This window comes from Loxodonta africana, chromosome 3 (genome assembly GCF_030014295.1).
Source record: "Loxodonta africana isolate mLoxAfr1 chromosome 3, mLoxAfr1.hap2, whole genome shotgun sequence".
NCBI lineage: Eukaryota > Metazoa > Chordata > Mammalia > Proboscidea > Elephantidae > Loxodonta > Loxodonta africana.
In genome coordinates this window covers 155,235,218-155,379,396 of record NC_087344.1, presented here as the reverse complement: position 1 = coordinate 155,379,396, position 144,179 = coordinate 155,235,218, and the positions used below count along the sequence as shown (strand labels likewise).

The following is a 144,179-nucleotide window of genomic DNA, read 5'->3' as shown; positions in this document are numbered from 1 at the left end:
AAGCGGATAGACTGTGAGCCAGCTCCAACTCCAGGCAAAGGGTGGTAGGGAAAGGTTGCCACTGGGGTCAGGAGGACGGGGAAGGGGAAGCTGCTGGCAGGCTGGATCCTGCATAGATATCTCCCTACAAATTACTTATTAATTATATAAGAAAACCAAAACCAAACTTGTTGCCTTTGAGTTGATTCTGACTTATGGCTACCCAACGTGTGTCAGAGTAGAATTGTGCTCCACAGGATTTTTTTTTCTTTCCTTTTTTTTTTTTAAATAATTTTTATTGTGCTTTAAGTGAAAGTTTACAAATGAAGTCAGTCTCTCACATATAAACTTATATACACCTTACTGCATACTCCCACTTACTCTCCCCCTAATGAGTCAGCCCGCTCCCTCCTTCCAGTCTCTCCTTTCGTGGCCATTTTGCCCTTTTCTAACCCCCTCTACCCTCTCATCTCCTCTCCAGACAGGAGATGCCAACATAGTCTCAAGTGTCCATCTGATGCAAGTAGCCCACTCCTCATCAGCATCTCTCTCCAACCCATTGCCCAGTCCAATCCATGTCTGCTGAGTTGGCTTCGGAAATGGTTCCTGTCCTGGGCCAAAAGAAGGTTTGGGGATCATGACCACTGGGATTCTTCTAGTCTTAGTCAAACCATTAAGTCTGCTCTTTTTATGAGAATTTGGGGTCTGTATCCCACTGTTTTTCTGCTCCCTCAGGGGTTCTCTGTTGTGTTCCCTGTCAGGACAGTCATCGGTCATGGCCGGGCACCATCTAGTTCTTCTGATCTCAGGATGATGTAGTCTCTAGTTCATGTGTCCCTTTCTGTCTCTTGGGCCCATAATTACCTTGTGACCTTGGTATTCTTCATTCTCCTTTGATCCAGGTGGGTTGAGACCAATTGATGCATCTTAGATGGCCGCTTGCTAGCATTTAAGACCCCAGACGCCACACTTCAAAGTGGGATGCAGAATGTTTTCTTAATAGAATTTATTTTGCCGATTGACTTAGATGTCCCCTGAAGCCATAGTCCCCAAACCCCCGCCCTTGCCCCACTGACCTTCGAAGTATTCAGTTTATTCAGGAAACTTCTTTGCTTTTAGTCCAGTCCAGTTGTGCTGACCTCCCCTGTATTGAGTATTGTCCTTCCCTTCACCTAAAGTAGTTCTTATCTACTATCTAATCAGTAAATAGCCCTCTCCCACCCTCCCTCCCTCCCCTTCTTATAACCACTAAAGAATGTGTTCTTCTCAGTTTAAACTATTTCTCAAGATCTTATAATAGTGCTCTTACACAATATTTGTCCTTTTGCATCTGACTAATTTCACTCAGCATAATGCCTTCCAGGTTCCTCCATGTTATGAAATGTTTCACAGATTCATCATTGTTCTTTATCGATGCATAGTATTCCATTGTATGAATATACTATAATTTATTTATCCATTCGTCCCTTGATGGACACCTTGGTTGCTTCCAGTTTTTGCTATTGTAAACAGTGCTCCAATAAACATGGGTGTGCATATATCTGTTCCTGTAAAGGCTCTTATTTCTCTAGGATATATTCCGAGGAGTGGGATTTCTGGGTCATAGTTCTATTTCTAGTTTTTTAAGGAAATGCCAGATCGATTTCCAAAGTGGTTGTACCATTTTATATTCCCACCAGCAGTGTATAAGTGTTCCAATCTCTCCACAGCCTCTCCAACATTTATTATTTTGTGTTTTTTGGATAAATGCCAGCCTTGTTGGAGTGAGATGGAATCTCATCGGAGTTTTAATTTGCATTTCTCTAGTGGCTAATGATCGAGAGCATTTCCTCATGTGCCTGTTAGCCGCCTGAATATCTTCTTTAGTGAAGTGCGTGTTCATATCCTTTGCCCAATTTTTAATTGGGTTGTTTGTTTTTTTGTGGTTGAATTTTAACAGAATAATACAAATTTTAGAGATCAGGCGCTGGTCAGAGATGTCATAGCTGAAAATTTTTTCCCAGTTTGTAGCTGGTCTTTTTACTCTTTTGGTGAAGTCTTTAGATGAGCATAGGTGTTTGATTTTTAGGAGCTCCCGGTTATCTGGTTTCTCTTTGTCATTTTCAGTAATGTTTTGTATTCTGTTTATGCCTTGTATTAGGGCTCCTAACGTTGTCCCTCCAGAGGATTTTTAATGGCTGGTTTTTCAGAAGTAGATCAACAAGTCTTTTTTCCAAGGTGCCTCTGGGTGGACTCAACTCACCAACCTTCAGCATAGCAGGTAAGAGCTTAACCATTTGCTATACCCAGGGACAGCCAGAATGCTCCTTAGAAGCGAGGATGGCAAGACTTAGTCTCACTTACTTTGGACACATCATCAGGAGGGACCAATCACTGGAGAAAGACAACATACTTGGTAAAATAGAGGGTCAGAAAAAAAGAGGAAGACCCTCAATGAGATGGGTTGACACAATGGCTGCAACAATGAGCTGAAACATAGCAACCATTGTGAGGATGGTGCAGGACAGGCCTACATTTCATTCTGTTGTACATAAGGTCACTATGAGTCAGAGCCAACACAATGGCACCTAATAACAACAACAAGAATAAGTTTACAAAGGAGAAACTTGATGTACCTTACCTTTATGAAATGATCGAAGTTAAGATCAATTTTGATACTAACCAGTATTACGTGCTTTGATCATTAAAGTTGTTTGTCAACTTGGCTAGGCCATGATTCTCAGTGGTTTGGCAGTTATGATGTAGTTTGGCGGTCGTAAATATAATGATGTGATCACTTCCATGATGAGATTTGATATAATGTGATCATATCCATGACGGGATCTGCTGTGAGTAGCCAATCAGTTAAAGGAGAGTTTTCTTGGGGATGTGGCCTGCATCCAATATAGGAAGAATTTCTGGCAAGGCTTTTGGGCATTTGCTCACTCTGGATTCTACAGCTGGCTCCTTTTCATCTGACCGCTGGTTCTTGGAATTTGAGCTAGCAGTTTGCTTGCTCTCTTGCCTGCCAATTTTGAGATTTGTTGGTCTTCACAGCCTGTGAACCAGAGGCCTGCTGTCTGCTGATCTTGGGTTCACCAGTCCCTGCAGCTATGTGAATCAGAAGGAGCCTCCAGCCTGACCCACAGACTTGGGACGTTCCAGCCTCTACAACCACATGAACCATATCCTTGATATAAATGTCTCTATATACTTATATGTATATTTATACCCTTTACTGGTTTTCCTTCTCTAGAGAACCCAGCCTAAGACACGTACCAAAACCCAAAAAAAACCTATCACTGTTAAGTCAATTCTGACTCATAGCAACCCTATGGGACAGACTAGAACTGCCCCATAGGGTTTTCCAAGAAGCAGCTGGTGGATTCAAACTGCCGATCTTTGGTTAGCATAGCTCTTAACCACTGCACCACCAGGGCTCCAGTATTACATACCTCCAGATATAATGAACTAATAAGGACATGACATCACCACTCTGGTATTCTTGCCAAAAGTGTATATCTGAATGTAATCATGAGGAAAAAATCGATATTGAAGGACATACTACTAAATAACTGGACTATATACTTCAAAAAACAGCAAGGTCAAGAAAGACAACGAAAGATTAAGGAGCTGTTCCAGACTGAAGAGACTAAAGAGTGACAAATAAATACAATTTATGATCTTGAATTGGATACTACATGGGGGGAGGGGATGGGGGACGGGGAGGAATAGCTACAAAGGACATTAGGAGTCCCTGGGTGATGCAAATGGTTAAGCACTTGACTATTAGTCAAAAGGCTGGTGATTCGAATCCAATCAGGGATGCCTTGGAAGAAAGGCCTAGTGATCTTTTTTCTGAATAACATAGCCTTGGCAAAACCTATGGAGTGCAGTTCTAATCTAACACACATGGGGTTGCCATGAGTCAGAATCAGCTCGACGGCAACTGGTTTGGGTTTTGGTTTTTCTATAGGAAATTAGTGGGACAGTCAGTGAACTTTAAGCATGCAACATGGATTAGATAAAAACATGGTGTCAATGTAAAAATTTCCTAATTTTAATCATTGCACCAAGGTTATGTAAGAAAATATTGTTGTTAGAAAACACACACTGAAGTGTTTAGGGTAAAGGAACAGGATACCTCCAATGTACATGTTGTGCATCATAGCTCTAAAAGTAATACTATGAAACCTCACAGAGACCCTATAGGACAGAAGAGAATTGCCCCATAGGGTTTCCAAAGAATGGCTGGTGGATTCAAACTGCTGACCTTTTGGTTAGCAGCTGAGCTCTTAACCACTGAACTACCATGGCTCCATGAAACCTTTAGAAGAGTAAAAAGAGAAGTTCTTTATGACCTAGGATTAGGCGAAGAGTACTTAGACCTGACACCAAAGGTATAATCCATAAACACACAAACAAAATCCTGATTTACAAACAAACAAAAAATACTGACATCCTCAAAACTAAGATCTTCTGTTCTGTGAGAGATACCATGTCTTAGACTGGGTTTTCTAGAGAGCAAAACCAGTAAAGTATGTAAATATATAGAGAGAGACAGATTTATATCAAGAAAATAGCTCATGCAGTTTTAGAGGCTGAACATCCTAAGTCCGTGGGTCAGGCTGGAGGCTTCTCCTGATTCATGTAGACACAGGAGCTGGCAAAGCTAAGATCAGCAGGTCAGACAGCAAGGCTCTGGCTCATAGGCTGTGGAGGCCAGTGAATCCCAAGATCAGCAGGCAACACAGCAGGTAAGCTGCTTGCTCAAGTCCCAAGAACTGGAGGTCAGATGAACAGGAGCCAGCTGCAGGATCCAGAGTGAGCAAAAGCCCACTAACCTTGCAGAAAGTCTATCTATATTGGATGCAGGCCATATCCCCAAGGAAACCCTATTTCAACTGAATGCCTACTCACAGCAGATCCCATCATAGACATGATCACATTATATTAAATCTCAACATTGAGATGATCACATCATTATACAACTGCCAAACTACATCATAACTGCCAAACCACTGAGAATCATGACCCAGCCAAGTTGATACACAACCTTAACCATTACAGTCTATCCTTTGTCAACTTGGCACCTGTATACATCTTATTGAACCATAATCTCAGAATAAAGATAATTATAAAGTCATGCTTTACCTAACATGATATAACTAACAGGCATACAACTGAAAGCGCACTAGCCTTGTTTACAGCTTATATAAGAAAATAAAAATATTTGATTCATGCATATAAGGAAGAAATATTTGTAACAATTGCAGTCCTTGTTTCTGTAAATGGTCATGTGGTAGTAACTGGTACTTGAACAACCTTCTTCTACCATCCATTCCATATTCTCTTTGCCCTCAACAAGCATCTCAGCTAGTTGCGGTTCTTTGCCTAGTGAGGTGACCCAAACCTTCATTCCTGAAGGGTCTGGGCCATTAGTAGTCATGGTGAAATTGGCTTGCCGTGGTTTTCCACTGACTTTAATCACAGGCCATGGTAATACTAAGGGATCTCCTGCATCCCAGACATACTCTTCTTTGCCTCCATTATGTAATATCAGTCTGATCTCCTCTTGGTAATCAGGATCAATAACACCAGCCAATATGGTAACTCCCTTCTTTGCCTGTTGATCCAGAGGCAAGTAGCCCAAAGCGGCCAGGTAGCTTTCTTAACTTCCAGTTCAATGGAATCAATAATATGCCTCCAGGTGGGAGCATTTCTCCCTTTTGAACTAAGATCTCTAGACCTACAGAACACAGGGTTGGGAGTCAGTGTCATGGATTGAATTGTGTCCCCCCAAAATATCTGTCAGCATGGCTAGGTCATGATTCCCAGTATTGTATGACTGTCTACCATTTTGTCATCTGAGGTGATTTCCCTGTGTGTTGTAAATCCTATCACTATGATGTAATGAGATGGATTAGTGGCAGTTATATTGATGAGATCTACGAGATTAGATAGTGTCTTAAGCCAGTCCTTTTTGAGATATAAAAGAGAGAAGCCAGCAGAGAGACATGGGGACCTCATACCACCAGAAAGGAGCAACGGGAACAAAGCATGTCCTTTGAACCCAGGGTCCCTGTGCAGAGAAGCTCCTAGTCCAGGGAAGGATTGACCTTCCTCCAGAGCCAACAGAAAGCCTTCCCTCGGAGCTGATGCCCTGAATTTGGACTTCTAGACCATGAGACTGTGAGAGAGTAAATTTCTCTCTGTTAAAGCCATCCACTTGTGGTATTTCTGTTAAAGCAGCACTAGATAACCAAGGCAGTCAGGAAGCAAAAATTTTGTGGATGGGTTACTAGGAGTAATAGTGAATGGTGCCACTCCTATTTCCACCCTTTGATTCCTGATTCCATGAATCCTGGTTATGGGAGAAGCAGCACCATATGTTGGATGCTGGTTTTAGAGTATATACAGCCTCCTGGAGAACAATGACCCAACCCTGCAAGGCAGTGCCACCTAACTGGCACCATAATGATGTCTTTAGTAGGCCATTCCACTGTTCTATCAAGCCAGCTGCTTCAGAATGATGGGGGACATGGTAAGACCAGCAAATTTCGTGTGCAAGGGCCCATTTTTGCACTTCATTTGGTGAGAAATGAGTCCCTTGATACAAGGCGATGTTTTGTGGGATACCATGACAGTGAATGAGGCATTCTGTATGTTCACGGATGGTAGTTTTGACAGAAGCATTGAATGCAGGGAAAGCAAATCCATATCCAGAGTAAGTGACTATTTCAGTAAGAACAAAATGCTGCCCTTTCTGTGATGGAAGCAGTCCAATGTAATCAACCTGCCACCAGGTTACTGGCTGATCACCTTGAGGAATGGTGCCATATCGGGGACTCAGGGTTGGTCTCTGCTACTGGCAGATTGTGCACTCAGCAGCGGCTGTAGCCGAGTTGTCCCTTGATGAGTGGAAGTTGATGTTGCTGAGCCCATGCATAACCTTCATTCCTGCCTCCATGGCCACTTTGTTTATGAGCCCATTGGGCAATGATGGGAGTAGCTAGGAAAAGAGAATGACTGGTTTCACAGAACACATCATCCTATTCACTTGACTGTTAAAATCCTCCTTTGCTGAGGTCACTCCTTGGTGAGCATTCACATCAGAACAAATAACTTCACTTTTTTGGACCACTCAGAGAGATCTATTCACATACCTCTTCCCCATATTTTCTTGTCTCCAATTTTCCGATCATGTTCCTTTGAAGTCTCTGACCATCCAGCCAAACCATTGGCCATAGCCCATGAATCAATAAACAGTTGCACATCTGGCCATTTCTCCTTCCAAGCAAAGTGAACAATCAGATGCACTGCTTGAAGTTCTGCCCTTGAGAGGATTTCCCTTCAACACTCTCCTTCAGGGAGGTCCCAGAAAGGTTCTGTAGCATCGCTGCTGTCCACTTGAATGGTGCCTGCATATCGTACAGAACCAGGCACAAGTTTTCTGTTCCTCAATCAACTGATCATAAGGAACTCCCCATGAGGCCACAGGTGCAGACCGGGAGATGGAAGGTAATGTGACGGGAGTGAAGACCATGGGCATTTGGGCCACTTTCTTATGCAACTTACTTGTCTCTTCAGGCCTTTCCAGTCTCATATACACCACTTCTATTTAATGATGGAGTGCTGCTATGCATGTCCAAATTTATGGCTCTGTCGGTCAGACAAAACTCAGTTCGTGATGGACAGCTCAGGCTACAGGGTGACTTGATGGCCCATGGTTAAGCGTTCAGTCTCTACTAAGGCCCAGTAACAAACCAAAAGCTGTTCCTCAAAAGGACAGTAGTTATCTGCAGAGGATGGCAGGAATTTACTCCAAAATCCTAAGGATCTGTGCTGCGATTCATCAGTAGGAGCCTGCCAAAGAAACCAAACAGCATCTCTATCTGCCACTGACACTTCAAGCACCACTGGATCAGCCAGATCATATGGCCTAATTGGCAGAGCCACTTGTACAGAAGCCTGAACCTGTTGCAGAGCCTTCTCTTGTTCTGGGCCCCACTCAAAACACGGAGCTTTTCGAGTCACTCAACAAACAGGCCACAGTAGCATACCCAAATGAGGAATATGTTGCCTCCAAAACTCAAAGAGGCCCACTAGGCCCACCTTTTTAGTTGTGGGAGAGGTCCGATGCAATAAATTACTACACTTTGGAAGGAATATCTGGAGAAATCACTACCGGATGGGTTTGGGGACCCAACGGACCTACTGTGAGACAGACATGAGCTAAGATTCCATTAATAACCTGACCTCCATATGTCCCCACAATGACGTTTTGGGTCTCCTGGAATTAGTGTCAGTTCCAGAGCCAGTATCCAGTAATCCCCCAAAAGTCTGATTATTTCCTTTTCCCCAATGAACAGTCGTCACTCTTGTAAAAGGCTGTAGATCCCTTTGGGGAAGGTTGGGAGAAAGGTTAAGAGTAGAAGCTTTTGGCAGTGTCTTGGAGCCCTTCCTCAAGGGGACCTGGCCTCCCCTTCATTCAAGGGGTTGTGGGTCTGTAAACTCACTCTAGTCTGGGAATTGATTGAGGGGCTGTGACTCTCTATTCCGGAAATTTGAGATAGACTGCTGTTCACTGGACCTAGAGTTCTTCTGCTTGTACAGATCAAGTAAATACTTAGTAGATTTCATTCCTAGGGACACCATGACTAAGTAGCCAATGCCATAAGTTCATAGGAGTCAGGCTATTCTGATTACTATTTTCACTCTGCTGTCCATTATGGTAACCATGCCCACCTGGTCTTTGTTGATTGAGTGCTGCCACTTGGCCCCTACCATGACAGGGTCTAATCAGCCCCATAGTACTTAGGTGTCTTAATTCAGTTAGGGCAGTTCCCACTGTCAAATCTGACTCACCTAAAATAGCAATCACAGCAGTCTTCAAAGATGCTAGGCTCCCTTCACAAACTTATTCCTCAAGATTGTGGGCACTCCATGTGTGGGTCTGTGAGTCTAACCTGATAAATCCACTCTAGCATGCCAATTTCCCTAAGCCTTTGGACACCTTCTTCTACAGTATACCAAGGCAGGTCTGGTACTTCAACTTGATGTAGTATAGGCCACCATGTAATCCTTGCTTCAACAACCCAACCAAGTAAACTATTAGATCCTTTCCTAACCTGGAGCTGAAACATTGAATGAAGTATCTGTGCTTAGTGGGCCCATATCAATAAACTCAGACTGCTCCATCTTTGTCTTTGCACCACTACCCCACATGCTTAATAGCCATTCCCACACATATTCCCCAGGCTTCTGTTTGTACAGATTAGAAAAGTCAAGCAGTTCTTTTGGAGTGTTTCATACCTCCTCCTGAGTCACACTTTGTACTTAACCTTTTGGGGCTTGATGGGTCTTAAGTTTAGTTATAGGTCTAGAAGCAAAAATGGGTGATGGGGATGTGTTTTGAGAACCTTTAGCATTGTCTTGTAAGGCATCTGCTTCATCTGTTGCCCCAGACAATGACGCAGACAAAAGCTCTTTGGACACAGCTGCGTCAATATTATTAGATAAGGGTGGGAGGGACTAATGGCTTTACTGGGGAGGGTGACTTAGCAGAAAAAGATGGAGCAATCTATTCAGATGGGAGTGAGAGGGCTGGTTCTGTTGGCAGGAGTGATTCAATGGAATTTAGGGGCTCAAAGGCTCCATCTTCCTGATTATCTGACCATATGTCCCCATGCCAAGTTTCAGGACCCCATTTCTTCCCAATTAATGCCCTCACTTTATCTGCAGACACCACCTGTGTTTGGAAATCCAGTTTGTGTCATAATTCAGCCACTCTTATGATAAGGCTCTGGGTTTGGTTTTCAACACTTTTAGCTCTGTTACTACAAAAAATAAGGCTTTCTTTCAAGGCACAGATGAAAACTTTGAGGTCGTTTATGTGGCACCTGAGCTTTGACTCTGAAGACCTGAGCTCATCTCTTTCTGTCACCACTTTGTCTGGTCAAAGTAGGTCCAACCAACCAGCTTCCTTATACTTCTCATTATGACTAAACTGTAGAAAGGTATCAGACTGGCAATCACTCAGAGCCTCACCTTTCACCAATACCTGATTTATTGGTGATGGTATTTTGGGTACTTCTATTGACACCTCAAGCTGTGAATTAGCAGTGACCTCTTTACTACTGGGACTAGAGTCATTAACATCTTTAAGACTAACCAGACTTGAGAACCAATTTAGAAAACTCATTCTTACACTTTTGTTTCTCTAGAACCACTCTCAGTACCAAATGTCTTAGTTTGGGTTTTCTAGAAAAGCAAAACCAGTAAATCACATAAATATATATAAAGAGAGAGATTTATGTCAAGAAAATGTCTCACACAGTTGTAGAGACTGGAACACCCCAAGTCCATGGGTCAGGTTGGAGGCTTCTGATTCACATAGCTGCAGGGGCTGGCAAAGCCAAGATTGGCAGGTCAGACAGTAGCTCTCTGGCTCACAGCCTGTGGAGGCCAGTGAATCCCAAGATCAACAGGCAAGACAGCAGGTAAGCTGCTCACTCAAGTCCCAAGAACTGGAGGTCAGATGAACAGGAGCCAGCTGCAGGATCCCAAGTGAGCAAAAGCCCACTAGCCTTGCCAGAAAGTATGCTTATATTGTATGCCGGCCACACCCCCAAGGAAACTCCCTTTCAACTGATTGCCTACTCACAGCAGATCCCATCAAGGATGTGATCACATTACACCAAATTTCATCATGGAGGTGATCACATCATTATAAGTACAGCTTCCAAGCTATATCATAACTGCCAAACCACTGAGAATCATGGCCCAGCCAAGCTGACGGACAACCTTAACGATTACGCCCTGTTAAGAGGAGAAAAAGATAAGCTACTAAGTGGGAGAAAATATTTGCAAATCATGTATCTGACAAAGATCCACATCCAGAATATACAAAGGACTCTCTGAGCCGAGCAGTAAGAAAACAAACAATCCAATTTGAAAATGGGCAAAAGTCTTGAAAAGACAGTCTATCTATACATGATGGCAAACACCTGAAAAGATGCTCAACACTGCTAAGCAAATAGGGAAATGCTAATTAAAACTACAAGGTGATATGATTACACCTATCTGAATGGCTAACATGAAAAGTACCAACAATACAAAACATTAGTGAGAGTGCAGAGATTCTGGAGCTCTCACACAATCCTGTGGCAATGTAAAATGCTAAAGTCTCTCTGGAAACAGTCTGGCAGTTTCTTAAGAAAATCAAATGTACATTTGCCATACAATCCAGCCATCGCAAGTGTAGTTGCTTCTCTTAGAGAAATTAATATTTATGTTCACATAAAAACTTATATACAAATGTTCACAGCAGCTTTATTTATAATAGACCCAAACTGAAAATAACCCAGAATTACTCAAGACATTACGGGTATTTCAGGTTTCAAAATTATTTTATATCCTTTAGTCACAGGAAAAGTTTCAACATCTGACAACAAGGTAGTGGTATCTGATAGTAAGCTAGCAATTTCCCTGGAATGGAAGCTCTCTGGTCCCAAATTCCAGCAGCCGGCCCTGGGCGGCTCTCACATGTTTTTGCCATAAGCCCCAGTTATGACTATTGTACACGGCTATCGTACAGCACATTAACGACCTGTATTGGCTCAGGTAATCTTATTGGTTCTCATTTAGCATGTCCAATCAATATTGGCGGGGAGGTGGATTTACACACTTTTGGTTTTATAATACCAGGTAAGGGAAGTGTCCCCCAGTCAGATGTTTCCATTCCCTAATTGTAGTCTCCATTAGGACTTCATCAACAGGTCTTGAAAGCAAGTGCACACAGACCCTGAAACATCTCTTTCCCACCACCTGACCATTTTATCCACTCATGTACATATGGCCTTGGGTCTCCAGCTAGGGATTGAGCCAAGGGACCCAGGTCATTTCATTATTCCTTATGTTGATTCCATTGTAAAACCATCACTTTGGGCAATTTGAGGTCAAGTTTCTTATTGTCATCTTTGCCTTCCAGCTTTTTAAAATTCCTTTGAACTAGGGTGAATAAAGCAGCCCTGGTGGTACAGTGGTTAAAGCACTTGGCTGATAACTGAAAGGTCTGTGGTTCCAAATTACCAGCTGCTCCACAGAACAAAGGTGTGGCAGTCGGCTTCTGTGAAGATTACAGCCTTGGAAACCACATGGAGCAGTTCTACTCTGTTCTGTAGGGTCACTATGAGTTGGAATCAACGACGATAGCGGATTTTTTGTTTGTTTTTGGTAATGCAACGGTTAAAGTACTCAGCTGCTAACCGAAACATTGGCTGTTCGAGCCCACTAGCCACTCCATGGCAGGAGAAAAAACCTGACGATGTGTTCCTGTAAAGATTACAGCTTAGGAAACCCTCTGGGTCAGTTTTACCCTGTCATACATGTTTTTTTTTTTTGGTTATAGGGTGGCTATGAGTCAGAATCAACTCGACAGCAATGAGTTTTATAAGTAGGAATAGACTTAAGGCACACAACAACAGGTTGACTAAAGCAGATTTGCTTAGGGCCTATCAATGTTGAGGGACCAGCAGGGGTTTCCAGTGGTCCATTCAACTTCCAACAGTGCAGCATAAAGACCTTTGTTTTGACCCATTAACATCCACTTTATTCCTCCCATTTTTCAATAACCATTTAAAGATTTCCATCCTGCCAGGACAAGTCCCTTGACCCTCCCCTTCCTTCTTCCCTTTGTTTAGCCCCATTCTCTTGCAAATCAGCCTACCTTTCTTCTCTATCTGTTGTTTCTGTGTAACTTTTCCCTTTGTAAGCATCCCTGAAGTTGGCAACTATAGCTCAGATCCTGCTTGATCCAGCCTCAAGATCCACTCCAACACTAAATTTTACTTCACTTTAGCTATTACAGATAATAACCAAAGGGTCATATATTTCGATTTCTTAGTTGTTGTTACTTTGCATTTCCTTATACAGGAGTTGAATCCCTCATTTCTAAATTCCATTGGTAACATTCACTCTAGCACAGCTGCAACTCCATACCACTGGTGACCCCGTGGCCACCCAAGAATAAAAGGTTCACCATACCCGACTCTCTCCCTTTTCTTCTCAAACCACATGTTTCAATGGGTCAAGGTCATTCTAGCAAATCTCACTTCTTCTGACACCAACTGCAGAGTTTGCATCAACTACAAAATTAGAAGGCACAGTCTCCATACAAGACCACCCTAAACAAAGACATTTTATCAGGCACAACATTTCCAAGGCCCAGAGATTACCTCCCAGAAGCTGAAGGCAAAGGCCAGAATTTCTCTATGAACAAAGCCAGCTTCCTACAAGCAGTGCAAGAGAGTTCTAATCTTTTTGTAACCAGACTGTTCCAGGTCTGCTCTGCAAAACCATAGAGACACAAAACAGGTGAAAACGAAAGAAGCAGCTTTACTTGGTTAGCCAAGCAAATAAGCACCGTGCTACCTCCATCACCAAGATCGTTCCCTGAACAACAGCCAAAACAGTACTTACTAAGGGAAGGGTCCTGGGGAAAGAAGCAAGGTCGTTGATTGGTCTTGCCTGAAAAACGTGTTCGGGGCGGTTCCATTGTCAGCACTTGCTCAGTCCAAAAGGAGGGGAGGGTCTCTCAAACCGGATCTTAGGCTCGGACCGCGCCCTTCTGAAAGTCTTCCCCCAATCTTGGGCAGCTAAGTTTGGTTGGGTCTGGAAGGAGAAAAGTTCCCGGGTCACCCAGAGGACAGGTTGATGGTTCTGTGCATGTCAGCCGGGTCAGATTTGGTCTTAACTGGCTCTGTAGTATGCAGACCCCAGCCTCTTGTTCTTATTTTGGGCGGGAAGTTGGCCGATTCCCTAAAAGACTTCCGGAGAAACCATTTAGAAGGGTAGGTGGCTCATGCTACTGTACTTAACACGTTGGGGTTAGTAATGGTGCCTTGAGGCTGGGGTCTCGTTTCCACCTTTTTTTCTTTTATTTATTTATTTTTAGTCCTAATTAAGGAAAATATGCCAAACCCAAGGTCACTAGGAATTTTTCTCTATGTCTTATTTTAGAAGTTTAATAATTTTAATTCTTATATTTAGCTCTTTGATCCATTTTGAATTAATTTATATGTATGTAGTAAAGTAAGGGACAAGGTTTTTTGTTTTGTTTTGTTTTTTTGGCATATGGTTGAATTCAAAATCGTATTGCCCTCGCACCTTTGTTGAAAAATGATTGACCATATATGTGTGGATCTGTTTCTGGAGTCTCTATTCTGCTCCACCTGGATGTCTACCTTTATGTCAATACCACATTATCTTGATAACAGTAGTTGAGAAGTGGACAAGCATGCTCCCAGAGCCATGTCTGCCTGAGTCCAAGGAACTGACTCAGTCCAAGGAACTGACTCAGTCCAAGGAACTGACTCAGTCCAAGCATAATACTCCATTGTATGTATATACCAGATTGTTTATCCTTTCATCTGTTTGCTATTGTGAACAATGCTGCAATGAACATGGGTGTGCATATGTCTAGTTGTGTGAAGACTCTTATTTTTCCAGGATATATTCCTAGGAGTAGGATTGCTGGATCATATGGTATTTCTATTTCTGGCTTTCTAAGGAAATGCCATATCATTTTCCAAAATGGTCATATCATTTTGCATTCCTACCAGTAGTGCATAAGATTTCCAACCTCCCCACAGCCTCTCCAACATTTGTTATTTCCTGCTTTTTTTTTTTTATTTGTGCCAGTGATGACAGAGTGAGATGGTATCTCATTGAGGATTTGATTTGCATTTCTCTAATGGCTAGTGATCGCAAGCAATTCTTCATTTGTCTGCTGGCCGCTTGAATGTCTTCTTTGGTGAAGTGTCTGTTCAGTTCCTGTGTCCATTTTTTACTTGGATTAGTTGTCTTTCTGTTGTAGAGGTGTTGGATTTTCTCGTAGATTTTAGAGATTAGATCTTGTCTGATATGTAGTAGCCAAAATTTTTTTCCCAGTCTGTAGGTTCTCTTTTTACTCTTTTGGTGAAGTCTTTTGATGAGCATAAGTGTTTAATTTTTAGAAGATCCCAGTTATCTAGCTTATCCTCTGGAGTTTGTGTGTTGTTGGCTGTGATTTGTATCCTGCTCATGCCATGTATTAGGGCTTCTAGCATTGATCCTTTTTTTTTTTTTTTTTCCTGTGAACTTCATAGTTTTTGGCTTTATATTAGCCAAATATATATTTGATCCATTTTGAATTAGTTTTTGTATAGTATGAGGTATAGATCCTGTTTCATTTTTTTCCGGATGGACATCCAGTTTTTCCAGAACCATTTGTTAAAAAGACTGCCTCTTCCACATTTGATGGACTTTGGGCCCTTGTCGAAGATCAGGTGACCATAAGTGGATGGATTTACATCTAGGTTCTCAATTCTGTTCCATTGGTCAATGTATCTGTTGTACATTGTACCAGTACCAGGCTGTTTTGACTACAGTAACTGCATAGTAGGTTCTGAGGTCAGGTAGTGAGAGTCTTCTACTTTATTCTTCTTCTTCAAAAGTGCTTTACTTATCCAGGGCTTCTTCCCTTTCCATATAAAGTTAATGATAAGTTTCTCCATCTCTTTAAAGAATGTTGCTGGTATTTGGATCAGGATTGCATTGTATTTGGAAATTACTTTGGGTAGAATTGTCATTCCACAATGTTGAGTCTACCTATCCATGAGCATGGTATGTTTTTCCATTTATGTAGATCTCTTTTGGTTTCTTGCAGTAGTGTTTTGTAGTTTTCATTGTATGGGTCTTTTACATTCCTGGTTAGATTCACTAAGTATTTTATTTTTTTAAGGGCTATTGTGTATTGTTCTCCTGATTTCCTTCTCATGGTTCTCTTTATTGGTGTATCAAAATCCAATTGATTTTTGTATGTTTATCTTGTATCCTGGTGCTCTGCTGAATCTTTCTATTAGTTCCAGTAGTTTTCTCATGGAGTCTTTGGGTTTTCTATGTATAGTGTCATATCGTCTGCAAATAGGGACAGTTTAACTTCTTCATTACCAATTTGGATGCCCTTTATTTCTTTTTCTTGCCTCATTGCTCTAGGTAGGACTTCCAGTACAACGTTAAATAGGAGTGGTGATAAAGGGCATCCTTGTCTCATTCCTGTTCTCAAGGGGAATGATTTCAGCCTTTCTCTGTTAAGAATGATGTTGGCCATTGGTTTTGCATAGATACCCTTTATTGTAATGAGAAATTTCCCTTCTATACCTTCTTTATTGAGAGTTTTTATCAGGAATGGGTGTTGGACATTGTCGAATGCCATTTCTGCATCGATTGAGATGATCATGTGATTCTTTTCTTTCCTTTTATTTATCTGGTGGATTACGTTCATTGATTTTCTAATGTTGAACCATCCTTGCATAACTGATATGAATCCTACTTGGTTGTGGTGTATTATTTTTTTGTAATGATGCCGAATTCTATTGGTTAAAATTTTGTTGAAAATTTTTGCATCTGTATTCATGAGAGATATTTGTCTGTAATTTTTTTTTTGTGGCATCTTTTACCTGGTTTTGGTATAAGGGTTATGCTGGCTTCATAGAATGAATTCCGAAGTATCACTTCCTTTTCTATGTTCCAAAATAGTTTGAGTAGTACTAGCGTAAGCTCTTCTCTGAATGTTTGGTAGAATTTTCCAGTGAAGTCATCTGGGCCAGGGCTATTTTTTGTTGGAAGTTTTTTTTTTTAATTACCTTTTCAAACACTTCTCTTGTTATGGGTCTGTTCAGATTTTCAACATCATTTTGTATTAATTTGGGTAGGTGCTGTGTTTCTAGAAATTTGTCCATTTCCTCTTGGTTTTCAAATTTTTTGGAGTACAGTTTTTCATAATACCCTGTTATGATACTTTTTATTTTGGTTGGGTCTGTTGTAATGTCCCCCATTTCATTACTTACTTGGGTTATTCACGTCCTCTCCTGTTTTTCTTTTGTCAATTTGGCCAGTTGTTTGTCAATTTTGTTGATCTTTTCAAAGAACAAACTTTTCATTTTGTTGATTCTTTCTACTGTTTTTCTCTTCTCTTTTTCATTTATTTCTGCTCTGATCTTTAGTATTTTCTTTCTTAGGCTGTGGGCTTCTTTTGCTGTTCTCTTTCTATTTGTTCTAGTTGTGTAGCCAATATTTTTATTTTGTCCCTTCCTTCTTTTTGATTTGTCCATCTATTGCTATAAACTGACCTCTGAGGACTGCCGTTGCTGTGTCCCAAAGGTTTTGGTATGATGTGTTTTCATTCTCATTTGACTCTAGCAATTTTTTAATTCCATCTCTGATTTCTTCTATTACCCAGTGGTTTTTAAGCAGGGTGTTATTCAGTGTCCATGTAATTGATTTTTTTTCCCTTGTTCTTCCTGTTGTTAATTTCTACTTTGATGATGTTGTGGTCAGAGAAGATACTTTGTATTATTTCAGTGCTTTGGGTTTTGTTGAAGGTTGCTCTGTGGCCTAAGATGTGGTCTATTCTGCGGAATGTTCCCTGTGCGTGGGAAAAGAATGAGTACTTGTAGCTGTTGGGTGTAGTGTTCTGTATGTATATTAGGTCAAGTTGGATGATTCTGTCCTTTAGCTCTTCTGTGTCTTTCTTAGTTCCTTTCTAGATGTTCTGTCCTTTACTGAGTGGCGTGCTGAAGTATCCTACTATTATTGTGGAACTGTCCATTTCTCTTTTCAGTGCTGTTAGGGTTTGTTTTATATATTTTAGAGCCCTGTCATTGGGTACATAGATGTTTATTACCGTTAAGTCTTTGTGATGGATCGTTCTTTTAATCATTTTATAGTGCCCTTCATTGTCTTTTATGGTGGATTTTGTTTTAAAGTCTATTTTATCTGAGATTAATATTGCCACTGCTCTTTTTGGTAGTTATTTGCTGGATATAATTTTTTCCATCCTTTGATTTCTAATAAATTTATGTCTTTGTTTCTAATGTGTGTCTCTTGTACACAGCATATTTATGGATCCTATTTTTTCTTTTTAATCCATTCTGTCACTCTCTTCTCTTTATGGGTGCATTTAGGCCATTTACATTCAGTGTAATTATTGATAGATACACGTTTATTGCTGTCATTTTGTAGTGCTTTTTTTTTTTTGTGGTGCTGACATTTTCTTTGTTCCTCTTACTCTTCTGTGTTGAGTTCCTTTCATTTTGTGGATTTCTTTTTCATTTCTTTTGTTTTTGTGTTGTTGTTGTTAGGTGCCGTCAAGTCAGTTCCAACTCGTAGTGAACCTATGCACAAAGGACCAAAACATTGCTCAGTCCTGCAACATCCTTACAAATGTTGTTATACTTGAACTTACTGCTGCAGCCACTGTGTCAGTCCACCTCGTTGAGGGTCTCCCTCTTTCCTGCTGACCCTGTGCTTTGCCAAGCATGATGTTCTTCTCCAGGAACTCATGCCTCCTGAAAACATGTCCAGAGTATGTAAGACGCAGTCTCACCATCCTTGCTTCTAAGGAGCATTCTGGTTGTACTTCTTCCAAGACAGATTTGTTTGTTCTTTTGGCAGTCCATGGTATATTCAATATTCTCCGCCAACACCACAATTCAAAGGCATCAATTTTTCTTCAGTCTCACTTATTCGTTGTCCCACTTTCACATGCATATGATGCGACTGAAAATACCATGGCTTGGGTCAGGCACATCTTAGTCTTCAGGGTCACATCTTTGCTTTTCAACAATTTAAAGAGGTCCTTTTCAGCAGATTTGCCCAATGCAATGTGTCATTTGATGTCTTGACTGCTGCTTCCATGGCTGTTGATTGTAGATCCAAGTAAAATGAAATCCTTGAGAACGTCAGTCTTTTGTCCATTTATCATGATGTTGCTCATTGATTCAGTTGTGAGGATTTTTGTTTTCTTTACGTTAAGGTATAATCCATACTGAAGGCTGTGGTCTTTGATCTTCATCAGTAAGTGCTTCAAGCCTTTTTCACTTTCAGCAAGCAAGGTTGTGTCATCTGCATAATGCAGGTTGTTAATGAGTCTTCCTCCAATGATGGAGGAAGACATTTGTTTTTGTAGATTTTGTTTTTATTGAGACTTTCTGTTTTTCTTTTTTATTTCGATGAGTAGGTTTGTTAACATTCTTTACGGTTACCTTGGAATTTACCCTTATCTTCCTAGGTTTGAACCAGTCTATCGTTACTTGCCTTCCCCTCCATTAGAAAATTCTATACTTACACCATTTATTCCCTCTTTTATTGGTCTGACATTGTTTTCCTCTCTGGCTCCCTGTTGTAATTCTTTTCTATTGGATAGTCCTTGAGAGTTCATTTCCTAGGTTGATATCTGGCTGGTACAATCTTGCATCCTAGATTCAGGCTGTGATCTGATGTTGTTTGTTCTCAGACTGAAGGACTCCCTTTAATAATTCTTATAGGTTTTTACATATTCCCTTAATTTCTGTTTACCTGGAAATGTCCTAATTTCACCATCGTATCTAAATGAGAGTTTTGCAGGATGTATTATTCTTGGTTGACAATTTTTTTCTTTCTCTGTTTCATAATATGTCATCCCATTGCTTTCTTGCCTGCATGGTTTCTACCAAATAATCAGAGGTCACTGAAAAGACAGGAAAGGAAGAAAAGACCAAGGTGGATGTCAGAGGAGACTCTGAAACTTGCTCTAGAGCATCGAGCAGCTAAAGCAAAAGGAAGAATCGATGAAGTAAAAGAACTGAACAGAAGATTTCAAAGGGCCCCTTGAGAAGACAAAGTAAAGTATTATAATGACAGTGCGAAGAGCTGGAGATGGAAAACCAAAAGGGAAGAACACGCTCGGTGTTTCTCAAGCTGAAAGAACTGAAGAAAAAATTCAAGCCTCGAGTTGGCAATAGTGAAGGATTCCATGGGGAAAATCTTAAATGATGCAGGAAGCATCAAAAGAAGGTGGAAGGAATACACAGAGTCATGATACCAAAAAGAATTAGTCAATATTCAACCATTTCAAGAGGTGGCATGTGATCAGGAACCAATGGTGCTGAAGGAAGAAGTCCAAGCTGCTCTGAAGGCATTGGCAAAAAACAAGGCTTCAGGAATTGATGGAATATCAATTGAGATGTTTCAACAAACAGATGCAGCGCTGGAGGTACTCACTCGTCTGTGCCAAGAAATATGGAAGACGGCTTCCTGGCCAACTGATTGGAAGAGATCCATATTTATGCCTATTCCCAAGAAAGGTGATCCAACGGAAAGTGGAAATTATAGAACTATAGGTCGCTATGAGTTGGAATTGACTCGACGACACTGGGTGGGTTTTTTTATCATTGATATCACACGCAAGCAAAATTCTGCTGAAGATCATTCAAAAACAGCTGCAGCAGTATGTCAACAGGGAACTGCCAGAAATTCAGACTGGTTTCAGAAGAGGACGTGGAACCAGGGATATCATTGCTGATGTCAGATGGATCCTGACTGAAAGCAGAGAACACCAGAAGGATGTTTACCTGTGTTTTATTGGTTATGCAAAGGCATTTGACTGTGTGGATCATAACAAACTATGGATAACACTGCAAAGAATGGGAATTCCAGAACAGTTAGCTGTGCTCGTGAGGAACCTTTACATAGATCAAGAGGCAGTTGTTCGGACAAAACAAGGGGTACTGATTGGTTAAAAGTCAGGAAAGGTGTGCGTCAGGGTTGTATTCTTTCACCATACCTGTTTAATCTGTATGCTGAACAAATAATATGAGAAGCTGGACTATATGAAGAACGGGGCATCAGGACTGGCGGAAGACTCATTAACAACCTGCATTATGCAGATGACACAACCTTGCTTGCTGAAAGTGAAGAGGACGTGAAGCACTTACTAATGAAGATCAAAGACCACAGCCTTCAGTATGGATTACGCCTCAACATAAAGAAAACAAAAATCCTCACAACTGGACCAATGAGCAACATCATGATAAACAGAGAAAAGATTAAAGTTGTCAAGGATTTCATTTTACTTGGATCCATAATCAACAGCCACAGAAGCAGCAGTCAAGAAATCAAAAGACACATTGCATTGGGCAAATCTGCTGCAAAGGACCTCTTCAAAGTGTTGAAGAGCAAAGATGTGACCCTGAAGACTAAGGTGCGCCTGACCCAAGCCATGGTATTTTCAATCGCATCATAGGCATGTGAAAGCTGGAAAATGAATAAGGAAGACCGAAGAAGAGTTGACGCCTTTCAATTGTGTGTTGGTGAAGAATATTGAATATACCTTGGACTGCCAAAAGAACGAACAAGCCTGTCTTGGAAGAAGTGTGGCCAGAATGCTCCTTAGAGGCAAGGCTGGTGAGACTGCGTCTTACATACTTTGGACATGTTGTCAGGAGGGATCGGTCCCTGGGGAAGGACATCACGCTTGGCAAAGTACAGGGTCAGTGGAAAAGAGGAAGACCCTCAACGAGGTGGATTGACACAGTGGCTGCAACAATGAGCTCAAGCATAACAACGATTGTAAGGATGGCACAGGACCGGGCAGTGTTTTGTTCTGTTGTGCATAGGGTCGCTATGAGTCGGAACTGACTCGACGGCACCTAACAACAATAACATTATTCTTGGTTCGCAATTTTTTCTTTCACTCTTTCATATATGTCATCCCATTGCTTTCTTGCCTACATGGTTTCTTCCAAATAATCAAAGGTTAATCTTGTTGTTTCTTCTCTGTATATGACTTTATATTTTTCTTGAGGTGGTCTCAGGATTTTTTCTTTGTCTTTGGTTTTAGTGAGTGTGACTATGATATGCCTTGCTGATTTTCTTTTGGAGTGTATCCTATATGGGGTTCGTTGAGCTTCTTGGATGGTTAGCTTTTCGTCTTTCATGCATGATATTAGGGCAGTTTTCTATCTGCAATTCTTCAATGATCCTCTCTGTGTTTTCCGTTTTCTCCCCCTGTTCTGAAACTCCAACCACTCTAAAATTTTTGCTTTTGATTGCATCCCCCATAATTCTCAGGGTTTCTGCATTTTTCTTTGTTCTTTTTTTCTGATTTTTCCTCAAACAGAGTTGTAGCCAAGTGTTTCTCTTCAATTTTGCTGATCCTGTCTTCCATCATTTCAAAACTGCTCCTTAGCCCTTCTATGACACTGTCCAGTTCTGAAATCTTGTTGTTTATCTTTCGGATTTCTAATTGTTGTTTTTGTATGATTTCTAGTTGTGATTTTATTTTGGCATTTTGTTCCTGTGTTATTTTCCTGAATTCTTCCATTTTTCTGTCTGGATTTTCCATGAATTTGTCTGCCTTTTCCATAAATTTGTCTGTTTCTTCCTCATTTTTCTCTGCCTTTTGCCTCACTTCTTGGATAGCTCTGAATATTAGAGATCTGAATTCCCTGTCAGGTAGTTCTAGTGCTTTTTCTCCCACTGGAAAGTCATCTGATGTTTTATTTTGGATGTCTACTGGAACCATCCTGTTCTGATATTGTCTGCTGTCTTCAGGACATTCAGTAGTTATTTTCTTTGTTTATTGATTGTAGATCTGTTTGTTTTGTCCTTTTTTTTTTGTTGTTGTTGCTTTATTTGGTTATGCCTAAGAGGCAGGCTATGTACTCTTTATTGTTTGCTCATCTGTGGTCATGATACTTTTCACCTCCTTGATGAATGGGCAGGGCCAGTTACTCAGCTATGGTGTATCAGGGCAGGTCCAGCTGAAGAGCATAGGCTGGGATGGGTTGTTTGTGGCATATACTAGGGCCAACAGGGTGGGTGAGAATCACTGTTGGGCAGGTTCTGGTAGGCTGCGCCTGTGCTGCTCGGGGGTGTGATGTTCAGTGCACAGTGCAGGTAGGCAGGAAGGAGGAGGAAGGTTGTGACGCATGGAGTGGGTGCTCTGTTTCCTGCTGGGAACTTCATGAAGCTCTTTTCCTATTCTCTGTAAGCCTATCTCAGATGTGGGCAGCGCAAATCCAAGCAGGACGGACACTGCACTTCCCGGCCGGTTGAGCCACCGCAGAAAGCGTGGAGGTAGAGCAGCAGGGAGAGGATGGGGGGTGGGAAAGCATGTATTGCTGGTTACTGGGTGCTATATCTCCTGCTGGGAGCTCCGTCAAGCTGCTTTCCCATGCTCACAGTCCTCCAATCTCTGATGTAGGCAGGGCGAATCCACGTTGCATGGACACTGCACTTCCCAGCCGACCAAGCCACCACAGCCAGCCAGGATTGCGGAGGTAGAGCAGTGGAGAGAGGATGGGGAATGAGAAAGCATGTATCATAGGTTACTGGGTGCTCTGTCTCTTGCAGGGAGCTCCATTAAGCTACTTTCCTGTACCTGCTGTCCGCCAGTCTCTGACAGGAGTCCACAATGGCAAATCCATACTGCATGAGCTGATAGAGGACCTCTGCACATATCTTTCCTCACTCTCTATTCTTTGTCAGTTTCTTACACCATTTTGTGTTTGGCTGAGTTCTTTTTCTCTTCATTGGCACCTTGGGTTCCAGGAATGTCTGTTTTACTTAGTTTTGGGGGTCTTTGCTGTGGAGGGACAGCATGGTCCTTCTGTCTCTGGTGCCATGTTGGCCAGAAGTCTTGCCACTGAGTACCCTTCCAACCTAGGGTACTCATCTTCCCACACTATATTGGACCATAGTCTGTCGTGATCCATAGGATTTTCATTGGCTTATTTTCAGAAGTAGATTGCCAGGCCTTTCATCCTCATCTCCCTTAACCTGGAGCCCCACTGAAACCTGTCCACCAATGGTTGATCCTGCTAGTATTTGAAATACCAGTGGCATAGCTTCCAGCTTAATAGCAAGACACAAGCCATCACAGTAAAACAAACTGACAGATTGGTGGTGAGAGTATGATGGTAGTTGTAAATTTTTTGTTGAACTCTTTAATCAGGTTGAGGGAGAGTCTTAGTCATCTAGTGCTGCCATAATAGAAATACCACAAGTGGATGGCTTTAACAAAGAGAAATTTATTTTCTGAGTCTACTAGGTTACGAGTCCAAATTCAGGGCGTTGCCTCCAAGGGAAGGTTTTCTCTCTCTGTTGGCTCTGAAGGAAGGCTTCCCCTGGTCGAGAAGCTTCTCAGGTGCAGGGACCTTGTGTTCAAATGACGCACTCTGCTCCTGGTGCTGTTTTCTTGGTGGCACAAGGTCCCCAACTCTCTGCTTGCTTCCCATTCCTTTTATCTCTCTCTTGAGAGATAAAAGGTAGTGCAGGCCACACTCCAGGGAAATTTCCTTTACCTTGAATCAGGGAGGTGACCTGAGTGAGGATGGTGTTAAAATCCCACCTAATCCTTTTAACATAAAATTACAATCACAAAATGGAGGACAACCACTCAATACAGGGAAGCATGGCCTAACCAAGCTGATACACATTTTTGGGGGGACATAATTCAATCCATGATGGGGAGTTTCCTTCTTACTTTTCTAAGAATTTTATGATAAATATTCAATTTCGTCAAATGCTTTTTCTTCATCTATTGAGATTTAGTTTGGTTATATGGTAAATACAGTGAAAGCTGTGAGAGCCAGAGCTCAACTAGATTTTCCAGTTCTCAAAAGTTTTCCACCCTTGACAGGGTGTAGACTTACCACTTTTCTATTGCTCATTTTATTGGAAAATATTTGAATTTTCCTTCTCCGATAGGTTTCCACCTTACCCAGGTTCCGGCTTACACGAATTTTACTGTATATTGTTTGATTTTTGAATGCTAAAACAACCCTGCATTCCTAGATAAATCCCACTTGGTCATGATGTTTTATCCTTTTTATGTATTGTTGTATTTGATCTACTAAAATTTCCTTAAGAATATTTGCATCTATGGTCTTAAATGATACTGGACTGTAGTTTCCTTTTCTTGTAATATCTTGGTCTCATTTTGGTATTATAGTAATTCTAGCTTCATAGAATGAGTTGGAAACAATTATCTTCATTTTCTGTAAGAATCTGTGTAGAACTGCTATTATTTCTTTCTTAAATGTTTAGTAGATTTGCAATCAGCCATCCAAGGCACAATAATTGCTCTCCATTCACCTGGAGCAACAGAGGAAGAAGGAGAGTTAGAAATAGGAGGAAAAAATGCAATGTGTAACTAATTGACTTTGTGAACTACTGCCTCCTTTGCCATGAGACCAGAACTGGATGGTGCCCAGTTACCATCACTGAACATTTTGATCAAAGATTCTGTAGAAGGACTCTGATCAAATGATAGAAAATGCAGAATAGAATTTTAAATTCTTATGGAATCCAGACTTTATGGATCCATGGAGGCTGGATGAGCCTTCAAAACTATTGCCCTGAGATAATCTTTAAAACTTAAACCAAAAATACCCCCTGAAATCTTCTTAAAACCAAGCAACAGGAGGCGGGGCCAAGATGGCGGACTAGGTGGACGCTACCACGGATCCCTCTTGCAACAAAGACTCGGAAAAACAAGTGAATCGATCACATACATAACAATCTACGAACCCTGAACAACAAACACAGGTTTAGAGATGGAGAACGAACAAATACGGGGAGGCAGCGATTGTTTTCAGAGCCTGGAGCCAGCGTACCAGTCAGGTGACCTTCGGCGCCCGATTTGGGGCAGAGCCCAGGGGGGCAGAGGGCACAAACAAGGGGCCCAGCCCTAGCCCCCGAACTCATTCCGGGAGAGGGCCCAGCCAGTTCGCGCAGGTGGCGTGGTGGCGCAGCCGGTGGGAAAAGTCCCCGCGAGGCAGTGACTGGTCTTGGAGTGGGGAGAGCAGCGTCCCAGCCGGGGAGCCGTCCCGCCGGGATTTTGGCGGGGTGCGAGCGCGGGGAGCTGCTCCACCCCCCCTGAACTAACACCGGGAGGGGGCCCAGCCGGTTCGCGCGGGCAGCGTGGCAACGCAGCCTGTGGGAGAAGTCCCCGGGAGACAGTGACGGGTCTTGGAGCGGGGAGAGCAGCGTCCCAGCCGGGGAGCCATCCCGCCGGGATTTTGGCGGGGCGCGAGCCCGAGGAGCTGCTCCACCCCCCTGAACTAACACCGGGAGGGGGCCCAGCCGGTTCACACGAGCGGTGTTGCAACGCAGCCGGTGGGAGAAGTCCCCGGGAGACAGTGACAGGTCTTGGAGCTGGGAGACTGGCGTCCCAGCTGGGACACGCGGTCGCGGCGCAGGTGCGGGGAGCAGCTCCGCTCGCCTGAGCTGACCCCGGTGGGGAGCCCAGCTGGTTCGCGGGGGCAGCGCGGCGACTCGGCAGGCGGGACGGGGAGTTCCCGGGAGGCAGCGACTGATTTTGGAGTCGGGAGTGCACTCTCCCAGGCTGGCAGCTGAGGATCTGACGGTGACTCCAGTGGCCAGACACCCCGGGGGCAATCTCCACACAGCCAGCACACATAGGCGACGTGCCCCGTGGAAATCTCAGATATAATAGTCATTCCAAGCAAGACAAGCAACTCTGGCTATATTCTGAGGTGCTACTCTCCGCAGCCGGTGGGAAAAGTCCCCGCGAGGAAGTGACTGGTCCTGGAACGGGAAAGCAGCGTCCCAGCAGGGAAGTCGTCCCGCTGGGATTTGGGCGCGTGCACGGGCGGGGCATGACCGCAGGGCCCAATTATATTCGCCTGAATAGACCCTGGGGGTGGGCCCAACCGTTTGTGCGGGAAACGCCCACCCAGTGCGCGCGAGCGGTGCCGCGCACAGGAGGCAGAAGTCCCCGGGAGGAAGTGACTGGTCTCCGAGCAAGGAAAGCAGCGTCATAGCCGGGGACCTGTCCCGCCCGGATTTTGGTGGACAGGGGCGGAGCGTGAACGCGGTGTTCGGCTCTATATTCTGTGGTGCTACACTCCTAGCTCTCTGATCCCTCCCCCACCCTCCCCAGGCAGCCCCATTAACATCCGAATACCTGGAGCCAGAGGGAGAATTCAGATAGGGATCTGACTGCATTTTTTTTTTAGCTGACTACCTGGAAAATCTAGTTTCCCAGTGATGGCTCGGAGACAGCAGTCCATATCAAACCACATAAAGAAATAGACCATGACAGCTTCTCCAACCCCCCAAACAAAAGAATCAAAATCTTTCCCAAATGAAGATACAATCCTGGAATTATCAGATACAGAATATAAAAAACTAATTTACAGAATGCTTCAAGACATCACAAACGAAATAAGTCAAACTGCAGAAAAAGCCAAGGAACACACCGATAAAACTGTTGAAGAACTCAAAAAGATTATTCAAGAACATAGTGGGAAAATTAATAAGTTGCAAGAATCCATAGAGAGACAGCATGTAGAAATGCAAAAGATTAACAATAAAATTACAGAATTAGACAACGCAATAGGAAGTCAGAGGAGCAGACTCGAGCAATTAGAAGGCAGACTGGGACATCTGGAGGACCAGGGAATCAACACCAACATAGCTGAAAAAAAATCAGATAAAAGAATTAAAAAAAAATGAAGAAACCCTAAGAATCATGTGGGACTCTATCAAGAAGGATAACTTGCGGGTGATTGGAGTCCCAGAACAGAGAAGGGGGACAGAAAACACAGAGAAAATAGTTGAAGAACTCCTGACACAAAACTTCCCTGACATCATGAAAGACAAAAGGATATCTATCCAAGATGGTCATCGAACCCCATTTAAGATTGATCCAAAAAGAAAAACACCAAGACATATTATCATCAAACTCGCTAAAACCAAAGATAAAGAGAAAATTTTAAAAGCAGCCAGGGAGAAAAGGAAGGTTTCCTTCAAGGGAGAATCAATAAGAATAAGTTCAGACTACTCAGCAGAAACCATGCAGGCAAGAAGGGAATGGGACGACATATACAGAGCACTGAAGGAGGAAAACTGCCAGCCAAGGATCATGTATCCAGCAAAACTCTCTCTGAAATATGAAGGCGAAATTAAGATATTTACAGAGAAACACAAGTTTAGAGAATTTGCAAAAACCAAACCAAAGCTACAAGAAATACTAAAGGATACTGTTTGGTCAGAAAACCAATAATATCAGATATCAGCACAACACAAGGTCACAAAACAGAACGTCCTGATATCAACTCAAATAGGGAAATCACAAAAACAAACAAATTAAGATTAATTAAAAAATAATAATAATAATAACACACATAACAGGGAATCATGGAAGTCAATAGGTAAAAGATCACAATAATCAAAAAGAGGGACTAAATACAGGAGGCATAGAACTGCCATATGGAGAGTGATACAAGGCGATATAGAACGATACAAGTTAGGTTTTTACTTAGAAAAATAGGGGTAAATAATAAGGTAACCACAAAAAGGTATAACAACTCCATAACTCAAGATAAAAGCCAAGAAAAACGTAACGACTCAACTAACATAAAGTCAAACACTATGAAAATGAGGATCTCACAATTTACTAAGAAAAACGTCTCAGCACAAAAAAGTATGTGGAAAAATGAAATTGCCAACAACACACATGAAAAGGCATCAAAATGACAACACTAAAAACTTATTTATCTATAATTACGCTGACTGTAAATGGACTAAATGCGCCAATAAAGAGACAGAGACTCACGGACTGGATAAAGAAACACGATCCATCTATATGCTGCCTACAAGAGACACACCTTAGACTTAGAGACACAAACAAACTAAAACTCAAAGGATGGAAAAAAATCAAGCAAACAATAAGCAAAAAAGAAGAGGAGTAGCAATATTAATTTCTGACAAAATAGACTTTAGACTTAAATCCACCACAATAAAGAAGGACACTATATAATGATAAAAGGGACAATTGATCAGGAAGACATAACCATATTAAATATTTATGCACCCAATGACACGGCTGCAAGATACATAAATCAAATTTTAACAGAATTGAAAAGTGAGATAGACACCTCCACAATTATAGTAGGAGACTTCAACACACCACTATCGGAGAAGGACAGGACATCCAGTAAGAAGCTCAATAGAGACACGGAAGACCTACTTACAACAATCAACCAACTTGACTTCATTGACTTATACAGAACTCTCCACCCAACTGCTGCAAAATATACTTTTTTTTCTAGCGCACATGGAACATTCTCTAGAATAGACCACATATTAGGTCATAAAACAAACCTTTGCAGAGTTCAAAACATCGAAATATTACAAAGCATCTTCTCAGACCACAAGGCAATAAAAGTAGAAATCAGTAACAGAAAAACTAGGGAAAAGAAATCAAATACTTGGAAAATGAACAATACCCTCCTGAAAAAAGACTGAGTTATAGAAGACATCAAGGAGGGAATAAGGAAATTCATAGAATGCAACGAGAATGAAAATACTTCCTATCAAAACCTCTGGGACACAGCAAAAGCAGTGCTCAGAGGCCAATTTATATCGATAAACGCACACATACAAAAAGAAGAAAGAGCCAAAATCAGAGAACTGTCCCTACAACTTGAACAAATAGAAAGTGAGCAACAAAAGAACCCATCAGGCACCAGAAGAAAACAAATAATAAAAATTAGAGCTGAACTAAATGAATTAGAGAACAGAAAAACAATTGAAAGAATTAACAAAGCCAAGAGCTGGTTATTTGAAAAAATTAACAAAATTGATGAACCATTGGCTAGACTGACTAAAGAAATACAGGAAAGGAAACAAATAACCCGAATAAGAAACGAGAAGGACCACATCGCAACAGAACCAAATGAAATTAAAAGAATCATTTCAGATTACTACGTAAAATTGTACTCTAACAAATTTGAAAACCTAGAAGAAATGGATGAATTCTTGGAAAAACACTACCTACCTAAACTAACACATTCAGAAGTAGAACAACTAAATAGACCCATAACAAAAAAAGAGATTGAAACGGTAATCAAAAAACTTCCAACAAAAAAAAGCCCTGGCCCGGACAGCTTCACTGCAGAGTTCTACCAAACTTTCAGAGAAGAGTTAACACCACTACTTCTGAAGGTATTTCAAAGCATGGAAAATGATGGAATACTACCCAACTCATTCTATGAAGCCACCATCTCCCTGATACCAAAACCAGGTAAAGACATTACAAAAAAAAAGAAAATTATAGACCTATATCCCTCATGAACATTGATGCAAAAATCCTCAACAAAATTCTAGCCAACAGAATCCAACAACACATCAAAAAAATAATTCACCATGATCAAGTGGCATTTATACCAGGTATGCAAGGCTGGTTCAATATCAGAAAAACCATTAATGTAATCCATCACATAAATAAAACAAAAGATAAAAACCACATGATTTTATCAATTGATGCAGAAAAGGCATTTGACAAAGTCCAACACCCATTTATGATAAAAATTCTTACCATAATAGGAATTGAAGGAAAATTCCTCAACATAATAAAGGGCATCTATGCAAAGCCAACAGCCAATATTACTCTAAATGGAGAGAACCTGAAAGTATTTCCCTTGAGAACGGGAACCAGACAAGGATGCCCTTTATCACCGCTCTTATTCAACATCGTACTTGAAGTCCTAGCCAAGGCAATTAGGCTAGACAAAGAAATAAAGGGTATCCGGATTGGCAAGGAGGAAGTAAAGTTATCACTATTTGCAGATGACATGATCTTATACCAGAAAACCCTAAGGAATCCTCCAGAAAACTACTGAAACTAATAGAAGAGTTTGGCAGAGTCTCAGGTTATAAAATTAACATACAAAAATCACTTGGATTCCTCTACATCAACAAAAAGAACACCGAAGAGGAAATAACCAAATCAATACCATTCACAGTAGCCCCCAAGAAGATAAAATACTTAGGAATAAATCTTACCAAGGATGTAAAAGACCTATACAAAGAAAACTACAAAGCTCTACTACAAGAAATTCAAAAGGACATACTTAAGTGGAAAAACATACCTTGCTCATGGATAGGAAGACTTAACATAGTAAAAATGTCTATTCTACCAAAAGCCATTTATACATATAATGCACTTCCGATCCAAATTCCAATGTCATATTTTAAGGGGATAGAGAAACAAATCACTAATTTCATATGGAAGGGAAAGAAGCCCCGGATAAGCAAAGCATTACTGAAAAAGAAGAAGAAAGTGGGAGGCCTCACTCTACCTGATTTCAGAACCTATTATACAGCCACAGTAGTCAAAACAGCCTGGTACTGGTACAACAACAGGCACATAGACCAATGCAACAGAATTGAGAACCCAGATATAAATCCATCCATGTATGAGCAGCTGATATTTGACAAAGGACCAGTGTCAGTTAATTGGGGAAAAGATAGTCTTTTTAACAAATGGTGCTGGCATAACTGGATATCCATTTGCAAAAGAATGAAACAGGACCCATACCTCACACCATGCACAAAAACTAACTCCAAGTGGATCAAAGACCTAAACATAAAGACTAAAACAATAAAGATCATGGAAGAAAAAATAGGGACAACCCTAGGAGCCCTAATACAAGGCATAAACAGAATACAAAACATTACCAAAAACGATGAAGAGAAACCCGATAACTTGGAGCTCCTAAAAATCAAACATCTATGCTCATCTAAAGACTTCACCAAAAGAGTAAAAAGACCACCTACAGACTGGGAAAGAATTTTCAGCTATGACATCTCCGACCAGCGCCTGATCTCTAAAATCTATATGATTCTGTCAAAACTCAACCAGAAAAAGACAAACAACCCAATCAAGAAGTGGGCAAAGGATATGAACACACATTTCACTAAAGAAGATATTCAGGCAGCCAACAGACACATGAGAAAATGCTCTCGATCATTAGCCATTAGAGAAATGCAAATTAAAACTACGATGAGATTCCATCTCACACCAGCAAGGCTGGCATTAATCCAAAAAACACAAAATAATAAATGTTGGAGAGGCTGCGGAGAGATTGGAACTCTTATACACTGCTGGTGGGAATGTAAAATGGTACAACCACTTTGGAAATCTATCTGGCGTTATCTTAAACAGTTAGACATAGAACTACCATACAACCCAGAAATCCCACTCCTCGGAATATACCCTAGAGATACAAGAGCCTTCACACAAACAGATATATGCACACCCATGTTTATTGCAGCTCTGTTTACAATAGCAAAAAGCTGGAAGCAACCAAGGTGTCCATCAACGGATGAATGGGTAAATAAATTGTGGTATATTCACACAATGGAATACTACGCATCGATAAAGAACAGTGACGAATCTGTGAAACATTTCATAACATGGAGGAACCTGGAAGGCATTATGCTGAGCGAAATTAGTCAGAGGCAAAAGGACAAATATTGTATAAGACCACTATTATAAGATCTTGAGAAATAGAAAAAACTGAGAAGAACACATACTTTTGTGGTTACGAAGGGGGGAGGGAGGGAGGGAGAGGGATTTTTATTGATTAATCAGTAGATAAGAACTGCTTTGGGTGAAGGGAAAGACAACACTCAATACATGGAAGGTCAGCTCAATTGGACTGGACCAAAAGCAAAGAAGTTTCCGGGATAAAATGAATGCTTCAAAGGTCAGTGGAGCAGGGGCGGGGGTCTGGGGAACATGGTTTGAGGGGACTTCTAAGTCAATTGGCAAAATAATTCTATTATGAAAACATTCTGCATCCCACTTTGAAATGTGGCGTCTGGGGTCTTAAATGCTAACAAGCGGCCATCTAAGATGCATCAATTGGTCTCAACCCACCTGGATCAAAGGAAAATGAAGAACACCAAGGTCACACGACAACTAGGAGCCCAAGAGACAGAAAGCGCCACACGAACCAGAGACCTACATCATCCTGAGACCAGAAGAACTAGTTGGTGCCCGGCCACAATCAATGACTGCCCTGACAGGGAGCACAACAGAGAACTCCTGAGGGAACAGGAGATCAGTGGGATACAGACCCCAAATTCTCATAAAAAGACCATACTTAATGGTCTGACTGAGACTAGAGGAATCCCGGCGGCCATGCTCCCCAGACCTTCTGTCGGCACAGGACAGGAACCATCCCCGAAGACAACTCATCAGACATGAAAGGGACTGGTCAGCGGGTGGGAGAGAGATGCTGATGAAGAGTGAGCTAATTATATCAGGTGGAAACTTGAGAGTGTGTTGGCAGCTCTTGTCTGGAGGGGGGATGGGAGGATAGAGAGAGAGGGAAGCTGGCAAAATTGTCACGAAAGGAGAGACTGAAAGGGCTGACTCAATAGGGGAAGAGCAGGTGGGAGTACGGAGTAAGATGTATGTAAACTTATATGTGACAGACTGATTGGATTTGTAAACGTTCGCTTGAAGCTTAATAAAAGTTAATAAAAAAAAAAAAAAGCAACAGTTTAGCTTAACTAATAAAGAATGTCTGCCTTGAGCATTGTGCTCTCTTAAGAACCATGTATATGGGATCAAATTGACAACAGCAACTTGAGAGATTAGATAGGAAACTTAGGGTGCAGTGAGTTTATGTTAATGGTGGAGGAACAATTTGGAAAAAGGAGGGTAAGAATGGTTGCATAGCTTGAAGAATGTAATCAATGTCACTGAATCATACCTGTAGAAATTGTTGAATTGACGTATGTTCTACTATGTTCTCAACAACAACAAAAAATAAAATAAAATATTTTTAAAAAAGAAATAATGGAGGGAGGAAAGAAATCTCAGATGGTATCCACTGTGTGCTCTATCCCCAGTCCAACTGGCCAGGCCACATCCCACTGTTCCACCTCCTACTACCACTATGTCCTACCACCACCACCTTCTACCAAGCATCTAGAGCCAAAGGTCTTAACTGCACATGGTGAGAGGGTAGGGCTTTAGGCCAAGCATGAGTTTATTATTTGAAAAGGAATAGTACTGAGTCTTAAAACAGGATTGAGAAACTGTTCTAATAACTGTTGTGTCTTCAGAGTTGTGGAATTGCACTGTGATATCTCAAAGGAGTTCATTACCCACCTGCCCGAAAGCAAAGATGAGAAGGCAGGAAGGAACAAGAAAACTGGATGAGTGGACACTGAGAACCCAGGGTGGAAAGGGAAAGGAGGAGCATGCTGATACATTGCAGGGATTGCAACTAACATCACAAAACAATTTGTGTATAAAATTTTTGAATGAAAAACTAATTTGTGCTGTAAACTTTCACCTAAAACACAATATTTTTTTAAAAAACTGTTTCACTTGCATACCATAAAGTTTAATATGTCATGTTTTCATTTTCATATGGCTCAAAATACCTTCTGAATTTCCTAGTGATTTATTTCTTTACCCAAGGGTTATATAAAAACCTAAAACCTAAACCCACTGCCAGTGAGTCGATTCTGACTCATAGAGATCCTATACGACAGAGTAGAACTGCCCCTTAGAGTTTCCAAGGAGCATCTGGTGGATTCGAACTGCCTACCTTTTGGTTAACAGCAGTAGCGCTTAACCACTACACCACCTGGGTTTCCAAGGGTTATATAGAAATGTATTATTAAGCTTCCAACTCTTAGAGGATTTTCTTAAATATCTATGTTCCATGTGCACTTGAAAACAATAAGTATTCTGCTCTTGTGAGTTGAAGTGTTCTATAAATGTCAAATAGGTCAAGTGGTTGATAGTGCTGTTCAAGTGTTCTGCATTCTATTTGTTTTCTGTTTGTTCCATCTATTGCTGAGACAGTGGTATCAAAAAATCTAAGACTGTAATTTTTTCCTCTTGAGCACAATTAAGTGTTCTGGAATTCCCATTCTTCCCAATGTTATCCATAATTTGTTATGATCCACACAGTTGAATGCCTTTGCATAGTCGATAAAACACAGGTAAACATCTTTCTGGTATTCTCAGCTTTCAGCCAGGATCCATCTGACATCAGCAATGATAGCCCTGGTTCCACGTCCTCTTCTGAATCCAGCCTGAATTTCTGGCAGTTCCCTGTCAATATACTGTTGCAGCCACTTTTGAATAGTCTTCAGCAAAATTTTGCTTGCATGTGATATTAATGATATTGTTCGATAATTTCCTCATTCAGTTGGATCACCTTTCATGGGAATAGGCATAAATATGGATCTCTTCTAGTCGATTGGTCAGGTAGCTGTCTTCCAAATTCCTTGACATAGATGAGTGAGCACTTCCAGTGCTGCATCCGTTTGTTGAAACGTCTCAAATTATGGATAACATTGCAAAGAATGGGAATTCCAGGACACTTAATTGTGCTCATGAGGAACCCGTACATAGATCAAGAGGCAGTTGTTCGGACAGAACAAGGGGATACTGAGTGGTTTAAGGTCAGGGAAAGTGTTCGTCAGGGTTGTATCCTTTCACCATACCTATTCAGTCTGTACGCAGAGCAAATAATCGGAGAAGCTGGACTATATGAAGAAGAACAGGGCATCAGGATTGGAGAAAGACTCATTAACACAACCTTGCTTGCTGAAAGTGAAGAGGACGTGAAGCACTTACTGATGAAGATCAAAGACCACAGCCTTCAGTATGGATTACACCTCGACATGGAGAAAAAAATCCTCACAACTAGACCAAGAAGCCATATCATGGTAAACAGAGAAAAGATTGAAGTTGTCAAGGATTTCATTTTACTTGGATCCACAATCAACAGCCACGGAAGCAGCAGTCAAGAAATCAAAAGACGCGTTGCATTGAGTAAATCTGCTGAAAAGGACCTCTTTAAAGTGTTGAAAAGCAAAGATGTGACCCTGAAGACTAAGGTGTGCCTGACCCAAGCCATGGCATTTTCAATCGCATTATATGCATGTGAAAGCTGGACAATGAATAAGGAAGACTGAAAAAGAATTGACGCCTTTGAATTGTGGTGTTGGCGATGAATATTGAATATACCATGGACTGGCAGAAGAATGAACAAATCTGTCTTGGAAGAAGTACAACCAGAATGCTCCTTAGAAGCAAGGATGGCAAGACTGCATCTTACATACTTTGGACATATTGTCAGGAGGCATCAGTCTCTGGAGAAGGACAACATGCTTGGTAAAGTACAGGGCCAGCGGAAAAGAGGAAAGCCCTCAGCAAAATGGAATGACACAGTGGCTGCAACAATGGGCTCAAGCATAACAACTGTAAGGATGGCGCAGGACCAGGCATTGTTTCCTTCTGTTGTATATAGGGTCACTACGAGTTGGAACCGACTCAATGGCACCTAACGATGACACGACTGTAATTGGAATCCTGTCTTTTTCAGTTCCATCAGTTTTTGCTTCATGTGTTTTGATGCTCTGTTACTAGGTACATAGACATGTAGCATTCTTATGTTCTTTTGATGAAGCGACCCCTCTATTAAATGATTCTCTTTATAACTGGTAGTGTTATTTGCTCTAAAATCTACTTTCCCTGATCTCAATATAGCCACACCAACTTTCTTTTGATTAGTGTTAGCATGGTATACCTTTTATCATCCTCTTAATTTTAGCCTATTTATGAGCTTATATATAAATTGAATTTTTTTAGTTACTATATAGTTGAGTCTTGCATCTTTGGTCTAATCTGTTAATCTATGTATTTTCATTGGGGCAGTTAGACCATTTACATTTAATGTAAATTGATGTAATAATTGATATATAGTTGAATTGGGATTCAATTTTTATGACTCCATTTATCTCCTTTTTTGGATTGGTAGCTGTATCTCTCTGTTTTGTTGTTTTTTTTTTTTTAGTGGTTGCTTTTAACGTATTACAGTCTGCCTTCAAGCAGTATTTTATCGTTTCACATATAGCATAAGAACTTTACAATATACTTATATTTTTCTTATCCCAGCCTTTGTCCTGGCCTTGTCATGCATTTTACTTATGTTGTGATTGTTGCCACCACGTAAGCTCCAGCTCATAGGAACTTTATATGTAACAGAACAAAACATTGCCTGATCCTGAATCATCTTCATGATCATTGATATGTTTGAGTCATTGTTACAGCTCTTGTGACAATCCATCTCATTGAGGGTTTCTCTTATTTTCCTTGGCCCTCTATTTTACTTCAACATGTGTTGTAATTATTTTGGCTTTAAACAGTTGGTAATCTTTTTTAAAAGAATTTAAATATAAATAAAACAGTCTTTTATATTTGCCCACATATTTACCTTTCCTATGCTCCTCATTTCTTTGTGTCAATCCATATTATGCTTTCCATTTCTTTGTGTCAATCCATATTTATACCTGATATCATTTTCTTTCTTCCAAAAGGAATTTCTTTAATATTTCTTGTAATACAGGAGATAAATTCTTTCAGCTTTTGTATATCAAAAGAGTCTACATTTTGCCTTGGTTTTTAAAAAATATTTTTACTGGTGTAGAATTCTAGGTTGAAATGCTTTTCTTAATGATACTTTAAACATGTTGTACCACTGTTTTCTGCCTTGGTGGGAATTTGCTGCCTTTTTTTTTTTTTCTGATCCCCTGCATGTTATGTGTCTTTTTCCTCTGGCTGCTTTTAAGATTTTCTCTTTATCTCTGACTTTTGGCAATTTGATTAAGATGTGCTTTGGTGAAATGTTTTGCATGTTTCTTGTGCTTAGAGTTTGTTGAGCTTTTTAGAGCTGTGGATATAAAGTTTTCATTAGATTTGAGGAAAACATTAAACCAAATCAAGCTTTTGCTGTCAAGTTGATTCTGACTCATAATGACCCTATAGGTCAGAGTAGAGCTACCCCATAGGGTTTCCAACACTGTAATCTTTATGGAAGCACACTGCCACATCTTTCTCCCACAGAGTGGCTGGTGGGTTCAAAACACTAACCTTTTGGTTAGCAGCCGAGTGCTTAACCACTACTTCACCAGGCCTCTTTGAAGAAAACATTAATCAAAAATAAAGAAATAAAAGCAGATTGAACACTTAAAAAAGAAGAGTAACTTAAAAAAATAGCAATAGAAACTATCCAAAATGAAACACACAGAGGAAAAAAAGGCTAAAAAAAAATAAATAAACAAGCAAAGCACCTCTGAGCTGTTGGACAACTTAAATAACCTAATTTATGTGTAATTGCAGTCTGCAAAGGAGAAAGAGATGGGGCAAAAAAACTGAACAAACATGAAAAAGTCATGGCTAATGTTATTTGAGGAAAACATTACACAATTGTTTTCCTTCTCTGAGAGGTTTCTACCTTACACAGGTTCTGGCCTTCGCAGGTTTTACTATACTAACTTTTCTGTTTTCACGTTTAATTAAAACAATTCCTGTGACACTGGATTGGAGCAACTCACTGTATCATTGGAGTTTTCATTAAATTGGGGTGAATGTGTTGTACCTGCTGCACTACAATTCTTGCTTGGTGAAAGGGTATGTGACGATTGAGAGTAAGAATCCTCTGATTCTGGATATATCACTTTACAGATGTAAGCCTTGGTTTTCCACCTCTAATATGAAGATGCTGAGATAGATTGTCTCTAAGTTCCCTTTCAGCTGATTGAAGTTAAAGCTCCCAGAGTATTATTGGGACACGCTTCTTATTTCCGTAAACTTGTCTCAGCTTCCTTTCATTGGTGTTAAGTCCACAACTTTGGTCTCATTATTCTCCTCCTGTTAGAAATAAGATGAGACTCTCTCAGTGCCAAATTGTCCTTTGTGCAAAAGAATAAATAAGCAGCCTTGGAGGTAAGGTTTGAAACCAGAGAAAACACTGGTACAACACCCACCCCTCCTACCAACCTACCATAATCTTATATAAATGAGAGTTTTTTTTTCATGCTCTGATTATGTTGCTGGCTGGTAAACATACTGCTAAATTCCTACAAGTTTTCCTGTAATAACTGTAGTTACCGCCCTCAATCCAGCAATTTGGTCCCTCAGGGAGTTCGGATGTATCTGTGGAGCCACCGTGACCTTGCCTGGTACAGTTTGTGCTGGCTTCCCCAGTATTGTGTACTGTCTTACCCATCAGCAAAGTTACCACTTATCTATTGTCTATTTAATGTAGACTCAAAACATTTTGGTCTAATCTTCTTAGATTGTCATCGTGAAAATGAAATAATACATGTAAAGCACTTGACACAGAGTAAGTGGCTCAATTACTAGCAAAAAATATTTATAGAGCTTCCTGTATGCAGATAGATGTAACATCTTGATTCAGCCTCTGCCCAGTTGTGGGTGATTAGGGAACTAGAAGGTAGCTGGCAATAAGGATTTTGTGTAGGAGAACGGGAGAGATGTAGGACAGGATCTGAGGAAGAGATTCTTTCTTCAGCTGCTGATTTTGAGAGATAAAGAATGATAAATAGAATTTCATCGTGAAACCAGCATTGTCATACACTATTGGTAGAGCGTACCCTGAAACAACTTTCTGGAAAGCAATTTGGCAATTTTTTTTTTATACATATATGTAAAAAACACTAACAAAATTCACACTCTAGGTTACCCAATAAATATACTTTTGAGAATTTACCACTAGGAAATAAAAGTGCTGTGTTCATTTATTCAACTGTTTGTTGAATGCCTACTGTGTACCAAGCATTGTTTTAACTTCTGAAGATACAATGGCTTATGTTAACGGGAGAGGAAAAACTCAGAAAAGGAGGGTGAGAATGGTTTTACAACTTGAAGAATGTAATCAATGTCACTGAAGCACACATGTAGAAACTGCTGAAGTGGTGTATGTTTTGCTATGTGTATCCTCAACAATAACGACAGCAAAAAATAATAATTAAAAAACAAACAAACTTTAGTGGTTCATTAGAATCACCTGGAGGGCTTGTTAAAATGCAGATTTCAGGACCAGATCCACAAGTATCTGATTCGGAAAGTTTGGGATGGGACTTGAGAGTTTGTATTCCTAATAATCACCTACCTACCTGTTGTTGCTCTTGGTCTGCGGGAGGCCACGTTGGAGTGCACTTTAGGTAACCCAGTTTATGGGAACCTGATCTTTCATGACACTGGCTTTCCCAGGATGCAGCGGCTGATATTTAAGACTGTGTGCAGATAGTTGGTCTACTTCTGACAGTCCACTAAAGTAACAATTGGTTGCTTTAAGAGGCTCACTTTTTTCTTTTTCTGCTTTTATTTGAATATGTATGCTTAAGGACAAACTTGGTGTTTCTGATGAACTCTGAATGACTGACCACCTGACTGTACGAATCATATATTCAATAAGATATTTCTGCTTGGATTATGGTAAAAAAAAAAATACAGTGCAAGTAGAAAAACAGGCAGTTTCTAGCCTAATGAGGCTTTTTTTAGCAGATAACTATATATATACAAGGATATTAAGTTCCCTTTCAAAAAAATAAAAATAGCTATTCTATTACAAATATGATAGTGTTCATACTCAATATAATTTTACATTGATGTAACTGGCTGTTTTGCAACCTGCTTTTTTTCATTCAACAAGGGACGATTTAGATCTTCCATCTTAAAGAATATGGATATATATCACTATCACCATGAATTTCCTTGTTCATATGTCTTTCTGCTATTATCTGATCATTCCTTAAAATAAATTTCTGGAAATGGACTTGCTGGATAAAGTATGTTCACTTTAAACTATTCATATATTTTGTCAAATAATCAACAGAAAATTTGCATCAATTTACACTTCCACAAATAACATGCCTATCTCCCCACATGTTCACCAACACTTGGTAATTTCAGTTATTCTAAAACTTGCTAAATTAGTTGTGGTTTTCAAACTGGGTTCAGTGAAGGGATAATATTCTTTTTAAGAAACTCAAGAGAAATCCCCAAGGAGAGATGGCAGCTAGTTGAAAGGGCATGACTATCTACCTTGCATTTTTTTATCATTGGAATTCCAAATCCAATAGAATGGTATAAAGTGATATTGTGTTACTGCTTTTACTTGCTTCCTTTTGACTACATGTGAGGTTGAATTCAAGATTACGATAGTGAAAAAATAGGAAATCACCTAAATATCTAATGATAAGGAAATAGTTCAAAAGATTTATGTTGTTGTTGTTAGGTGCTGTAGAGTTGATTTTCAACTCACAGTGACCCCATGTGATGGAGTAGAACTGCCCCATAGGGTTTTCTAGGCTGTAATATTTATGGGAGCAAATCTCTAGGTCTTTCTCCTGTGGAGCTGCTGAGTGGATTTGAACTCCCAACCTTTCGGTTAGCAACCGAGCACTTAGCCATTTCGCCACCAGGGATTTATAGTACATTCACATGATTAAATAGCACAAAGACATAATGTTTTCCAAGAATATTAATGAAACGGGGAAATGCTCTTAAATATGGCTAAGTGCCAAAAGCAAGATAGAAAAATATATCTACTGTGATCTTAATGCAATACACACGAACATGCATGCCATCACACAAACACATAAGCACAAAATCACACACACAAAAAAAGGCAAAAAGGAAATGCACTGGCATTTTAACAATGGTTGTCTCCTGGGTGTGAATTTTAATTTTTCTTCTTTACATTTTCCTCTAGTTTTTAAACTTTTTACAATAAGTAAAACACACTTTCTATAGATTTTTTTTTTTTTTAAAGAACAGTTTTTAAAAGGACAAGGAGGAAGAGAAAGTTAAGAATGAAGATGAGAACTAGAGGAAAAATTTGACTTGCCAACCTACACTGTACCCAGTCTCACCCCTCGCCAAGATGCAGGGGTAGACAGCCTTATCTCTGAGTCAGTCTCAGACCACAGTGGCTTATATTAATGTCATCTTTTCATATTTATTTTCCATACTAGAATTCAGCTCTTCAAGGGAAAAGGCTATGTTTCATTCACCTTGGTGCCCCCCAGACCTTAGCACAGGTTCTACTACAAAGACAGCCCACTGCTAATAGTTTTTTTAAATTGAACCAAAAGAACTGTGAAGTCCCTGGGTCATCATCCACAATCCAGAGCTTCCCCTATTTCCAGAGACCAAGTTGTTCCTGAGTGAGAGGAATTCAATAGTGTGAACCCAGAAATTCTTTCTCTACCCAAAAATCCAAAGGTCACAGAAACAAAGTAACCCTTAACACCCTTGATTACTTCTGATTAGGGCTGACTTGAGACTACGCTAGAATCCCAGGGTCCACTCATGGTAGAGATAGAAGAAGCAATAGACTTAGGTTAAATTGAATAAGATATCATGGAGTCCCAGTTCTGGTTCCTTTTATTTCCTATTACCTCCTCTCTCATCACAGTCCGGCAGACACATTTTTTTTTTAATTGTACTTTAGATGACGGTTTACAGGACTAACTAGCTTCTCATTAAACAGTTAGTATACATATTGTTTTATGACATTGGTTAACAACCCCATGACATGTCAACACTCTCCCTTCTCAACCTTGGGTTCCCTATTACCAGCTTTCCTGTCCCGTCCTGCCCTCTAGTTCTTGCCCCAGGGCCGGTGTGCCCCTCTAGTCTCCTTTTGTTTTATGGGCCTGTCCAATCCTTGGCTGAAGGGTGAACCTCAGAAGTGACTTCATTACTGAGCTGAAAGGGTGTCCGGGGACCATAGTCTCAGGGTTTCTCCAATCTCTGCCAACAGACGCATTTTGAAGACTGAATAAATAAAGTTGAAAAAAAGATGCCTATAGAAAAGAAATATTATAATCCTGAGTACCAAAGCAATCATTGTTCTGAAAACATGTAGCCCTGAAATAAGATAAGAGAAAATGCCTACGAGAACCTTCGGATGATTGAATACGAAGATAGAGATCAGAAAAATACCAAGTCTTGGGTACAGTGAATCATCAAGGAGTATTTATCATGAGAGTTAAATGAACATTCCCAAGGTCCTAATCAATCAGGTCTGACCAGAAGCCTTGATTCCAGGCTTTGAAGTAAAGAGAACAGTGCTTTGTGGCTACAAAAGGAATGCACACCCAAGCTGCTTCTGTCATAGATGCTGTGATCAATTGTAGTAAGCAACATCTTACTTGATTCAAAGAGGAATGACTGTGCTCTCCATTTTCTGACACTAGATAAATCTCCTAATCCCTACTCTTACTGAGTCCCAATGTGGCAAAGAACCCTATTTTATTAAAGGGGAGAGAGTTGAGTCTGCATTATATTTTCCCCCAGGAGATTTAAATCTTGCTCATAGAAGCATGGATGTCATTCATTCATTCATTTTCCATTTAACCATTTATCCAGTATCAAATGCCTATGTGCCAAGCATTTTTTGTGATACAAAGATAAACAACACATGGATTCTGCTCTCCAAGAGTTAATTGTCAATAGATTTGCCAAGTAAAGCCATATTTCTGACTAGCATCATAAGTTATCAGGTAGATTAGTGCCTGAAATTAGTGTTCAGCTATCAGCATTCCAAATAACAGTCCTGAATGAAGACCTCTAACAATCTACTGTGAGTTCATTTTTCTAGTGGATTCTCTGGAATTACAAGAGCTCTAAACCAATCCTCTTGTATTTTAGGTGAAGGATCTGAGATCTAGAGGGATTCAGTGACATACCCAAGGCAGCATGACAAGTTAGGGATAGAATCAAGACCTGAGGCCAGGTCTCTCCTTAGTACCCCCTTAGGATTTCGTGCAGATATCACACAGAGAAGGAACCTGACTGCAGTTTTATAATGCTAGGCTCTGCTTGTGCTTAGTCACCAGATCAACATTCCACCACTACTTTAGAATCCCCCTGTATTAGTTTTCTATTGCTGTGTAAGAAATTGCCCAAATCTTAGCAAATTAAGATGACACATATTTATTATCTCAGCCTCTGTGTGTCAGCAGTCCAGGCTTGGTTTAGCAGGGTCCTCCGCCAGGGTTTCTCACAAGGCTGCCTTCAAAGTGTTGACCAGGGCTGGGATCTCATACGAAGGCTCAACTGGGGAAAGGTCTACTTCCAAACTCACTTATGTGATTGTTGGAATGATTTGGTTCCTCAAAGTCTATTGGACTGAGGGCCTCATTTCCTCACTGACTGTTGGCCAGAGACTTCCCTCAGTTTCTTGCCATTAGGTCTTCTTCAACATGGCAGCTTGTTTCATCGAAGCCAGCAAGAGAAAGAGTCTGCAAGCAAGATAGAAATCATGATCTTGTCTAACCAAATCATGGAAGTGACATCCCATCCAAAAAAAAAACAAGACCAAACCCATTGCCGTCGAGTCAATTCCAACTCATAGCAAGATAGAGTAGAACTGACTCATAGGGTTTCCAAGGAGTGGCTGCTGAATTTGAACTGCCAGCCTTTTGGTTAGCAGCCAAGCTCTTAACCACTGTGACACCAGGACTCTGACGTCCCATCACCTGTTCCATATTATATTGGTTAGGAGCAAGTCATTAGGTTCATCCCACACTTGAGAGAAAGGGATTGTATAAAGGTGTGAATACCAGGAGGTGTAGATCATTACAGCCACCTTAGAGGCTGGCTTCCACATTACCGTTAGCCTGTGGATCACACACCTGAATGACATGCATGTGGTCTCTCCCCCGAGATAACTGGCAGGCAGAGTAGGGGGTGGGAGATGGGGAAGAGATCCCTAGTATTATAACCTTTTCCTTCTTCATTCCCAAGACCTTCCTGGGAAAGGCAGCCCAGTTGTCCTTACAAAACCAAGAAGCCATGGCCCTAGCCCCCCCTGTATGGTGGAGTATGCAGTCCAGTCTTCTTGATTTATGACAACTGGCTCTTTAAATACACTGCCAATACCTGGGAACCCATTCATGCCCATCATTTATATAGCAAGAAAACTGCTTCTCCTTGGCAAGCTACTTTGACTGAGGCAAAACTCCCAGCCTCCCATTAGTATGGGATGCCTTCCAGGACCTTCTTTTTTATAGTCACGGCTGTCTTCTAATTCCTCTTATGGTTAGTCCACAAGGCTTTCATAAGCATTAAGACATTCTAGAGTCCTTGATTGTTCACCCTTTCTTCTATTTATTTATCCATTCAGCAAACTCCTTGAGCAAAGACTTATTAAGCTCTTATTATGGGTCAGATATTGTGCTAATTCCTATAGGGATATAAAGACGTATAAGACATAGACACTTCATTCAGTCAAACATTGAACAATTTTTCAACATCTAGTATGTATCAGGCACTGTGTTAGTGCTAGGGATTAAACAATGAAGGGAGCAGCCCATTTGAAAACAATACAACAACAAGCCCTTGAGCCCACAGGATAACACATCTTTTTACTGAGTTCTTCATGTCAAAACCTCTCAAACTTTTTTTTTTTCAGTCACTGCCTTTAGTTCTTTTGATTTGTTCCTCAGTATACTCCAATTGGACTTTCAAACCCCTATTCATGGAAAATGTTCTTGATAGATTATTTATGAATTTAACATTGCCCAAATCAGTGGTCAATTCTCTGCCTTGTTGCATTTGATGCCTTAACAGAATTCAACACAGGTGACTACCGTCTCCTTCTTGAAACACTTTATCTGATTTTCTCAATGCCATAAGTGAAAACCAGACCCATTGCCACAGAGTCTATCCTAACTCATGGTGGCACCACATGTTTCAAAGTAGAATTGCACTCCATAGGGTTTTCAATGGCTGTGCGCCCTTGGGTGTATTCAAACCACCACCCTTTCGGTAGTACCTGACCTCGTACTGTTTGTGCCACCAGGCACCTCAAAATGCCATACTCCCCTGATTTTCCTCCTGCCTCCCACCACTCATGCTTACTCTCCTTAGCTCACTCTCGTTAGTTCCTCCTCCTCTGTTCAACCTCTAGGTGTTGGTATGTCTGTGCCACGGTTCATTCCTGAGACTACTTTTATCCATGAACACTGTTATCCTAGATGATTTTATCCAGTCCTGTGGCTTTAAAAACCACATGCTTTTCTGGGTAAATTTGTGACACTAGGAGCGTAATTGTCCTAAAGTGACCAAGGAGTTTAACAAGCTAGCCGGGAATAGGTATTCCCTTCTTCCAAGCAGGAGGGACTGTACCTATATCATCTCCCCATGGAACCAGTGGCTTTCTCCCCCAAGCAAAGGAGGAAATTTCCCATGAGCCCTAAGGACTGCAGGTGCTAGGCTGTTGACTTTCCAACAAAATTCTTACAAACAGCTGGCATTCCAAATCTAGACTGACAACAATAGCCTGTGTATTCCTCCATTGATAAAGTTGTTTTTTATTCAAAAATAGAACAAAGGAGGTCAGTGTCCCTCCACTGGAATACAGACCCACAGCAAGGACCCAGCAATGTCCTGACCGCTGTATGCCTCAAGTCATCGTTGCAGTTACAAGAAAAACCTCAACTGATCCTGAGAGGAGCTCTGGATCTGGGATGGTTCTGCCTTGAGGCAAGGGTGCCAGGCCTTTATATTCCATCATGGACCAATCATTGGATGCAGGCAGAGGGATGTGACCTTGGGCAAGGTGGCTCCCTTTGGCTGAAGCCAATTCCCAGAGAGTTACTAGCTGAAAGCTATCAGCCTCTAATAATCTCAATAGCTGGAGAATGAGTGTCCCAGTCCTGAATGGGATGGGGGACCTGTATGGTACACTACAGCATTCACTACAGCAAACGAAAGTGTATGATGCATTTGAGTGACCCCAGTCAGGGCTCCACAGGTCTCAGCAAGACCAAAGGCCTTTAGCTAGTGCTGATGGTGTCAGAAAAGAAACGCTACAACTTGGTACGTACGGTCAACATTTACTAAACAAGTGCATTTGAGGCATTGGGTGTCAGACCCTAAGTAGGAAGCAGAGGATGTCCACAACAGTGGGTGTGCGGGGGGGGTGGGGATGGCCCAGAATAGGGTGTCAGACCTAATCACTTGCAGGCCACTACTCCCATCAGTGGAGCCCTGGTGGTACAGTGGTTAAGAGCTCAGCTGCTAACCAAAAGGTCAACAGTTTGAATCCACCAGCTACTTCTTGGAAATCCATCTGCTTCTGCTCTGTCCTAAAGGGTTGCTATGAGTCGGAGTCGATGGCAACAGGTTTTTTTTTTTTTTTTTTGGACTCCCATTAATTGCAGAAAACATTCTTTTCAAGTATATATGGCATGTTCACCAAGATAGACCATATAAAATTAAAAGAAAAACCCATTAATGTCAATTATGACTCATAGTGACTCTATATACTGGACCTTAAAACAAGTCTTAATAAATATCAAAGAAGCAAAACCATACAGAATATACGTTCTGACTACAATGGCATTAAATTAGAAATCAATAATAATAAGATACCTAGAAAATCCTCATTGTTTTAGAAATTAAGCAACATACTTCTAAATAACTCATGGGTCAAAGAAGAAATCCCAAGGAAAATCAGAAAATATTTTTACCCAAATTATAATAAAAACACAGCACATAAAATTTTTGGATGCACCCACTTTGGCAAGTGGCATCTAGGGTCTTAAACGCTAGCAAGTGGCCATCTAAGATGCATCAACTGGTCTCAACCCACCTGGAACGAAGGAGAATGAAAAATACCAAAGACATAGGTAAAGATAAGCCTAAGAGACAGAAAGGGCCACATAAGCCAGAGACTACATCAGCCTGAGACTGGAAGAACTAGATGATACCTGGCTACCACCGATGCCTGCCTTGACAGGGAAACAAAACAGGGAATCCCCGATGGAGCAGAACAGTGGGATGCAGACCTCAAATTCTTGTAAAAAGACCAGACTGAATGGTCTGACTGAGACTAGAGGGACACCAGAGGTCATGGTCCCTGGACACTTTGTTAGCCCAAGACTGGAACCAACTCTTCAGACAGGGATTGGGCTGGACAATAAGAAAGAAAATGATACTGGTGAGAAGTGAGATTCTTGGCTCAAGTAGACACATGAGACTATGTGGGCAACTCCTGTCTGAAGGTGAGATGAGAAGGCAGAGGGGGATAGGAGCTGGTTGAATGGACGGGAATACACGGTGGAGAGGAGGAGTGGGCTGTCTCATTAGGAGGAGAGCAGCTAGGAGTACATAGCAAAGTCTTTGTATGAGAAACAGACTTGATCTGTAAACTTTCACTTAAAACACAATTTAAAAGAGAAAAAAATTGTTGGATACAGCTAATGCAGTGCTTAGTGAGAAATTTATAGCTTTAAATGTTTATATTAGAACAGAGGAAGGTGTAAAATCAATTATCTAAGCTTTCACCACATGAACCTAGAAAAAGAAGAGTAAATTAAACCCAAAGTAAATAAAAGGAAGCAAATAATAAAAATAAAAGAAACTGTGTGGTATACATATGATGGAATATTACTCAGCCATAAACAGAAATGAAGTCCTAATGCATGCCACAACATGAATAAACCTTGAAAACATCATGCTGTGTAAAATAAGTCAGTTGCAAAAGGACAACTACTGTATGATCTCACTTATATGAAATAAGCAAATATATAACAAAAAAAACCTATTGTTGTCAAGTTGATTTCAACTTATAGTGACTATATAGGACAGAGTAGAATTGCCCCATAGGGTTTCCAAAGCTGTAATCTTTACGGAAGCAGGCTGCCACATCTTTCTCCTGCAGAATAGCTAGTGGGTTCGACCCACCAAGGCACCTTAAAAAAATACATAAAAACCAAAAACTATTAGTAGTTACCTAGGTGGAAGGGAGGAGGAAAGGGGGAATGTTTGTTTAGGGGGTGCTGAGTTAATGTTAATGGTGGAGGAATAATTTGGAAAACAATAGTTGTCTCTGGGGTGCACTGGGGGATGGGAATTGACTGGAAAGGTATAGGAAAGAGTTTTCTGAGGTGAAGGAAATATCCCATACCTTGTTTTGGGAGGCAGCTACTAGGTGTACATAATTGTCAAGGTTCATTGAGCTAAATTAAGTCCTGAACATTTTTTTTTCCTTTTTTTTTAATTTTGTGTTGTTATTGTCTTGAGAATATACACAGCAAAACATACACCAATTCAACATTTCTACATGTACAATTTAGTGACATTGATAACATTCTTTGAGTTATGCAACCATTCTCACCCTCCTTTTCTGAGTTATTCCTTCCCTTAAGGTTCCTATCTAATCTTTCAAGTTTCTGTTGTCACTTTGATGCCAAATAGGTAGTTCTTAAAACAGCATCATGTTCAAGGCAGACATCTTTTACTGTTGTTGTCAAGTGCCATCAAGTTGGTTCCACCTGATAGCAACCCTACATAAAAAAACAAACAAAACACTGCCCGGTCCTGGGTCATCCTCAAAATCTTTGCTATGTTTGAGCCTATTGTTGCTGCCACTGTGTCAATTCATCTTGTTGAGGGTCTTCCTCTTCTTCACTGATCCTCCACTTTACCAAGCATGAGGTCCTCCAGGGACTGGTCCCTCCTGTTAACCTGTCCAAAGTACATAAGACAAAGTCTTGCCATCCTTGCTTCTAAGGAGCATTGTACTTATTTCAAGACAGATTTGTTCATTCTTCTGGCAGTCCATTCTTCACCAACACCATAATTCAAAGGCATCAATTCTTGGAATGCACTTGCAGGTCTCCCAAGGTTTTGGCTTTCTTTGTTTGTGTTTGAAACTGTATCTTCTGTCTCTTGTCATCATATCTGCTTATTGCGTTTTTCGTATCTTCCACTTCTCTGAAAGCCGTTACCAGAGCTCTTGTTATCACTTTGGATTGAATGTACGGCACTTAGCTGCATCTCTAAGTTTCTGATTCTTGCAAGTTTGTGGAAACAGGAGTCTTTAACCCACATCAGCCTTAATCTAAGTGCACCACTTAAAGTTCGTGGGATCTGGAGATCCTGGTCTAGCAAGCCATGAAAATGCCAATAAACGTTTTGTAATAAACCTTTTATTTAAACACCTATTTTGTACAACCTCGAAGCTTTACTAACATGCTGAAGAACAAACAGCCTATGCGTGAATATTCGAGTTTCGATGCAGCAACAACAGCAGCTAGCCAGTGCCAGAAACAGAAGACTGGCCCAGCAGATGGAGAATAGACCCTCTGTCCAGGCAGCATTAAAACTTAAGCAGAGCTTAAAACAGAGCTGGGTAAGAGAACATCCAGGCACCGTTAGGCCCACCCGTAGGTGCCCTGGCCAGGGGAGCAATCGGAGGACGAGGCCCGCCCAGAATCCAGAGAGGCTTGACCAGAGGAAGACTATGTGGGGGACATGCCAGGAGAATCCTACTTAGAGCCAGGATGTCACTCCGAGGTCTGGGTATGCTAGATCAGGGAAAAGGGAGCTTTGCAGGCAGACGCAGAGGCCATGGATGAGGGAGTGGTGCTGTTTCTTACCCTGTACTGATCAAAAATCAGCTGGACAACCAGTTGGTTGCATACATGTCAAAAACAAAAGGACACTGGATGCCAAGTTGGCTCCCAACATGGTGCAGATGGGTCCTGAAATCAGCAACTGAAGCCTGCCCTACCTCCCGTGAGAGGCTCTTGTTGAAGTCACCACATCTGTAAATAACCTTGAGATAACAGATAAGAAGAAACCTGACTGAGGCTGGAAGGACCTGACACAATAGGCTATGGACTTACTTGTCACCAGTTTGCATTTAGTGTGTTCCTTTACTCTGATCTGGTTAAAGTTTACCACCATGTGTGTTGACACCACATAGATGACAACCAGTGTATACTTTTGTACCCTCAAATGAGATAAACTTTTTGCTTTGCATCACATTCAAGGGAGTACTACTGGGTTGGCTTATACCTGCAATACAGAGAAAGAAGGCATTTGAGTTAGCAGATACTGCAGAAAAGTGAGGGATGGGAGAATGATGGCAGACTAACTACTGAGAAGGGTCATGGGATACTCATGCCGAAATGCTATTATCCTTATGTTTATTCCAAACCAGACTTGGGCTTCTCCACTCATTTGCTTTGTTTGACCCACTTATTTCCCTTGAAGGTTTAATTAAGTTCAACCATATTCCGTCAACTCTTCCAGTTTCAATGGAATCTTGTATTGATTATAACAAGAAATCATTCTCTCAAATCCAAAAGAAAATACCATGGCTTGGGTCAGGCACACTTTAGTCCTCAAAGTGACATCTTTGCTTTTTAACACTTTAAAGAAGTTTTTGGGTTTTTTTTCGCAGCAGCTTTGCACAACGCAATATATCTTTTGATTTCTTGACTGCTGCTTCCATGGGTGTTGATTGCAGATCCAAGTAAAATGAAATCCTTGACAACTTCAATATTTTCTCAATTTATTATCAGCTTGCTTATTGGTCCAGTTGTTAGGACTTTTGTTTTCTTTATGTTGAGGTGTAATCCATACTGAAGGCTGTAGTCTTTGATCTTCTTCAGTAAATACTTCGAGTCCTCTTCAATTTCAGCAAGCAAGGTTGTGTCATCTGCGTATCACAGGTTGTTTATGAGTTTTCCTCCAATCCTGATACCAAGTTCTTCTTCATATAGTCCAGCTTCTCTGATTATTTGCTCAGCATACAGATTCAATAAGTATGGTGAAAGGATACAAACATGACACACACCTTTCCTGAATTTAAACCACACAGTATCCCCTTGTTCTGTTCAAACAACTGCCTCTTGGTCTGTGTATAGGTTCCTCATGAATACAATTAAGTGTTCTGGAATTCCCATTCTTCAGAATGTTATCCATAATTTGTTATGACCCATACTCAAATGCCTTTGCATAGTCGATAATACACAGGTAAACGTCTTTCTGGTATTCTCTGTTTTCAGCCAAGATCTATCTGACCTCAGCAATAATATCCCTTGTTCCACATCCTCTTTTTAATCTGGCTTGAATTTCTGGCAGTTCCCTGTTGATGTACTGCTACAACCGCTTTTGAGTTATCTTCAGCAAAATTTTACTTGTGTGTGATATTAATGATATTGTTCAATAATTTCTGCATTCTGTTGGAGCACCATTTTTTGTAATGAGCACAAACATGGATCTCTTTCAGTTGGCTGGCCAGGTAAGCTGTCTTCCAAATTTCTTGGCAGAGACCAGTGAGTACACTGCATCAGTCTGTTGAAACATCTCAATTGGTATTCCATCAATTCCTGGAGCCTTGTTTTTCTCCAATGTCTTCAGCTCAGCTTGGACTTCTTCAGTACCAGCTGTTCTTGATCATATGTTGCCTCCTATAATGGTTGAACATTGACCAATTCTTTTTGGTACAGTAACTCTGTGTATTCCTTCCATCTTCTTTTGATGCTTCCTGTGTCATTCAATATTTGGCCCATAGAATCCTTTAATATTGCAACTCCAGGCTTGAATTTTTTCTTCAGTTCTTTCTGCGTGAGAAATGCTAGTTGCACAATTCATTCTAATACTTTTCTTTGCCTTCTAGAGCCGCCCTTTGAAATACACGGTTCAGCTCTTTTATTTCATCATTTCTTCATCCACTTTAGCTACTTTATGTTGCAGCCCGTATGGCCCCAGAAAGTCTGGAATCCATAAGAATTTGAAATTCTGTTCTGCCATTTCCCCAAAATCTGGACATCTTAATGCATGTAAATTACACCTCAATTTTTAAAAGTGGAGGAAAGGCATTGTTTTGAGGAGCTTATGGTAGTAGTATTTTTGTACACAGCATCTTCAGTTCAGGGATCTGCTGAGGGTGGTTCTTCAGCTTAAACATGGGGTGAGTGCACTTTCCATAAGAAGAGCCACATGGTACAAGAATTCCTATTATCATGACATTAGGCCATATAATTAGGTAGCTTCCCTTCAAGGATCCTGTTCCTCTGTGAACCCAGAGGGGAAATCGAGGTTTTGAATCCATAGAATTGGGAAGAAAGTCAACTCATTAAGACTTAGTGACTGTTGCTGCCACCATTGCACATTTCTAAACTATGCAAGAGGGCAGCAACATTTCAAATGGCACTCTGAGAAGACAATGTGCACAAGGCCAAAATTAGCATGTTGCTTGGAGATTTCTCTCAGTCTAGGTTAAGTTCACGGATTGTGGTTTGAAGACAGCTGATATCATCAGGCCAAAATCCTGTCGAGGCAAAAACCAAGAGTCTTTCTCAAGCTGTGTGGCCTTGAAGATTGCATTCAGTTCCTGTGCCTGAAAGGAATGAGATGTAAATTAAAGGCAACCATTTCTCTTTTGGGAGGGGGAATGCTGGAGGAGGGCGGAGCAATGATTATGTAGTAAGTGAGATTTCAAGGTGAAGAGGCTGAGCCAGAGCCCACAGCACATAAAGTTCCAGTCCTGCCTTTGGGAGATGAGACCAGAACCCAAGCTGTTTCATCTGGCTTTTTAAAATCTATCGGGTTAGAGCTTCTTCATTTTCTTTCAACACCAAATGGGGGAGGGGGGAGGATGGAATTTTTGTGGAGGGGGGAAGAGTAGAGAAAACAAAATTTTTTTGCATATAACAAATGGCCTTTCTTTTCAGTCCTCTCCAGAGTCAGCCTATAATCAAAGCTGCTCCCCAGCATTTTCTGGTTCCTGGTGAGAGTTTCTTGGTGCCCTGGGTTGACCATGACTGAGTGGAGCTGCCTTATAACAGGAGCAGGAGGGTTTCTGGGTCAGAGGATCATCAGCTTGTTGGCAGAGGAGAAAGAGCTGCAGGAAATTCGAGCCCTGGACAAGGTCTTCAGACCGGAATTACAAGAAGAATTTTCTAGTGAGTGAACTCAAGTCATGTGTGTGTGGCTCTATCTTAAACCCTGTGTGGGTGTGGAGAGTGGGCTGTTGTCTAGCAAATTAAGGAAAGGTGTAGCCACATCAAGGCTAATCCCATTTCCAAAGGCATCAGAAAGGAAACCCTAGGTGGGTTGGTATAAAAGACACTAGACTGGGTATCAGGAGACTGGGTTCTGGCCCTCATCCAGAACTAGAGAGTATGGTCATAGGCTAGCCACTTCAGCCCCTAGGCCTCTTTTCTCATCTAGAAAGTCACACCTCAGAGCTCTCCCTCATCTACAACTCTGTAATGCTCTGAAGATTTTTGACTTGGCATCTGCTGTGTAATATTTACAAAGGGCCATTAACCTGGAGACCCCACTAGTGGGTCCCTGCCCATCTTGATTACCCTGGTCTTTGTGTGGTTCATTTAGCCTTTCCAGTGGAGATGAAATAAAAGGAAGTGAAGCGCTCTCTCTCTCTCTCTCTCTCTCTCTCTCTGTGTGTGTGCGTGTGTGTATAAGAGAGAACAAGTACGCTTAGAATGAGAGGCAGCATGAGCCTGGCACGCCATATCTGGATTTCTTTTACATCTTTTCCACCATTTGTTTCTTTCCTCATCGCCACAGAGAAAGTGACTTCAGAATTGGCTGTAGCAGCTCATTGCTGTTTCCCCAAATTGTTGCTCCTCAGGCAAATGCAAAAGCTGGATTTCTAGGGTATTTTCCAACCTGTTTCCTCCCCATATCCTCAAAATAGCTGAGGAGGGTAGGAAAGGGGTCACACTCATCTGAATAAGGAAATAGTAGTCCAGAAAGGTAAAACAACTTGCCCAAGGCCATCTGATTAATGGGTAGTGGAGCTCAGACTAGAGTCTTGGGCACAGAGACCCCATCACTTGGCCCATGTGCTGACTTTTGGCAAAATGAGTCTTCAGTCTCTCCCATTTCCCATCTGTTTACCACCCTCCCTTACCCTGAGGGACTAGGTATCTCCATGCAGACCATGGATGCTCAGAGGACCCTGCCTTCCATGCACAGGATTAGGGTCTATACCCCAGCCCCCACCCCACCCCCACCCCCACTTTTTGCTCTTCCTTTATTCTTCTCTGACCTCTTCAAATGTCCTCTTTCCTCCCCCTCTGCTTCCACGGTATCTCTGATAAGCAAATTCACACATGACTCGTAATAGCTTCATACACTTTATGTCTCAGCAATATTTCCAATCTAATAGATGATGCCAAGCAAGGGCAATACTTAAAGGAGCAGCTCGCCAATGGTGAAAATCCAGGTGGCATAATGGACAGGCAGGGGCTGGTTTTTTGGCTTCTGCCTAACAAATTTTATGTTCAGGCACTTGGCTCCTCATTGCTCAAATTCCTTTTTCAGACTGAGATGGGTTGTAAACAGGTGTGTGTTTGCTCTTTCCCAAGAAATGTGACACATCCTATTTTGTGCCTTAGCTTACTTGGAATGCACACCCTTCCCCCTACTCTAGCTGTACTTGAATACCTAGGTAAAATGCCACCTTTATCAGGAACCTTTGCTGGTCAGATTCAGAAAAAACAAAAAACCCATTGCCATCAAGTCTGCCCCATTGGATTGATAAGGCTGTAGATCTTTATGGACGCAGACTGCCACTTCTTTCTCCCACAAAGCAGCTGGTGGGTTTGAACTGCTGACCTTTCAGTTAGTAGCTGAAAACTTAACCATTGTACCACCAAGGCTCCTATAAATAACTTGACTTGTGTTCATACAGAGCTTAAGCACAAGGTGAAGCTGACAATGCTGGAAGGAGACATCCTGGATGAGCAGTGCCTGAAGAGAGCCTGCCAGGGCATCTCGGTTGTCATTCACTCCGCCTCTATCATTGATGTGACGGGGGCCATTCAGAGAGAAGCCATCATGAATGTCAATCTGAAAGGTATAGTGCCTGGGTGGGGAGCGGGGGGGATGGAGTGAGGTGAGAAAGCAAGGATCAGAAAACAGGATAAGGAAGGGAAGAGAAATTGCCATCACTGAACATCTTCTCTGTGTTCTGTGCCAAGTGATTATCACTATCAATGGAGAAAGGCACCCTGGTGGTGCAATAGTTGAGCCCTCGGTTGTTGACTGAAAAGTCAGTAGTTCAAGCCCACCAGCAGCTCTGTAGGAGAAAAGGCCTGGCTATCTGCTCCTTTAAAAATTACAGCCTAGTAAACCCTATGGGGAAGTTCTACTCTGTCAGAATCGACTTGATGGCACACACCACCACCACCACCACCAACATCAACTGAGAGGCTGCTAACCTCAGCTTTGGAGACAAGGAAACTAGGGCCAAGAAAGTTTAAGTAAGTTGCCCAAGGGTCCACAGGTACTAAGTAGGAGAGCTGGAATTTAAATCTACGCCTGTGTGACTCCAAAGGGCATAAAAGCTAGTATTGTCCCATTAAGGGCCAACTGAACTTCACCTCAAACTCTAGCTATCCAGCCACCACACTCTGTCTCCCCTGGGCCAGGACCAGGCCTTGCAGGGGCTTCCTTAGCCACACATTAGCCCTTGTGTGTGACTCTTAGGTGGTGGTCACACAGTAAGGCTGAGAGCTGAGAGCTCTGTGAAACGAGATGGCCCCTAGTCAGTCAGTCAGCTCTGGGCATCGCTCCAGGCTGCTGGCCTTCAGGCTGGACTAACTGTACGGGACAGGCAAGGGTAATGAGAACACCCAGAGCTCTCTCAACCTCAAAGAAGGGTCTTCAGGAGAACTAACAAAACTGATTCACAGAGATCATCCAGCACTTGCCTTCCCACAATATTAGCAATAATGGTTGCCAATTATCCACGATACCGTCTCTTCAGCTTACCACTAATACCAAACAAACAAACAAAAAAATCCGCTGCCATCAAGTTAATTCAGACCTATAGGGACCATACAGAACAGAGTAGAACTACCACATAGGGTTTCCAAGGAGCACCTGGTGGATTCGAAATGCTGACCTTTTGGTTAGCAGTGGAGCTCTTAACCACTGAGTCACCACGGCTTACCACTAGAGCTACTATTAAAGAAGAGTTCCTTGCCGGGTGCCCAATATATGACCTCATAGATCTTCATCCCTTAAATACTTGGTGGCTTTTTCTGAATTTTGGCTTTCCAATCTACTTTAAATTTAGACACATTAGCTTAAGGGATTTTGCCATATAATATCATCCCTTTGGTCTCTGGAGGGAGCCCTGGTGGTACAGTGGTTAAGAGCTCAGGCTGCTAACCAAAAGTTCAGCAGTTTGACTCCACCAGCCACTCCTTGGAAACCCTATGGGGCAGTTCTACTCTGTCCTATAGGGTCACTATGAGTCGGAATTGACTCAATGGCAACGGGCTTGGTTTAGTTTTTGGTTTGGTCTCTGGAGGCCAATCTCCTGGGCACCATAGCACCCCAACTCCTAGTCCACCTGTCCTCTCTGCCTTGCCCTTCAAAGTTAGCCTAATCAGAGACTCCATTTCTAAAGCAGCCAATTGTTTTTGGAACCTGTCTTAGTTATCTGGTACTGCTAAAACAGAAATACCACAAGTGGGTATCATTAACAAACAAACTTATCTTCTCACAGTTTACCAAACCAAACCCATTGCCATCAAGTCGATTCTGACTCATAGCGACCCTATAAGACAGAGTAGAACTGTCCCATGTGGTTTCTAAGGAGCGGCAGGTGGATTCGAACTGCAGACTTTTGGTTAGCAGCCAAGCTCTTAACCACTGCCACCAGGGCTCCATTCTGAGATTACTGACTCTTAATTATTTTGCATTTAAAATGACCTATCTTTAATGACATGGTAATGATTATATATGGTAAATTTTCATACCCTCACTTGGCAAAATGTAAAATGGCAACACTGTCCTTTTGCAGCCCTGGTGGCACAGTGGTTAAGAGCTCAGGCTGCTAACCAAAAGGTCATCAGTTGAAATCCACCAGTAGCACCTTGGAAACCCTACAGGGCAGTTCTACTCTGTCCTATAGGGTTGCTATGAGTCAGAATCGACTCAACAGCACACAACAACAACATGTCCTTTTAAAAAATTAAAGTACACACACACACATAGGTCTGTGAAACCCAAAATTGCCTAGAAATTCCTGCTCTCCAGAACCCAAACATCAATCTCTTTTCACTTTCACATTTGTCCTATAGGAGGCCCTGGGTGACACAAATGATTAAGTATTTGACGACTAGCCGAAAGGTTAGCAGTTTATAACCACCCAGAGGCTCCTCAGAAGACAGACCTGGCTACCTGCTTCCAAAAAGTTACAGCCTTGAAAATTTTATGGAGCAGTCCTACTCTGCACACACAGGGTTGCCATGACTTGTAACTGACTCAATGGCAACTAACAACCACAATACGAACTCGGGGCTAGGCCATGGAGACAAATCGCTAAAAGCACATTTGTCCTATGGTTGGCCATGACCAGATCCAGCCAAGGTCACAGAAAAACCCCCTCCTGATCTGCAACAACCAGCTCACTTGGAAGCGTGTAGCGGCCATGATCTGTGAGCATGGTTGGCCTTTTGGGTTATTTTCTGGTATTGACAGTGTACTCCCTATGGGCAGGTACCCAGCTCTTATTGGAAGCCTGCGTCCAGGCCAATGTGCCAATATTCATCTATACCAGCACCATAGAGGTGGCTGGGCCCAACTCCTACAGTGAGATCATCCAGAATGGCCATGAAGAAGAACATCTTGAATCTAAATGGTCTACTGCATACCCATACAGCAAAAAGCTTGCCGAGAAGGTTGTGCTGGCAGCTGATGGCTGGACTCTTAAAAATGGTGGCACTTTGTACACTTGTTCCTTAAGGCCCATGTATATCTATGGGGAAGGAAACCCATTCATTTGTAGACAAATAAACCAGGCCTTGCAGAACAATGGCATCCTGAAGAATTTTGCCAAGCACTCCCTAGTCAACCCAGTCTATGTTGGCAATGTGGCCTGGGCTCACATTCTGGCCTTGAAAGCCTTGCTAGATCCCAAGAAAGCCCCAAGCATCCGAGGACAGTTCTACTACATCTCGGATGACACGCCTCACGAGAGCTATAGTAAATTCAACTACATCCTGAGTAAAGAATGGGGTCTCCACATTGATTCCGGAATGACCCTTCCTGTATCTCTGCAGTATTGGATTGCCTTCCTGCTGGAAATAGTGAGCTCCCTGCTGAGCCCAATCTATGAATATCAACCCCCTTTCACCCGCCACCTGGTGACATTGTCAAATAGTGTGTTCACATTCTCCTACAAGAAAGCCCAGCAAGATCTGGGGTATAAGCCACTCTACAGCTGGGAGGAAGCCAAGCAGAAAACCACCCAGTGGGTTGGCTCTCTGGTGAAAGAGCACAAAGAGGCCCTGAAGAAAAAAACTCACTGATTCGTGGGTGGCAGGGATATAGACCTGCATAGGTTAGGCCCTATCTGTCAAGTTCTCCCCTTCCTTTGTCTTCATGCAGAACGTAACATGAGCACAACCCCAGGGCCTACTGCCTCCCTTTTACAAGATGACCAACTTCTGGTCTCCCAAATGTCACCAGAAACCTTCCCAACCACTGTCCCCAACCAAAACTCTTCCCAAACACTGCCCCAACCAAGTACCAGAGGACAGATGAGGTGATTTGCTTCAACTACTGTTACCAAAGTCTCAGATGCTATTCCAGGCATCTTTTAACTTAGAATTGTGCATATTAGTTCCCTTTCTTCTCTTAAAGCATTTCTCTTCTCTCAAAAACTCCTAATTCATTTATCCAGTTCAATGAAAAGAAAAATAAATGTTTTAATGTCTAATCTGGAGGTAGTTGTGGTTTATAGTAGCACAAACTGTCTGCCTTTCCCCTCCATTACTAGCCATCATCATCAATATCACCATGCTCCAACCACAGCATGGAACTGGGTGGAAAGAAATGGTGGGGGGTCGGGAAAGGAGGAACTAAAATTTACTAAGCATTTACTATGTTTCAGGCATGTACTAACTGACTGACCTATATTACCTCATTTGATCCACAACAGAAACCTAGGAGGTAGGAATTACTATTCCCATTTTATTAAAGAGTAAACTTAGTCTATGGTCATACTAACAGGTAAGTGGTCAAGCCAGTTAACTCAAGCAGACTGACTTGAAAGCTCATGTCTTCTACTGACTGATGCATCCTGAACTGCCCCAACTTTACAGCAAAGTGTGTGTGTGTGTTGGGGGGTGGTGGTGTTGAAGCACTGGGGTATGGAGTGCTGATCCTTGGGAGGGCCCAACTCCCTTGGATTACCTACTTCTTTTCCAGTCCTCTGCTGCAGAAGACTCCCTAGCACCCAGGGGGAATCCTTGAGGGGTGTCTGGGAGGGTTTGGATACACTAACCAATGGGCCCTGGGCAGGGGAGGAGAAGCAGAGATGCATCCAGCCTCCACCTCCAATACCAGTTTCCTTGAAGGTCTCTAGAACACACCTGTGTATGTGTGTGTTGGCCAGTCTGGTATTTCATAACCCCATATGTCAACCTTTCAAATCACCCAATGGAGCCACATCATGGGTGGCTTCTGGGACAATAAAGGGAAGAAGTATAAGTTCTCCCTGAGAGTTCACCTCCTGCTCAGCCCAAGGAGTAAAGATCTAACAGCCCTCATCTACAGATTTAACTCCCTCTTTTTTTTTTTCCCTCTGTTACTGGGTGGAAACCCCAGGTTCTTGCTCACATGACTCATATTGGCCAACAAACGAGAGACTGAGGTGGGAGAACAGGAAAGGCACCTTGATTTCCTTGTACAAGGAAAGGGAGTCAGTCAGAGCTGCTGCCAAGAATGCTCACCAAGGCCGGGCAGGCAAATTACTTTTAAAGGAGTTTACAGGTAGGGAGTTCATACGAGTTATATCAGCAACATTCTTAATCATACTAAAACCAAGTGCCATCGAGTTGATTTCAACTCATAGCAACCCTATAGGACAGAGCAGAACTGCCCCATAGAGTTTCCAAGGAGTGCCTGGCGGATTCGAACTGCCGACCCTTTGGTTAGCAGCTGTAGCACTTAACCACTACGCCACCAGGGTTTCCTTAATCGTACTAGGAAGGCACAATGGGGTTTACATATAACCTCCAAGCAAAAGCAGGAGTCAAATGCAAAGCTGGTGGGGGAGGAGGGGGGAAGGCCAGCAAAAGAAACGGGGTTTTTAATACAATACCCTGGGGGCTCAGTCTCACCTCCTTCCTTCTCCAGCTCCCTCCCTTACATTGCATCTGCTCTTCTTTTATCCTTCTACCTCCTTACCCACCCCCTTTCCTTTTCCCCCATCTTTCCCTTACTCACTGGCCCTCTCATCCTCAATTTCCTTAATGAAAGGAGGTCAACAAAGACACGTTCAGGAGCTCAAATGATGGCACATTCATTTAGACACGTTCAGGAGCTCAAATGATGGCACATTCATTAACTGAATGGAAGACCAACAATCAAAAGAAATATTCTCAGGGTTAACAAGGACTGTGGTGAACTGAAGTCCTGAGGAGATTGCTGTGAGGGTCAAGGAGTGAGGAGGTGAAAGCTGCCCCCATCTAGACGCGGGCGATACCTGTCCTCATGTACCACAACCATGACAAGAGTCATACCCAACATCAAGATGGACTCTTTCTTACACAGGAAATTTACAGACCACGAATTCAGTTGAATTTGATTACCACAAAGAAGATAGTTTAAGCATTCACCCTGAAGGAGAAAGGGAAATCAACGTGGTGGGGGAAAAAAAAAACACTTCTAGTCCAGATGAACAGGTTTCTGTCACCTCCGCAACCCCAGTGGTCAGATGATCAGCACCCAGCATCAGGGTGGAGTGGCCCCAGGCAGTGGGATAAGGTGAGAAGTGAAACACAAGAGCCACTCCTATCCAGCTCTGGCAAGGAGCACACACTTCCATGTGTTTATGCCAGTAGCCAAAACCACTGCCATCGAGTGGATGCTGACTCATAGCGAAACTACAGGATGAAAGGATTGCCCCACAGGGTGGCCAAGGAGCGGCTGATGGATTCGAACTGCCTACCTTTTGGTTAGCGGCCACACAAGAGAAGGGAGGAAAGGAAGGTGGCGTAGTCTGGGACAAGAGCCCTTCACCTGGGTTTTTAGCCTGGTGAAATCCCACAGCTGTGAACCTACCAGGGCAGCTGGGAAAGGGGAAAGCAGGAAGGGGCTGGCAGACTCAACCGAATAAGCAAAAAGTCCTCCGAAAGTTTTGGTCAGCAAGCCCACCATCCTGCCCTGACCCCGCGAGGTGGGCCGCAGGGCGCATACGAGCCTGTGGTGGACAGCGCGGGATGCACCGCGTAAGATGCACCGCAAGAGGGCAGCAGAGGCGCGGAGGGAAGAAGGAAGCCAGTCTCAGCCTAGCCTTTCCCATCCCTTCCCTCTACCTAGATGACCGAGTCTTCCCCCGGGTTGTCTTTGGACATGGGGCACATCTATCTTAGGGTCCTGGCCTAGAGCAGTCAGGCCCTCAGGATAGAGGAAACTCCTCCCAATTCCAGAGCTGCTCTGACCTTCCTCCCTGTCTGCAACTCTTCTTCAGATAAAAAACCTCTTCAGATAAAATACTTGGGCTTAATTATGAGTGGAGAAAGGGGTGGGATTGTGAGATTGAGATTTGTTAACGTTGTTGGTCTGTTTGTTATTAACTATAATTTAGAGTTTTGTAGTTAGGGGAGAAGACAGGATCTGGATTTCTACTACAGCCTGGTCTAGTGGGCCTTCCATCTATTTCACCCTCATCCCAGCCCTTCTGGGCCCTCAGCCAATTTTCTGTCAGGCCATTCACCCAATTGTCATCTCCACCTCAGCCCTTGGAGGTCTGCAACAAGTCTATATCACTGAGTCTGGCCCCCTAAACTACCTAATCTCTCTCCTTAAATCCTTCTCACCCTGCCCCCCCCCCCCCATTCACCCTCTCCTTTGCACACTGCTCAGGCTGTTGCCCCTGCCTGGAACACCCTCACCTGCCTGTCCAAGTCCTATTCATCCTTCAGGGCCAAGCTCAAGTCCCACCTCCTCCGTAAAGCCTTTCCCAATAACTTCTGCTCAGCCCCTTTCTCTGAACTCATACATTCCTACCACCTAACCCAGTGAATGGAAACCCTGGCGGTGTAGCAGGTAAGAGCTACAGCTGCTAACCAAAAGGTCAGCAGTTCGAATCCACCCAGGTGCTCCTTGGAAACTCTATAAGGCAGTTCTACTCTGTCCTGTAGGGTTGCTATGAGTCAGAATCAACTCGGTGGCAATGGGTTTGTTTTGGTTTTGGGTTTTAACCCAGTGAACGCGCACCTGCTTGTGCTTTCAGTTGTCATTTACTACTTACTCTGTGCAAGGCACTCGGCTGAGAAGTGCAAGGGTAAAAAACAGAGACAGTAATATAGGTACACGATCCTTTGGCTGCGATTCTGAAATCCAGAAAAGCTCTGAAAACCAAAACATTTTTCATAATTCATTTAGTGCTAAAGCCTGACCTGAGCCGATATGAAGCTGAGTAAGTCTTTACAAGACTTCATGTGACTATTCATGCATTTCTCTGTGGAAACATCGATGTGTTCGATGATGAGCTGCCCCCCTTACCCACCCAGGCTCTGCTGGGGTTGTTACATAAAATTATTATCTTATTAAAACTCAAAATACATCTAAATTCCAAAACACATCTGGCCCCAAGGGATTTGTATGAATGTAGGCCTTCCACAGCAGACTTACGAACCAGGTATTGCTCTAAATACATATTAATCCTCATAACAACACTCTAAAGTAGGTACTCTTATTATCCCCATTTGACATGAGGAAACTGAGGCACAGAGAAGTAAATAACTTGCTCAAGGTTATTCAGCAAGTTAGTGGTCCAGTAATAAAAAGGCTCTTTCACTTCAAAGAGTTTAAATGAAGATGACAAACTCAGCTGCCTAAAAGAGCCAGGACCCCATACATAAGTTAAATAAACTGGGGGTAAGAGACCTTAGGGAGTGGTGGGGAGTGTGGAGTGCTAACCCAGTAACCCAGTGCCATCGAGTCGATTCCGACTCATAGCGACTAGCGCGCACATATCCTGCCTCTGGGAAGCAGCAGCTTCTGATGAGTAATGCTGGAATGCTGGCCTACAGCTCTTCCACCAGACCTTCTGACTCTTCAAGGAAAGCAAAAATATCCCAATTTTTATGTGAAATCTCTTGATTCTAAATATTGGCAACTAATTCTAAAATGTTAAAAGTCAATGTGAAGGCCAGCTCGAGGGACGGGATGCACGGGCAACTGGTCAATTTGTATATAGAATATTTTATTTCTTAAAAAGAAGCCTGGGAGGTGTCTGAGGCAAGCTGTTTAATCTTGGTGCTAGGTCCCGGGTACACATTATATCATATTCTTCACTTTTCTGTATGTTTGATGTAGGTTATCATTTTAAAGGAGTCCCTGGTGGCACAGACAGTTAAGTGCTCAACTGCTAGCTGAAAAGTTGGTGGTTCAAACCTACCCAGAAGGACCACAGAAGAAAGGCCTGGAGATCTTCTTCTGAAAGGTCACAGCCTCAAAAACTCTATAGAGCAGCTCTACTCTGTACACTTGGGGTCACCATGAGCCAGAATCAACCAACAGGAACAAAAAGTGATTTTAAAAAGTGCATATTCTTTTTTTATATAATTGAAAGTTTACAAATCAAGTCAGTCTCTCACATAAAAACTGATATACATCTTGCTACATACTCCCAATTACTCTACTCCTAATGAGACAGCCCACTCTCTCCCTACACTCTCTCTTTTCATGTCCATTTTGCTAGCTTCTAACCCCCTCCACCCTCTCACCTACCCTCCAGGCAGGAGATGACAACATAGTCTCAAGTGTCCACCTGATCCAAGAAGCTCACTCCTCACCAGCATCCCTCTCCAACCCATTGTCCAGTCCAATCCATTACATTATTCTTGATGAAAACCAAAGTGTACAACAAAGGCCATGTACCTGCAGGCTGGATCCAGGCCTCAGGGCTCCGGTTTTTCATCTCTGCTCCCAGTCTAGTGGGGGAGATACAAGACATTTCAGACACTGAACACAGTAAAATGGGCAAAGTGCTGAAGAAAGGTAAAGTGTTTGAGGAGGATCCCATCCAACTAGGGGACTCGATAGAGCCCTTCCTTTGGGCTGGATGTTGAAAGATGGCTGGGATTTCAACAGGCAGAGTGTAAAGTATTCCAGGCAGAGGCATGGAGTCTGCAAAGACACAGAGGTGGACATGGGGGAATCATTTTCAGGCAACAGTGAGACAAGTTTGGACAGATCAGAAAGCACTGGTGCAGGGGAGACGTGTAAGGCACAGCTGGACATGGAAACAGATGAAGGTCACCTTCAGTCTCCTACAGGAGGAGACACTGTGCCTCTTTCTTTCTTTCCCCTCAGAGCAGAAATTCTGTTTCCCTTCCCTTCATTAGACATTCAGCTATTTCACACTTCAATATGCCTCACCTTCTCTGACAAATGAAGAGTTCTTTCAGGGAAAGGAGCATGTCTCCATGTCTGCCCTAGAAATGAACACTGATACTCAGGCTAACGAACTTGGGCTTTATTCAACACGCAATGGGATACCACTGAAGATTCTTGCTTAGCTGTCCTTGGAAGATGACTTTGGCAGCAGCAGGAGGATGGATTAGAAGAGATTAAGAGGATCCTTCAAGAATCTAGGCAAGAATGAAGGCCTGATTTATGTAGTGTTAATAAAACGGAACGGAAGGGCAGCTGGGGCCAGGCTGAGCAGAAGGGCACTCCTTTAGGAAATGACTGACTGTGGTCACAGGACTCACACACACACACGCACACACACACACAGACGTTCTCAAGCCTGGATGCCACCCCCTACTTCCTCTCCAACTTATTGTTCAGTCCTACCTATTTTACTTCCAAAATACCTGTTTAATGTGTCCTCTCCATCCCTGGTAACATAGCCTTGCTTCAGGCCCTTATTATCTCTTGCCCATTCTTCCACAAAATTCTCCTTCTGAAATTCTTCTCTGAAACCCATTCTCAGCAGTGTTGCTAGAATAGTCTATCCCAAACCCAAATCTTGCCACGTCATTCCCTTCCTCATGACTGTTCAGGGGGGCCCCAGCACCCTTAGGAGAAGGCTGAGCGCCTTAGGACAACATATAAGGCCTCATAAGATCAAGCCCCGTACCTATCTCTCCAGAGCAAATTCTCACCACTCCCCTGCCCTATCCCCAGATTCTCCAGCGTTAGGCTCCAGTCATGTGCCAAGCCTTGGCTTCTTTCATATGTCATTCTTGTACGTACTTCCATGCCATTGCATACTGTCCCTTCTGCTTAGAGTGTCCCCACCCTTCCTGCCAGCACTCCCTGCTGAACTCCCGATTCACCAAGCAGAGCTTTCCATTTCACCGCCTCTGTGCTGCGTGCAGGTATAATTGCACCGTATTAATTTATTTATACATATTCTGCTTCCTGACGACACTGTCATGTCCTCAGAGGCAGGAACACGCCATTTCATCTCTTTGTCCCCAGTATCTAGTCCTATGTCCTGTCTGACACAAAGTGAGCACACTGAAGGGATACATGGTTTAAAAAAAAAAAAAAACATGGTTAGATAACCAAAAAAACCAAACCCAGTGCCTTGGAGTCGATTCCGACTCATAGTGACTCTATAGGACAGGGTAGAAACTGCCCCATAGAGTTTTCAAGGACTGCCTGGTGGATTTGAACTGCCAACCCTTGGGTTAGCAGCCATAGCACTTAACCGCTATGCCACCAGGGTTTACATGGTTAGATTGGTAGGTAGATATTAGATAGATAGATAGATAGGCAGATGGATAGATGAATGCTTGAGAGATTTTTACAAAAGCAAAACTGAATTAAATTGCTGAGATGGAGAGGAAAGGAAGTTAGGGAGGCAGGAGAAATGACAAAACAAAGAGGAATTCAAAGATGACTTCAAGGTGTCAATGAACCCCAGGAAGTTAGGTCGTTGTAATGAGAATCAGGAGGAAGAGAAGCAGTAGCGGTGGGGGATGGGGTAGACAAATGAATTTATTTGTACTGTGTGAAGGGTGGGAAGGAGGCTGGTAGACTAGTAGTTAAAGTGTTCAGCTGCTAACCGAAAGGCTGGCGGTTCAAACTGACTAGCAGTTCCGTGGGAGAAAAACGTGGCACTCTGTTTCCGTAAAGATTACAGCTGTGGAAGCCCTGTGGGGCGGTTCTACACTGTCCTACAGTGTCGTTATGAGTCGAAACTGACTCAACAACAATGGATTTTGTTTTTGTTTGTTTGTGAAGAGTGAATGAGTAAGTGAAAGGAAGTAAATATGAGAAGAAGAGAGAAGAGGCTTTCGTGAAGACAATGCCTGGCTGTGAAGGTTCTAAGAGGACTGGAAATTAAACCTAAAAGAGTATAACACCCAGAGAGTTTTTATTTTACAAAAATAAGAAAATTCTGTTTTAAAAAACTGAACCTGAAGTGGCTCACGGTGAAGACAACAACTCAATCTCTCTGGCTACAAGTGCTTCTTAAACATCCCAGGGAACTGGGTGCGGCGGGGGGGAGTGTGGAACATGGGGGCATTACTTTTCCTTTATACTGGCCTGGGGTCTCACACAACTTGCTTTGTGAGCAGGGAGTGGAGTCAGTGCTTGGAAGCATGAAAGAGATTCATTACGAGGAACTGGAGGGGGAAGGGAGGGTGAACAAAAAGTGGACGGGCCACTCTGTACCCAAGAGCAGGGGGCGTTGGGGTCAGCTACAAACTCTGGAAGTCATCTATTCTAGAAAGCTGAAGCTCCCCGCTAACTGAGAGTGTAGCCTAGCCTCAAGAGAGATCAAGACAGAAGAGCCAACAGCAGCAAAGCCAGTTGTTCTTCCAAAATAGGTACACAAGCCAAGACTTCAGGCTGGGCACAAGGGGTGTTGCTAGTCCTGTGTTATCCTCGCATGGACCCCAGCCACTGAGGTAGGACTGTCCCTGTCATGAACCCAGGTCTAAATTTCTCCTCATGCCAGCTGGAGTCTGTGAGACCACTGGTGTACTTACGGGCAGGGCAGCCTCATGGACAGTGACCTGTGTCGTCACACAAGGCCCACGCTTGGTCTAATGCTCTGCTGTGGCTGTCTGGAAATTCTTAACAATTTCTGAACAAAGGGCCCCACATTTCATTTTTCAGTGAACCCCTCAAATTATGCAGCTGGTCCTGACTATGAGAATTTCTTCCAGCATAGGCAAAACTACTCTCGCTTAACCATAGGTAAACAGGGGAGGCTTCCTGTCTCTTCCCAGGCAGATCAAAGCGTTTGTGGAGTTCAGATTTCAGAGCTAAAAATGACCTCTGAGACATTTACGCATGCTTTTAACTGTGGGCTCCTTTTCTTCCTCCATTTTAAATTTTACAAATGAGGAAATCAAGACCCAAGAAGTTAAGTAACTTTCCAAGATAACCCAGCCAGTCAGTAGCAGAGCTGGGCCAGAATCTGGACCTTTCCACTCTGCTGCTAAAAACACACTGGAATCCCTATGGCTAAGACAAAAGTTTTTAGCAGGGATCTGGGGGCCAGGATACGTACAGATTTCTGAGAAGCACAGCCTATCCAGGGATGGAGGGACTGCACTGCAGCTTCTGCCATTTCTCCAACCATTACCTGAAGGTATTCCAGCCACACCAAGCTTCCACCATCACCATTGCCTGCAACACACCTCCATCCCCTGGACACCCTTCCCTCAGACAACTCCTCCTCGTGCTTTAGGTTGCACTTCTCCCGGAAGTCTCCAGGCCTTCCAGGGAGGAGTGCTGTGTCCCTTGGTTAGGTACCCATGGCCTGCCAAGTTATCCACCATTAGCACCTTTCACAGTCCAGCGTGGGTGTTTATGTAGTTGTGTCTTCCCCACTATAGACTGTGGGCTCTGGGAGGGCAGCACAGAGACTCTATACTGACAACCTCTGCACAGCTGTAGCTCCACATCTGGCCCATAGTTAGCACTCAATAAATACTTAAGGAATGAAGGAAAGAAGATGGTTTTCTTAAAGAAAAACAAGCGAAGGGACTCTGGACCAGAATGAACTGGATGTTAGGAAACACAATGAAGGTAGTGCAAGTATGAGTGTCCCTTAAGCATGACAAAGTTGTGCTCTACAACTACCTGTAATAGTGACCCATTATTTGCTGGCCCTAAGCTTGACCTGAGTGGTGCAAATGGTTAAAATGCTGAGCTACTAACAGAAAGGTTGGTGGTTCAAGTCCACCCAGAGGTGCCTTGGAAGAAAAATGCCTGGTGGTCTACTTCTGAAATATCAGTCATTGAAAACCCTATGGAGGGGGGCAGAGCCAAGATGGCGTACTAGGCAGACGCTACCTCGGATCCCTCTTACAACAAAGACACGGAAAAACAAGTGAATCGATCACATACATAACAATCTACGAACCCTGAACAACAAACACAGATTTAGAGACAGAGAACAAACTAATACGGGGAAGCAGCGATTGTTTCCAGAGCCTGGAGCCAGCGTACCAGTCAGGTACGGCACAAGGACAGAGAGCTGCTCCACTCCCTTGAACTAACCCCAGGAGGGAGACCAGCCGGTTCCGCGGGCAGCGTGGGACGCAGCCGGTAGGAGAAGTCCCCGGGAGGCAGTGACTGGTCTTGGAGCAGGAAGAGCAGCGTCCCAGCCGGGGAACCGTTCCAGCTGGGATTTGGACTGGACGCAGGTAAGGCATAAACACGGAGAGCTGCTCCACCCCCCTGAACTAACCCCAGGAAGGGGCCCACCTGGTTCGCGGGGACGGCACGGCCACGCGGCTGGAGGGACGAGAAGTCCCCGGGAGGCAGCGACTGATTTTGGAGTCGAGAGTGCACCATCCCAGTAGGGGAGCCTTGACGCTGGGCGTGGGGCTGGAAGCGGAGGATCTGACTGTGACTCCACTGGGCCAGACCCCCCGGGGAAATCTCCACACAGCCAGCACACATAGGCGACGCGCCCGCGGGAATCTCAGACATAATAGTCATTCCAAGCAAGACAAGCAACTCTGGCTATATTCTGAGGTGCTACTCTCCTATCTCTCTGTCCCCTCCCCTACCCTCCCCAGGCGGCTTCATTAACATCCGAATAGCCTGAGCCAGAGGGAGAACTCTGATAGGGGTCTGACTGCATTTTTTTTTTTAGCGGATTTTCTGGAAAAACTAGTTTCCCAGTGATGGCTCGGAGACAACAATCCATATCAAACCACTTAAAGAAGCAGACCATGACAGCTTCTCCAACCCCCCAAACAAAAGAATCAAAATCTTTCCCAAATGAAGATACAATCCTGGAATTATCAGATACAGAATATAAAAAACTAATTTACAGAATGCTTAAAGATATCACAAATGAAATTAGGATAACTGCAGAAAAAGCCAAGGAACACACCAATAAAACTGTTGAAGAACTCAAAAAGATTATTCAAGAACATAGTGGAAAAATTAATAAGTTACAAGAATCCATAGAGAGACAACATGTAGAAATCCAAAAGATTAACAATAAAATTACAGAATTAGACAACGCAATAGGAAGTCAGAGGAGCAGACTCGAGCAATTAGAATGCAGACTGGGACATCTGGAGGACCAGGGAATCAACACCAACATAGCTGAAAAAAAATCAGATAAAAGAATTAAAAAAAAATGAAGAAACCCTAAGAATTATGTGGGACTCTATCAAGAAGGATAACCTGCGGATGATTGGAGTCCCAGAACAGAGAGGGGGGACAGAAAACACAGAGAAAATAGTTGAAGAACTCCTGACAGAAAAGTTCCCTGACATCATGAAAGACGAAAGGATATCTATCCAAGATGCTCATCGAACCCCATTTAAGATTGATCCAAAAAGAAAAACACCAAGACATATTATCATCAAACTCACCAAAACCAAAGATAAACAGAAAATTTTAAAAGCAGCCAGGGAGAAAAGGAAGGTTTCCTTCAAGGGAGAATCAATAAGAATAAGTTCAGACTACTCAGCAGAAACCATGCAGGCAAGAAGGGAATGGGACGACATATACAGAGCGCTGAAGGAGAAAAACTGCCAGCCAAGGATCATATATCCAGCAAAACTCTCTCTGAAATATGAAGGCAAAACTAAGATATTTACAGACAAACACAAGTTTAGAGAATTTGCAAAAACCAAACCAAAGCTACAAGAAATACTAAAGGATATTGTTTGGTCAGAGAACCAATAATATCAGATATCGGCACAACACAAGGTCACAAAACAGAACGTCCTGATATCAACTCAAATAGGGAAATCACAAAAACAAACAAATTAAGATTAATTAAAAAAAAAATACACATAACAGGGAATCATGGAAGTCAACAGGTAAAAGATCACAATAATCAAAAAGAGGGACTAAATACAGGAGGCATTGAACTGCCAGATGGAGAGCGATACAAGGCGATATAGAACAATACAAGTTAGGTTTTTACTTAGAAAAATAGGGGTAAATAATAAGGTAACCACAAAAAGGTATAACAACTCCATAACTCAAGATAAAAGCCAAGAAAAATGTAACGACTCAACTAACATAAAGTCAAACACTATGAAAATGAGGATCTCACAATTTACTAAGAAAAACGCCTCAGCACAAAAAAGTATGCGGAAAAATGAAATTGTCAACAACACACATAAAAAGGCATCAAAATGACACCACTAAAAACTTATTTATCTATAATTACCCTGAATGTAAATGGACTAAATGCGCCAATAAAGAGACAGAGAGTCACGGACTGGATAAAGAAACACGATCCATCTATATGCTGCCTACAAGAGACACACCTTAGACTTAGAGACACAAACAAACTAAAACTCAAAGGATGGAAAAAAGTATATCAAGCAAACAATAAGCGAAAAAGAAGAGTAGCAATATTAATTTCTGGTAAAATAGACTTTAGACTTAAATCCACCACAAAGGATAAAAAAGGACACTATATAATGATAAAAGGGACAATTGATCAGGAAGACATAACCATATTAAATATTTATGCACCCAATGACAGGGCTGCAAGATACATAAATCAAATTTTAACAGAATTGAAAAGTGAGATAGATACCTCCACAATTATAGTAGGAGACTTCAACACACCACTTTCGGAGAAGGACAGGACATCTAGTAAGAAGCTCAATAGAGACACGGAAGATCTAATTACAACAATCAACCAACTTGACCTCATTGACTTATACAGAACTCTCCACCCAACTGCTGCAAAATATACTTTTTTTTCTAGCGCACATGGAACATTCTCTAGAATAGACCACATATTAGGTCATAAAACAAACCTTTGCAGAGTCCAAAACATCGAAATATTACAAAGCATCTTCTCAGACCACAAGGCAATAAAACTAGAGATCAATAACAGAAAAACTAGGGAAAAGAAATCAAATACTTGGAAAATGAACAATACCCTCCTGAAAAAAGACTGGGTTATAGAAGACATCAAGGAGGGAATAAGGAAAGTCATAGAAAGCAACGAGAATGAAAATACTTCCTATCAAAACCTCTGGGACACAGCAAAAGCAGTGCTCAGAGGCCAATTTATATCGATAAACGCACACATACAAAAAGAAGAAAGAGCCAAAATCAGAGAACTGTCCCTACAACTTGAACAAATAGAAAGTGAGCAACAAAAGAATCCATCAGGCACCAGAAGAAAACAAATAATAAAAATTAGAGCTGAACTAAATGAATTAGAGAACAGAAAAACAATTGAAAGAATTAACAAAGCCAAAAGCTGGTTCTTTGAAAAAATTAACAAAATTGATAAACCATTGGCTAGACTGACTAAAAAAATACAGGAAAGGAAACAAATAACCCGAATAAGAAACGAGAAGGACCACATCACAACACAACCAAATGAAATTAAAAGAATCATTTCAGATTATTATGAAAAATTGTACTCTAACAAATTTGAAAACCTAGAAGAAATGGATGAATTCCTGGAAAAACACTACCTACCTAAACTAACACATTCAGAAGTAGAACAACTAAATAGACCCATAACAAAACAAGAGATTGAAACGGTAATCAAAAAACTCCCAACAAAAAAAAAGCCGTGGCCCGGACGGCTTCACTGCAGAGTTCTACCAAACTTTCAGAGAAGAGTTAACACCACTACTTCTGAAGGTATTCCAAAGCATAGAAAATGACGGAATACTACCCAACTCATTCTATGAAGCCACCATCTCCCTGATACCAAAACCAGGTAAAGACATTACAAAAAAAGAAAATTATAGACCTATATCCCTCATGAACATTGATGCAAAAATCCTCAACAAAATTCTAGCCAATAGAATCCAACAACACATCAAAAAAATAATTCACCCTGATCAAGTGGGATTTATACCAGGTATGCAAGGCTGGTTTAATATCAGAAAAACCGTTAATGTAATCCACCACATAAATAAAACAAAAGACAAAAACCACATGATCTTATCAATTGATGCAGAAAAGGCATTTGACAAAGTCCAACACCCATTTATGATAAAAACTCTTACCAAAATAGGAATTGAAGGAAAATTCCTCAACATAATAAAGGGCATCTACGCAAAGCCAACAGCCAATATCACTCTAAATGGAGAGAACCTGAAAGTATTTCCCTTGAGAACGGGAACCAGACAAGGATGCCCTTTATCACCACTCTTATTCAACATCGTGCTAGAAGTCCTAGCCAGGGCAATTAGGCTAGACAAAGAAATAAAGGGTATCCGGATTGGCAAGGAAGAAGTAAAGTTATCACTATTTGCAGATGACATGATTATATACACAGAAAACCCTAAGGAATCCTCCAGGAAACTACTGAAACTAATAGAAGAGTTTGGCAGAGTCTCAGGTTATAAAATAAACATACAAAAATCACTTGGATTCCTCTACATCAACAAAAAGAACATCGAAGAGGAAATAACCAAATCAATACCATTCACAGTAGCCCCCAAGAAGATAAGATACTTAGGAATAAATCTTACCAAGGATGTAAAAGACCTATACAAAGAAAACTACAAAGCTCTACTACAAGAAATTCAAAAGGACATACTTAAGTGGAAAAACATACCTTGCTCATGGGTAGGAAGACTTAACATAGTAAAAATGTCTATTCTACCAAAAGCCATCTATACATATAATGCACTTCCGATCCAAATTCCAATGTCATATTTTAAGGGGATAGAGAAACAAATCACCAATTTCATATGGAAGGGAAAGAAGCCCCGGATAAGCAAAGCACTACTGAAAAAGAAGAAGAAAGTGGGAGGCCTCACTTTACCTAACCTCAGAACCTATTATACAGCCACAGTAGTCAAAACAGCCTGGTACTGGTACAACAACAGGCACATAGACCAATGGAACAGAATTGAGAACCCAGACATAGATCCATCCACGTATGAGCAGCTGATATTTGACAAAGGACCAGTGTCAATTAATTGGGGAAAAGATAGCCTTTTTAACAAATGGTGCTGGCATAACTGGATATCCATTTGCAAAAAAATGAAACAGGACCCATACCTCACACCGTGCACAAAAACTAACTCCAAGTGGATCAAAGACCTAAACATAAAGACTAAAACGATGAAGATCATGGAAGAAAAAATTGGGACAACCCTAGGAGCCCTAATACAAGGTATAAACAGAATACAAAATATTACCACAAATGATGAAGAGAAACCCGATAACTGGGAGCTCCTAAAAATCAAACACCTACGCTCATCTAAAGACTTCACCAAAAGAGTAAAAAGACCACCTACAGATTGGGAAAGAATTTTCAGCTATGACATCTCCAACCAGCGCCTGATCTCTAAAATCTACATGATTCTGTCAAAACTCAACCACAAAAAAACAAACAACCCAATCAAGAAGTGGGCAAAGGATATGAACACACACTTCACTAAAGAAGATATTCAGGCAGCCAACAGACACATGAGAAAATGCTCTCGATCATTAGCCATTAGAGAAATGCAAATTAAAACTACGATGAGATTCCATCTCACACCAGCAAGGCTGGCATTAATCCAAAAAACACAAAATAATAAATGTTGGAGAGGCTGCGGAGAGATTGGAACTCTCATACACTGCTGGTGGGAATGTAAAATGGTACAACCACTTTGGAAATCTATCTGGCGTTATCTTAAACAGTTAGAAATAGAACTACCATACAACCCAGAAATCCCACTCCTCGGAATATACCCTAGAGATACGAGAGCCTTCATACAAACAGATATATGCACACCCATGCTTATTGCAGCTCTGTTTACAATAGCAAAAAGTTGGAAGCAACCAAGGTGTCCATCAACGGATGAATGGGTAAATAAATTGTGGTATATTCACACAATGGAATACTACGCATCGATAAAGAACAGTGACGAATCTGTGAAACATTTCATAACATGGAGGAACCTGGAAGGCATTATGCTGAGCGAAATTAGTCAGAGGCAAAAGGACAAATATTGTATAAGACCACTATTATAAGATCTTGAGAAATAGAAAAAACTGAGAAGAACACATACTTTTGTGGTTACGAAGGGGGGAGGGAGGGAGGGTGGGACAGGGTTTTTTTATTGATTAATCAGTAGATAAGAACTGGTTTAGGTGAAGGGAAAGACAACACTCAATACATGGAAGGTCAGCTCAATTGGACTGGACCAAATGCAGAGAAGTTTCCGGGATAAAATGAATGCTTCAAAGGTCAGCGGAGCAAGCGCGGGGGTCTGGGGAACATGGTTTGCAGGGACTTCTAAGTCAATTGGCAAAATAATTCTATCATGAAATCATTCTGCATCCCACTTTGAAATGTGGCGTCTGGGGTCTTAAATGCTAACAAGTGGCCATCTAAGATGCATCAATTGGTCTCAACCCACCTGGAGCAAAGGAAAATGAAGAACACCAAGGCCACACGACAACTAAGAGCCCAAGAGACAGAAAGGGCCACATGAACCAGAGACCTACATCATCCTGAGACCAGAAGAACTAGTTGGTGCCCGGCCACAATCGATGACTGCCCTGACAGGGAGCACAGCAGAGGACCCCTGAGGGAGCAGGAGATCAGTGGGATACAGACCCCAAATTCTCATAAAAAGACCAAACTTAATGGTCTGACTGAGACTAGAGGAATCCCGGCGGCCATGCTCCCCAGACCTTCTGTCGGCACAGGACAGGAACCATCCCCGAAGACAACTCATCAGACATGAAAGGGACTGGTCAGTGGGTGGGAGAGAGACGCTGATGAAGAGTGAGCTAATTATATCAGGTGGACACTTGAGATTGTGTTGGCAACTCTTGTCTGGAGAGGGGATGGGAGGATAGAGAGAGAGGGAAGCCGGCAAAATTGTCAAGAAAGGAGAGACTGAAAGGGCTGACTCAAGACGGGGAGAGCAAGTGGGAGTAGGGAGTGAGATGTATGTAAACTTATATGTGACAGACTGATTGGATTTGTAAACGTTCACTTGAAGCTTAATAAAAGTTACTGAAAAAAAAAAAAGAAAGAAAACCCTATGGAGCACAGTTCTACTCTGAAACACATTGGGTCACCATGAGTCAGAGTCAGCTAGACAGCAGTGTTTTTTGTTTCCTCCCCCCTCCCCCCTTTTTTTTTCTTTTTAAGCTGGGCCTGAGAGTGTAGTGCTGAGAAGAGGGGTGTTGTTGTTAGATGCTGTTGACTAAATTCTGACTCATGGCAACCCCATGTGCACACACTGCTCCACAGGGTTTTCAAGCCTGTGACCTTTTGGAAGCAGATCACCAGGCCTGTCTTCTGAGGCTCTTGTGGGTGGTTTCAAACTGCCAACCTTTTGGCTCGTAGTCAGGTGCTTAACTGTTTACATCACCCAGGGACTGTGAGAACAGAGGTAGGGGAAGGTATAATTTCCTGGAGGCCAAGGAGATAGAGAGTCAGGAGGCTCCCCTGCCAATATATTTGTTAAGGAAAAAAAAAAAAATTAGGATAAGAGAACATTTGGAAAGAGGTCAGAGGGTAGGCTTAATCAGCACACCAGCTGCCTAAGCCTTCTGTTGGGCCCATACAGCTCCAGCCCTCCCACCAGAATGTCAGCTGTGGAATGTGAGCCCTAGGTGAATAGGACAGGCAGGTGTGTTGCAGTACAGGAACAAAAGTCGGTGGGGGTGAGGAAAAAACCACAAGGAAAGGGAGGAGGGCAAAAAAGAAGAGTGTTCTCTTGGTTTAGAAGGAGACTGTTTCTGCAAAGTCCCTGGGTGGTACAAATAGTTAACACACCTGCGCGCTAACCAAAAGTTTGGTGGTTGAAGCCTACCCAGAGAGAAGTGCCTTGAAGAAAGGCCCGGTGATCTACTTCTGGAAAATCAGTCATCGAAAACCCTATGGAGCACACTTCTACTCCGACAGACATGGGGGTCACCATGAGTCAGAATCAATCTGATAGCAATTGGTAAACTGGTAATTTCTGCAAATAAGAGTGAAAACTCTGGGTTCTCATTGCAATTTTGCCTTCAAAGCTGGGCAAATCTCCTCACCTTTCAGGGTCTGTTTCTCATCTGTAAAATGAAGGTTGTGGCCCATTTCTAAGGTCTGTTTCCAATGACACTGGGTAGTTGTAAATCGTTTGCACATCCTCTGGCCCCTCCGTATTTCTATTAAAAAAAAAATTTTTTTTTTTTTTTTTATAGCTCTGCTTTATTATAGCACCATCCTGTGTTGGATTATTTATTTGTTTGAAGCTAAAGCTATTTGAGAAAGTGTTTTTCTAAGCCTCCTCCAACTCTAGTTGCACCTGGCACCTCATCTGTAAAGGTGGACAATACCCCAAGATCAAGGAGTAGGACTGAGTAGGAATTCGCTAAATATTGATTACCTCCCTCCTCTGAAAGCTCATGATAGCCTGGACTACAGAAGTCAATCCTCTTGCATTGACCTAAGGATGTCTCCCAAATAGGAGTTAAACTCTTTGGAAATCATCAGACATCAGAGTGGCGAGTGCCCATAGAGACTGTCTCCTGAAGAGGAAACAGAAGCCCAGACAAACCAAACCCTTGCTCAGGATTACTGCCAGTTAATGCCGAAGCTCTGTCCTGCACTCTCCTGACACAGTGTGCTGAGGGTAAAGTGGGCTCAGCTAGCCTCAAAGGGACAGCAGGACTAGTTCTTCCTTCCCCCCTTCCCTCCCTCCTTCCTTCCTTCCCTTCCCTCCCCTTCCTCCCTTCTTGCCTTTCCTTCCTCCCTTTCCCTTCCTTCCTTCCTTCCTTCCTTCCTTCCTTCCTTCCTTCCTTCCTTCCTTCCTTCCTTCCTTCCTTCCTTCCTTCCTTCCTTCCTTCCTTTCTTCCTTCCTTCCTTCCCCCTTCCCTCCCTCCCTCCCTCCCTTCCTCCCTCCTTTCTTCCTCCTTTCCTTCCTTCCTTCCTCCTTCTCTCCCTCCTTCCTTCCCTCCTTTCTTCCTCCCAGGGAAAGGGAAGGCCATTCCCTCTCATTCCCTTACCTCCTGCCTCAGGAGCTGGAAATTCCAGAAGCTGCAATCCAAACACAAGGCAACTGCCTCTCTTCTCCTTCTAGGCTCCTAAAACCAGTGCCCTTGAGTCGATTCCAACTCGCGGCAATTCCGTGAGTGTCAGAGTAGAACTACGCTCCACAGGGTTTTCAATGACTGATATTTTGGAAGTAGATCACCAAGCCTTTCTTTTGAAGCACCTCTGGGTGGACTCAAATCTTCAACCTTTGGGTTAGTAGCCAAGAGCACTAGCTCTTTGCAGCAACAGGGACTCCTCTAGGGTCCTGGGAGCTATAGTACAAGCCCCTCAGCAGTCTCTTCACTGCAGCACTGGGCACGACCACCATGGGACAATTTGCTCCTAACGTTACACGGCTTCTAAATCTCCCCCAAACCATCATGTGTGTTACTTTGTTTGACCTCCTCCTCTCACCTCACACCTGCATCTTCCCACCGACAGAAGAGGCCAAGATCAAGTCCCCCTATAGTGCTCAACCTCGGTGGAGGCACCCTTGAACAGCAGCTCTCTCAGTCCAGAGGCCCTCTGGCTGAGACCTCACATCTATGACTCTCACAGTATCATTTCAATGCAGAAAACAGTAGAGCTGTTGGTAGTTGCCATCAAGTTGGCCCCCAATTCATTGTGACCCCAGGCACAACAGGACAAAATGCTTCCTGGTCTTGCACCACCTCTGTGATCAGATTGGGTTTTCATTGACTGATATTTCGAAAATAGATTACCAGGCCTTTCTTCCTAGTGATTTCAGCTCAGCTGAAACCTGTTTAGCACCCTAGCAACATGATCCAGATCCTTTCCCAGCCCATTGCTCCCCCAGCCTCTCTCCAAGGTTGCAGAGGGCCCTTTTCACTTGCCCATGAAAGCCAGATAAAGAGGACATTACCCCATCTGCGGTAGAGGTGACCCTGACTTAAAGTCACACTAGTCTGCAGCAGAGAATCTGGACTCGTGCTTCTTAACCCCGAGGTTTTGCCGAAGGTACCATCGTGCCCATGCATAACCCTTGAAGCCTTGGTATTAAGTTCCTCCTTTTTAATAAAGCAGGGCTTTTCCAGGGGTCAGACCAAATCTCAAAAGTTATATTTAGAGTTTGCACAATAACTCACCACCAGGAAGCCGGGTTTGAGGCTAGGCAGAGAACAGTATCGGCCTTCACCTTCACACCTCTATAGTGTTAGAATGTGCCAGCTTCTCCAACTCTCTCATAGACGCATCCCCAGTATCAAGCACTAAGCCTCCTCGCACATGGACACTCAGTATACATTTACGGAGTGAACTCGGGGTCTCTGCTCTTAATGAGCCACAGCCTTGGGGAGGAGGGGAAGCTGATCATATCCAAGTAACATGTAGAAAGTATTATGGGAACACCTGTGCGGAAGAGCCACTCTAGTCCTAGGGTCAGGGAAAGTGTAGATTATCTTCTATGGAACAAAAGACTGCATCAAATTGCTTTCAAAGATCTCTGGTCTTCGGTAACCGGTGAGGCCTGTCAGTCCTTCCACATAGGATGACAATCCTCCAAATACATGTGTGGGAATACCAGCCTGAACACTGCACATAGGCTGATACCTCTCCCCAACCTTTCTAACACAGGGCAACATGGTCTATGGAGCACGTTGTCCCACCCCACCCCATCCCTTACTGGTTTCCACTTCGAGGTGGGCTCAAGGAAAAACCATCTCCAGTGGAGCATTTCCTGATGAGGCAGGTCATTGATGGATGCAGAGGGTGGTGAACAGTCCCTGGATCCCATCGGGGCAGCTGGAAATTGAAAACCATTGGAATTTGCTTTGAGTTAGCAGAGGTGACCTAGAGAACACAGCCTTGAAGCAGGGACCTGTAATCTGCAGAGCACTTGAGGCTCCGACAGTGAGGAGACAAGCCCTGGGCTGTTCATGCTATGTGCACCCCTCCCTTCCTGGGCTGTTCATGCTAGGTGCACACCGCCCCCCGCCCTTTCTCCTCCCTGGGCAGGAATGTACAGAAACAACATGATCACCCAGGGCAGAGACACAGAGCAGGGCCTGGAATCCTGTTTTGTTAAAGGAGCTGGGGGAGCGGGGGGGGGGGGGTAATACTCAGAAATAAGGGGAGGAAGGTAGCCCATGAATACAAGAGACAAAAGGCCTGCGACAGCCTGCAATGCCCCTTCCGGCTTTATCTGAAGAACAGCAAGGACAAGCTCTTTTCCTGGCCTTTATTATCTTAACTATTCGGAGCCAGGAAGCGGGGAGGGTATGTGTGAAAGGTAGACCTAGCAAGAGCAGACAGGCAACAAAGCCTCCTGCAGCCTACAGTGCTCTTTGCCTCTAAAGCCCTTAGTGGAGGACAGGATTTGAGGGTCATGAGTTTTACTTACGATCATCCCCAAGAAAGAAAAAACAAAAAAAACCCAAACCAGTTGCCATCACTTCAACTCTGACTCATGGTGGCCCGATATGTCAGGGTAGAACTGTGCTCCATACAGTTTTCAGTGGCTGATTTTCAGACAGTAGATTGCCAGTTCTTTCTTCAGTGGCACGTCTGGGTGACCTCGAGCCCTCTTTCAGTTAGCAGCCAAGTGTATTAACTGCCTGTATCACCCAGGGACTCCCCAAGAAAGGAGGTGTCTAACAGGTCCTACAGAATTCTCAAGCCTGGCTGACCATTAAATTCCCCCAGGGAGCTTTTATAAAATTACAGGTACTTGGGCTTCACCCCAGACCAATCAATCAATCTCTGAAAGTTTTTAATAAAAACTTTCCCAGCGATTCTAATGTGCAGTTAAGATTAAGAAAACTTCTGGCCTAATCAAACCTGGAGAATTTCAAGTTGACCAGATACAGATTCTCTGTAGAGGCTTGCTCTAGCTTAGGTTGGGCATCCCTTCAAGGTGGAGCCCAGGAGACCAGGTTTACCACTTTATCACCATAGAGCAAACAGTACTTACTTTAATATGGTAAGTACTTACTGTATACTTACTTCACTTACTTTAATATAAAGTAAGCACCCACTGAAACCCATTGCCGTCCAGTGGATTCCGACTCATAGCCACCCTATAGGACAGAGTGTAACTGCCCCATAGGGTTTCCAAGGCTTTAAATCTTTATAGGAGTCTGCCACATCTTTCTCTCGCGGATCAGCTGGCGGATTCAGTACCACCAACCTTTTGGTTAGCAGCCGAGTGCTTTATCCACTGCGCCATACTTTTAAATACACTATACTATAATTTAAAGGTGTCCTGGGTTTAGTGGTTAAGGGCTCGGCTGCTAACTGAAAGGTTGGTGGTTTGAACCCACCAGACGCTTCACGGGAGAAAGATGTAGCAGTCTGCTTCTGTAAAGATTTACAGCCTTGGAAACCCTACGGGGCAGTTCTACTCTGTCTTACAGGGTCACTATGGAGCCCTGGTGGCGCAGTGGTTAAGAGCTCAGGCTGCTAACCAAAAGGTCACCAGTTTGAATCAACCAGCTGCTCCTTGAAAACCCTATGGCATAGTTTTATTTGGACCTATAGGGTCGCTCTGAGTAGAAATTGGCTTGATGGCAACAGGTTTTTTGGTATAGGGTCACTATGAGTTGGAATGAACTCAATGGCAATGGTTTATTTTTTGTGTTTAATACTATAGTATATAAGTATACTATAATTTGAACTATATTTAATAGTTCTTACTTTAACTATACTCAAATATGGAGCCCTGGTGGCACAGTGGTTAAAACCTATGGGTCACTATGAGTCAGAACTGACTCAATGGCAACGGGTTTTTTTTTTTTTTTTGGTTTGGTGGTGCAGTAGTTAAGAGCTTGGCTGCTAACCAAAAGGTCAACAGTTCTAATCCACCAGTCGCTACTTGGAAACCCTATGGGGCAGCTCTACTCTGTCCTATAGGGTCAGTATGAGTTAGAATCAACTTGTCAGCAACTGCTTTGTTTATACTTATAGTTTTCCCAGAAAAAAAGAGAATGGGACCAGGAGCTAGTCTGGTAAATGGTTCAAACCAGAATAGTTAGGTTTGGGGAAGAAAGCTATGCCCACAAGCACTCTTACTGCCTCCATTCTGTACAGTTGTTGTTGGTCGCCCTTGAGTTGATTCCAACTCATAGAGACCCCATATGACATAGCAGAACCCCAAAGGGTTTTCTTGGCTTTACAGAAGCAGATCATTAGGTATTTTTCCTCACAGAGACATTGGGTGGCTTAACCATTGGGACACCAGAGCTACCAGTACTAGGATCTCAAGAAGGGGCTCGTGGATGTTCAGATAAGCACGTAGTTGTGATTATTAAAAGGAAATGAGGTACCTGTTTCTTTTCCATTTTTCTATTTCTTGTGAATCCCTTCCTTAGGAAATGCTCATTCTCTCAGTATTTCCATGAAGTTGGGCAGAGATGAGCCAAAAAAACATTTGGAGTAAAAGGCCAGTCTAGCTGGAACAGACTCCTTTCAGTACTATCAGCAGTTATTCAGCTACATTTCTGAGAATTTGGAGAAGGAAAATACTTTATTTTGTGATTCTGGAGCACAGTTGTGTTTTTTTATAGAGACCAGACCCAAGACTGTCTCCATTTTTCAAACTATCTCCCCCATTTATGCCCCATAGATTCTTACAGGAATTGAAAACCCAGATCTTCAGAAATCGGTATCAGTGGTATAACGTTAACACATTCCCGGCATCCCTGAACCACATTTATGCAGAAATGTTGCACTGAATTCCTGGTTAGACTATGTAGACCATTTAGACAATTCCAGGCTGATCGAGGATCCACCTGAACATTCCAGCACAAGAGTCAACAACTTTCTTCTGTAAAGGTCCCGACAATAAGTATTTTTTAAGATTTGTGGGCCATCAGTCTGTCACAACTACTCAACTCTGTCATCGTAGTTTGAAAGCAGCCATAAAACCAGTTGCCACCAAGCTGATTCCGACTCATGGCGACCCTACGTGTGTCAGGGTAGAAATGCACCCTATCAGGTTTTCAATAGCTGATCTGTTGGAATTCCATCACCCGGCCTTTCTTCTGAAGTGCCTCTGAGTGAGTTTGAACTGCCGACCTTTCAGTTAGTAGCCGAGCAGCTATGTGTAAATGTGGCTGTATGAATGTGGCCGTGTTTCAATAAAATTTTATTCACAAAAAGAGGCAGGCTGGAATGGGTAGTTTCCCAACCCCTGTTCTACCAGATGGAACTGAGTGACATCTAACTGATGAGAGATACAGAAAAAAGAATGACATGGTAAAAGACTGGTATGGATTTAATGACAAATATTTCCTATTGGCTGCTGAACACCAGATAGCTGTCCAAGGAACCATCACCATTAAATAAAACAACCTGAAAATATGGCAATTTTCACATATACAAGCACACACACAAAACTTGTTACTTAGGATCATTAAATTATTCACTATTTTAACAAACAGCTGTAAAATAACATTACAGTAAAGCAAAGTGTGCACAAACTTGACACAATTAAGATTGTCTTTGAACACAGGTTCTTAATTTGTACTTCTTCACATAGTACATAGAGCCTCTTGATCTTGAAGAGACCACATGGCTCAAGGGGTTAGCTTCTTCTCTTCTCCTTCCAACTCAAAGTTCAAGATTTAACCAAACCATTTAGCCTATATAAACTGCTCCAGGTTTTGCTCAGTAAAGGGCAGCAGAGGAAGCCTGCCTTTGACCAAATTCCCCAGGAAACAAATACATTTGCTTTCACATCATTAATGAGATGGTGGAAGGACTCTTAGAGGAACGTCTTCAAGGGTGAACCACAGTGAACAGGGCTTGCTGAGGAAATACTATTCCTTCTAAAGCTAGACTCAAGAAGCTGCCTCCTGAATGCATTTAACCCTCACTTAATGCAGATATGTGCCCTGAAGAATTGCCGAGAAAATGGAATCACACGGTAAATGCACCATGAGAGCCGTGTGTTGGAGGCTGAACTATTATCTTCTTATAAGGGATTGGCTCATAGAAGGGAAATTGTAGTAGTTGACTCTTTTGGTAAGAGAAAAACAAGAGAGGTAAATGAAATTCAAAGGTTTCCACTGCCACTTAGCTATTTTACATTATCTTCTCTCCACATGGAATCCATTCTCTAAAGCTGCTCATATGTAACATATTTGATGCAGACGAGACTGTACAATAGTATAAAGACTGGCAGCAAAAGGCCAAATATACCATAAAGCGGACAATCAAAAGTTGGATGAGATTTCATAGGCACAGACTCAAGAGAACTTAAAACAGCTGGAAGAGGTAGATGTGCATGGAAAATAATACCTACAAATTGGCTATATTATTTTCAGGTGACTCTAATACACTTAGTATCCAGATTACAAGAGCCAGAATAAACACTGAACACTTGCTTTGCTTGTATTACTCCTGACTAAAATAAAAAAGAATTAGTGTCTATACTTTGAAAAGCTATTTGCATTTTTGAATAACAATTAACTGAATAAGAGGGCAAGATCAACAAGCATTATACAAGCCCAGAATTCTCCGGACTTTTTTTTAAGCTCTTTTTATAATGGCAAAAAAATGTTTTCCTACAGTCCCCGAAGAGTTGCTTTGCTAGAATACAACCCATCAAGTATAAATTATCAGCATCCACAGAAACTTTGCTGAAACCTTAAAAGCTCACAAGTGTTAATAATCTTGTAGCTTTTTTTTTTTTTTTTTTTAATCTTCAAGTGTGTTCAACAGTTTGTGAAGATGCTTCCAGGAAAGATACAGGGTAACAACCGCTACTGCAGAAAACAGTATCGCTTTCCACGACCCTAACTTCTAAAGGCTAACCTAGGGGAGGGATTTTCAGCATAGGGAACTGAACTCTATACAAGGGGCCTCTAACTACAGCCCCCTACTATAAATGGAACATAGCTAGGACACCCTAATTACCTGACAAAGACCAGCTTTGTCAGCAAGGACATCTTTGGCCCTTCTAGACTAGCCTTAAGTGTTTCCATTAGCGTAAGAATCTGCAGTGTCCTCATGTCATTATGCAAATCACGACAGGTAAGTCCTTCTAGCAGCTGATCTGGAGACCACAAAAGGTCGGACCACACCAATTCACTCTGCTGTCGGGCCTCTCTTCAGGACAACTAGAAGCACTCCTGTACCCAGGCCTGCAGTGAGACAGGGGTCATAATACTGATCTACCTCACAAAGCTGTGAGCAACAACTAACAATCATTAAAAAGCATAAAGCACTTCACAAATATAAAAGTGCTATTTTGGCATTTATATGACAACCAGAAAACATTCATTGTATGTGCTATTTGGCAATTTTTCATTAACACCTCTCCCTGGCCGTCCCTCCCTGTGTAAAGCCTTGAGATTTCCACTGTGCCTCCACAACCAGGAAAAAGAAAATTCCTATTCAGACCAGATCCCACAACAGTAGAGATGGAGGTGGAAGTTTGGGTAGCTACCCCGTTACTAAAGCAGGGGAGGGGGCATCACAGATGTAAAATGAAGGCAAATGAGGCAAAAGACCCTTATGCCCGGATCTGTGAACACTGGCTTTCCTGAATTTCTTCCACAAGAAAAGCAGAACTCTGAATGAAACGCAGAATGAAACTGACCTGGGAAGGGGCAAGTCACACACCAATGTGATTGTTCCTTTTCCCTGCATTTAAGATGACAAGTGAGACCTGGAAATATTGGGCCTGTCACACTGCTGACGCCAGGGGCAGGGGGCTGGCCCTCTCCAAAGACCACTTTGACCCAGCATGAAGCTGGAGCATTTTAAAGGATGGAGCAAAGAGCCAGGAGCTAGACTTAGGATTTCCCAGGTCTGTGAATCAGTTATAAATGATTTTCTAAACCCAGAGGTTGCTCCCTTGAAATGAGGATATGTGTGGCCTTTCTCCTCAAGTTTCCCGCTGGACGCCTCAAAATAGCAGCTAATTGTGGCTCAGAGAAAGGAAGGGAAGAGCATGGAAAACACTCTCTCCTACAAAATTGACACTACAGCAGATGCGGGGGGAGGGGGCAGGGCAAACACAGGCTTTGACACCTGGTGGTACCAAAGTAGATTTATAAAAAAAAGAGATACCCACCTTTGATTTTACCCCATAACCCTCATTCCAACCACACCGCTCCCCTGATTCCCACGGGCCACCCCACTGTACTCTCTGCCCTCCTGTTCTCAGCCCCCCAACTTCCCTTCCTCAAAGTCCTCAAAGTGCCTGCTCCTCCATGCTCTTCACCCCTCTGTACAGTGTCTATTTGAGGAAATCACTGATCTTCAGCACATCTCCCAAATATTTCTTAAGTGGGGAGGAGGCAGGCAAAATACAGCACCCCAAAAGAAAAACTCTTACGCAACCCTCCCCTTCAGCACCCCCGAACACCAAAAGGCTCCCCAATCACTGCCAGATTATCCCTCCCGGCCCTTCCCCACTTCTTCCTACACGGTCCGTCCCCAGGACCTGTACTCTCCCACGTGCTCCCCAAAGGGCCGCCTCCCTCCGGTCAGACCCTAGCACAGGTGCAGCTTCTGATGCTGCGCTAGGTGCGTTTTGTAGCGGAAGCCCTTGCCGCAGCCAGCGCACTTGTGCGGCTTGTTGCCGGTGTGGATGCGGCGGTGGCGGATCAGGTGCGAGCTCTGGATGAAGCTCTTGCCACACTCGATGCACGTGTAAGGCTTCTCGCCCGTATGCGTGCGCTGGTGCTGCGTGAGCGTGGAGAAGTCGCTGAAACGCTTCTCGCACTGGCCGCAGCGGAAGGGCTTCTCGCCCGTGTGCACACGCAGGTGGTTCACCAGGTGCGAGTTGCGGCCGAAGCCCTTGCCGCATTCGCGGCACACGTAGGGCCGCTCGCCCGAGTGCGTGCGCTTGTGCGTGAAGAGGTGCGAGCTCACGCTGAAGGTCTCGCCGCACTCGGAGCACATGTAGGGCTTCTCGCCCGTGTGCACGCGCTGGTGCTTCACCAGGTCCGAGCGCCAGCTGAAGCGCTTGCCGCACTCGCCGCAGCCGTGCGGCTTCTCGCCGGTGTGGATGCGCTGGTGGTTAGCTAGGTGAGAGCGGCGCACGAAACCCTTGCCGCACTCCCCACAGGCGAAGGGTCGCAGCGCCGCCGCCCCCGCGCCGCTGGCCGCAGCGTGCGCGCGCCGGTGGCTCAGCAGGTGCGAGCTGAGGCTGAAGGCCTCGCCGCACTCGGGGCACGGGTAGGGCTTCTCGCCCGTGTGCAGGCGCCGGTGCTTGAGCAAGTCGGCGCGCCAGCTGAAGCTCTTGCCGCAGTCGGCGCACAGGTTGGGCCGCTCGCCCGTGTGGAGGCGCAGGTGGTTGGTGAGGTACGTGTTTCGGCTGAAGCCCTTGCCGCACTCGCCGCAGCGGAAGGGCTTCTCGCGCGGGGGCCGGGCCAGCGCGGGCCCCGCCCCGAAGCCCCCTGCCACGCCCACTCCCATCATGCCCACCACGGCGCCGCAATCGCCCGCGAAGTCGAAAGGCTCCAAGCCGGCCACGGCGGCCGCCTCCGCCAGGCGGTGGATGCGCTGGTGCTGCAGGAAGGCGGTGCCAGGGCTAAAGCTCTCCCCACAGTCGGGGCAGATGGTGGGAGCGTCCATGATGCTGGCCACCAGGCTGTCGAGCTCCCCGAGGTCCATGGCCATGGGGTGGTGGAGCCGGCGGAAGCGGCGGTGGGCAGGCTTGTCGCCCCGGTGCCGACTTCCCAGGGAGAGGTGCCGTCTCCAGGGAAGCACAGGAGCGGGCGGCTGCTCCCCGTCCTCCTCCAGCCGGTTCTCCCCAGCACTCTCCTCCTCCTCGTCCTGCGGGCTCCGGGATAGCCTGTCGGACTCAGACAGTCCGGGGAACATCGCCAACTCAGCTACACCATGTTGGTCATCCTCTGCCTCCCGGAGAGCAGCCCCTTCTTCCTCACTCAGCAGCTCCTCTGCAACGAAAAGTCACTCAATTGGACACTCTAAAGGAAAACCCCCAAAAGCCAATCTCGATACGACTGTAGGTCAAGGAGTAACCCCTTCTCCAGACAGTCTCAACCGGGAGGTTCGTGCCAATTCCAGCCTCTCCTGGGAATGGCCGAAATGAAAGCGTGCTCAGAAATCTCGGTGAGGCTCACTCACCAGCCTCCTCGCCCACCAGTTCTGCCTCATAGCCTGACCCCACCCACTGCGTCCCAGGGCCCTCTCAGCGGAGCCATCTAAAGTCTTGACTGACAGCCTGTGCTTGAAAGTCAAGTCTGGGCAAGGTGGGAGTGGGATCTGGAGAAGAGACTGGCTCATCCCCAGAGCTACCAATGCATTTTAAGACTCTGGCCTCAAAAAACAAGCCCACTCCACCCACCTACAAAACAACCAGGATCTGGACTGATTTTAGGGAGCCCTGGTGGTGCAGTAGCTAAAGCGATCAACTTCTGACTGAAAGGTCTGTGGTTGGAAACCGCCAGCAGCTCCTGGGAGAAAGGCGTGCACTCTGCTTCCACAGAGATTTACAGCCTTGGAAAACCCTGTGGGGTTGCCATGAGTTGGAATCGACTCCATGGCAGTGGGTTTGGTTTTTTTGGTTTAGACTGCTTTTTAAAATAGCTTGATCTGTAATAGCTTAAGGTGGAAAAAACAATGGAACTCACCCCAACTTAAGTGCAGGTGATGGTAGGGGAAAAGGGCCTATAGCTGGGGAGTGCAGGTTAGAGGGGACTCCAGAACACACACCTATCGGTCTCTTGTGGCTGCTCCCCAGAGGGCACTCCAGAAAGCTACTGAGATGTGAAAGACCACATGCTTTTGTGTGCATCCCCCCCCACCCCCCACGCAGGGCGTCTGGGACTGTGTCATGGGAGACGGAACTTAACCTCACAGTCCTGGCCTTAAGGCATTACAGCTCATTTGTGCCAATGAATGCCCAAAGGCAGAACCAAGGAGGGGGATGGAGACCCAGCATTAACTCCAGGTTAGAAATAGCAAGAGATTTAGCAGGGTCCTCGGTACTTTGGAGCCCTGGTGACACAGCAGTTAAGAGCTCTTCTACTAACCAAAAGGTCAGTAGCTGGAACCCATCAGCTGCTCCTTGGAAACCATATAGGGCAATTCTGTTCTGTTCTGTAGAGTCGCTATGAGTTGGAATCAAATCAACAGCAACCATTTTGGTTTTTGGTGCTCTGGATGTTGGCCACATGAACCTGGGCAGGTCAGAGTTTACTTCTCTGTAAATGCGAATGATGATTGTACCTGTAAATACCTGGACACTTTCTAGCTGCCTACCACTATGCTAAGTAAACCTTTATATACAGCAACTCATTTAACTCTATCAGCACCCTATGACCTGCTGCTGTCTAGTGGATTCCAACTCATGGCATTACAAATGTTAATTATATGACAGTATTCTGTATACTGTAAAGTGGTACACTCGTGAATTACCCTCTTCACCCAGGCTTACCAGCAGAGCCCACCTCAGACTGGGTTGAAGAAATGGGTCTTCCTCAGACCTAACAATAGAAGGGCTAAGGCAGTAAAGAATCCTTTAGTGAACTCCTCCCCAAACAAAGAACGCAGCCCAGGTTATACTAGCCAGAATCAGAAGTAAATGTGAGTGGGGCAGCTCCCGTGGAAATGCCAGCCTTCTCCTCACCTGTGCAGATGTTGGCCACCATTTCCCTCTCCTCTGAGACCCCTCGTAGATCTTCATCCTCTGGGCTCGAGCCCATCTCTTTCTCTAGGTGGTCCTCTCCCTCGTCTGTGTCCTGTGTTCCTCTTTCTTCTGGGTTGCCTTCCCTGTCCTCTGAGTTCTCAAAATCCGAGCCCATCTCTTTATCCTCCAAGTCCTGGGTTTCACACACACCCTGTTTATCTTCTTGTTCCATCCGGGAAGACCAGGGATCCCTGCTCCAGACAAAACACACAGAGACAGAAAGGTCATGTCGGTCTGGCCTTGAATGCCATGAAAATTACTGGAATAGTCCAATAAAATGTAGAGTTCCAAGCCCCAGATGGCAGATCTCAGCTCCACCCCACATTTCAAGGTAAACAGAACCAAGTACAAAGGAGGCTGGCTAGGTGGCAGAGGAACATTCTGAGGCCATATGCCAACCCTCATTGGGCTATAACTTGATCTGTTTCCATAAAGTGAATGTCTGTTTGCATGTTTTTATAGTTTAACGGTAGGGTAAGTATTCCTGTTTCACAGATGAGAAAACTTGAAGCTCAGAAAGAACCACCACCAGCCTAAGGATACATAACTTGTCTGCAGCAGTAATTGTTGTTATTGGGTGCCACCAAATCAGTTTAAACTCAGAGTGACTCTATATGACAGCCTCATAGGGTTTTCTAGGCTAAAATCTTTACAGGAGCAGATTGCCAGGTCTTTCTCCTGCAGAGCCACTGGGTGGGTTAGAACCACCAACCTTTTGGTTAGCAGCTGAGTGTTAAGCATTTCATCACCAGGACTCCTTGTAAGCAGTAGAAAACCCATTGCTGTCGAGTCAATTTCAACTCAGCAACCCTATAAGACAGAGTAGAACTGCCCCCATTAGAGTTTCCAAGGCAGTAATCTTTACGGAAGCAGACTGCCACATCTTTCGCCCAAGGAGTGGCTGGTAGGTTTGAACAGCCGACCTTTCAGTTAGTAGCTAAATGCTTAACCACTGTGACACCAGGGCTCCTTGTCAGAAATAGAGATGGGGATAAAACCAATTAATGCTGCCACAGAACCCAGTGCTCTCCTTTCTCTTATTACAGCTAGCCCTTCTCACAGGAATCTTGTGAGAAATTTAGCTAATTATTGAGTGGGCCTTTAAGAAGCATGAGGAAGTATGTTCAAGACACACACAAGAACAATAGAGGCATCAATACCTAGCTTCTTATCTAAGACCATGTCACCAATGGCAGCATCAACCTGGCTTTGTGGTAAGGATTTGCTGCTTTGCAGAGAGCAATAAGCCAAGCTTTAGTAGTATATTAAGGGGGGGAGGACGAGATCCATGGATCCTCAATATTAGGAGCTGTCTATAGGAAATCCTAGTGACATAGTGGTTAACAGCTATAGCTGCTAACCACAAGGTCAGCAGTTTGAATCTACCAGGTGCTCCTTGGAAACTCTGGGGCAGTTCTACTCTGTCCTACGGAGTCACTGTGAGTCAGTCGACTTGGTGGCAAGGAGTTTGTTTTGTTTATGTAGTCCTTACTACTTACTTTACTGCACCTTGATCGTAGAGAACCCTTAACAGGATGGCACTGCATGCACCAGGCATAATCAGTAACCCCTCTGCAGAAGAGGCCAGCATGTGAATTGTGGGGGGGAAATGACGTCAGATTCCTAAACCTTTTGTAGCTGTCAGGTTTATATTTCAGAGTTAACGGGCCCTCTGCCAAGGCTGAGCAATTGAGCCAAAAATAATTTCTTTTTGCCCTCCATCACTCACTCCTACAGTTTAGAAAAGCGGTTTCCAGGTCAAAGATTTTGGACTATGACTTTGAAGAGACCCGCTCTTTCTCTGCATCGGTAGCCCCCAACAGGACCTGCAAGAACAGGGCTGAGTGGCTGTCCCAAATGGATGCCCCTGCCTCTGTAGGGAGCTCCTCCTGCCTTCGTTAGAGAGGTCTTCAGAGTAGAAAGTAGTTAAGGCAGCAGCTGTTTGGCTGGCAGGCCTCACTCTACAGCCCAAGGCAAGTCAGTTAACTGCTTATTGTCTCAGGGCCTTCCTCAGTGGAAGGAGGGCTATCGATGCTACTTAACCTATCTCACAGGAGGGTGTCAGAAGGAAAACTAATTAAGAAGTACTTTGGAAAATTACCTTAGAGATGCTTTGAGTTTTACAAATGCAGAATACACGTTATATTTCTTTTAAGTCTCCAAAGCATTTCAGCACCAGACTGCCATAATTTTGGCAGACCTGTGGCCCTAAATAGCATAGCACATCCTTTGGGGATAATGAGATACTACCTAGACTAAAAAAAAAAAAAAAATCAAGCCCTTCCCTTTAATAGAAAAATGGCAGGATCTGAGGATTTCAACAGTGCCCAGGAATGCAGCTGAGCTCCTACAGAATGTACACTGTTTATAACTCCAGGTTTCAGAACCTTGGGATTTCTTCTGTTAAGACTGTAGGAGAAAAAAAATCCCATTACAGCCATAACCCTTTAAAGAGGTCTATCTTACACATGTCTGTTGGCCCCATCATTCCGTTGTCTCCTGGAGCTCAGCCTCAGTATATCCCTTGAATGTGAATATATAATAAACCCAGGGGGTAGGGAGTAGAGAGGCAAGAGGAGGGTTTTCAAACAAATGACCTATAGGTTTGCTACTGGCTGAAAGCAGGGAGGAGGGACTAATCGATGGCTTCTGTCAACCTAAGACCAGTGAGAAGAATTTTATGTCAATAAAGGAATCAGATAAGCATGTCACCAGAAACTCATAAAACTAAAATGGGTTTTCTGATTTGTGATTTCTTGGGAAAAGAGCGAGTTCATGCCAGAGATAAAAGATAAGGAAATGTGGGTTTCCTAGATTAAAGGGAGAAAAAGGGACAGCTGAAAGTTCCCCACTTAGGGCTGCCATGGAAAGTTCACAGTGCTGCACGCTCAGAATTAAGGCAGTTCTCAGCAGTTCTACTCCCTAACACATGGGGTCGCCATGAGTCAGAATTGATTTCACAGCAATGGGTTAGGGTTTTGTTTTTTGAGCTCTGAAGGCAGCATATATCCAGATCTTTCACATCAGGAGAGGTATGTCATAGGAAGAATGGGAAGCTCCTATCTATCAACTAGAGAGAGAATGTTCATGGTACAACATCTCGAATTTATTTTAAAAAATCCATTATGTTAGTGCAAAACTGGAAATCTGCATGTCCAACCAGATGGACTGGTATAGAACATCCACTCCGTTATATCACGGGGCACTAGGCAGCTATCAAGTAACAGAGAAGACTGTTAGAGGTAAGGAAAAAAGGTCACAATGTATTATTAGATGCAAAATAGCTGGTTAAAAAACAATATTTTAAACATACATTAGCTTATCTATTTATACATAGAGAGATGTAGTGAGGAAAACCAGGTTATTTTTTAAAAAGTCAATCAGATATCTCTTGGATACTTCTGGGGGCTTCACATCTATTAACTCATTTAATTTTAACAACCCAATGAGGTAGGGTACTTCCAACTTCACTGACAAAAAACAGGCATAGAAGAGGTCATAACAATTATAAGGACTGAGCAGGGTTTCAAACCCTTGCAGTCTAGCTCTAGGGCCCGCGCCCTTAAACAGAAGCTGTACTGAATTCCCTTCTGATGGCGTCATTATGGGAAGACTTTTCCTTCTTGTGCACATCTGTAGTCTCTCAAAAAATGTGTTATTTTTATTTTCAGGAAAAAAAGGGCAGCTTTGTTTCTAATGAGGTAAAAGATGTTAAATAGAATATGATTATTTTAGAAGTAACAAAGAGGAAGAATAGGAATTATGATTACCTTAATCTAGAAGATTTAAATTTTCAGAAATGTTATCTAGACACTGTCATATAACTGAAGTGTCAGTTGATACTATAGATAGATACCCAGGCACATTTTGTTCCAACTCCTTTTCCACTTGTTCTCAAAATAAAAACTAGCAACATGTTTTCCTAGGCAAGGCCATGGCTGGATAATGAGGGGAGTAGCAGGGCAGTGTGATAGCTCTCTGGGCCATCAAATTTCTGCCATTTGCCAGCTGTGTTACTTTCTGCAAGTTAACTAACTTTGCTGAGCTTCAGATTCTGCATCCATAAAAGCAAGGATGCCACCTACCTTGCAGGGTTGTTTTGGGAACCAAAGAAGATAGTGCTTGTAAAAGCAGCTGGCACATGTAGACACTCAGCTTTAAAGTATACACATACCTCCACTCTTAAATTGGGGATCACTTATCAGTAGCTTAATCCTGTCCACCAAGAATGACCCTTGGCAGTACAGGCAGGGCTTCTTGCCCCCTTCCCCGCTTGCTGGTAAAGGCTCTATTAATGAGTAGCCCATCACAAGGACCAGGGAGGGGCTAGCTGCTTCCAGCTCCTGGGGGGAGGGAAAAAGGTTCAGTTCTATATTGGGTTTGTAGCTGCTGATAACCCATCCTGTTACAGGTCAAAAGCTGAATGGGGTGGGGGTGCACAGTTCAGCAAACTCTGGCTTAGGGGCACTCTCCTTCCCTAGTCAGATGGGATAGGAGTTTAAGGGGGGGGGGACACAACACAGAGGTAATGGTAGGGGCAGTCAAAAGAGCAGTGAGTAATGGTGAGACTCAGCCCTGGTTTTTCTGACGGCACAGCCAATGTGCACTGCAGCTTTGGGTAAGTGTTTACCTTCTCTGGGCCTCTGGTCAGTGAAGAGGTTCAGTTTGAATATGCCTGAGACCTCTTTCAGCTCTTTTCATAGACTCGTAAGCACCCAGGTGAGTTAATTCAGGGAGGTGCCGTTGTCAGCTGTACTAGACATTTCCAGCTCCAGCTTGTTTTCTCAACGCACACAGAAAGCTGTTGACTCCCAAAACATTCCAGCCACCACCACCACAAAACCTTTCTCTTGGATACAGATCACTTCAGGGTTGGATTGGGCAACTTCTGCCGAAACTGCCCAAATCCCATTTTCCAGAACTTGCAATATTTTCATGTCCTTTCTCTCCACCCCATGTCCCCCAACTCAAAAAAGAGTAATGTTTGTTAACCCTATAAAATCACTAGGAAAATGCTTGAGTGCCTTCTAGACAAACTTAACCGGGTTTGAAGGACCAATCAGACCACTTTGAAGACTTTACCACCTACCTAGTGGAGGTAAATGTAATAAGGTATCTTAAAAAAAAAAAAAAAAAGAGGGAGGGAGGGAGAGAAGGAGGTGAGGGAGGAAGTGAAGCAGTAGCAGAGTGAGCATTAGAATTTAACCTGAGTTTATTGGCACATTCCCCCAGCGGGAGGCCGCTAGGGCTACCTATAAAATCTATCCCTTTGAAACAGCAAGAGCCCCGCCACGCTGTGGTTTTAACCTAACTTCCTGTGAAGGGGTTGGGCAGACACACACCTCCCCTCTACTTCCATGACTTTACAGAGAGAATCCAGCCAAGGGCCAGAAAGTTTTTTGTTTTTTTATAGGCCAGAAAGTACTCTCTCCCAATTTGCCTCTAACAGATAAACCAGTCTCAGAGCTCAGAGCTCACTGCCTTTCTCAGGATTGGGGTTTTGCGCAAGGACCCTACACTGTCATGCCACTGTCTGGTCGGGGTGCGGGGGAGCATGAACAGATCACAGTCCCCTGCAGTCAAAGTCTCACATTTGAACAGAGCTGTGCAACTTGAGGAGTCCTTAGGTAGCACAAATGAGTAAGTGCTTGACTACTAGCCAAAAGGTGGGTGGTTTGAACCCACCCAGAGGAACCTCGAAAGAAAGGCCTGGCGATAACCCTATGGAGCCATTCTGTTCTCTACATATGGGGTCTCCATGAGTCAGAATCCACTCGAAGGCAATGAACAAAAAATGCATCTTAAACTGCACTTTTGAAGACTCTTCATATTTGGCTCCAGTAACTGTGAGGTTAACAGTTACCCCATTATCCTTGTAAAGAAAACTGAGGCTCAGCAGCTCTGAGCTCCAGGTGACATATCTCCTGCATAGAGAGTTAGGACTCAAACCTATGTCTTTTGGCACCAAGCTATCACTGTTTTCCACTCTGCTCCGCTCCTCAGGAAAGGAGCAGCAAGTGAGAGCGTTTGCATTAGGAAGAGGAACGCCAGACCCGTCTGGAAAGGAGCTCCAAGGCCCCACTGGGAAATGCCAAGTTGAACACAGATCCCTGGGGCTGGGAAGTGAAAAGCCCAACCTCTCCCCACCCCAACTTGGGGGACCCTCGCTGCCCACAATGTGGCGGGCAGGGGAGTCAAATGCCACGGTCACTGCCAGGTGGCTAGGCCAGCAGAGCTGTCATGTCAGGGGAAGGAAGCAGCTGGGCGGACAGCCAGGAGTGGCTCCCACTTAGCCGCCTCCAGACTCCAGCTCCTTTCCTGTCTCCTCATCTCACGGGTTCCTTCCTTACCTCCTCAGCACTGACGCCAGGGCAGGCTCAGACTCCCCCTCCACCAGCGGCAGATGGAGGCTTCCTCTCTTCACTTCCCACGGCCCCCTGTGCACCCACTCTCCCAAGGGAAAGTCTCCATAGCAGAGTCCAGGCAGGGACACCCGATTGAATAGAATGTTGGGAAAACAATTTAAGTCTGCAGTTCAAAGGCTGAACTCATGACCGTAACTGGGGTCTAACCAGGGATTCCGGGGGGTTAATAATTTGTCAGTCTTTAGCACCAACAGAGTCAAAGGTCAACTAGCCTCTCAGAGGATATGGTCCTCAGGGTCCAGTCATGGACCTTCCTCTTCCAGGGTGAGCCCATGATCAGGGAGAACCCTCAAGGGCAAAGAGAGGCACCTCACCATGTTTGCAGGAGATGTCTTCAGTGAGCTGGGAGTAACACCCTTACATTGATTGTGCCTGTATCCAAAGGCTGGAAGCAGACTTTTCATCCCAGCTGGCTTCTCCGGTCCCAGATCCACACCATTCAAACCAAAATGCCAGCCACCCAAGTGGCAGACTGCTGCATGAGGTGAACATTAATTTCAGACAGGGATACCCAAAAGATTACTGTAGCTAAGGGCTGACCACTCTCCGGACGGGAGAAGTCAAAATTATATGGTTTCCTCCTTGTGGTTACTGCTTTTTTTACCTGGAAAGGGAAACCCAAGTTGAAAAAAGAGGAAGGCTCAAAACCACAGCAACAGAGAAATCAATGTAAAACCCATTGGTTGGAGCTAGTCTGAGACTCCTTCCAATCTCTGTGGTCAAGAATAGCACAAATGCCCTTGGGGTCAGGCATTTCCTGCCTCATTGGTTGTGCTAAGAGCCCTCAGTTTGGCCTGATGGTTTCAACTCCTCACAGCTGCCAAGCCTCCACCCCTCAACTCCTCCTGCACAAAATAAGAATCAGTGCAACGCAGAGGCAGATCCTAAGGGCCCTTAAAGTTAGGTCATCTGTTGTGAGGTGAGAAGGCACAAAAGCTAAAGGTCTTCATGCAGGCATTTACTCATCCATACTTTATTTTTAATTAAATGATTACAATATTCCACCTTATATACTGGGAATGGAGCCCTGGTGGCGCAGTGGTTAAGAGCTTGGCTGCTAACCAAAAGGTCAGTGGTTCAAATCCACCAGCTGCTCCCTGGAAACCCTATGGGGCAGTTCTATTCTGCCCTATAGCGTCACTATGAGTCAGAATTGACTCCATGGCAACAGGTCTGGGTTTTTTGTTTTATACTGGGAATACTTCCGTTCACGATTTTTTCCCCTGCGCTTGGCACGATACCACTGCCGCCACCTTTACTCATAGTGACTCACAGGGACCCTGTAGGACAGAGTAGAACTGCTCCATAGGGTTTCCAAGGAGCAGCTGACGGATTCAAACTGCCAACCTTTTGGTTAGCAGCCTGAACTCTTAAAGCCACTATGCAACTATGAACCAGAATCAACTAGACAACAATGGGTTTTTACTACCTTCACAGAGTCTTTGGGTGGCGCAATTGGTTAAGTGCTTGACTACTAACCAAAAGACTGGCAGTTTGAGCCCACCCGGAGGCACCTCAGAAGAAAGGTCACAGCCTTGAAAACTCTGGAGTACAGTTCTACTCGGACACAATGTCATCACCATGAGTCAGAATCAACTTGATGACAACTGGCTACTAACTTTTATACTCTTAACTCTTTTTTTTTTTTTTTCCTTATTTAACAAGAGAAACCTTGGGCAGTTCTTAATAGAATCATCTTCTGATAGCACCTGGCTCAAGTGTTCAATATTTAGATTTCACAGAATCATAGATCTGGAAATCTTTAGTTAAAATTTCTTTTTACAGACAAGAAACCAAGGCTGACAGAAGGGGAAAGTGACCAGGTTAGAGACCACAAGGCAGGCTGCTGAAGAGTTGTGGCCAGAATCTCAATTTTCTGATGATGTATCCAGTGATCTTTGGATCACTTTAGTATAAAACACCACTTCAAAAACTGGCCCAAAAACTCTACGGACATACACTCATCCTTTTTGTTTTTTGCACACTGTAGCAAAAAAAAAAAAAGTGTGTCAGAATCCCATCAGACTATAAAATTTGCTCATCAAAGCATCTTATTTTTCATGAAACCATTATATATCTAGAGGGTAGCTGACTGGGACCCCAGGGGAAATGCTTTGTAGAGGACAGGACAGCAGGGATGAATCAAGATTAATCTTAATTAAAAACCTACACAGACATCTGTGTGGTGCACACTCACCCACAGCAGAAAGAGATGAGGTTTAATAATCAACTTCACTGAACGACAGCAGAGAAAAGCGGCTTAGAATGCACAGAGCATTTATGCAAGTGTCATGGATTGAATTGTGTCCCCCCAAAATATCTGTCAGCTTAGCTGGGTTATGATTCTCAGCATTGTGTGACTGTCCACCATTTTATGTGATTTCCCTATGTGTTATAAATCCTATCACTATGATGAAATAAAATGGATTAGTGGCAATTATACTGATGAGGTCTACAAGATTAGGTAGTGTCTTAAACCAATCTCTTTTGAGATATAAAAGAGAAGTGAGCAGAGAGATATGGGGACCTCATACCACCAAGAAAGCAGCGCTGGGAGCACAGCGCGACCTTTGGACCTGAGGTTCCTGCCCTGAGATGCTCCCAGACCAAGGGAAGACAGATGTATCACAGGGACCTTCCTCCAGAGCCGACAGAGAGAGAAAGCCTTCCCCTGCAGCTAACACCCTGAATCTAGACTTGTAGCCTACTCGACTGTGAGAGAATAAACTTCTCTTTGTTAAAGCCATCCACTTGTGGTATTTCTGTTATAGGAGCACTGGATGACTAAGGCAGCAAGACGTGAGAGTTGTTAACAAATAGCTTCATTCCGGGAGAGCTGATGCCAGAATCCCATGCTAAGGTTGCCAGATGGGGCCAGGTGACCTCACGAAGTCTTTTCCAGCCCAGATGATTCTGTGATCAGATTTCCACTGGAATGAACAGCCCTCAAGACAATGTTCATCACAGCAAAGAGGGAGAGAGGAGTGTTGGGACCAAAGGGATTGAGGCCTGCATTCAGTCACCATTGAGGCCTGCATTCAGTCACCACTGCTTTCCACTTTAGAGTCAACAGAAGAAACTGCCCTTCCAATTGTCTGCCCAAAAGAACTGTTTAGCATTGTTGGTGAAGAATGGCTGGAGTGTTCCAGCCCAGTGTGTTTCAGCAATGGTTAACTGACCCCTATGCATACAGTCTGCCAAGGTATCTTCCAACAAAGAGAAAGCAGCAATAAAAATGGCACCTTATTCTTGAATTGTCCTGTCTGATGAAGTTTTTAACTCCCTAGCTAGATTTTTTTTCAGCTTAAAGTAAAACATTTGCATACATTTAAATATTCCTTTTATAGATATGGACATATATAAAAATATGTAAAAATAAATACATATTTGTGTTACTAGTATTTCCTTAAAAATAATAGATTATTGGCAAAAACTTAGATCCTGGGAAACCACATAAGACACATGATCCAATTTCCTCCAAAACAGTAACGATAAAAATGGCAAGGAAAAACAGAAATGGAGGGAAAGCTATGGGTCAGAAAACTTAAGAAATAGATCAGTCATTCTCAATGTACAGATCTTATTTAAATCCCACTTCAAATAAACAAATTGTCAAGCAAGTTTCATCAAATAAGACCAATTATGAGATAACTGGGGAGTTGTGAATGCTTATATTTCATATTAAGGAATTATTCATTGTTTAAAGTATTGGTATTGTGATTAAGTTTACAAGGAGCCCTTCTATCTTTAAGAGATACATAGTGTAACATTTACAGGTGAGATGATATGTCTGAGATTTGCTTTAACATTAATTCCAGGGTAAAGGTACAGATGAATCAAGATGGGTCATATATCGATCAGTGTTGAAGCTGAGTGATGGTATATGTCCATTCGTTATACTACTCTATCTACTTTTGTATTTGCTAGAAAACTTACTGTCATGGATTGAACTGTGCTCCCCAAAAAGGTGTGTCAACTTGGCTAGGCCATGATTCCCAGTATTGTGTGACTGTCCACCGTTTTGTCGTCTGATATGATTTTCCTATGTGTTACAAATCTTACTTCCATTATGTTAATGAAACCCTGGTGGCACAGTGGTTAAGACCTTGGCTGCTAACCAAAAGGTCAGCAGTTTGAACCCACCAGCTCCTCCTTGGAAGCTTTATGGGGCAGTTCTACTCTATGCTGTAGGGTCACTATGAGTCAGAATCAACTAGATGGCGATGGGATGATATTAACGAGGCTAGATTAGAGGCAGTTATGTTAATGAGGCAGGACTCAGTCTACATGATTAGGTTGTTTTAAGTCAGTTGCTTTTGAGTTATAAAAAAGAGAAGCAAGCAGAGACACAGGGGGATCTCATACTACCAAGAAACAAGAGCCAGGAGAATAGTGTATCCTTCTGACACAGGGTCCCTGTGCTGAGAAGTTCCTCGACTGGGGATGGGTGATGACAAGGACTTTCCCCCAGAGCTGACAGAGAGAAAGCCTTCCCCTAGAACTGGCACCCTGAATTTGGACTTCTAGCCCCCAGACTGTGAGAGAATACATTTCTCTTTGTTAAAGCCATCCACTTGTGGTATTTCTGTTATAGCAGCATGGGATGACTAAGACTAACAACAAAAAAATTTAAATGGAAAACGTTATCAAATTATATATTTTTTTCTGAAATTTAGGGTGGATTATATTCATTTCGAGCTCTGGTGATACATTGGTTAAGAGCTTGGTGCTAACCAAAGGTCAGCAGTTCGAATCCACCAGCCACTCCTTGGAAACCCTATGGGGCAATTCTGCTCTGTCCTACAGGATTGCTATGAGTCTGAATCAATTCGATGGCAACAGGTTTGGTTTGGGTTTGGTATAGTCATTTAAATTCTAAGAAGATCATAATGTCAGTGATTTCCGCAAAAAGAATAGCCTACTTTTTACAAGTTATGCAAATCAAGAGTTACTACTATGCTTAATATTGAATAGAGCCAATGTGAATTGGGGTGGGGCGGTGGAGTAAAAACACTAAGGAAAGAAAGTTAAGTTTGATGCCTTTTGGTCTTTTTTTAAAAAAATTTATGAGACAGAACAATAGCTCTTATGTCCCAAATATAATGAGACTCCTGCTTCCACTCTCATCTACTTTATGTTCCCAAATAAGCCAGCCAGTGCTCCTTTGTTTCCACCATTAGATCAAGCAACTCCACACTCAAAACCAAGGGCCAACAAACCAGGTTGGGGGTCCTGGTCCTGACAACTCTGTGAGAGAAATGCTTTATCTTCAGGACAGTCAAACTGATGAAATGATATGAGTGCCCAAAAGATTAAGTACATTAGAATGATCTTCTCAGGGGATAAAAACATGAGGGTATGTGTCGATTGAAAAGGAAGACAATACACCAGTGATTTAAGAAAATGTGATTTCCATGTGATGAGCCCTGAGAGAAACAGAAGTATTTTACTAGCCAAAACTCAACTTTAATATTTAGATCATGTCCCGCTCAGAGAAACTCTAAGGATGCAATCCAAATTTACTTGCACCGCACTACAGAGAAAACAGAAGATACCATTTCCCCACTTTATGTTAGAAAACAAAAGTGCATGGACATTTCCATTTTAGCCAAGTCTATAAAAAAAAAATAGAACCAGTCACAGGATGCAGCTTTCGTCCAGAAGGTAATGCTGTCTGTCTCAAGAAAGAGGGTGTGATGTCCAGGGCTCATTCATACACCACAGTGACTGAGTCATTCCACAGGCTCAGTCTGTTTGGGTGACTTCCATTCCTCTGCCTCCAGTTCTAGCACTTTCTGCAGAGAGCAGCAGCACAATACCAGCTTGTAAAACAGAATAATGGTATTTTTCTTGAGCATGGGTTCTCAGCCTGAGGACCTTCAGAGTCTATGAACTCCCTGAAATCTTATGTACGTTTTTCTGTAGGAACGCTTTTCTGATGAGAAGGCCGATAGTTTCCCCTTGGACTCTGAAAGGATCCATGGGACAACAATGAAATAAACAAAACCCCTGTTACAAACCACTACTACAGAGGACTCAAGATAAAATTCCTTTTCATAAACATTTCAAAAATCATCCACAATGGTTTTGGGTGAGAGGAATCTAAGCAAATTCAACACTATATGCCACAAGATCTTTTGGTGGGCCGGAAGAGGAGAAGAGAAGGTAACTTGACAGTAAATCCAAAAGCAGGCAGTAGCACAGACAAAAATATCAAGAAATGTCAAAGAAGGGATGGAACAGAATGAAGAACCTGACAAATGCAACCCGACTGATCCATCTCATATGCGGGTTTGCTAATCTGATCTTTGTTTTCGTTGTCAGTTACCACTGAGTAGGCGCCAAAACTCATGGGGACCCCATGGACAACAGAACAAAACATTGCCCGGTTCTGTACCATCTTCACAATTGTTGGTATGATTCAATCCATTTTTGTAGCCACTGTGTATTTTGAATACCTTCCAACCTCATTTTCCAGCACTATAATGGACAATATTTTGTTATGATCCACAGGGTTTCCATTGGCTCATTTTTGGAAGTAGATTGCCAGGCCTTTCAAGTCTATCTTAGTCTGGAAGCTCCACTAAATCTGTCTACCATGGATGAAGCTATACTGGTAGCATAGCTTCCAGCGTCCTAGCAATACACAGACAGCCACAGTACAACAAACTGGCAGACAGGTGGTGGGATCTCATCCAGCACCCTATTTTACAGATGGGAAAGGCAATGGAGACCCAGAAGGGTTAAGTGCATTACCCATGAACACTAGTTAAGGGTAGAGATGAGCCTAAAACCCTGGTATCCCAGCTTCTGCCCCAATCCCCTTTCTACTCAACATAACCTATGGTACTTGGCTAAGACATTCACATTGGCACTTTGGGTCTCACAGCATCATTAATTTACCTGCTTTTCACCGCCTACTCACTCATGTTATGTGGCAGGTGCACTAAGACGGAGTTAAGTTGCTCTTCAAACCTCTTAATGGCCATTCTGGGATGTATCTAATTTATGCAAGTTTGGCCCCGGGTTTATGGCTCCCATCAGCTGCTTACTTGCAGTGAGTCAAATCACATTAATTAAGCCATAACCTACCCAGGACACAAAGTGCTTTGTTAGTTAATCCTTCCCTTATGTCTCAAAGGAAAAAGAATTAAAATCAGGCCAAAGTCACCAACTCATTCCTAACAAATCTTCATAGAGTTAGCAAAGTCATTCTGCCTGCAAATAATAACCTGGAAATACCAGGATAAAGGAAGGTATTACAGGAGTAACACAAACTCCTTAACAGAAGGAGTCCCCGGCTTATGTTTAATGGCAAGCGCACCACAGGATCAAGCTCATCTAACGTGGCCCATCACTGCAAATAGGTTCTCAGACTCACCCTCTTTTTCTATTACACCTAAATGTTTTAATAGCTTTGTATCCTAAGCCTTTACTCTGGATCATTCTGTGGGAGGTGGTGCAAAAGTGGGTCAGGCGGCAGGGGCGGGCCACCTAGCTCAGTTTTGCTGAAGGGAATATATCCACAGATGATGAGACACTCACACAACTTTTTATTGAAAATGATCTTTAGAAAATCCTCTCATATTACACATAAGAAAAACCAAGACCAAAGAGGTGTTTTGTTCATATTCACAAAGGTCATGAGTGGGTGGGGGAATCAGGACTACCATGCAGGTCATGAGATTCCTTGTTAAGGACAAACAGCCTTGCACCAGACGCTCTCTCAGCCCGCTCTTTCGTATTTATGGTTTAGTCCTGAGTTGGAAGCAGCCCTGGTGGCACAGTGGTTAAGAGCTCAGCTGCTAACCGAAAGGTCAGCGGTTCAGTTTGAACCTACCATCAGCTCTGAGGGAGAGTGATGTGGCAGTCTGCTTCCATGAAGATTATACCCTTGGAAACCCCTATGGGGCAGTTCTACATTGTCCTATGGAATAGCTCTGAGTCAGGATCAACTTAACAGCAATGAGTGTATTTTTACTGAGTCAGAATCAATGCAACAGCACACAACAACTCTAGCTTTGGAGTCCCTGGTAGTGCAAAGGGTTAATATGCTCAGCTGATAACTGAAAGGTTGGAGGTTTGAGTCCAACTAGAGGCAAAAGCCTGGTGATCCACTTCTGAAAATCTGCCACTGAAAACCCTACAGAGCACAGTTTTACTCTGACACGCATGGGGACGCCATGAAAGCCATGGCACACCGATGCCACCTTCCTGCATGTGTTTCTAGTTCTCCTCCAGACTCCTGCTATGTTTTTTCCTACTGTGACTTTCTTCTTTTTCCCCTAAAAACCACAGAAAATGTTCTTCAAACTTAACTTCATGTGATCCCCAGAAATGGTCTCTGATTTAATGGGTTTTGGATCATCTCCTGTTTTTACTAGAGAAAAACAGAACATCTTGCTGACTAGAAAAAGCAGTTGTTTGAATTAACGTTGACTTAATGGAGTGTCATGGTAAACACTGAATAATCCCAAGATCTTTGTACAGCATTTAAAGCAAAAGTCATCATAAGAGCGAGATAGAGAAACACAAGAAATCCCATGAAGTCTCAACCTAAAGAGTTATCTTTAAAAGTAATTTCACAATTAGCATATAAGAACTGCTTTAGGTGAAGGGAAGGACAACACTCAATACATGGAAGGTCAGCTCAACTCGACTGGACTGGACCAAAAGCAAAGAAGTTTCCGGGATAAACTGAATACTTCAAAGGTCAGCGGAGCAAGGGCGGGGGTTTGGGAACCATGATTTAAGGGGACTTCTAAGTCAATTGGCAAAATAATTCTGTTATGAAAACATTCTGCATCCCACTTTGAAATGTGGCGTCTGGGGTCTTAAATGCTAACAAGCGGCCATCTAAGATGCATCAATTGGTCTCAACCCACCTGGAGCAAAGGAGAATGAAGAACACCAAGGTCACACGACAACTAAGAGCCCAAGAGACAGAAAGGGCCACATGAACCAGAGACCTACATTATCCTGAGACCAGAAGAACTAGTTAGTGCCCGGCCACAATGATGACTGCCCTCACAGGGAGCACAATAGAAAACCCCTGAGGGAGCAGGAGATCAGTGGGATGCAGACCCCAAAATCTCATAAAAAGACCATACTTAATGATCTGGCTGTGACTAGAGGAATCCCGGCGGTCATGGTCCCCAAACCTTCTGTTGGCACAGGACGGGAATCATCCCCGAAGACAATTCATCAGACATGAAAGGGACTGGACAGTGGGTGGGAGAGAGATGCTGATGAAGAGTGAGCTAATTGTATCAGGTGGACACTTGAGACTGTGTTGGCATCTCCTGTCTGGAGGGGGGATGGGAGGATAGAGAGAGTTGGAGGCTGGCAAAGTTTTCACGAAAGGAGAGACTGGAAGGGCTGACTCATTAGGGGGAAAGCAAGTGGGAGTAAGGAGTAAGATGTATATTAACTTATATGTGACAGACTGACTTGATTTGTAAATGTTCACTTGAAGCTCAATAAAAGTTAATAATAAAAAAAAGTAATTCCCATCCAAACTATGAAACCCTCTCACTAAAAGGAGAGACTTCCTCATCTGCAGCATCATTTTTTTAATCCCTAAAACCAGTTATCAAAACTATCTTACATTTCCTCCTGCATGCCATTTTGTGGCCAAACAAATCTTATGGGCTATCAAGAAAAGGAGAAATTGTCCTGATAAATGCTAACATCACCACCACACACTCACACCAGTTTCCCAGTGAACCAGGGACTTCCCAGGTGTAAGCCATTTAGCAGATACTCTAGTTAGCCAGGCTCACACCATACCAGCAATAATTTTCTATCTTCCAAATCCAATGGTCTATGAATATTGTGAAGTCCTTAGCACATAATAGGGATTCAATAAATGACTGCGGAAATCCTGTTGAGCCTCTCACCTTGGAAATTCTCTCCTTCCTTGGAGTCCATGAAGGAGCCCTGGTGGTTCAATGATTAAGTGCTCAGCTACTAACTGAAAAGTCAGTGGTTCAAACCCCCCAGCTGCTCTGTGAGAAAGATGTGGCAGTCTGCTTCCATGAAGATTATAGCCTTGGAAACCCTATGGGGCAGGTCTACTATGTCTTATACAGTGGCTATGAGTTGGAATGGACTTGAAGCACTTACAAATGAAGATCAAGGACCACAGCCTTCAGTAGGGATTGCACCTCAGCATAAAGAAAACAAAAATCCTTACAACTGGACCAATGAGCAACATCATGATAAATGGAGAAAGGACTGAAGTTGTCAAGGATTTAATTTTACGTGGATCCACAATCAACAGCCATGGAAGCGGCAGTTAGGAAATCAAACGATGCATTGCATTGGGTAAATCTGCTGCAAAGGACCTCTAAAGTGTTGAAAAGCAAAGATGCCACCTTGAAGACTAAGGTGCGCCTGATCCAAGCCATGGTATTTTCAATTGCATTGTATGAAAGCTGGACAATGAATAAGGAAGACTGAAGAAGAACTGATGCCTTTAAATTATGGTATTGGCGAAGAATATCGAATATACCATGGGCTGCCAAAAGAATGAACAAATCTGTCTTGGAAGAAGTACAACCAGAATGCTCCTTAGAAGACAGTATGGCGAGACTGCGTCTTACATACTTTGGACATGTTGTCAGGAGGGATCAGTCCCTGGAGAAGGACATCATGTTTGGCAGAGTACAGGGTCAGCGGAAAAGAGGAAGACCCTCAACGAGGTGGACTGACACAGTGGCTGCAACAATGAGCTCAAGCATAACAACGATTGTAAGGATGGCTCAGGACTGGGTAGTGGTTCGTTCTGTTGTGCACAGGGTCACTATGAGTCAGAACCAACTCAATGGCACCTAACAACAACAACAACAACATTAATTGGAATCCACTCAACAGCAATGAGTTTGTTTTTTCTTTTTGGAGTCCATGAAATTGTACTGTCCTAGTCCTCCTTATGGAACCCTGGTGGCGTAGTGGTTAAGAGCTTGGCTGCTAACCAAAAGGTCAGCAGTTTGAATCCACCAGTTGCTCCTCGGAAACTCTATGGGGTAGTTCTACTCTGTCCTATAAGGTCACTATGAGTTGGAATTGACTCGATGTCAATGGGTTTGGTTTTGGTCCTCCTTGTAGGGGAGGTGGTGGTTCTATGGTAGAGTTCCTACCTCCTATGTGGGAGACCCAAGTTTGATTGCGGGCCAATGTGCCTCAAGCACAGCCACCATCCTTCTGTCAGCAGAGCTGTGCGTGTTGCTATAATGCTAAACGGGTTTTGATGGAGCTTCCAGACTAATACAGACTAGGAAGAAAGGCCTGGTGATCTTCTTCTGAAAATCAGCCAATGAAAACCATATGCAGCACAACAGTCCGACCTTGTTTTGCATGGGGTCACCATGAGTTGGGGCCCAAATGGACAGCAACCAACAACAACACTCCTTCTTGTACTTCACTGACCACCTGTCTCCTCTTCTTAATTCTTAAAACAAGTCAACCTTCAAGGTTCTTTTTTCCATTTTCCTCTCCTTCCCCTCCTCAATCAATTTGACCCTTCTAGATTTAAACAAACATCTCTGTTCAGAGGACTCACAAATTTGAGCCTCTAGCCCAAGCTCAATAATCCATATCCACATTTCTAACAATGCTCCAGAAGAATGCCTCTTCCAGTCCTTAAATGCTGCCCTGCATTTCACATGGGCAGGAAGCAACCTAAATAGTGCAGAAGGCACACGCTAAAGAGTCAAAATAGACCTGGGTTCAAGGACAAGTTCTGCCACTTATAACCTGTAGCCCTTGTAACAGTTATTTAACCCCTTTGAGTCTCCATCTCTTCATCTATGTCGTTTTTAGGTGCCGTCGAGTCGGTTCCAACTCATACCGATCCCATGTGACAAGCAGAACTGCCCCATGGGGTTTTCTTGGAGCAGATTGCCAGATCCTTCTTCCACTGAGCCCCTGGGTGGGTTTGAACTGCCAACCTTTCAGTTAGCACCCAAGTGCTTAACAATTGCACCACAAGGACTCCTTTTCCTCAGAGGAGCTATACAATGAGGGAAAATCAATTATCTTGAAAAGTTGTTATAAAAACTTAATGAATTTCCATTTAGTTCTTCCATTTCATATGGCCCTAAAAACAAACACCATCCAAAAACCCACCAAACCAGCTGCAGTTGAGTCAATTCCGACTCATGGAAACTCCAACCAAAAAACCAAACCCACTGCTGTCAGGTTGAATTCCAATTCATAGCAACCCTAGGGGACAGAGTAGAACTGCCCCATAGGGTTTCCAAAGCTGTAATTTTTAAGGAAGCACACTACCACATCTTTCTCCCATGGACCAGCTAGTGGGTTCAAACTGCTGACCTTTCGGTTAGCAGCCAAGCACGTAACCATGGAGACTCCCTGACCCACTGCCATCAAGCCGATTCCAACTCATAGCGATCCCATAGGGTTTCCAAGGCTGTAAATCTCTACGGAAGCAGACTGCCACATCTTTGTCCCTTGGAGTGGCCAGTGGTTTTGAACCACTGACCTTCTGGTTAGCAATCGCTTTAACCACTGTGTCACCAGGGCTCCTTATAGACAATCTAGTCATATTAACAAATATTAGTTCTCTGCTCCCCGTCTTTGCTATTTACTAGCTTCTGCTCATAGTGCCCGTTTCTGTTAATGCCTTTTCTGATCTTACTCAGCCAGGCTCAAAACCCTTGAGTCAACTTTGACCCCTCCCTCACCCCTTTCAATCAAATCAGTTATCACATCCTTCCACTTATCTATATTGTTACCTCTATCTTCACAGGAGACACTCTTACTAGTTATAAAAAAAAATAGGCACCTACATATCACAACTGAATCAATCTTGTTAAAACACAGTTGCCACTCTATTTATTCTCCTGCTCAGAAACCCCTACATGTCTCCGCCATTGTCTCTGAAGAAGCACACACTCTAAGTCCTTGACAACATTGCCCGAGGCTCTCTTACCTTGCTTGACCTCTGTCCCATATACCCCATCCAAAAAAAAACAAAAAACCTCATTGCTCTAAATCCCTAGAATGTGTCCTGTATTTTTCCATTCTCGCCACTGTGTTCTTCCTGAAGAAACCTGCTGCAGTCTCTCCTTCTGAAGGAAGGCAGTACCTAGAGAGGTTAAACCCTCAAATTCTGAAGAAAAACCACTTGTTTGAATCCAGTCTCTAGCTGTGGAACCTGAAGCAAGTCACTCGACCTCTTCGAGCCTGGGGTTTTTCCATCTATAAAATGGAAACAATACCTATCTCATAAAATACAATCAAAACCAGTGTGATTCCAACTCATGGTGACCCCTGGTGCGTCAGCGTAGAGCTATGCTCCAAAGGGTTTTCAGTGGCTGATTTTTTCAGAAGTAGATTCCTTCTGAGGAGCCTCTGGGTGGACTCAAACCCTCCAGTTAGTAGTCAAGTGGTTAACCATCTGCACCACCCAGGGACTCCTATTTCACAGGCGTAGTGTAGGACTGAGTTAATGCCTGTAAGTTCTGAGACCATACAGCCTAGCACACAAAGTGCTTAGACAGCATTATAATCATCTTACTTTGTATAACCCTTTACGGCATTCTTCCTTATCTTACTCTGCCTAATATTAGGCTTATTAACATAATCATAGTTACAATAACGCCTATCTTATTGTTCACTGTCTCTATACCCCTGTGACCTCTAACTGTAAGCTCTTTGTAGGAACTAGTGTGTTTTACTTACTTTTTTGTCTCCCCCAAATAAATAGGCCCCCAAATATTTTCTGAAATGGATATAACAGGGTGTAATTATTTCTCTCCCTCAGTCTCAAATAGAAGAAATAAAAGACCAGGAACTCTAGTGACCTGGCCCAGATCACATCAGGTAAGACAGAGCTATGGAAACAACCTAGTTCTTCTAACTGGATCCAATAACTTGTCAGCACCAGGAGCCAAGTGTGCTTAATCATCCTGGTAAGTAGGTGTCTATGACACACACACACACATACAAAAACAGTACCAAGAACACCAAACCAATTGCCACTGAGTGGATTCCAACTCATGGCAACCCCATGTATTACAGAGTACAACTGTGCTCCATCGGGTTTTCTTGGCTGTAGTCTTTACCATGATAGAAAGTGGCAATTTGCTTCAAAAGTTAGACAAGAGCTCTCAAAAAAGAATCCTGCATCCTTGGCTAAATGTCAGCACCCTTGTTTGCATCAGATGACCCGGTGAGACTCCTCCCCCGAAACTCCAGGCTTTTAAGAGTCAATTCAGCTGTGCAGAGGTCAGACGCAGCACAGAGTTGTGTTTGTGCTCCTGGTGGAAAATGCTACGTGACTCTCCCAGTCTGACAGGACAACCACTTCTCCGCCAACTCTGGAAGAAAGACAGGATTAGAACTAACAACAGAGCCTGAAAGTAAATTATGAATGAAAAAAGACCACCACTTCAACTTTTACAAAGGAATTGTGAGATTCAGAGTTGTTTAAAAACAAAAATGGCAAAAAAAACACCACAATATAGTGAGCTAAGTAAGATGCTGCTTTAGGGGAGAGGAGTACATTCAAATACATGAGAAATTTGTATTTAACATTTAGAGTGTCTGCTCAGACTGAAATGAGCCCTGGTGGTGCACTGGTTAAAGTGCTTCGTTGCTAGCCAAAAGGTCGGTGGTTCGAATCCACCAGCCGCTCCACAGGAGAAAGATGTTGCAGTTTGCTTCTGTACATTATTGACAGCCTTGGAAACCCTATACTGCAGTTCTACTTGGTCCTATAGGGTCTCTGTGAGTCGGAATCCACTTGATGGCAGTGGGTTTGAGTTTGTTTGTTTACTCAGACTAAAGTTTATTCTCTGGCAGTTTTCAAGATTTTTTGTTTTGTTTTATTTTTCTTAATTAATAGCCATATATTTCTTGATTTCTCACCTATATATAATTATCTTCTTCTCAGGGTCGAGATGAAGTCCCTGGGGGGTACAAATGGTTAACACACTAGGTTGCTAATGGAAAGGTTTGAGTTCAAGTCCTCCCAGAGTCTCCTCAGAAAAAAAACCTGGCACTCCACTTCCAAAAAAATCAACCACTGAAAACCCTGTGGAACACAGTTCTGCTATGACACAAGGGATCACCATGAGTTGGAGTCAACGCTAGTTAAAAAAAAAAAAGGGGGGGGAGATGCAGAATTAAGCATAAAACAAACTCAGGCCCCAGAGAAGTTTGTAAAAAGGGTACATGCCATATAGGAAGTAGGTGACCAGAAGCACCCCCTAGAAAAGAAATAAAGGAGGAGTTCCTGAGGTAACTCCCCCCATGCTAGTTCAGGCTGTGGTCTCGGTCTGGTTGGTTTCAATTGACATTTACTATAGGTAGTTCCCTCAAATTTATTTCACATTTTGGTTTCTCGTTTCTCGGATAAACTGGTTTTAGGCTAATACAGATCTGGCACGCACACACTCAAAAGAGAAATTGGAAATGCTCATATATATAAAACCATATATTCTTCCCATCTTATATAATTTTTAAGCTTCCATCCTTTGCCACACCTCATTGTAGAAAATGAGCAAGACCACCATATTAAGAAAGATATTAGAAAAGGTTCAGCGTGACATATTTTTAAATTATTGAACACTTACCATGTGCTACACATTATTCTAGGTGCATGGGATACAGGTAAAAAAAAAAAAAATCTGGTTTACATTCTAAAAGAATAAAAAAAAAATCCATTGTTTTCAGAACGATCTACTGCTATTACTACCAGAAATTGTTGTCAATACTTGCCTGGCGATTATTAAAAACCCGGGGTGGGGGGTGGGGGAGGATTCTTTGAAATTTACAGATTCCTGCAATGTGGAAGGGGGAAGAAGGTCAACAATGGGAAAAGTCTTCTTCCTATTTTGCTCTGCCTGGCCCTCACCAAGCCATCCAACAAAGATCTGCTAACCTGAGAGGAGACATTAAGACCAAAGCAATACATTTCTTATTAACTAAAATCCATTAAATTAAAATGGACCTTACTGTAAGATCCTGGTAAAGTTTTCAGAGGACTATAAAGATCTAAAATATTATCTCTGAACAAAAATAGGAACTTTTGCTTATGTGTACACATTTTGGCATATTGGAGCTGCATGCACACACAGACCCAGACTTTATCCTCTGCAGGAAGGGGGAGCCTGAGGTTTTCCGCAGGGCCCTCTCTGAGCGCCTAGCTGGAACACTGCTGCAAACCTACGCATCAGGGTGCATGACTTGCATGACTCACTGAAAAAATGTAGTGGCCTCAAGAACTGTCCAATGGTCTTCTAAAATAGCTTATGTACTTATAACCACCCCTGGCACACTGTTTTTATACCAGGCTTTCAAAGCGCTGTACAACCTTGAGACCAGGGCGTATCCTGGCCTAGGGAATTTAAGGAAGAAAAGAAGGCTCTAGCCTCGGGAGATGGGTTCGGTTTTGAGTGGGTAAGGTCCTCTCCCACCCAGAAAGGAGAGGCCACCAATGTTTCCCATTCCTCATTAATACGTGATGCAATAAATCCCAAACCCCAACCTCACATGGGTCTTGCTACTCTGCCAGAGGTGAAAACGGAATGAATTCTCTTCCTTCCTCACCCAGCCTTTCTTTTTTCATGTCTGCAGAGGCAGGGAAAGTCTTCTGATTTTCTCAGATGTGCTGCAGGAAGGCCTGTGCTGAAGACATGTAGAAGGTGAGCATGGCAGCGAGGGGGAATTCCCCAAAGCAATGGCCAGCCCATGGGACGCCCCCCCCCCCAAAAAACCCATTGCCATTAAGTCGATTCCGATTCACAGAGACCCTATAGGACAGAGCAGAACTGCCCCACAGAGTTTCCAAGGAGTGCCTGGTGAATTCGAACTGCTGACCTTTTGGTTGGCAGCCATAGCACTTAACTACGATGCCACCCAGGTTTCCCCATGGGACCCAGTACCACCGAAACACCAGTGCTGGTGTTATAAAACCTGCAATGCACAGATCTGCTCTGGCATATTTCCAAAGGGTGCTAACCTCTTTTGGCAGTTGCATGAAAAGCATGAAAATTAACTAAGTAAATGATTATCAAATCCCCTGGGTGGTATAGACAGTGCTCGGCTGGTAACCAAAAGATTGGTGGTTCGAACCCACCCAGTGGTACCACGGAAGAAACAGGCCTGACGATCTGCTCCTGTAAAGATTACAGCCAAGAAAACCCTGTGGAGCAGCGTACTCTGTAGCACATGGGGTTCCCTAAGTGACAAATCAACAACAAAAAAAGTAGCCAGAAAAACGATCATCCTGTCTTCTGATCCATTCCGACAATAGGAGTGACCAGTCAACATGCAGGTAATGTTCCCTGCCTACAATTCTGCATTTTCAGTCATTACCACTTCATCATCAATTCAGTTCCTGGAAGTCCACCATATGCGGGGCTGTGTTCTGGACACGCCACCCTTTCCCTGCACAAGGACTATGCAGACAGATATTCTAGCACACTGCTGAAGGTGACTCAAGTCTCCAGTCATTAAGATATTTAGCCGCAGGTATTTCAGGCAATGCAGGAGACGAAAGGAGAGGCAGAGCTGGCTTGGTCAAGAAAGGTACCCAGAAGAGGTGAGACTTGGCCTGAAGGGAGGGACAGAAAGAATTCAAACAGACTGGGAGAAAAGAAGAAAGAATTCAAGGCAGTTTCATGCCCAAAGGTTTTATCAGGGATTCTGAACCCTGCCTTTCCATCTGACGGCCATGGGAGTTTAAGGATATAAAAATAACACATTTATGGAAACCCAGTGCTTCTCATAATGAGATCCACTAGGAGTAATTTTAGGAGCCCAACAATGCTCCTGGTAGGAAATCTGGAAAATAGAAGACCTCAGAGGAAGATGAAAGAAGAGAGGTCAGGCATTTTCTCCCATGGAGCAAAGAAACATCCATTCAGGACAGATTTTGAAATCAGACCTAAATTCAAAGCTACCTCCAGTTCAGGCTCTGGGACTCCAACCAAGTTTCTTAATGTCTCTCTGAGCCTTAGTTTCCTCATTTTTGGAGTGGAGGTAATAATATGTAAATCATCAGATTAAATGAGGCAACACACATAAATTATCTAGTCTAATGGCTGACATACAGATGTTCAATCAATGGTGACTGTAGGGTCGCTTTGAGTAGGAATCGACTGGATGGCAGTAGGCTTGGGTTTTTTATGGTTATAATCACGTAAAAAGGAAGTAAGAAAAATTGCCAGTTGCCCAGTTAGAAATAAGTGAGAGACTTCGAAACTGCAATGACTCTGGGGAAAGTTGTCTGAAAGTCAGATCTGTTTTACACGTCTACATGTGACATTTTAATCCCGGTAGATATAAGTGGCTTCCTTGCAAACAGCAGGATGATCTTTGGTAGCGTTGCTTTCTAGTGAGCTCGTTGCACCTTCACAATCGAGAGGAAGCAGTTGCCTTCTCGAGTCTAGGAGTATGGCAAAGTCGTTGATTATCCACTTGGACATGACTCATTCTATGCCTTGCTTACAGAGTTTGAAATTTAGGCTGGCAAAAACCTATTCAACAAAACTTTAATGAATACCTTTGTATTAGACACTGTGAAAGGTCCTTTTGGGGTTTCTTAATCCAGGAGCAAAAGAAAAAGCTTTAGTCTGTCACATACTAGATGCTGTGCTTCCACAGTTACAATGAATTCTCACACGTTTATGAGCGTGGCATCATTCCCTTTTTCAAGAGATGAAGTACATGTATTCATTCTTTCACTCATTCATTTACTCAAGTTTTCCACATCAAACATCCTTTGTGCACCGCTGGGTATAAAGCACTGGGTAGAGACAGCCATTGACCTCAAGCAGCATACAGTTTGGAGGGAAGAAAGATGAACATCCAACTATCACAAGATAGAATGAGATGTGTGTTATCAAAAGGATACAAAGTACTGTGGGGAGAAGATGAATTCTGACTGGGAGGTCTGAGAAGACTTCTCCGAGGGAGCTACATCAGCTAAGCTCGGATTTGGACAAAAATAATCAGGGGCAGTACAGAGATGCCCAAAAGGCATGGGGTTCAACCCAGTGGAGGCACAGAGGGGGAGTAATGTCTGTTACATGTGGGAATCAGGGGATGTTTGCTGTAAGGATGAGTGGGTAGTTTGGAATAGCCCAGATCCAACAGAAGATAGAAGTAGGAAGGTACTGAACTGTAAAGGTTTTGAATGTCACACTAAGGAGTTACCTTTGCTGATTATATTAATACTATAGAGTGTAGGGTATAAGAAACCTGTTGGGGTAGGAGGAGAACAGAAAACCGAAATAGGATCTTAGATACAAAGAAAACCCAAATGAGTTTGGTATAGGTTCATATTGCTGACCTCTTAATGACACTGCAATTTTTTTTTCTTTCTTTCTACATGAGCAGGCAAGCTCACTGTTGCGTTAATTTATCATCTTCGCAACCAAACTTTACCCTTTCTCTTTCCCTTAACTACTACCTACTACTACTAAAAAAAAAACCTAGACACTAGAAATTGCGTAAACATGTAGATTCTGAGGAAATCCAAAAAGCCTTTTTGAGGGAGGGAGAGGAAACATGATGCAACTCCATAAGCCTTAGCCATACAACCTTCAGTAACTGGGTCACGCTTTACCACCACTCCAGCTGCATCACCAGGTTTTTCTCAGTCTGAATTGTATCCACTTGCCACTTTAATCCCAGATGCTTTTGTAAACTAAAGGGCAGTCTAACACCTCATTTATATTCTTGATTCATTCTGGTGCCATCTTATTCTCTCCTTCCCCAGCTGAACTCCTGACATCAACTTCCCCCCACAACAACTCCCATCCCCAACACACACAGCTAATGTGATTCAACTAGAAATCCTCTGAGCTTTGTCTCTTCCCTTAGCCATTCTCAAGCCCTCAGCCTCCACAACTGGGTTTTTCTTCACTCCATTCTTAGTTCAGATGCTTATCTATCCCTAGAGAAGTCAGTGAAAAATGCCCCCCCCCCACCAAGCCATTTATGTAGGTGGCAGGACTGTCCTACTGCAACCTGCTCATCATGAGCCTTGGGTAAGCCTGCCTCCACAAGTGGCATTTTTAAAGGTTCATTAAAATTAAAAAAAAAAAACAGAAAACCCGTTGTCGTAGAGTCGATTCTGACTCATAGGGATCCTACAGAACAAAGTAGAGCTGCCCCATAGGGGCTGCAAGGAGCGCCTGGTGGACTGGAACTGCTGACCTTTTGGTTAGCAGCCTAGCTCTTAACCGTTAGCCACCGGGGTTTCCTAAAGGCTCGTATGCCTCTTAAAATGACTTCTACATTAAACATACCTGTACCCGTTGCCCTCGAGTGGATTCCAACTCATATCGACCCTATAGGACAGAGTAGAACCGCCCCACTGAGTTTCCAAAGACGGCCTGGTGGATTTGAACTGCTAACCTTTTGGTTAGCAGCCATAGCTCTTAACCACTACAAGACCAGGTTTCCTCTACATTAAATAGTATCCACATATTACCTTGTTAAGAGAAGGGGGGAGAGTGGGAGAGGTGGAAACAGGGAAGGAGAAAAGGGAGAGACAGGAAAAGGCGTCTTAGGGGAGGTGAGTTCCGTTCCTGCAGTCACACCTGGGCTATGTTCAAAGTTGCCCACTCATCCATCACTGCTCCTCAGAGGCCATTAACTTGCCAGCCATTATCCAACCGCGTTTACCACACCCTCAGTCCCAAGGGAGGAGGATAACGCCCTAGGGGATGCGGAGTATTCATACTTCCCTCCAGATTAAGGACAAACAGGCCTGCTATTAAGGGCAGAGATAAAACACCAAACTGAATCCAGCCTAGCGCTCCTGTATCGAGGGGTGGGTGATTCACTACGGGGGGGGGTCGGCGATTAGAAAAAAGGAAAATTGTGGAAAGCCCCAGAGGAAGTGGCAATCCGATTCCCGGAGCCTGGCCATAAGGTACACTCAGGGCCCGTGTACCGCTGCCTCCCCAACTCGCCCTCTCCTCCCAACGCGCGCTTCGCCCCATGCCTCTCTTTACGATCTGATCCTCAGCCTCGGGATTCCCCCTGCGCGGAGGTTCCAGCTTTGCCCCTCATCTCCCCCTCCCCACCACCACCACGGGCAGTCGTGGGCATTCGAGGCTGGGAAGCGTACCAAGCAAAGGGAACTAGACGGCTACCCTTCTCGGGGGGCGAACTCCTGCCCATCCCTCCACTCACCCGTCCTCATTGTGCCATTTGCACAGCCTGATGGCAGCCAAAGCCGCCGATCTGAATGGGCTGGAATGGAGGGGAGAAGCAAAGGGAGGGCGCATTTCACGAGGACTCAAAACGACCCGCTGTCCCTTTCCTCCCCCTCTTCGGAGTCCCCCACCCTCACCCTTTAAAGCCCCGGTCGGGTTAGGGACGCGGACACGTAAGGCGAGGGAAGCGCAGTCCGTCGTGGTCCGTAGCTGCACACAAAGCCCTTCACCTTCTCCTTGCCTTCCAAGCTCCTCCCTGGGCTTCTTTTTCCGAGGGTCTCTGATGCCCCTTTCGGTGGTCGGCGGGACGGTCCGACTCTCTCTCGCAGAGCTACCCTCCTCCCTAACGTCTTAGCCTCCTTCTCCCGCCCTTCGCCACACACCCGAGGAAGCCCAGCCTGGGCTTGGGGGCCGCAAGACCACCCCATGCGCCCACGGCCCATGCGACCCGGGGGAGCGGACAACGGTCCAGTTTACGAGGCACTATTTCGACCAGCCGTCTGCCACCCGCTCTCGGGCACACACCCATTCCCGCAGCGGTCCGATCCGGTCCGGCTCAGCCCCATCCCCAGGCGACGGGTGAGCCCAGCCGTAGCCACGCTCCTACCTGCGCGGCGGCGAGGAGCGAGGGCACCGAGCGCCCCGGCCCGAGCCCCGCGCCGCGGCGCGTCTGCCCTCGTGCTGCTGCGGCAGCGGCTGCGGCGGCCGCGGGCTGGCTGGCAGTCTGGCTGGCTGCCCGGCTGACTTCTCACAGGGGTTTCCTGTGGGGCCGGACAAAGGACATTTCCTGGGAGGAGCAGGGGAATGCTCCCAGCATGCCTCAATCTGTAGTTCCCGGGGACTTCCTGCCACCACGGCAGCGGGCGCCCTGAAGAGGCTCCGGGCACACCAGGACCCCGAGATCGGGGAAAGGCGCCCTGTCCTTGCCTAAGCGCCCGGGGGCAGGGAGTGGGGCCGGCCCCGCCCGGCGGCGCGCATGGCGCGAGCTCAGCGGCGGGACGTGTAGTCCCCACGCCGCAACCCGAGCTTCCCGCACCAGCTCTGGTCCCCTAGTTGTCGCAGTGTGCGGGAGGGCTCTGCAGTGGGAGCGGCCTTTTCTTTAGAAGTGAGGAAGTTAGGGCTGGGTTCGCTTGTGAATGACTTGTGTTTTTAAGATTTCTCCTCCTTTTTTAAACCGCCGAAATCCTGCTGGGAGCCGATTAAAGAATTTGAACGCTCACCAGGAATTTAGGTTCCTTGAGATTTTGGCGCTTCATCCTTAAAACGATACAGCGTTGCTTATTTCCAGATCCTGATCCAGGGACATTCATTGCTCCGTTGTTGACCTTGTCCCAGATACCTTTTCAAGAAAAACAGATTAAGAGGTTTAAAATAAATGACCTGAATTAAGTAGAAAACATGTACAAACCCATGTTCTGCTGAATTAGGGACGTGCTAGACTTTCTCCTTTCACCTTTCGGGTTCAATTTCCCTCGGTTCTATGACAGACGGCCACTGTACCAGAGTGTACTGTCGTAGAAGCAATGGCTGCGAGAGGAACTCAACTTCCAGCCTAGTGAGAGTCTGTGATATCCTCCAGGAGTTTCTGCCTGGTACTGGGACTAAATACCCAGGATGTAACGGGAAACTCAAGGAGGGGCCACCTGAAGACTGAATGGCTAAAAGCTGTGTTTTCTCCAGGAGAGTGAGCAGATTGTAATGCACCTACCCAGGCAAGAGGGAGGCCTGGGATGGCTCTGAAATGTGTTTGGAAAGTAATCAAAGAGACGGTCGTAATCTTTGGGCATCTCACGTCTTCAGTCCAAATGAATTAGAACATTTGAGTGAGGAGTTTAGCTTACATTCAGAAAAGTGTATTCACTTGTAGAACGCTGTGGTTCTTTCTCTGGAGCCCCTTAACTACAGGGATAAGATGAGCTGAGTTAATTTAGGGCATAGAATTGATGAGAAGCTAACAGGTGAGATTGTTTACGTCCCCAAAATTCACCCTGTTGACTGTCCACCAAAATTGTGCTGTGATCCTTGCGTTTTCTGGACCTTAGAGATTACTACTCCTTAACGGTTTGCAGTCTGGCATCATTCTGCTGAAATGTCTCTCCCAGAAGAGCTTGGATAACTGTTGTTTGGCAAATTCTCCTCAGTGTTCAGTTTAAAAAGATAATACGCTTGGCTGTAGCATTTAACATTGTCTACTACCCCTTCATTGAAGCTGTTTTCTGCCTTGCTTCTGAAACAGTACATTCTCCTCCTATATTTCTAACTTCAGCTCAAGATACTTAAGATTTCACTCATCATCCCTACCCCTTACCAAAGCTGTCCCTTCTCTCTCTTTTTACCAATCCAGGTTAATTTGTTACTTCGACAAAGATTTTTTAAATGCCAGTCATCATGCCTGGAGTGGATATACGATAACATTCAACATTAAGCTATTTACTGAGCAGCTACAAGCTATGTTTTACACACAAGGAGCTGCACTCTGGTTGAAAAGACAAGACACCACACAATTACTACACAGTGTGTTTAAGTGCCACAACAAAGTCATATACAGGGGTCGAGTTCTCAGAGAGTGATACTCTTAGCATAAGCCCCTTGGTTGCATTACTGGTCAGGAGTAGGATTAAGAGTGGCCAGAGGAAGGAACAGAGGTGAGAAAATGCAGACAGCAAATACAAACACTTGACCATGAAGGGGTGGTAGCTGGGGAAGGAAGTGGGATCAGAGGAGAGGGTTCTGTTAGTGGGGTTTTTATTTGTGTGTGTGTTTTTTAATTTTATTTATTTTGTTGTTAAGAATACACACAACAAACATACACCAATTCAACTATTTCTACACATACAATTCAGTGACGTTGATTACATTCTTTGAGTTGTGCAGCCATTCTCACCCTCCTTTTCTGAGTTGTTCCCCCTTCATTGACGTAAACTCACTGCCCCCTAAGGTTCCTATCTAAACTTTCAAGTTGCTGTAGTCAATTTCATTTGTAGATAGTTCTTAAAAGAGAATAATGTTAAAGGTAGACTTTTTTTTTTTTTACTAGTTAAGCTAAACTATTGTTTGGTTTTAGAAAGACTTCAGGGGATATTTTTGGTTTAAGGTTTAAAGATTATCTCAAGGTGTTAAAATAAGATATTAAGATATTTATTGAGCAACTATAAGTTAGGTTTTACGCACAAGGAGCTGCACGCTGATTGAAAAGACAGACACCACACAATTATCCTTTTGTGATTGACTTATTTCACTCAGCATAACGTCTTCAACCTCCATCCATGCTGTAGCATGTATCAAGACTTCGTTGCTCCTACTGGCTGAGTAGTATTCCATTGCATACATGAACACATTTTGTTATCCATTCATCTGTTGATTTAGGTTGTTTCTGCCTTTTGACTATTAAGGAAGATTGGTGTACAAGTCTCTGTTTTTTGTGTTTTCAAGATGAGAGATCTTTGAGACTATTTCAGTGGTTCATGGTTCCAGAAAGTCTGGAGTGTATGAGAATTTGAAATTCTGTTCTACATTTCCCCTGTTTTGATCAGGATTCTTCTATAGAATCTTTGTTCAAAATGTTTAATACACCCTTCAGCCGGAGATTAGATAGGCCCATAAAACAAACAATAATACATGTAGCTCAACCATGTAGATGAGACTAAATGGGCACATCACAAGGATGAGAAGGCAGGAAGGGACAGGGAAGCTGGGAGAATGGAAATGGAGAACCCAAGGTTGAGAAGGGGAGAGTGTTGACAGGTCATGGGGTTGGCAACCAATGCCCCCCCGCCAAAATTTGTATTGTTTAATAAGAAACTAATTTGCTCTGTAAACCTTAATCTAAAGCACAATTAAAAAAAAAGTTTAATAATTGTGGGCAGGCACCATCCAGTTCTTCTGATCTCACAGCAACAGAGGCCGTTGTTTATGGAGGTAATTAGTCCCACATCCCATTTCTTCCTCCTCTCCCTGTCTCTCCTTCTTCCTCTGTTGCTGCTGGTGAATAGAGAACAATTGTATGCTTTGGATGGCCATTTGCAAGCTTTTAAGACTCCAGAACTATGCAAGGAACGAGGAGGTAGAACGGAAGCACTAAACGTGTTATTAGGCCAATTAACTGGGATGTCCCATGAAACCATGACCCTAAGCTTCCAAACCAAGGAACCAAATCCCATGAGGTGTTTGATTGTACATAAGCAGCCTCAGCAGCTACACTTTGTTGTTGTTGTAATATGTCTGTCACACAACTTTTGCTGTTTCAACTTTTTATAGGTGTACCACTTATTGACAGCACTTCAAATAATTGGCTGTGCAACTCTGCCCTTAATCCATGCAATTTTTGCATCTCCGTAAACCGAAACTCAGTACTCCATAAGCAATTACCCCTCCCCTTCTCCCCTCCTTCCTGCCTTTGGTAACCACTAAGAAATTTTGGTCTCTATACATTCGCCTTTTCTAGTCCTTTTATTTAAGTGAGGTCATTTGCCTTTTCTTGTCCTTTTATATAAGTGAGGTCATACATTATTTGTCCTTTTGTGATTGACTTATTTCGCTCAGCGTGATGTCTTTAAGCTCCATCCATACTGTGGCATGTATCAAGACTTTGTTTCTCCTACTGGCTGAGTAGTTTCCCATTGCATGTATCAACACATTTTGTTATCCATTCATCTGTGGATAGGCATTTAGGTTCTTTCTACCCTTTGGCTATTAATGAACGTTGATGTACAAGTCTCTGTTATTTGTGTTTTTAAGATGAGAGGTCTTTGAGACTATTTAAATGCTGAGGGCCTAGGAGAGAGGCAGAAGGTAAAACAGAAAACATAGCAAGGATAAGGGATAAGACATTTGTCAAAATAACATTCTATTTGTTGAAGATGTGGAGACTGAAATGGATAAACTGCACATTCCCAGACACAAATGACATTCCTTTCTTCTCCTCATGTGCCCGCCCTGCCCTTTATATCCTCAGGGTAAGGTAATAGATGAGTGAGTGAAAGAAGGGGAACCTGGTCTCACCCACAGTAAAAGATGAAGCCTTTTCCAGCTTGACAATGGGTTTGAAAGAAAGCCCACAGCAGCTTCAGAAAAATCGAAGTTTTCAAACCTTTGGGTTTGAGTTGTATTTTATTTTCAATTCAAACAAATATTTTACCCTGATCTTTTTTTCTTCACCACTTTGAGGTAGAATGGGTATCTAGTCTCATCCCTGTCTTAAAAATGGAGTTGAAACCTGGACAAACTTGCCTACATTTTTTAAGCTTTCAAGTGTAAGGTAGACATCTGTTGTTTTTCTTTAGCTAGCAAGCATCCATCTCTTCTTTTATTAGCAACAGCACCTTTGGGTAAATATCTCCCTTTCCACCCTTGTGGTTTGGAGAGCAACAGAGGGACAGAGCCATCTCCACCTCCACTTCCGTGATGGGTACATGATCAAGACCTGCCAATGAGTCTACAAAAGATAAGCTACCAGAGGAAGCAGACCTGAGAAAAAGGCGCGCGTGTGTGTGTGTGAGAGAGAGAGACTCAAACCCATGTACAAGCAAATCCTTATGATGTTGTTTAATTGTGCCTGAAGCCAAAATACTCCCAGACTTTTTTAGTTACATGAGCCTAAACATTCCCTTTTGGGCTCAGCTATTTTGAGTTAAGTTCTATCTCTTGCAGCCAAAAGAGTTCTATACAGCAGGGCGTGGGCTGTTGCAGCTCAGATCCTAAAATGCGCAATCGGCTGGGTTGAAGATGGCTGAGGGTGGGAAGGATCCCTGGGTGCCAGGTTAGGGAACTGGAAATCCTTGTGTTACGGTAGCCAAAAAAAAAAAAAAAAAAAAAACCCTAAATGAATGGTCACCTGCTGTACCCAGGTCCCAGCATTCCAAGAGTGTAGTTTTAGAGGACTTGACTGACAAAAGTGTGGATTTTAGAGAGTTTGAACTACTTGTAGTTTTTATAAATGTCCTAAAGAAAGAGACATGCTGATGTTGAATCTGGCCTATGTCAAAGAAGAAGAAAAGAAATCACAGCCTGGCTATCATATGTCCTTCCTGCCTGTAGGCATCTGGCAAACCCAATTGGTCAGAGTCAGATATATTGAGCCATGCCAGGTTGGCAAAAGGAAATTCTCTACCCCTTGCAGAGAGACAAAAGCAAAAAACCAAACCCATAGTCTTCAAGTCGATTCTAACTCTCAAACTGCCAAATTGCTAACCTTTTGGTTAGCAGCTGAGCACTTAACCACTGTGCCACCAGGGCTTCAACACAGAGAGATAGTGAAGGTCAAAGACTGATAGAGGAAAGATTGTTCCTCCGGCCTGCATCAAACTCCTGCTGTGCCAGCCTTGCCTGAGGAAGGGCAGAATTAACCCGCTTTTAAATAGGGTGACCATATAATTTATCATCCAAACTGGGACAATTTTGAGTATGAGTTGGGGTGCTATTAATATTACGCCTAGATGATAGCTATAAAGCAGGTCGCCCTAATTAAAAGAGCTATCCACTAGGCTACAGCCTGGCTGGCATCAAGAAGTTAGTCTTCCTCACCCCTAGGTAATTATTTTGAATTGCCCCCCCGGGCGGAGACCAAGATGGAGGCCATGAAACAGAGGACTAGAGAATGAATCAGCACTAAGGCCTTTTGTTAGAGGACAGAAACCCCTGGGCCAGAGATGGAGACTGTGGACAGCTAAAGAAGTTCAATTCCAAGAAGGGGAATCCTCCCCAATTCCTGTTGTAGTTGTGGTCATGGAGGAAAATAGTCAATAAGAATCCTTCCCAAGAGGAAAATTGGCCCAAGAACTCAATCCACTCCAGGGCAGGTAACTTTTGCTACTTCTAATGAGTAGAATTTGATACATATGATGGGACAGTCTCACCCCTAGTTATTTAGTCTTTTCCTTTGCTTTCATGTAGGAGTTACCCTATTTTGCCCTCCAGTATTGTACAATGACAGTGTGGAGGTTGGTCAAATTTTAAGTTTTGTCATTCATAGGTCGTCAGAAAGAGAATGAAAATCACTTAGAGATCATGGAGTAGGAACTGCACACATGAAGCATGTTGTCTCCCTTTGGAGTGTGGGCAAATACATTTTCACGCATCTGTAGAATCATTGCACACTATTAGGTAGGTTTTTAAAAAAATCATTAATGGTGTAAAATATGTATAATCAAACATTTACCATTTTAATTATTCTTAAATGCTCATTTCAGTGACATTAATTATATTCCCTATGCTGTGCATACATCACCACTATTTTCAAATGTCTTTCATGCCCCTGAACAGTGGTTAATATGCTTGACTACAATGCGAAAGGTTGGAAGTTCGAGTCTACCCACAGGCACCTTGGAAGAAAGGCCTGGAGATCTACTTCTGAAAAATCAGCCATTGAAAACCCTACGTGGCACAGCTCTACTCTGACATACATAGATTCGCCATGAGTTGGAATCAGCACAATGACAACTTTTTTTTTTTTTTTTAAACAGACACTCATTAGCCCTTAAGTAATAATTCCCTGTTTACCCCTACCCCTTCCACCTGGTCAATAATAACAAACTTTGTAGTCTCTACACATTTACCTCTTCTAAGTATTTCATATAAAAATCATACAGCATCCGTCCTTGTATGTCTGACTTATTTTGCTCAGCATAATATTTTCAAGGGTCAGTGGTGATTCTTGCCTTCCGGGTGGGAGACCCAGTTCACTCCCAGCAGATTCACCTCCTGCACAACCACCACCCACCTGTCTGCGGAGGCTTGGGTATTGCTATGATGCTGAACAGGCTTCAGCAGAGCTTCCAGACGAGGAAGACAGACTAGGGAGAAAGTCCTGGCAATCTACTTCCAAAAATCAGCCAGTGAAAACCCTGTAGATCACAACAGTCCAAACTGCAACCGACCACAGGGACGGCTCAGGACTGGGTGGTGTTTCACTCAGTTGTGCATGCGGTCACCACGAGTCAGGGACCGACTGTACGACAGCTAACGAGAACAGTGTTTTCAGGGTTCATCCATGTCGTAGCATGTGTCAGAGCTTCACTTCTCTTTATGGCTGAATACTATTTCATTGTATTGATATACCATATTTTGCTTATCCATTTGTCCGTTGTTGGGCACTTGGGTTGTTTCCACCTTTTGAGTATTGTGATTTGTGCTGCAATTAACATTGTGTACAAGTATTTGAGTTCCTGCTTTCAATTCTTTGGGGTAAACACCTACAAGTGGAATTGCTGAGATGGGAGTCCTTCGGTGGTACAAATGGCTATGCACTTGACCACTAACCAAAAGATTGGCAGTTCGAACCCACTTGGAGGTGCCCTGGAAGACAAGCTTGGGGATCTGCTTCTGGAAGGTCACAGCCTTGAAAACCCTGCAGAGAAGTTCTACTCTGCACATGTGGGGCCGCCATGAGTCAGAATCGACTTGGCAGCAAAGAACAAAACCTGGTATTTCTACGTGTAACATTTTGAGGCGTACCACACTGTTTTCCATAGTGGCTGCACCATTTTACATTCCCTAGGTTGGGGCATTTTTAAAACCATATGTATGGAAGAAGGGAAGCCAAGAGATGTACCGCAGGGCACTGCTATTGTTTTTTGATGTCTAAGCATTCATTCCCACTTCTTTGTAACAACACCCTAATTTTCCTTCTTGTCTAGGAGAGGCTGTGTCTCTTCCCCAAATGCTCCCCATCTCCCTTCACACTTTTAGGCACCAGCTCAGAGGCTGGGCTTGTAACCCGGGCCCAGCCAATCAGTAGCAGCTCCCACGTTCTGCAGATTACTCATCTGTTAGGCATGGGCATGTGACCTAGAAACTAAGAGGGAAAAGGCTCTCTCAAATGGAATTGAAAAAGACAGTATAAATCTGAAGATACTGGTGGGTGTAGTCTGAATGTGGAGCCAACACAGAAGAAAGGAGAGCAAAGAGGAGAGACAGAGAAAGCTAGAGATAATGATACTGTCTGAGATCTTCAGTTCAGCCATTCCAAATCTATCCCTGTACTTTTTGGTAATGCGAAACATTAAATTCCCACCAACACTATTTTTTGTTTGTTTGTGTATTTATCTAGTTTGGATTGGGTTTCTGCCTATTTCAACAGACTAAAACTGGAGAGTTTGAATGATTTTCTGTGTTTTCATGGTGGAAATACTCGGGGAAAAGGGAGGGAAGAACAAGACGGGGCAGGGGAAGACTTACGTGGACAACAGCCCCCCATGAAGCATTTTTCTCAGTAGCCACCCTATTATATCCAGTGCCAATTCTCTAATTCCATAATCCAGCCAGGAGGGTTATGACTGGGTGGGAAAGTTACAACCTTCTAGGATTGAAATGACACGGGACATAGCAATCAGTCAGCATCTGCATGTTGGGAGAACTCAGGCATGGTTTCATCTTCATATTGTATTATTGTTATCATTTGCTTCAAAAAATAAAATAAGCAAACAAAAAATAAGATCTCCAATCTTTAAAGATATTGTTTGGTCTGGTTAGCTTACTCCTAGGTAATGTACAGCTAAGTTTTTTTGGTCTTATGTTTTATTTAGTTTTCTGGTGGCATATAGCTTCTTCTTCTAGAGTCTTAAGACTTGTATTTCCACATCAGGGTCTTTTTCCCTCTTCTGCCTAGAGTCAACCCTCCAACATGCACTCCAGCCTTTCGGTGGGTAGGCCCTTCTCATCCTAAGTTAAATGCCACCTGCTTAATGAGACCTTCTCCGAACATCCTACATATAAAGTAGCCTTTCCTTATTCTCGGAGCCCTAGTGGTGCAGTGGTTAGTTTTTGGCTGTTAACCAATAGGTGGACAGTTTGAATCCACCAGGTGCTCCATGGAAACCTTATGGGGCAGCTCTAGTCTGTCCTATAGGGTCGCTATGAGTCAGAATTGACTCCAAGGCAACGGGTTTGGTTTTTTCGGGTTTGTTTCCTTATTCTGTGTCCATTCTTTGTTGTCTTCATATTTAAAATATTTTAAACTTTACTTATCTGTTTTTTGTATCTTGCAACTAGTACAGCAACTCCATGAGAGTAGGGACTATTTCTGTCTTATTGCTGGTTGTGTCCTCAGAGTCTAAGCACAGTGCTTAGCTTTTATAGTAAGAATTTAAGACATTTATTGAAAACATTCAATGAAGAAAAAAAAATTTAAAACAGCTGAGAGGAGCATCAGTGTTCATTTGTGGGCTGCTTCTCTTGCATATACTTTGTGTAAACTTTTTATTAAAGTATATAAAACCAAACCTATTGTGGTCAAGTCGATTCCGACTCATAGCGACCCTATAGGACAGAGTAGAACTGCCCCATAGGGTTTCTAAGGAGCACCTGGTGGATTCAAACTGCCAACGTTTTGGTTAGCAGCCATAGCTCTTAACCACTGTGCCACCAGGTGAGGCAGATGCTATTTTTATCATCTGTCACGGGTTGAATCGTGTCCCCCCAAAATGTGTGTCAACTTGACTAGGTCGTGATTTCCACTGTTGTGTGATTGTTCACCACTTTGTGATCTGATGTGATTTTCCTATGTGTTGTAAATCCTGCCTCTGTGATGTTAATGGATTAGCAGCAGTTATGTTAATGAGGCAGGACTCAATGGACAAGATTAGGTTGTGTCTTAAATCAATGTCTTTTGAGATATAAAAGAGAGAAGCAAGCAGAGAGACGTGGGGACCTCATACCATCAAGATACAAGAGCCAGGAGAATATCAACTCCTTTGGGCCCTGGGTCCCAGCCCTGAGAAGCTCCTCGGATGGAGAAATAGATGACAAGGACCCTCCCACAGGGCTGACATAGAGATAAAGCCTTCCCCTAGAGCTGGCACCCTGAATTTGGATGTCCAGCCTTCGGGACTGTGAGAGAATAAAATTTTCCTTGTTAAAACCACCCACTTGTGGTATTTCTGTTATAGCAGCACTAGGTGACTAAGATATCTCCATCCAACTTGGAACCCGAGCAGTGTAGCTTCTGCATCTATGCTCTTATCCCCTTCTTCTTAGTAGCCAAATTGCAATCTAGTGTGATAAAAGACAAGATGCTGACATGCTGCACTAGAAAAATAACCAGGATGCAATGGCACCTAATCCAATTTGAGGGGCCAGGAAGTATTTTCTGGAAAAATTTTGAGCTGAGTCTGGAAAGAGGAGTAGGGGTTAGTCAGATGACAGAGGGAAGGAGGGAGGTGATTCGGGGTCAAGAGAATCTATATACAGAGACCTTGAGCCTGGAAACAGCTCAGCACTCAGAGGATTACACAGCATTCTGGAAGGCCAAGACAAGGCCAGGAGAAGAGGGTGGGGGTGAGATGGGGAAACAGTAGAAGTAAAGGTAGCTGTTACAGATCTTAACATTTTGGTGCAGGATGAAATCTTATAGACAAGGCAATGGAACTTAGTTCCAGAAAATCCTGAATTTAAATTTAGATTCCCATTCAAGGCATGATGACCTTTTTGTCAAACCAAAATCAGAATCATGTTTGGATTTGTGGATTTACTTAGATAACAAGACTTAGAGAAGTATTTCTTATTAGCTACATGGAGCTATATATTTAATCATTCACTTATGTTGAAAGAAAGAAAATTACATTATGATGAGTATCAAATTACTCCATAAATCCAAAGGATATCTAGAAGGGTTGCACAGCTTGAAGAATGTAATCAATGTCACTGCATTGTACATGTAGAAATTATCGAGCTGGTGTGTGTTTTGCTGTGTATATTTTCACCAAAATAAATGACTGCATAAATCAGTCGATACTATGATTGAACTGTCGTTCTTATGTTTATTGAGTACCCACTATATGGCAGGCCTAGTGTGTGATGCTGGAGGACATCTCAGTGAAGAAGACAGGTCCTTGAGCTTACAATATACATATTTCAGCAAATACTTGAAATCCTGAGTATCTCAGAAAGCCTGAGGAGCAGGGTTTTCATATTTATAAAATACGTAAGAGTCTTTGTCCAAACACCTAATTTTACCAATGAAGAAACTAAAGAAGTTAAGGAGCTTACCCAATTCATGCATCTTAATCTAGTGTGGTGTTGGGGACTTAACCTAATATCAAACACTTCCAGGTCATTGTTCTTTCTAGTAATATCCTACTCCTCCACACATTCTGAACCATGGGTTCAAGAGAAGTGTTAGAAAAGAATTCGCGGGGTGCTAGAAATTGGGATTCTCATTGGAGTAATTCTTTACCAATCTAACATTCTCCCCCACCATAAAATAACAGCCTATGTATCACCTACAATGTCCACTTTACAAAAATATTTGACATTTATTACCTCATTTGAGCTTCAAATGGCCCAATGAGCCAGACTGTGTAGATACTTAAAAACTATGGGCTGTTATCAATTTTGACTCATGCCCACCCCATGTGTTTCAGAGTAGGGCTGTGTTCCATAGGGTTTTCAATGGCTGTGAACTTTTAGAAGTAGATCTCCAGGACTTTCTTCCGAGGTGCCTCTGGGTATATTCAAACAGCCAGTCTTGGTTGGTAGCTGAGTGCATAACAGCTTGTACCATCCAGGGACTCTCATAGATATTAATATCCCCATATTAAAGGTGAGGAAATTGAGTTTTAGAGAGTTCAGTGACATGAGCAAAGTTACAAAGCAAGGGCCAGATGAAAGGCAAGGTCAGCTGCCTCAGGCCACAATCATAGAGGCACTAAAACTTCACCTGAATCAATAAGAAATTCAGTGCCGTTTGACTCAAGTTTCTATCTATACTCCCAACACAAGCGATGAAATGTAAATTGGTTCCATTCCTACTCAAGAAGGATGTTGTTGTTGTTGTTATTAGCTGTTCTTGAGTTGCATCTGACTACTCACGTTGACCCGATTCAAGTCCTATGCCAGCCCCATGGTCTGTTGCAGACCAAATCATTGTATTCGTAGGGTTTTCATTGGCTGATTTTTGAATGTACAGTGAAACCTGTGAGAGCCAGAACTCAACACGACTGCCTTGCTTTTCTGGGTCCTCACAAGTTTTCCACCTTTGACAGGGTGCAGCCTTACTGCTTTTCTATCGCTTATGTTAGTGGAAAATATTTCAGTTTTCTGTCTCTGACAGGTTTCTGCCTTACACAGGTTCTGGCTTTCACAGATTTTACTGTAGCTCACCAGGCCTTTCTTCCTAGCATGTGTTAGTCTGGAAGCTCTGCTGAACCCTGTTTCACATCACTGCAACATGCAGACCTCCACCGACAGATGGGTGGTGGTTGTGCAGGAGGCACATTAACGGGGAATCTAACCCAGTGTCCATGCATAGAAGCTCAGAAACACTCCTAAGGCTATGGATTTACTTTTGTTAAGATTTTCTGTGATGTGTATATGTGTATATGGCATGTACGTTCCTTGGAGAATGCTGGTGGTGCAGTGGTTAAGATCTTGGGTGTTAAGCAAAACGTCAGTGGTTCGAACCCACCAGCTCCTCCATGGGAGAAAGATGTGGCAGTCTGCCTCTGTAAGAAAAAATTACAGGCTTGGAAAGCCTATGGGGCAGTTCTACTCTGTCCTGTAGGATCACTATGAATTGACTGGATGGCGATGGGTTTTGTTTTACATCCCTTGATGTAACTGGACCTCTGTCCCAATCCTGAGAAGACCTGAAACTGGTGGCTGAAATTCTGAAATCAAACAAGATGTGGCACAGTACAGGGAATAAGATATTTTTATAAAAAATATGAATGTTAACCCCCTTTAACCTACCTCTCATGCAGTCATCTGGTTGGAAAACTGAAATGAAGACTGAAGAGAGAATGGAAACTGTAGAAATGGGGTAAATACTTTCTTGATATTAAAGCCAATAAATAAATAACAGAGAGGAAACTTTACAAATGTATTCCTGTGAAAAAATGAAGGTCCCTGGGTGGTTTTTTCTGGACTATGAACTGAAAGGTTGGTGGTTAGAACCCACCCAGAGGCAACACACAAGCAAGTCCTGGCAATCTGTTCCATAAAGCTAACAGCCAAGAAAATCCTAGGGGTGACATTTCTACTGTGCGACACATGGGGCCCCCATGAGTCAGCAGTGACTCAACAGCACTGGGTTATATATAGATTATAACAAGTGATATACGCTCTTGCTAGTAAGGAATTAAACAATGAAGTATTTAGATTAAAAAGTAAAAGTCACCCTTCACATACCACTGTCTTGCTATTCTTCCAACGATTTAAGAAAAATATTTTTTTAAGCATATTTTGAACAAGACTGTGTAGCTATATCCAATTAAGTTATCTCTCTCCTTGGTGAGTGTGAATGAGTAATGCTTTCCAGTTTTGAGCATTGGAAAAACTGTGAAACAAAAGACACTTCCAAATAAGTAAAATATTCTGCCGCAGTTAGTGCATACATTAAATCCCTTATTTGAATATAAAGAGGGATTTGATTTATTAATGGAACTCAGTTTTCCTCCACCCTTCTCTATTAAAGCATATTAATTTGAAGGGATATCAAATTATCTGGGTTTTGGTCTGGCTCTGGAGCTCTCTGTCAGTAGCTGAGACTCCGTTTTTTTACTTTAAATCCCTTGATCCCTCTCCTATTATTCTTCCCACCTCCACGAATGCCTATCATTCTGATAGACTATGCCACAAAACACTAACGTTTTATTTTATACTGTTTTCATTGGCTCTTGACATGTTTCCTGCAAATTATTGGCTGTTGTGATGGTTAAGTTTGTGTGTCAACTTGGTTGGGCCATGATTCTCAGTAGTTTGGCAGGTATGTAATGATGTAATGACCTCCATGATGAGATCTGATATAATGTAATCACCTCCATGATGAGATCTGCTATGAAAAGCTAGTTAATTAAAACAGAGTTTCACAGATGGTGTGGCCTGCATCCAATATACATGGACTTTCAAGCAAACCTCCCTGGCTTTTGATTGCTCTGAATCCTGCATTCAGCTCATCATCATCTGACCTCAGATTCTTGGAACTTGAGCCAGAGGCTTGCCGTATTGCCTGCTGCTCTTGGGTTCATCAGCCTCCACAGCCAGTGAGCCAGCAACCTGCGGTCTGACCTGCTAACCTTGGGTTCCTCAGTTCCTGCAGCTATGTGAGTCAGGAGAAGTCTCCAGCATGACACTTGAACATGGACTTGGGACATTCCAGCCTCTACAACCATGTAAGCCATTTCCTTGTTATAAATCTTTTTATAAATATACATATATATATATTTTCACACACTTGACTGGTTTTGCTTCTCTAGAGAACCGAGCGTAAGCCAGTTGTAGACTCAGAACTCCTTGGCACAGAAATCTTGCCTGTGTTTATCCTCTATGTGCCTCTCCCGCACTGCACTGAGCACACAGTAGGTCCACATATCCTGGGAGGAACATAGCCTCCCTTTCTCCTCCGTGTAACTCAGAGTAACTACTCAGTAGCACACACTTTCATTCTTAGTGTAACAGAAACTTTTCAGAGGTGGGTAACCACCCCGAGGAGATGTAGAGCTCATGTTTTCCCAGAGTGGAGGTGAGCTTTGGGCTTTGCGGGCTTTCCCTTCCCCTGCAGACTGCCTGGGGACTCTGGATTTCAACTACATTAAACTCTTTTATTTCTCTAACTTTGCTTCTCTTTCCTACTCCTGAATATTCTGTATGAGCTTCTGTCTCTTTTGTCTGCTTCCAGAGGCGTTTAATCCATTACCAATGGGCTCTTAACAGTTGCTTTAATCATTAACAGTCATAGTTATTTATAGAGATTACCCAGACCAGCCCATGAAATATTTACCACCATCCAGGTCCATACAATGGGAAATTCTGCCCCACTATGGTTGCGTTTTTGTGCTTAGATTATACCTGCGTGTTTTCCCACCTAGAACAAGGTCTGCCTATCTGCAACTTCTAAGAGAAAATAATGAGCTTTTTTTTCTACCATGAGATTTTATTAAGGGTCGTTTGCTTTGGCTGTTGATATAAAGAAACCAGTTTAACAGGTTCAAAAGGTCAACTGAAAAAGGAACCAGCCAACCTTTTGTAATCATTATAAAAAAAAAAAAAAAGGAAGACTTATAGAAAGTTATATTTTAGGGAAAGACTTTTTATTTCTTTGGAGGGGGGACTAAAGCAGGGGTCTATGTGGGAGGTAAATGATTTATTGGGATTATGCCCTTAGCCTCATCTGTTGTGATATTTGGGTTTACTCTGTGTGAAGAGGCTGGAAAGTCAGAACAAGATTTTGTCCCAGACTGAGGTCCCTGGAGATAAAGATTATGTGAAGGATTTTGGAGACTCCAGAGAAATAACTGCCCTAAGAGTTCGGATGGCTACAAAGAATGCAATTTCAACCTACAACCAGGGCTAGAACTTCACAGTCACCAAAAAATACCATGTAAGGGTTATGTTGAAACATTGGCTGACCAAGTAGACAGGGAAAGAGATTGGAGCTGTAAAGTCAGAGTCCAGCTAACCAGACTAGATTCAATGCCCATTGTTAATACCAGTAGATCAATTGCTGTCGAGCCTGCCCCAACTCATGGCTACCCAATGTGTGTCAGAATAGAACTGTGCTCCATAGGGTTTTCAGTGGCTGGTTTTTCAGATAGAGATCTTCAGGTCTTTCTTCCAAGATGCCTCTGGTGGACTCAAACCTCCAACCTTTTGGTTAGCAGCAGAGCATGTTAACCAAACACGCCACCCAGGGGCTCCCATGGTTAATACCAGTAGCTTTTCTGTCTCTATGTTGCTGACATCAACCCTAATTCCTCATTCTCTGGTAGAGTCAGGTTTTTTATTTAAAATCCAAGTGTTTCCTGGACTGAAAACCAGCCAAGAAGGTGTAGGGAAGAAAGGAATAGGTGAGCAGGCTAAATTGCAGCCCCGAGGTAACAATATAACAAAACGAAAGGCACTGGATTCTCCTGAGGGTGGCAGATGAGGGAAACTATTGTTACCAAAGAGAGCCATCTACTCATGAGACCCCCAGGCATCACAGCAAACCAGGACACAGGACTGTTTTTCAACTGTCTCCTGTTTGGAACCACAGGTCTGTGTAAATAGTATTTGGAGAGAAGACAAAATGCATCTTTCTGTTTCCTACTTCCCTATTCAATATAAGTGCCGTGGGCAGAGTATCCATTTTCTATTTTGTTGTGAGTCATTTTGTAATGTTTGATGATACTATCAGGAAGGATGGCCAACACACAGCAGCAGATGGATAGGGTCCAGTCAGTCCTAAATGTTTAGATCTGGTGCCCATCTAGCACCAGAGCTTTGAAAAAATAATGGCTAACAATTATTAAGCGTTTAATATGTACCAGAGACTATGCTAAGAGCTTTAAGTATCTCTCATTTACTAAGTACAACCTTACTACTTTCTCCGTTGTAAATATGGAGGACACCGCAGCTCAGAGAGGTTCAGTAACTTGCCCAAGGTCACAGAGCTGTTAAGTGGCAAAGTCAGGTTTCAAACCCAGGCCTGATTCCAGATCTCATGCTGCTAACCACTGTGCTTCCCAGCAAAGGCCCTACTAGCTCACAGCACAGAAAGGGAAGTACAGATTTTTTAACCTTGCAGTCCTAGATAACAAAACAAACGTAAGATGGCTATTTTCTTGCACTCTTTTCCCAGTTTTCTTCGTTTCATCACTTTTCACACCATATACACAGATGGTAAAATTGTGCTTTCAGTTACATGCCGATTTGAGTGGAAGGTGAGCAGGGTTTATCTCCTTGGAAGCACGTTCATCAATCAAACCAACCCAGCCTTGTATAGCACCAATGAGGATGATACTCTGTACCAGGGTGTGTGGAGTGGGGTGTGAACTGTCCTCACCCCCAGGAAATTTACAATCTTCCTTAGAAGATAAGCCATGCCTGTAAAAAGATAATACAAGGCACCATATGATAAGCGCTAAATCAACAGTAAGGATAATTGCTGTCTACAATGGAGGAGGGAGAGACCACTTCTGACTGGGTGTTCACAGCAAGCTTCCTGGAGGACAAGGCAGGACCTGAAGAGTGAAGGTAGGTACTTATTTGGGGGTGGTGGAATCCTAAAATGAAGGCCCGGAGCCAGGAAGCCTAAGGTGTGTTTGGGAAGCCTGAAGGGACATTTACTTGAGCGAGGCTCAAGACTTAAGCTAGGGGAGGAGCAGGAGGTGAGGCAGGAAAGGCAATCTGAAATTAGATCGTGCCACTCCTTGAAAACAATGCAAAGTAGTTCAAATTCATTACAGTCAACGAGACCCACAATGTAAAACACCAGTGTAAACATGCAGGCACTTGATAAACTGGGGAGGTTCTTGTGCAGTAACAGTAGAAAGAGCAAAGGTTTTGGATTCAAATTCAAACTTGATTCAAATTTTACCTCTATCATTTACTAGTAGCATGATTTTGGGCTAGCTACTTAATTTCTCGGTGTTTCAGTTCCTCCATGAGTAAAATGGGTATAATTCCCACCTTATGTGGTTATAGAGCAGGGGTTGGCAAACTTTTTCCATAAAGAGCCAGATTTTAAGTGTTTTAGACTTTGCAGACCATGTGGTCTCTGCCATAAACTACCTAACTGCCATTATAGAGTGAAAACAGTCATAGACAATATATAACTAATGAGCTCAGCTGTGTTCCAATAACACTTTATTTACAAAAACTGTTAGCCCACTGAATTTGGCCTTCAGGCTGCAGTTTGCCAACCTGTGTTATAGAGGATTAGATGAAATAATATCTGTAAAACACCTAGCACAAAATAGACTTTAAGTAGCCGTTCTAGCCCCCATCTGTCAACTCCTTTTGTACCCCGCAAGTGGCTTGCATCACCACTGCTATGCTCTGATGTAATTGATATTTATGCATACATTCTTTATCATTTGTCTTTCTACAGTGCTGGTTATAATCTTGTCCCATAAAAATGGACTTCAAAACCAATAGGTTTCTTAAAGGTATTATTTGTTAAAGGCATAAAGATAAGAGACTCCTCCTGGGCATAGCTGTAAATGAGAACCATGACCAATTTCTAGGCTGAGCAGGCACGAGGCAGCATCCTCCCTTTCCTTGCCACTTAAAGCTAAGAAAAAAAGCCGAAAGGAAATGTAGCACAAAGTTTTTCTTAACCTTGCTGCCCTGTGAATTTGCAGTATAACTGTATAGGGAATTTGGGATAAAAGAGCACCCTCTAGTGGAATTTTACAGATCTCAGTTGCTTTCTGTTGGTTTCACTACTCCAACTAGGATTACCAGTGCCAGTCACTGGCAAGTTGATTCCGACATGGCAATCTCATGTGTGTCAGAGTAGAACTGGGCTCCACAGGGTTTCCAGTGGCTGATTTTTGGAAGTAGATCGCCAGGCCTTTCTTACGAGGTGTCTCTGAGTGGTTAGGTTAGCAGCTGAGCACATTAACTGTTTGTGCCACCCAGGGACTTCAGTTAGGATTGTTGTTGAGTCGATTCCAATTCATGGTGACCCTATGTGTGCAGAGTAAAACTGCTTCATAGGGTTTCCAAGACTGTGACCTTTCGGAAGCAGATTGCCAGGCCCGTCTTCCAAGGCACTCCTGGGTGGGTTTGAACCACTAACGTTTTGGCTAGTAGTGAAGCACTTAGCCATTTGCAGCACCCAGGCACTCCCCCAACTAGGATTAGCCAAGGTAAATATACCGTGTAAGCAGTTTATTGTTTATGAGCTACCTCACATGTTAACTGATTTGATCTACAACTGTGTAGTGTGATGATTTTGTTCCTTAGGAAACTAAAAAAAGAGAGAGATGGTTAAGAAGCTTTGATCAAAGATTCTATACAAGAATCCTGATCAAAAGGGGGTAAAATACACAACAGAAATTCAAATTTTTCTGGAATCCAGACTTTCTGCAGCTATGGAGGCTGGCTGAGCCCCTGAAACTATCGTCCTAAGATAATCTTAAACCCTACATCAAAAATATACCCTGAAGTCTTCTTAAAACCAAACAATACCCGGAAAAGCCCAGATCTGTTGCCATTGAGTTGATTCTGACTTATAACGACCCGTTAGCTTAATTAGTAAAGACTGTCTGCCTTGAACACTGTGCTCGTTTAAGAACTATCCATATGGGTTCAAATTGATAACAGCAACTCGAAAGATAAGAGAAAATTTAGGAGACGATGAGTTTATATTAATGAAGGAGGAACAGCTGGGGAAAGGAGGGTGGGAAAGGTTGCACTACTTGAAGAATGTAATCAATATCACTGAATTATACACGTATAAACTGTTGAATTGGTGTGTATTTGCAACAACAGCAGCAACAAAATGAATTGTTTAAAAAAAAAAAAAGCAGTTAAAGGCTAGTCCACGGTTGCACTTTGTGGTGTGGAGAAATACACAGAGAGCAGGCTAGGTGTTGGGGCACCAAGGAGAAGGCTTATGAGGGTCCGTAGTGGGAGCCATTTCTCATCCTGACAATTTTATGTAGGGCCTGAGCCAACACCGTAACAAACTGAACTGCAGTAAGAGACCATGAGCCATCTCGCTGAAGCCACACCCACTGCAAAAGAGGCCTAGCTGAGCCTAATAACCTCCACCCTATAGGTAAACATTCCTCCCAGTGGTAAACCAAATTACCCAAGGAGGATGACCAAATGGTTCCCAACTGCCATTTGGAGCCACAGGGCCCTCATTTGCAACTGTCTCTTCTCTATTGCACCCTCTTCCTTAATAAATCACCACCTCTGTTACTGAATGACGTTTGGTTTGTTGTCTATGGGACCAAGTCCCTGGGCTCTCCATTACAGAGAATGTGCACAGTCACCTAGGATCCTCCTGGTAGCCCCAGGCAACAATTGGAAGCAGAAGGGTAAAAAGTAGGTAGGACCATGTTAAGGAGGTAAAGACCAGTTTTTGTTCCACTGAGTAACCTCTCAGTAAATCGGGCATCTGATTGCTCTTTGAACTATTTGAATAACAGGATTTACAAGGTAAATTAGGAGCGAAACTAAGACTGTGAAAGGAAATGTTAACTTAAGGAAACAGACAGGTGTGAAGTACAAATTCTAATGAGCCTAACTGGTTCGTTAAAGCAGTGGTCTCAAATTCAGCAACTAATTCCATAAACCAGAGTGACTTTTAACTGTTAAGATTAAATAATAGTGGCATTTTCCCGGAAAAAAATTAATAGGGAAAAATTTCCTCAATTTTATCTATGATTTTGTCCAGCTCCATCAAGTGGGACCTGTTCTGGGCCCCAGAAGCTGGGATGGTGGAGTGAGCAATCTCCCCGGTTTTCCTGGGACTGAGGGGGTTCCTGGGACATGGGGCTTTCAGTGCCCAAACTGGGAAAATCCTGGGCAAATCAGGGCGAGGTGGTTATGGTTGGAAAGAACTAGAACCTTCAAAAATTTACAGAACTGTCCAATGAAAAGGAAAACCCTAAGGAAGGTGGGACTGTGATGACTCTCAGCTGGGCTCTTGAGAGCAATTCACTACCAGGAATAAAGAAATGTGTCCAGAATGACTTCAACTGAGCAGTAGGGTCTGTAGTTGGAAGGAGCAGGGATTTCAAGCACATGTATAAGTCATTTTGATTAGATGACAATGGGTTTTGGTTTTACCCAGCGCCTAAGGAACCCAGGTGGCACAGTGGGTAAGCGTTCAGCCGCTAACTGAGAGGTCAGCTGTTTGAACCCACCAGCCGCTCCATGGGAGAAAGATGTAGCGTTCCAATTCAGTAAAGACTACAGCCTTGGAAACACTTTGGGGGCAGTTCTACCTGTCCTGTAGAGTCACAACGGGTTGGAATCTACTCAACAGCAATGAGTTTGGTTTTTGGGTTTACCCAGTTTCTTATTCTTCTCAGGGTACTCTAGAGACCTGGAAAGGTAAGGTTGTGGTGGTGGTGCTGTTATGTGCCACGCAGTCGATTCCTACTCATAGTGACCTATGTACAACAGAATGAAACACTGCCCAGTCCTGTGCCATCCTCATAATTGTTGTTATGTTTGAACCCATTGTTGCAGCTGCTGTCTCAATCCACCTCATTGAGGGTCTTCCTCTTTCTCGCTGACCGTCTACCAAGCCTGATATCCTTCTCCAGGGACCAGTCCTTCCTGATAACATGTCCAAAGTATGTGAGACGAAGTTTTGCCATCCTTACTTACAAGGAGCATTCTGGTTGTATTTCTTCCAAGACAGATTTGTTGGTTCTTTTGGCCGTCCGTGCTATATTCAATATTCTTTGCCAACACCACAATTCAAAGGCGTCAGTTCTTCTTTGGTCTTCCCTATTTATTGCCCAGCTTTCATATGCATATAAAGTGATTGAAAATATCATGGCTTGGATCAGGCTCACCTTAGTCCTCAAAGTGACACCTTCCCTTCTTAACACTCCACAGAGGTCTTTGCAGCAGATTAGCCCAGTGCAATATGTCCTTTGATTCCTTGACTGCTGCTTTGATTATAGATCCAAGTAAAATGAAATCCTCGACAACGTCAATCTTTTGTCCATTTAGCATGATATTGCTTATTTGTCCAGTTGTGAAGATTTTGTTTTCTTTATGTTGAGGTATAATCCGTACTGAAGGCTGTAGTCTTTGATCTTCATCAGTAAGTGCTTCAAGTCCTCTTTCCTTTCAGCAAGCAAGGTTGTGTTATCTGCATACGGCAGGTTGTTAGTAAATCTTACCCTAATCATGACGCTGCTTTCTTCTTCACATAGTCCAGTTTCCTGAATTATTTGCTCAGCATACAGATTGAGTAAGTGTAGTGAAAGGCTGTAACTCTGACACACACTCTTCTTGATTTTAAACCACACAGTATCCCCTTGCTCTGTTTGAACAAGCACAATTAAGTGTTCTGGAATTCCCATTCTGTGGTAGAAACACTAAAATTATGCCATTAACGGCTCACATAGCACAGCTGTGAGAGTTCTCCCTGAAAGAACTGAGTGTGTGAATGTACTGGCCAGAGAGAAGAGTGCACAGGAGACAGGGAGAGAGAGAGACTCAGGTGTCCAGGGAAGTTCAGCAGGAACCAGAGATGAGCAAAGTGACAGTGGACAATAGGAGAGGGTGAGCAGGGGATCTGGTTATATATGAGGCAATTGCCTAACTTCTGGGAATCTTAGAGGAAGACATCACCAAAAATTGGAGGTTCCATTTAAGTTATGTGTTTCTGGAAATTCTCAGAAATAGTGAAATGAACACTGAAAAAAGTAAAAACCTTCCCACTACCCAGCAGTTGTGGGCATGAAGAACTGAGATTTGGATTATTGCAATAATTGTGACCCTGGGCTATAATTACATAAAACTGCCTACTAAAGCACAGAACATACAGACTTTAATTACATCAAATTTCTTTTTAAAGTAAACTTTCCACCAAAGTACAAGTATGTACAGAAAAGAACACTCATCAAAGGTCTATAGGTCAATGAATTTTCCCAAAGAGAACACACCTGTGTACCCAAAATCCAGACTAAGAAACAGGACATTATTATCACCTTAGAGGTCCACCTATGCCCTGTCCCAATTACTAGTCTCGACCCAAAAGTAACCACCAGCCTGATTTCTAAGACCATACATTACTTTTGTCTGTTTTTGAACTTTATATAAATGGAAACATACATAACTCTTTTATATCTGGCTTCTTTCACTCAACGTTATGTTTCACTCAACGTTATGTTTATGAGACTCACCATTGTTGTCAGGTGAGGTTGTCGTTCATTTATTCTCATTGTTATGTGGGACTCCATTATGACTATACCATTATTTATCCATTGTACTGCTGTTGAATATTTGTGTTATTTCCAGTTCGGAGTGCTTACAAATAGTGCTGCCATGAACATTCTAGAATGTTACATGTATTTTGGTGAACATATGATACATTTCTGCTGGGTATATACCTAAGAGTGAAATTACTAGGTCATAGAGCATACGTGTATTGACTATACCATGAACTGCCAAAAGAACGAGCAAATCAGTCTTAGAAAAAATAGAACCAGAATACTCCTTAGAAGCAAGGAAGGAATACTTAGGCTTGCTTATTTGGACGTGTCATCAGGAAAGACCAATTGCTAGGAAAGGACATCATAGTTCGTAAAGTAGAAGGTGAACAAAAATGAGGGAAAGCCTCAATGAGATAGATTGACACAACAGCCACAACACTGGACCCAGACATACCAGTGATCGTTAAGATGGCACAGGGCCAGGCAACATTTTGTTCTGTTGTGCATAAGGTAGCCATGAGCCGGAGTCCACAACGAACAACAACAAAGAGCACATGTATGTCCAGCTTTAGTAGATACTGCCCAACAGTTTTCAAAAGTGGTTATGCCAATTTATACTTCCACCAACAACGTTTGAGATTTCCAGCTGTCTTTTCTTTTTCTTGGAAACCCTGGTGGTGTAGTGGTTAAGTGCTACAGCTGCTAACCAGAGGGTCAGCAGTTCGAATCCACCAGGCGCTCCTTGGAACCTCTATGGGGCAGTTCTACTGTGTCTTATAGGGTTGCTATGAGTCGGAATCGACTTAATGGCACTGCGTTTTTTGACTTGGTTTCTTTTTCTTTTGATGGATGTGAAGTATATATAAAATTTTATTTCCAGATGTGGCAGATTCCCTGGCATGTACCTCCCAATTATTAAGATTAATAATGTGGCCAAATGGAGTCCTCAGATAAAGACCCGGATGAGTTCTCTTTCTTAGAGGTTAAATATATTTGTAACAGATTTGGGTTATAGAAAAAAATGCCTTTCCTTGTTTTTAAGGTTTTATATTCTGAGTTCAAGAGCAAAAAATAAAACCAGAAGGCAGATATAAGGGTGGTCTATACAAAAACTTTTCCTTTTACTCCTGAGCTGGTTCACGAGTAAGATATCTGCAGAAAAGTTCAAAGCTCATATCTTTTCCACTAGAGCACACCATGTCCCTTCAGATGTCTGGCTACAACAGCATAACATATGGACATCTAATTTAGTCTACACATCTCAGAGCAGAGAAGATTATCACTGGAGACCTGCAGCCAGTGTTAATGGGAGGACTACAAGGCTTTTCTCATAATTGATCTTGAAAGGGAAGACTGTTTTTTCATAGATCGTTCCTCTACAGGCAGCCATGTTACTTTAAATGGAAAGAATCTTTTCTGACAAAATTGCAGACTAAGAAGCAAATATAGGGGGGGCACAGGAATTTCATGGATTTCTACTCTAGAGATCAATGTGCAAAATGTGTTTGATCGGTTTTCTCTGTTTACTTATCACCCTTGGCCTAAAAAAAAAAAAAAATCCTAGAGCTTTTTAATTCTGCAGAACTATTTTTACCTTCATATTAATCATTGAATTAGCTGTCTCAAAGTGTTAGCGTACTTGAGCTGGTATATTAGAGCGTTGAAAGGATTGTGGCCAACAGGACGGAGTTTCCATTATCTACGGACTTACTGGTCTCAGTTGATTAGATCATGGTGGATTATTTTTTTGATATATTGTTGAATTCTATTGGCTAGAATTTTGTTGAGGATTTTTGCATCTAAGTTCATGAGGGATATAGGTCTGTAATTTTCTTTTTTTGTGGTGTCTTTACCTGGTTTTGGTCTCAGAGGTATGGTGGCTTCATAGAAAGAGTTTGGTAGTATTCCGTCCTTTCCTATGCTCTGAAATACCTTTAGTAGTAGTGGTGTTAACTCAGTTAATTTTTTTTTTAGCTTTATAAACTGAAATGGGATTTATGCATTTGGGCAAACATGGACTTCCTCCCACTAGGGGTAACAAGGACAGTTAAGAAACCACAAATGAAAACCATAGCCGTATTAATGAGAAAGCACATGAAATGGAACTAGAAAGAGGTTATCTGAAAACTTTTAAGAATTTTGTTATTAGTATTTCTTCAGTGTTAGTTAGGTGTAATAAGACCTGTGGGAAACTTTGGGATTAGTAACAAGGAGAAAATTCGGGGCCTAGTTATCCAGTGGAAACCCTAGTGACATAGTGGGTAAGAGCTACAGCTGCTAACCAAAAGGTCAGCAGTTTGAACCCACCAGGCACTCCTTGGAAACTCTATGGGGCAGTTCTACTCTGTCCTATAGGGTCGCTATGGGTCAGAATCAACTTGATGGTAGTGGGTTTGGTTTTTTTTTTTTAAGTTACCCAATTGGTACATGGAGGACTTTCTCTTAACAGCTCTTAAATTCACAGATTACGTATGATAATCTTGCTCCCCAAGCAAACTATAAATCTCTGGAGGGCAGGGACCATTACTGACTTGAAAAAATTTCTTAACCACCTGCCAGATGCTGGGAATGGTAGGATGGGGCTTCCTGCTGTCAGATCTAATACCAGCCACTTGCATGAATTCTTGACTAGTGCCTGCTCTAGGACTCTTGGGAACTGTATTCTTCTCCTCTAGAGACATCCTGTACTTTTTGCTGAGCCCTCAGGATGCCAATCGTTTGTTTGGACTAACACCTACTGTACATATGTTCTGTACACATGTTCTGCCTAACCGGCCTTTCTGTCTGCACCTGGAGCTGGCTGACCACTCCTGCTTCCAGTAGAACCTGTCCTGTTTATTTCCACGTTCTAGATCCTTCCAGGATGCCCCCCCCAACTCTTTTCTGTCTGTGTCACTTTGTTCATAAGTGTTTTCATTCTGCAAATATTTATTGAGCTTCTACTTAGTTCCAGGTGCTGTGCCAGGTGCTAAGGATTCAAAGATCTTTATGGTTACTAAAATGCTAAGGAAAACATGGGCATGTGACCAAATACATGCAAGAAATTGTTATAGGTGCCTCAAAAGATGTGTGCATGAGATACAGTGGAGCACAAAGGAATAGGTTATCAGTTCTTCCATGAGTTTAGGGGTGAGAAGGTAAGATTTCATAAGGGTCAACATAAGCATCTTAGTTATCTACTACTGCTATAACAGAAATACAAGTGGATGGCTTTAACAAAGAGGAATTTATTCTCACAGTGTAGGAGACTAAAAATCCAAATTCACGGTGCCAGCACCAGGGGGAGGCATTCTTTCTGTGTCGCCTCTAGCACCAGGGGGAGGCATTCTTTCTGTGTCGCCTCTGGGGGAACGTCCTTGTCATCAATTTTCCCCAGTCAAGGAACTTCTCAGTGCAGGGACCCTGGGTCCAAAAGACGTGCTCTTCTCCTGGCTCTTGTTTCTTGGTGGTATGAGGTCCCCGTGTCTCTCTGCTTGCTTCTCTCTTTTATGTCTCGAAAGAGATTGACTTAAGACATAGATAATCTTGTGAGTCCTTCCTCATTAACAGAACTGCCACTAATCCCACCTCATTAACATCATAGAGATAGGATTTACAACACATGGGAAAATCACATCAGATGACAAAAGTGGCAGACAATCACA

General features: G+C 43.1%; 2 protein-coding genes and 1 pseudogene across 4 annotated transcripts; 2 read left to right on the top strand and 1 right to left on the bottom strand.

Moving 5' to 3' along the window:
• The first annotated feature begins 41,360 nt into the window (after positions 1 to 41,360).
• LOC111750512 (chromatin target of PRMT1 protein-like) lies at positions 41,361 to 50,300 on the top strand (annotated as a pseudogene).
• A 2,396-nt stretch (positions 50,301 to 52,696) lies between these two features.
• HSD3B2 (hydroxy-delta-5-steroid dehydrogenase, 3 beta- and steroid delta-isomerase 2) lies at positions 52,697 to 58,714 on the top strand. Its single transcript, XM_003409435.3, has 3 exons — positions 52,697 to 53,190; positions 54,948 to 55,112; positions 57,767 to 58,714. Exons 1-3 carry the CDS (start codon positions 53,046 to 53,048, stop codon positions 58,576 to 58,578), a joined length of 1,122 nt encoding a protein of 373 aa, XP_003409483.2. The 5' UTR covers positions 52,697 to 53,045; the 3' UTR covers positions 58,579 to 58,714.
• Positions 58,715 to 81,414: 22,700 nt separating this feature from the next.
• ZNF697 (zinc finger protein 697) lies at positions 81,415 to 117,879 on the bottom strand. Of its 3 annotated transcripts, none has more exons than XM_064282364.1 (3): positions 117,537 to 117,879; positions 89,245 to 89,495; positions 81,415 to 87,550 (listed from the first exon to the last, which is right to left on the bottom strand). In XM_064282364.1, exons 2-3 carry the CDS (start codon positions 89,474 to 89,476, stop codon positions 86,139 to 86,141), a joined length of 1,644 nt encoding a protein of 547 aa, XP_064138434.1. In that variant the 5' UTR covers positions 89,477 to 89,495; positions 117,537 to 117,879; the 3' UTR covers positions 81,415 to 86,138. The 3 variants fall into 3 exon arrangements, with proteins under 3 accessions (XP_064138434.1, XP_003409669.4, XP_064138432.1); XM_003409621.4 differs by lacking the exon at positions 117,537 to 117,879 and adding an exon at positions 117,455 to 117,535; XM_064282362.1 differs by lacking the exon at positions 117,537 to 117,879 and adding an exon at positions 117,067 to 117,528.
• Positions 117,880 to 144,179: the final 26,300 nt, after the last annotated feature.

What these genes read in the sequence shown, in the direction of transcription:
- ZNF697 (XM_003409621.4), bottom strand. Translation starts at nt 117,495, where the DNA reads ATGGGGCTGAGCCGGACCGGATCGGACCGCTGCGGGAATGG. An exon ending in TCGGACCGCTGCGGGAATGG is followed by an intron (nt 89,496 to 117,454) that starts GTGTGTGCCCGA and finishes TGTCTGGAGCAG; the next exon opens with GGATCCCTGGTCTTCCCGGA. An exon ending in GGTGGCCAACATCTGCACAG is followed by an intron (nt 87,551 to 89,244) that starts GTGAGGAGAAGG and finishes TTTTCGTTGCAG; the next exon opens with AGGAGCTGCTGAGTGAGGAA.
- HSD3B2 (XM_003409435.3), top strand. Translation starts at nt 53,046, where the DNA reads ATGACTGAGTGGAGCTGCCTTATAACAGGAGCAGGAGGGTTTCTGGGT. An exon ending in ATTACAAGAAGAATTTTCTA is followed by an intron (nt 53,191 to 54,947) that starts GTGAGTGAACTC and finishes GTGTTCATACAG; the next exon opens with AGCTTAAGCACAAGGTGAAG. An exon ending in CATGAATGTCAATCTGAAAG is followed by an intron (nt 55,113 to 57,766) that starts GTATAGTGCCTG and finishes CCCTATGGGCAG; the next exon opens with GTACCCAGCTCTTATTGGAA.